Raw genomic sequence first — 142,874 nt, 5'->3', positions numbered from 1 at the left:
CATGGCTGGAAAGCTTATACGTGTCCTGTGTTTTGGTTATTAATGGACCTTCACTGCAGTTTGAGGGGAACAGGTGGACAGTTTGCACTAAGCTGGCTCTGATTAAATTAAAATGAGGGGTGACAATATTAAAACCAGAAAGTGTGAATCTAGTCAGAAGCATGAGTGGTAGGAAAAGAGAGGGGGGTTAATGCCTAGTCCTTTGTTTGCTGCATGTCAATCACCAACCTGTCAATCATGGCTATGTCTGTGCACGTTTTGACTGTTGATTGCAGTAGGACAGTGCAGTAGCTCTGCCTCACAGCTCCTTTTCACCAGCTCCACCAGAGCTTTATGTAATCGCCTTAGTTTTATAAAGCTGTCATGCTTTCCATGATCCTTCTAAAATAATTTTTCTGCTGATCTTCGACTGGTTGCTAGAACACTGTGGTTGCTTTTTGTGGGCTCGTCAAAAAGGCTCCGAGTTGCAAGGTACTTCTGGTCCCATCAGCCCTTCAAACTAACCAAAATTGGTTGGGAGAATCTTGGGTAAAATTTGCTTGGGACTGGGCAAGTGTGGTATGACTACCCTTAGACAGAACTGATTTAAGCACCTCTGAACCAGTATAGTCCTGAATACAGCATCCTACCCAGGATACGGAGGAGGAATGTATTGACTATGAGTTAAGAACCTAAAAATGTGCTATTGAATTCTCTACTGCGATTCAGTTACCATAAACAGTAATTAAAATAGTTATTGGGCTATCCACTGGCATGAGGAACATTACATACTGTTATGTTTTCCACAGGCAAAGAGTCAAGCTCAGGCCAGAGTCAGTCTTAAAGCTTTTTATTTCATGCAAAGGGAATTGCAAACATGAGACTTTCCTTCAAAGCCCTGCAATGAGCTTCCCCAAGGCATTCCTCACCCAAAACCGGGATCCCTCCTGCTCCCAGTGCGCTGCATCACGCAGTAGGACCTGCACGCTGCGGAGTGGGGGCAGAAAAGCGACAGCCCCTCCAGCCCTTGCAACACACGGTTGCAGCCCTGCCCATTCACAGCAAAGCAATGACTTCTGTTTGCTTAAACTCTTCTCCTCTGTGACTGGTGCAGGGCTCTTCCCCTGCGAATGTCCTGTCTGACCCAGCTCAGACGTGCTGAAGTGACCTCAGGTGCTTTGGGTTCAGAAAGAAGGAGGAAAAAGGCAGCCAAGCTTTGCAATACTGTTTTGGGAGAAAAGAGCTGAAGCCATTGATCCTCCTGCCTCTACTCTGAATTTTTTGAGCCTGTCGTTTCTACCTTTAAGTGTAACAAGAGCAGTACCAGCCCCCAAACGAAGAGTTTAAAAAGTAATGCATTTTTAAAATCTAATAAGTTTTATGTTCTTACTAGATACTGTCTTCTCCCTGGGCACCTCTTAGTTTCCCTTCTTTCGTGCTTTTCTTTTAAAGCCAAGTAAGATACTTCGCAAAGAAAAAAAACCCAAATCAAAACAGTAAGTGTCAACTAATTTGTTCCCAGGACCTGGGGCTACACTGACATGCCAGAGGTCCCAGAGTACCTGGAAAGGACATGAGAACTGATGACAGTGGAAGCCTCTTGCTCCCCTTTTTTCTCCAGTGGGTTTGCTCCCTTGTGTTCACTGCAGATGAAGCGCCCAGAGACAGTCCCTGTGCCTCAGCCACTGGGGCTTTATGACTGTGAAGGGTAAGGATGGGCTGGGCTGAAAAGGCTTTGTTCTCATTGGGGCACCTGAAAAGTATTTTGGATCTCGAGCCGTTTGAAAACCTGGATGTAAAGTGCTGAAGCACCTCACGCATTTTAGCTAGGTTTCCCCTACCTAGGATCCCCTGAGCAGATCAAATGCTTGTAGAAGTGGTAGAACCCGGCAAAATCCAGCCTAGAGCGCATTCAAGGACCTTACAGGGAAACTGAGGCACTGGGGGGATGTGGACAGTGGTGGCAGCAGAGCAGAGAGTTCAAGGCCAAACTCCTTACTCTAGCTGCTAACCTCTGCAGCTCCTCGTGCGGTATCTGTTGGTGAACGCATCTACAAGATTTACATGTAAGGGTGCTGCAGTGAGAAGGTTCATATAAATAGATTAGATAGAAAGGTTTGCTTAAAATCAACTGTCAGACTCTGAAGGTGAATATTTTCCATCCCAAACAACTGTCTGAGCATTCAGCTCCTATAAATCTCAGTTCCATGTCCAACGCTATTCCAGCTGACGCTACGGCAGAGTGGTTATCCATTTCAACAAATTTCTAGAGGAAAGCTTGATGAAAAAAAAGAAAGAAATAGGCAAAAGTACAAAAAGGAAAAGAAAAAAAAAAAGCAGATGTTGCAGCCAAGACATCAGTGAATCAGTGATAAAGTGGAGCAGGAGAGACAGCCGGAGCCTTGGACTGCAGCACAGGACATTGTGTGCTGGAATCAAGAGTCGCTCCAGAGAGATCAATATTTGTTGCCCTGCCGGTCCAAATGCCAAAACACTGTGTCACCAAGGGGGAGAAAATCCATTGTGTAAATCTGTGGAGAGCCAGAGATAGGGTGTGACGTGCGGATAGCAGCGAATAATATAATACGTCTGTAAAAGAAGAAATATAGACCATATACTTGGCTATATGGTAGCTGGGTTTTTTTCCCCTGACTCTGCCTTCTGTCTGTGCTCCTGTGCTTTTCTTCCATGTTTTACACTCATTTTATTCTAGTATTTCCTGGGCTTTTCAAGCAAATCTTTTTATTGCTCTGGGTGATCGTGCCAGCTTCTTGCTAGGGCCTGACTGAGGGTAACCTTTTTACCAAGGAAGGCATCACAGGGCTGTTTGTTTCTCCTCTGTCCAGGTTTTTCCACTGCTGTGGGAAGAAGGGTCCCTGGGAAACTGCTTTGGTTTCTCCCATGTGTAGCTGGAGGTGGATGAAGGTTGAGAAGTCCTTACCTCTGTATCCAGACTGAGAAGCCCATCAGCGCAGCTGAGCAAAGGATGAAGGTAGCATCTGGTCCTCTTCCCCTTGTCCAGGAGAGACCTTGGGCACCAGCCTGTGATTCTTGGGGTCACAGGGTTCCTGAGTCACCACAGCTACACACCCCCTCTTTACTCAGGGGTTGCAAAAGACTTACTACCCATCTATCAATTTCAAATTTCTGCTCTACTTATTGGATCTCTCATTAATCCTAAATGTCGTCTGGACTGGCAGTGGCGGCAGTGGCAGCGGTGTCCGGCTAAATCTGAGATACTCAGCAGAAGTTATTTCATACGTCACATGCTCATAACAGGTCAGGCTTTGGCAGCTTTTAGGGTGTCCAACTCAAATGGGTATTTATTTTCGGCCGCTGAATTAGCTTACTCACAGTTTTTATGCTCCTGTATTGCTCTTTGGCTTGCAAACCTGACTCTGGCATGATGACTAGATGACAGAAAGTGTTTCTGTTTGCTTGGAAGATACTACCATACGATGGTAATGGGGCCATAAGCTCTTTGCTAAGATAACATCAGGCTGCAAGCTACAAATCAGCTGTCAAAGTGAAAAAATAGAAACATAGAGTCATAGAGACATTTAAGTTTGAAAAGACCATTAAGATCACCAAATGCAACTGTTAACCTAGCACTGCCAAGTCCACCACTAAACCATGTCTGTAAGCACCACATCTACATGTCTTTTAAATATCTCCAGGGATGGTGACTCAACCACTTCCCTGGGCAGCCTGTTCCAATACTTGACAACGCTTTTGGTGAAGAAATTTTTCCCAATATCCAATCTAAACCTCCCCTGACGCAGCTTGAGGCCGTTTCCTCTCGTCCTGTCCCTGGTGACTTGGGAGCAGAGACCAGCCCCCCCCTCACCCCAGCCCCTCTCAGGCAGCTGCAGAGAGCGAGAAGGGCTCCCCTCAGCCCCCTCTTCTCCAGGCTAAACCCCCCCAGCTCCCCCAGCCGCCCCCCAGCACACTTGTGCTCCAGACCCTGCCCCAGCCCCGCTGCCCTTCTCTGGACACGCTCCAGCCCCTCAAGGCCCTTCTTGTCCCGAGGGGCCCAAACCTGAGCCCAGCACTTGAGGTGGGGCCTCCCCAGGGCCGAGCACAGGGGCCCCATCCCTGCCCGGCTCCTGCTGGCCACACCAGTGCTGACACAAATACTCATACTCAGCCAAAACCAGACTTCACTCATAGTCTTCTGGGGAGCGAAGGCAAACAGAGGGTAACCACTGCAAGGAAACACATGGTGAAACAGTCACAGGAAGAATGGATGAAGGTGTCAGGAGTCTGCTTTGGTGCACTGAAATCTAGGGCACATCAGCTTTTTCTAGCCTGAGCAAAACCCTGAAATTAATTTTTTAAGAGTGTGTTTGGAACTTTTCCTTGCTAAAACTTTTCCACTATAACTGGCAGAACTGTAACTGCGCATGAAAGATTGCGCAATGCTTTCTCCCAGAGTGCCAAACAACAGGGAAAGGCAAAGCGCATCCCAGACAGATTACAAATAGCATTTAGAAGAAAGTTTCATAACTGTACAGATCTACCTGCCACGAACCTCTCCATGCAGTGGGTGAAAGGGCTGTGCTTCTCTTCTTACTCATTCAAGGATTACTAGACAAATATCAAGAAGTCCAGCTACAAGAGATGTTGGCAGAAAAAGATGAGCCTTTGGTTTGTTTTAGAAATTGCTCTTATATTGTGTTTCTTCTATGGGTAGGAGAATCTTTCCTGCATTGCTTGCTGTGGCCTTTTCTTGACAAATTATTGCAGACCAAGAGCTCCTGTATGCTTGTGCTGGGCAATTGGTTGGCTGGTTTGTGGTGCAGAGAAATTTAAATGAGATAAAACTCTGGCCCCATGTAATTTGGAAGGATCAGGACTCCCACTCTCTTGGCACAATAGTAAAACTGAAAGAAAGATTTCTATTAGCTTTTAGAGAGTAATTTAACGATTTAATTTTGATAATGCTTACCCATACTCACCAGGCACAGCAAAATTCAGGTAGATAGCCCAAACCTCAGTATCTCCTCCCTGTCCTCCCCATCTGGTTTTCATCTGTTCACAGAAGTACAATAGTAGACTTTTGGGAGAGGAAGAGAGAGAAACTAATGCCAACAAGATAATTATAGTGGGGGTATGGAGGTCAGAAGAACATCTTAAAGTAATAAGAAAAATGGAGAAATGCATTAGTTGAGTCAACAAAATCGTTGTGGGAGAGAATGAATTCTCTTTTACGTTATTGAATGACTTTTTTCCCCAAAGTCTAAACCAGTGATGCTTTCTACTACAACTCACTTTCTGTGGCAGGTTTGGGTTGTCTTTCAGGTTACACTGCTGAGTTTATAGAAAGCAGTATGGCTTTTTTAATGCTTAGACTTGTTTCAAGTAAAGGGAAATACGAGAAAGTTTTATACAAAAGCTTGCAGAAATAAACAGCTGAAGAGCATTTGATTTAAAGTTCAGACATGTAATGATCTCCATAAGTTACCTACTATAAATTTTAAACAGAGCTTATAGTTTTGATTATATACTTTTTATGATGCATTTCATGCCTCATTTCCAGGCAGATTTATAGCCCTTACACAATGCTAGATGAGTGACCCCACATGCTTCATGTCAACAAGTTCTTTTTCTTTTTTTTTTTCCCCTGAAACTCCTGCTGGTTAAAATTAAGCCATGTTGCAGTCCAAGTGCATTTGCTCTTGTCATTTTTGAGCTGCTTTTGGTCAAATGGTGAAAATTGACAGGGGTGTTTTGACTCTACAGATAGGTGGTAATAAACAAGGGGTGGTATCCCTGGAAATTCCAAAACTAGAACTCGGTCTTTCTTTTATCTCTCTCTCTCTCTCTCTCTCTCTTTGTTGTGTTGGCCACCTGAATTTTTACATGATTAAAGGGCAAGATGAAGCCTGTTTAACCTACAAGGTGTCCCTTCCAAAACAATCTCACCTACAGAAACAGAGAGAGGAGAGAGAACAATGTTGCTCTTGACAGGCTAACAGATGTGAAAATATCTACAAATACAGGGTAGCCAACGATAACCTAGCACAAATTGTGGCCTGTTGGAAAGAAAAATACCTTTACACTGGGCTTTGAATAAATGCTGTGGCTTGGAGACAAGTACGGATTTTGCCCAAATGTTCTGGCTGAAGCTTTGCCTTTGACGGGTCCCATAGGATGGTCCCATCACCATCCTTGCACCACACTGTACCACCCACAAGTCTTACATGTGTCAAAGCCAGAAACAGTAAGCAAAACACCGTGTTTATTTGTATTTATTTCTGACTAAACACAAGTATATTTATATTCATTGCCAAAACCCTCAAGAGCTTACAAGGTCTGACTAAGGCTGCTAGGACAGGGTTACCCTTTGGCATATTATTAAACAAGGGACATGCAGAAGCAGGATGAATCTGCCCAGGATATCACATCACAGCTTGATGTAACCACAAGGCCACTGTACTTTTCAAATGCACTCTTGCACCTGACTCACGCAGGATGTGGCTTTTTTGCCAGCTTGCCCTCGAGTGTGGAAATTTAGGCTGTTAATCCCTCAAGGGAAATAAGCATCTCTTTGGGGTGTTGCAAGGGTGGCGGCTGTACCCACAGCACAAGGAAATGAGTGGCTGAACCAGAGGGAGGGAGGGATGATGCCCTGATCATCTGGGCAGGCCATCCAGTGGGAATGTGTTACAGCCTGGGAGCAGAATAATCCGCCTCCCATCCTTCATGCAAGGGGAGAGACAGGCATATTGCTGAGACCTGCTGGGATAATTAATCCCCCGACGGGTCCATCAGCCCTTCAGAAGATGGTGCTGGAGGGAGACTGCCTAGACTCCAGCAGAATTTTACCTGATGTTGTCAGTGAGGTGGAAAATGTTCCTGGCATGGGAAGGCACCTAGTTTATGCTGGGGGCTGTTCTTGTTTTCCAAGCCGGGAGCGTGCTGGGAGGTAGCAGAAATGAAGGGACGTTGCAAATGGGTTGGCAATCATATGCCCACTGCACCTGAAGCCAGCAGCCCTGGTCCGTGGTGGTGATGCTCCCTGCTCCCACAGAGCCGCCCTCCAGCCCATCTTGCTGCAGAGCCCGGCTGGCAGGGCTAGGAACAGCTGGTTTTCAGGGAGCTGTTTCAGGAGCAGAGATTTACACTGTGTTTGACAAGAAGAAAGTCCATTTGAGCAGCTCCCGTTTGCAGCTGGCATGCTGCAGGGAGGCGGCGGCTGTTTGTCTACTTGTTTTCCAGTCCCACATGCTTCAGTTTTGCTCTGGGTATCAGATGCCCAGGGACGCAGGGAATAGCCCTTGTTCAAAGACAGAACAGCTTGTTAAAATATTTCCTTTCTATAAAAACAACAGAGACTTCTTTAAAGCTGTTGCCTGCCCATTCTTGAAGCAGAGCTAAGAACAAATTCCTCATGTGCAGCATGTTTTTTTTTTATGAACTAAAAAGCAACACACAATGCAGCTTAAGGATTTTTCTTTAGGCAGCACTGATTTATCCCACACCCACGCTCCACCCCCAGAAACAGCCTATCTTCTGTTCTTTATTTCTTTAAACCTGGCCTTTCTGAAGGCCAGGACAGGCCAAAACGCTGCCTGTCCATCTGCTCACTACCTTGCATCAAACCCGTGAGACTCACTGCAGCTAGGAACAGGTAGTGTCCCCTGCAGTCCCCACGTTGCTTCGGTGATGGGGCTGTCAGCAGCAAAGAGAAACCTGCTTGGCTTCCCCCAAAGGTGGGTTTTAGACCTTAACATCTCCATGTCTCAAGGAAGCAAGCACTTAGCTATTCTTCTTCTGCTTTTCATTTTCCTGTGGCATGCTGCATTTTTGTGTGTGTGTGAGTTTGGGCTGTTGTATCAAAGGATTATTTGCTGCGTAGGCTGTTGGAGTGGCTGGGAGAGATGCTGTGGGGACCCTTCGGCCACTCACCTGTTAAAATGCAAAAAAAAAAAAGAGAGGATTTAAGATGATTTCCAAACTCCAAAGAGAAAAATAATCTTTGGAAAAACCAGGCTGTGGGTCACCCGTATCATTGACCTCATTGCTAACTCCTCCCGGTGCTGCCTCTCTGCAGTTCCTCGCTGTTGCCCCCCCATCAATGGCTTTGTTGTACCCTGGCCTCTCTGCTCTCCTTTGCTCTCTTGTCCCTCTTCGTTAGGCTGAGCATGGGATTTGTCAAAACCTTTCCCTCAAAAGGTTGTCAAAACCAGTGAAAGTGCTTTTGACATAGCTTGAAAACAAAAGGTTCTTTGTTTTCATTTCTGTGTTTTTCGATAAAGGTCCAACCTCTTCCACAGCGGGAAGAAAAGTTTTCAGTTCATTTCCCTAACAGCTGTAATACCTTGTATGTTCTCCTCGTCTTCAGATCTGCTGTTCATGCCATCTCTAGAAATCTTCTCATTTTCTCCGCAGGAAGTGGTGCATACCTGATCCGTCTTGTTAATTTTCTTGGAGGTTTTTTTTTGCCTAATATAGCTTAAGCTGTAAATTCTTCAGGGTGAAGAAGGGGGCTACATTTTGGCAGTCTTTGATATCATTGACTTAATCTGGATTAGATCACCAAGAATGAAAGCAGCGGGTGATACTTTCTGCTCAATGGACGAGCACATTTAGAGAAACCGTGACTTTTAACATTTTGCATTTTTAAAGAAGGGATGGCTTAAGGACAGAAGAATCTTGTGTTGCTCAGCCCTCTGTTATGCAGCTGCCCATCACCATCAGATGTTTTCTTGGCATTACTCCTTTGCAAAAAATAACGGTCAACTCCCCAACCAGCTAGAACCAACTATAAGCCCAAATGTATTGAGGCTCACCCAAGAAGTCTCTCCACAGCAAACGCGTGAGCTGAAAATGCAAATGCAGTCTTGAATCGGCAATGTCCTGCGCTGGACAAGGATGCGATATTCATGAGAGACCTGCCTTTTGTGCTACTGATTTTGCTGAGTCTGTCACACTTTGCTAGCCAAAAACAGAGGCTCTAGAATGGGAGCTGTTATGACTGCAGCTGCTGAGGCACGCAGAGGAACCAGTAAAATATGTCTGCAAAATGTATGCAAGTGGAAGCAAATAAAGGATTACAGAAAAAGGCAGGTATTTATAAAATGATGGCCTTTGCAGTGTCTACTTCCCTGCAGAGATGGTGTTCTGGTAATGCTTTTGTCATAGCAATAGTAACTCTGTGCATGTTTATCAAGGTCCAAGGGCTCATATGATCCACAACATTTAGAATTTGTGAAAATCTTTACATTTCTCATCTTTTCTGTTTCCTGTATTTATAGAAAAACTATTAGTCAAGTCCAGCAGTAATGGAAGCAAAGGTGGTGTTGAGGTCTAATCCAGCTAAGATAAATTTGAATTTGGTTTTTTCCATGGTGTTCCAGGAAAATTGGCAGAAATGACAGATGTAAAGATGATCTTGTCTATTACTAAGTGATGAAAGTCCTATTTCTTTCTTAATACGTCACTAATGTTTCAAGGCTGCTTTTCCACAGAGCGCTAGCAATATTTGATTATTTCCAACTGGAGGAATATATGAAATAACAAAAGGTTTTTACACTTGATAGTGCCTCATGGCTGGTGGTCTGGCAGCTGTTCAGATAATACATATGAACACTTAGAGGAAAGCATCTTGGAGAGTTTTAAAAGCCTTTCTTAGAAATGGATATATGTGTGGTTCAGCTCACTTCTTTTCCTCAGCCATGACAAATAAATGTTACCAGTGTCAGGAAGAATAGTCCCGGTGAAGGGCAATGGCAGCTTGTTCAAAGAGGGATTATGGCCGAAACCTGGAAGCAAACCACTGCCAGCCCTGCCCTTGGAAGAGGAGGAATGTCCTCAGAGAGAGGGATGTGACATAAAAAGAAAACCCAGAGTGTTTCCTGTCCTCATGCCAAGTATTTTTTTTCCTCTCATGGAGGCAGATTGACCCCTTTCCTTGGGGAGAGATGTGTGACCCCATAAAGAAGCCACAGACCCCCCTCAATCATATCAGACGAGATTCTGTAGCCTTTGCTTTGTATATGGGAGTTCTGTCCAGGATCAGGGTAATTAATGACCGATATAATTAATCTCATGTTTGAATTTTTCAAATAAGCCAATGAAGGCTGTAAGTAATGATGGCATGAGTAACTGCAGAAGGAAAGAGGTACATTGTGGTGTCTGCTGCAAGATCTATTTTTCTGGAAACAATGACTAACACAGCTTTTCCAGTGGAGGATTTGATGTACATCCAGGGTGTATGCATGAATCAGTGCTGAGAACCGACAAACTGCAACTATTTACTTTTTACTCCTAGAGCTCTCTGTTTTAGCTTCTGGACTAGAAGGACCCGATTTATTACCTTTTGTATCCTTTGCAGAACTGCAACTGCTGGGAAAGGACCAAGGGAGACGGCACCATAGGTCTGCTGCTGCCTGCACGGGGTCCTCCTTTCCGTGTCACCACCTGCAGAGGTGGCAGGTGTCGCCGCAAGTCAGTTTTCACGCAGCGCTTGCTCATCTGGCGTGGCTGGCCTGTGAAACGCCGTGAGCACCGGATCAAAAGCGAGCACTGCTGCTGTTACACATTGTACGCACTGACCTCCAGATGGTCTACCAGACCTAATACTAATCACACCCCGATACTTACTCTGCATACAGAAAGGACGCTGCAATTCAAGGAAATCACCCGTTATGCCTGTAATCCAAACAGTGGATTTAAAAGGGAGCGTAAGGCTGTAGCAACAAGGGCAAGATGTTACTAATGCAATAGCAATCCCACCATGTAAACAACTACAAGGGCAGCTGTATTTAATAGACCTAACCTTGCTTCAACAGCCTACCTAGCTGGAAGAATCTGAGTATTACTAGAAAGAGAAAAATGACAAGAGAAGAGTTAGGTCAGATCTAATATCTCTCCTTTCAGCACCAGATTCCCACAGGGGGCAAATGGAGGCGACCTGAGTGGTGGGCTGCAGGAGGGTGGACACAGTTACAAGGAGCTGCTTTTGAAAGGCACTTGCTAACAAAGCCAGAGGTTTTCACCGTTCCTGATGTCAATTCAAGCTTCTTCATGCTTTCCTAAGTTCTATTTTTCAGTGTGGTCCAAAAGTCTATCAAGGACTGTGCCTTGATTTTCCAGTGGTTTGTCAGTATAAAAAGATGCCATTTCCACAGAGCTTGTTGTTCCCTGTGTAAATATGTTTTTAGGCACAGAGAAATATAATCCTACAGATTTACAGAGAAGCTGCAAACCCTTCTGGCAGTGCCTAAGGCAACATAAATGCTCTGTTTCCATCGCTTCTATTTATGGAAAACCAAAGGCCATTTATCTCCTAGATTCCCAGGAGATTTTCTATAGCTTAGTCAAGAACCATGAATTACTGCTTGGCTGGAGTTATTTCAGGGAAACTGCAGAGGATGGGAAGAGGCTGCACCTCAGCAAACAGCCATTGTGTCTCTAGCCTGGCTTCCAAAAGGGATCATAGTGATGACCTGTCCTGTTCCCTAAGAAATTCTAATTTATCTAGCTGCAGAAGTGAGACTTTCATTTAAAACTCCTTGGATTAAAAGTGATCTTAGATTTTTGTATCCCTGACCTCTGGCTCCTGAAAGAATGGCATCCATACACTCCTAAACCTGCTGGCTCTGGAAAGCGATGGAGAGTTGCCATAGGTAATTCCAGCCCAGGGGGAAAGGGATTGCATGTGTCCCCACTGCAGCGGGAGGGGACGCAAATGGGGATGTACAGAGACAGAGGAGAGTGAGAAAATGCAGATACCCTCACAACCGTGGTAGCTGCTCGGTCCTGGCAGGGACAGGCACAACTTTATTTTCCCATAGACATTCTGTCATTGCAAAGATTTTATTGAGAAATTCCAGACAAAAAAAAAAAAAAAAAAAAAAAGGAACATTTGAGTTCTGCTGGCTGGACCGAGAGAAATTCCTGTAGTTTAAATGGTTAGACCTCAGCTATGTGCTGGCAGAAAGCCCAGTTTGAGCAGTGATGGGGGATGCATCGATCGCACTGACACCTTCCGGAGCCTCCTGTAAGGACCTGCCTGTGTGTCCCTCAAAACGCTCGTGCCCCAGCTCGAGGATACACCGTGCAACACCACGCTGGTCACGACTCCAGGCCCTCGCGTCACGCCACGCATGCCGTACTGAGTGCTAGGCATCAGCCAACGGAGGCTGCTGCTGGCCTCAGGCTCGCCCGTCACTAATGACACTTTAGCAACCACTGGATCGTTGTTTGATTTATGTTTACAGTGTAATAAACACACTTCTATTTATTTCTGCCATTAGCACTTCATCTCAGTTTGTAGGAAGCCTTGTGTTTCTGAAGTACTTTGGCAAAAGTAGAGGGCAAAGTGGAGTTATTTCTGTTTTTGTTTAAAGGAAACCCTGAAAGACAGATTGTTTATTTATTTTCTTGTCTTTCTAGAAGAAGATGCTAAAGAGGATGTAAACCACTCCACAATATCTTCCCAGGAAGACTAAAGGAACTAAAAAAGCTAGAAATCAGGTCTATCACTTTCTTCCCTTAATTTTTTTTTTTTAATAATTATTTGGAGAAAAATAAGTGCCTAGATAAAATACTCTAGCTTTTTATGAGAATATCATACTTTAAAAACTAAGAATAATAGGAAAATCCCTTCCTTGGAGATTTCTAAAAAGCAGGGAATTAGAAGAAGTTCCTGATCTATTTCTTATGGAAGATTTTCCCCTGCTCAGTATCTGAACAGATGTTTTAAATTACATGATATGACTTTGAAAGTCTGGTAATTTCTGCTGCGATTTTACTAGTTCCTAGGTTTTCTGTCAAGAAGAGCTGTCTCGTCTCCCTGGATTTCCTCTAACTGGGCTGTAAGTTTACAAGAAAGGTCTTTAGTCGCTCAAGTTTTTCCGCGCCATCAAATGATTTCACTTTATATCAGGACAACAGTGGCTGCACTGTGGAGCCCTTGTTTTTTTCCCATTGTTGCTGTGCAGGCTGGTCCCCACTGCAAGTTTAACTGGCATCTTGAATTACACTAACACACTCTTCTTCTTTTATCTGATCTTTTCTATATCAAGCAGTTCAGGGAACGGTTTCAGTTTTAGGAAATCTGAAGGTTTTATGACAATTTTTTTATTAAACACGGCCTCAGTTAAGAAAGAGTGAAATTATTTGGGCCAATTCATTCTTTCCGTAGCTCCACCAGGCTCATAAGGGAGAGTAAAGGTGTGCTGCTATCAGGCTAGCTGGTGTTTGGCTGGCCAGATACTGTGTAATTGCTTATGTAAGGGTATGGATGTGGATCATTCTCTAGGCACATAATATGTGTAAATAGGATACCTCTTGCATCCTTGAAGGTCTTGCCATTTTAGAGATGCTTGTATCTGAAAGCAGATAAATTTAAGCCTACCTTTTGCGTCTGTCATGACAAGAAGTAGAAAGCATCTCCCTAGTAAAATTACTGATGAAATGATAATAGCTACTAATGTCATTATGATGTCATCCTTGCTCAAGTTTTTTCACTGCATCGGGGCCTTTGTCTTCCAGCCCTCCTTTACATGGTATTTCTCAGATTCATTGAACCACTCCCATGTATTACAGGAGAACAACTTAGGTGCTGAGGTTTGAAATCTTATCACAGGCAGTTAGTTTCTGCACGGACCTTTTTTGGTGAATCTTGCTGTTGCTGTATGTCGTTGCTGGCCTCATGCCCTTGTGAAGTGAAGAGCGGTGAGCGCCAGGCTAATCAGCCCTTACTGTAATGAAAACCAAAGCCAGTTGGTTTTAAAAAAAGGAGTATAAGTTGCTGGTCTGGTAAGGAAAGTACTGGAAGCGAGTTGTTTGTGCCAATGTTGGCTCCAGAAAGATGAAGTAGACAGGAAGAGATGTGTGTTTGGGTTTGAATTCTCTGCACCAGGGCAGAAAACCAAGACTTGCATGCTGTGATAAAATCCCATGTAAATCATAAATGTGCACAAATCCATTTTAACATGAAACTCTGCCAGTTTTGGTCTAAATAGCTGTGAGGAGGTTTTTGCTGTTGCTCTGAGCAGTGGTAACAATCTGCTCTGGTGCCTCAACCCGAGACACGAGAAGTCCTGGCAATAAAAATGCTTCCTCCAATAACACCTTCAAGCCTGGCATTGCTTAATGGGCTGTGAGATCACATGAAAGCAGCTGCTGCTCACCATTACAGAGGATGCATTACTCCTCTTAGTCAGTTTTAGCACATGGAAACCACAAAATAAGAAAAAAGCAAATCAGGGCTAAAATATGACATTTCCACCTCCACATGCAGGAAACAATAACAGTTCAGTAGTGCTGGCATGAAAGGGACTGATCTCAGCTTTATCGTATTGGGAAAGTAATAAACACCCATAACAGAAGTGCTGTAGGTCACTTTCGGTCTTCCTGCACACCCACTGTGGTCCTCCTGTTCCTGTCTCCTGCCATCCCACGGAGGAGGTTAAATATCATGAAGGATGTACTGTGTTGCGTGCCTATAGTGGTTAGAAGATTGCTGAGACCTGGGCTCATTTTGGCCATAGTAAGAAGAGGCAGCCTGTGCTCCAAAAAGCTTCTTAACTCAAAGAAGCACCTCTACTACCTGGTTATTTGTGGTAGAGAAATGCCCAGGCTAGAAGATGTCCCCACGGGTAACTCTATCTCATGTCACGGGGTGGAGACCCGCCAGCCGGAGGACATGGACTAACCAAGGAGGGCACACCCCCTGTGCAGCATGCAAGCCACGAAACTGCAATGAGACCACGTCAGCTGGAGCAGAACAACCTTTGACAGGCCCTAGGACATGCTCAACAGCGGCATAGGACAAAATTCCAGAATAAGGGAAGGGAGGTAGTCTGCTAGATAATCTTTAAGCGCGGTTAGGACAATGGAACATTTTTTAGGGAGACTACTTTCTTTTTCCTACACCTGAAAGAGGAAAGGGTACCTACAGACCAAGGTCAGCATTTTGGTTGCAATTTCAAATGTTCATATTTCACATTCATATCTGAAAAAATAAAGAGCAGGCATAAAGCTGAGTTTTTATTCTGGCATTCAAGCTAGCACGGATGTAAGAGCTCAGATCTGAGCCTTCAATTTCATTGCTAAAAGGAAATATTCAATGCAAGATCTGCTACTAGGATAACACTGACATGTGTTATGCTGGACCTTGCAGAAGGGACCTCACCTATGGGGAATGCTCACTCCTTTCCAACTCTGCTTCTTTTTGGCATCCCTGGAAGAAACTCCTGAATAAATCTCGTTTCATGTTTTCATTCCTGGAAGGCAGAAGTCTTGGAGATGCATCCTCCTTTGCTCCTAAAAGGGCTGCGGTAGAGAACATGAATTATGGTGTCTCCCGTGGCTGGCAGGAGAAGGTTAGATGTAGGCACCTCTCTGGAGACAGAAATCACAGGTTTCCTGTGCTTCTTCCTTCTGCTGAAGCCAGAGATGCTATGTGTGATGTGATTGTGGTTTTGTTGTTCGACAGGGCCTGTTAACAGCGATTCAGATTTCAGGAAAGGCAAGGCAAGACATTCCTTCTCGTCATTGTTTGTTTTTCAGGATGGAAGTGAGCATCTGAGTGTCCTGCCTAACTTTATGGGTAACTTGTTTCCTAGAAGTGTTGAAATGGATGATCTGGAATAGGCAGAGCTTGGCTTTCGACTCCTGCAGATGGGAGGGACGGGAATTTTCCTCTTCCATTCATATTTGCTGGAATTCACATCCCTCTTCTGAATCAGTTCCTCCACAACAGCAGGTCCAGGTCCAGGTCATTTTACTGGTCATGGCTAAAGGAACAAAAAACCTTCGCAAATACAGAAATCTGACTTTGGAAGTGGAAGGTTTTGGAGACATTTAACCTGCCCTAATGATCTGACCTGCAACATATCATTGGATGAATATGTTCTTTTCATATTCTGCGCTTCAGCTGAAAAATAGGTTATTTGTAATTTATAGGTCTTTGTTAATATTGGGAAAGAATGAAAGGGATTAAAAAGACTCAGATCTTTTTAAAGTAGCCTTTCAGTATAACAGGTCAAGAAGCAGATGCATCAATTCCATCAACCATGTTCATTGTCCACAATATGTTTTAAAATCCAACAAGAAAAAAAAGAGACTCCGCAGTGTTTTATGGGTGGGTCATTTTTTTCTTGTTTCTAAACATAGTGTTCTGGAGCCTAACACTTCCAGCCAGTCTTTCTTGTTTATATAATTACAGTAAAAGTACGAACAGAAGACCACTGGTGCCTTTTTCATGGCGACCATGAAAGCTGATTTTTAACTTCACAAAATGTTAGTCATGACCTTCTACGCGCTTACAGTGTCTGTTGTTTTTTCATCATGAAATGAATAGAGGCTTGGTCTTGCAGTTAACAATGTTGTCTCTCCCTGTTGCTGCTCTGTCAAACCCTGGTTAGCTGAGTTTTGGATTGGCCGAAGACCTGATGTGACCTGTGGGAATACTCTTGTCTGATGATCCTTCAACAAGAGGAGCAATGGCAGTGTCAATCTCTGTTGGTTGCATCCAAGTGCAGTTTACTTCCCTGAGCTTCAGGTCTTATCTTCAGCACAGCAGGTCTCATCTGCAGCATCTTCCTGCCCAACACAGCCTCTGATCTTGCTGGAAAACCTGTTTGTTTCACAGCTTTTTGGTGGCAGGCTTTACAAGAGGATGCCTCTGTCAGGAGCAACCTTTTGGGGATGTTGCTTGAGGTATCCTGAAAAAGTATCACTGAGTGGCAAGGTGCAGGTGATAATAATGAACCGGATGAACTGGGAGTGGATTTTGCCTAGACGACTTATCCTCCTTTCCACCTTCCTCCATATCTGCCTCTCTCGGACCATACCTGAGAGCAGGCATGGCATAAATGGTTAAAACCAGCATGTCGCATGTCTTGATTATAGTTTGATGTGGGATTATTTTATCCATCTGAAAACCATTTCATTGAGACACCAAAAGTGTAACATTGTTTAACGTTTGTTGAATAATTTGCTCTTGGCTTCTTGCCCATAACGCAGCAAATAAAAATAAAAAAAAAAAAATAGACTTAGCTTGCACTTTCTCCTGGTGCTGACTCTCCCTTCTGTTTTATTTCAAGTTTGGGGGCTTTCTCCAGAAAGCAAGAATAAATTATACATTGAAAGCTTAGATGGTAGTCTAGCTTTTCAGGGTCCAACAATGCCGTAGTTTATTTAGTTGCCAAGTAGTTACCAGTTTGAAACAGCAGTTGCACTCCCAAGTTTTAGGGCAGTCAAACTAAACAGAAAAAAATCACCCCCTCAAGGGCAGACAGGTCTGTAGTTTTCTGAGACTTTAATGTTCTTGTTCATGATGTGGAGAGTGCACAGACTCAGTGAGGTCAATGGGGAGTTTGTCTTTCCTTGCACCAAAGCCTTCAGCCAAGTGTGGGAGATATGTTGAGCTCCCTGTTTTTCTGTCTGCTGCCCAGGGGCTGTCAGCCAAGTTCCTTTAGGCTGGGGCAGAAGACTTAGTCCTATCTTACCACTCCTGAAGTGGCTTAACTAAACTTCGCAGCTTCAAAACCCATGCTCAGATGCCAAAGAAGTCTATCTTTCCGCCAGTAAATGTTCTTAAACAGCTACATACCTGTGCCTGGGACCTTAAAATTGCTTAAAATATGGCAGTATTGAGGAGCTGGAAGATTTAAACTTAGTAATAGGATCATAAGAGAAGGCTGTCTTACCTGTAGAGATTACTTGGTAGACCACCTCAGAGCACCCCCAAAGGGTGAGCTAGAGGAGGTGGGAATGCAGAGGTAAAGGCACCCATTTGGAAGAAGATGCCATTTGAGCCTTTGCTCAAATGAGCACTCACATACTTTGTATGAAGCATTTATTAGCAGAGGGACAAAACCCACACCTCTGCCTTTCCTGTGGTGGGTGCTTTTATCATGACGCTGCAAAGCCTGGCTGGTGGGAAATGCCGGTTTCTTCAAGCAAAATGGCTTCAATTTCCTGATGTTATAGGAGAACATGCTGATTATTCAGATACTGGGAACATCTGAGATAAAGTCATAAAAGATGCCAAGGATCAGAGATGTAAGAGTGTCACAAATGTATCATGGCCACTAGGGTGATCAGGACTGAAAATAATGATTTACAGCAATTTTATGGCTGGCTGGTATCTTTCAGTGTTGCAGAGATACGCTTTTTAATCAGTGGATTTCCATCCACTTTTTCCGTGGTGATATGTCCAAAAAGGCCCAGGGTAAGTGATACTTTCTGAACCAGAACTGTTAAGGAGGCACCAACTCTTCACAGTAATCTGGATGTGCTCCATGTTTTAACCAATCCATCAAAACCATAAATCTGTTACCATGTAGATGTATGGTTTCGTTCTTCTGTTTTGTTCTCCCTGTTAGGAGCTTCATGCTGTGTGTTCACAGAGAAGGGCTTAGGAGCAGGGAACTGATATGGGGAGAGGACACTAATTGCCAGGCTAAAGTCCTCCCTGATCCAGGTCTGTTCCATCAGCACTGTATTTGATCAGATTAGTGCAGCAGGCAAAGTATAAGAAGTCACACCAAAAGGAAAACAGGTAAGACATCTCAATTGATTGCATGCCCAAATATTACAACTAAAAAAGGGTACGTCAGCCATGTGTTCCTTTTCAGAGAGGAGGAGGACTTCAGGAAGTCTCTTAATCCTTGCTGGGTTGCCAAATGACGGAAACTTGAAAGACTACCAGAGAGAACTGGGATCAAAAGCATTAGCATTCTGTCTTTGGGGGAATAAAACTACCTATCCTGTGAAAAAAAAAAAAGCCCTGCAGCTCAGTGATTTATCTATCTCTGAAAGATATTTGAGTTGCACTCTTAAAATACTCTGTCAGTTTATGATGATGGTTTCTGGGTTCGTTTCAAGTGGGGTTTTTTGAAGCTCCATTAGATAGTATGAGACAATTCACAATGGTCTTAGAAACCACCAAGGGTGCCCAGACTGCGAAGCAAGAGGGCATAACTCAGAAGGGGCCTTTCTAACCATTCTGCAGATTTTATTTAAAATAAAAATAAACACATTCTTAATCAATCTGGAAAAAGATACAAAAATATCACAGCAACATGTACTTACAAGAATGTCCTTCGAAGAACGCGTTGTACTTTCATGCCGAAGTATTTTACTTTCACTGCAAAATATTTTGAAATGGAGCTTTCCTGCAGGGTTTTGTATCCAGCCTGTGTGGTTTAGGAGCACTGCAGAGGGTTTCAGGTGTTGCCTCCCTGCCTCGCAGGGGTGTGGAATGTGAGCTAGATCTCATAAGCAGATGATTTAGGCACTGAGGGCTGAAGCAACAAAAGGAAACAGTTGCTTGATTGTGGCTTAGCTCAGCATGTCTCAGTCCAAAGTGTAGATCCTTCATCTCCCCCCTTTGGCTGCTGCCCGGTCAGAAAGTCCCTGAAAGTCCACTGGCATCTCCATTTCCACAATGAGGATCCTGAGCCATCAGGATGTCCCCTTCTGGGACCCTGCCCACTGGTGTCTCTGGGCAAACTGACTACTGCTGCCCTCAAGAGAGGTGGAAGCAGAAATAGAGATGTCCATCTCTCCTCATCCCCATCCTTGGACTGTGGGCACTCCTCCATGAAGCATTTGGGTCCTCCTCCATTTGGCCTCTCTTCTCCAGATGTATCTGGCTACAAGGAGAGGGTGTTCCCAAAGCTTTTGTAGTCACCAACTCAGTCGTGAAGACTTTGGTGTGTGCTGAGCCAGAAAATGACCGTCAGCATGACTGCACTGGCCGGCCAAAGCAGAGACAAGGGCCGTCACCCGGGATCCGGCACACAGCATCAGATATGGAAGTGATTCTTGGCCTAGGGAGGAGGGAGATGTCTCATGCCTCACAGGTGAGTCCTCTAACAACAGAGCTCAGTGAATGCTTAGGTGAGGACCGCGATTCGGCTGAATCGTCTGCCTCAGGGCACTTATCCAACCGTGGAGATTGTCACAGTGAGACTGGGAGCCAGCAACCGGAGCACCCAATTCCCCATGAGAGCTGTGGCCGATGGCATACTTCTGTCGGCATTTGCCCTTGGCCAGCAGCTCCCTGATTCCCATGCCAGCTATTTTGGAGCCTGGGCCAAGGTCCCTTGCTGTCTCCACAGACTGGAAAAGAAGCCTTGGCAGCAGTGGTCTGCTTTGCACCATAGGATGTCCCGTCTGCCTCGGCTTGTCAGGGGATTTAACCCCGCCTGATTTGCCTGAAGTTATGTGTGAGGCACCTCTGATCTTTAGCCTGGTTCTCAGCTGACCAGAGGAGCTCAGCTCACTATTAATTCATGAGAAAATTATTCTTGCCAACATTTTCATCGTCACAGAAATCCATAAAGAGAGGACCTGCTGTTTTTCTCCCCAATCCTTTATCCTATTAGTTTTTTAAGTGCAGTAAAAAGGGCTGCTGTAATTACCTTTCTCCTGCTGATGAACTGTGAAGGAATAAACTGTGTAAAGCACAGTAAGCTTAACAAGGAAAAATCTGCCCTGAGTCTAGGTAACAAGTTCATAGCATCTAAGAGAACAATAATAATCCCAAGCAACTATATGACTAATTTGCCTTGTATCATTAATTACATCTTATCTCGGCAGGGGGAATGGGATTCACATTACTCCAGTGTGTTTTCCTAATAGCTCACACTCATGAAAAAACGGTTCAGAGAAAAGAAAGCAAAGCAAAGCGCAAGGCCAGTAAGAGAGGAGTCACAAGATGTGCCTTGCAAACCAGATCACAGTCAAGGCAATAAATCACAGTGGGGTGTTCAAGGGGTGTTGAGGAACATGGCAATTCACTGGGGCTCTCCACACCTCATGGGGTCAGGGGCTGGGGTTATGTGTGCATGATAAGAAGAAAAAGCATGACCTAAGTATAAGAGGGCAGTCTTTACTGACAGGTAGGTGCCATTCCTCTGTAAGCTCCACTGGGCTGGATGCCCACGAGCTGACTTCTCGTGAACATCTGCGTTGATTTTCAAACTCTTATTAATCCATTTGGTATTGGTTGTGTTGAACAATTTGTCCCCATGGTGCCAAAGCAGGACAGGAGGAAAGAGGGTGGCATTTAACCTTCTCTCTCCCATTTTCTCACAGGGGAGAGAAGAAGGTCTGGAGGCCTCAATACAGAGGAGCCAGATCCTGTCCTCTGAGCCACGGGAAGGTGGTTGACACTGGTTGTCTTAGTATTGCTAAAAGGTCTAAAGTCTCTGGGGACCCCAATACCTTGAAAAGACTTATATCAAGGGAGCTGGAGACCAGACTGTGAGGTGTGTGTCTGCAGCCATGCTTGGAGAACTAACCTTCCACAGAGAAAAGAAAATGTGGATATTTCCTTTCCTTTTGTGAATTTTGACTAAGGAGCAATACGAAACAGAGTCGTGGGAGTGGTGCCTGACATGAGGACACCTATCTCCCCAGTGAGCACCCCAGTTGATACTCTGCAGCTGTGCTCTTGCTAATGCTCTTTTTCTGGCCTAGTGAAGCTTGTTTTCTTCTTACATGGTGTCACCCAGAAGAACCCAGAGCCCAGAAAATTATGTGATGCTCCAATGGGCAGAAACAGATGCTTGTCTCTTGGTTGTGGGGAGAGTTAAAAGAAGGTGCCCAGCTTCCTGAGTGAGTGAGGAAGGTTATCGTGTAGACCTTGCTGTTACCTCTGTTACGTGCACTTTGAAAGTGGGCTTAAGTCCTCTGCATCAGTGAAATGAGAGACTTGTATTACTATTTCTATTTCATTGGCTTCAGCTTTTCTCCCAAGGCTTCCCTGAGGGACATAATTCACTGCCGTGAAGTCCTCAGATGCTAGCAGAGTATGTGGCCTCAATGTTAGTGTGATTTATTGACTCCAGGGTTCATGGAAGAGCTGTGGGAAATCCCTAAACCACTGACCACTGGCCTCTGGGAGGGTGTATCAGGGAAAGACCTTGCACACCTACCCTTCCCGACCCCACCATTAGCTGGGTAGGAGCTTGGGCACCGAGCTGGGTGAACCTCTGCTCCAGTGCAGAAAGGCAGTGCCCATAAGCAGCAAACCAACATCTGTCAGACACTTGAACTGCAGCTCATAACACTTTAGTTTTCCCCTTTGTTGTCTGCCTTTTATCCTTTGATGACTTACCAGGCCACTCAAACCAGAGGAGGTCCCTGGGTCTTCAGAGCCGGCACTTATCAGCATCTTGTGCAGTAGGACATTATCAGAGGAAAGAAATGCTCCCTCAGCTTCTGGGGAAAAGAGCAGTAACAATTCTCAGAAGGTTTATTTAAACATGGCTGTTTATTTTTGCTGGAGATTGAGTTACCTTCCCTTATAGGAGTAATGTTTTTGGAATCCTCCTCGGTTCGCCTATAATAAATCACAGTTGTCCAAAGAAAAGGAGCGGGGCTCTTTGTCATTTTTTTCTTTGCTTTTCCTCCATCAGCAAGTGAAGGAAATGCCCCAAGAAGAATCATTTATAACAAACTCGCTTTGACGTTGTTGGCAAGTCCTTGGCATGTTGGCTAGATAAATTACTGCCCTATCTCTGGGCAGTCAAAGCACAAAGCCGCAGCTCTCTTGTTTCTAATTGTAGATTGGCAGGACCTCTACTATCAGGCAACAGAGAGAATAAAGAAAACAAGAAGAAAGGCTCACAGCTGGATCTCAGCAAGGGTGGCAGGGGCGGAGGGAGGGGACCCCAGGTCCTGTTATGACTTCAAGCCATATTTTGTCCCAGCAGTTGCCAACAACCACATGGACAAAATTTTCTTGCTGGTATTGTGGCTTCTTGCAAATCATGGGCTTCGTTTCTCAGTGTGGGCAAGCAACAATGCGAAGTTGCACCCAGGGCTCTTTAATTCTCTGCAAGGGGATGGCATTTGGGATGAAGCACAGCAGAGGGACCTCGGGGAAGAGCAGACCGATGGTGAACACTAAGACTTCAAAGAAGTTCTGAAATGGCTCTGACTCTTCTCACTCCCTTTTTTGAGCAGCTTTTCATTGAGATTTGCTGCTGTGGGCTACATTGCTTGGAAGTGTTTGGTTGATAGAACAGCTGGAACTGGTAATCCCCAGCATCTAACAGGCTCTGTTATGATGATTGGGTTTGGGTTTTTTTTGCAATCCCTCCTTTTTTTTTCACCACAAAGCTCTGAAAAGATTTTACAAAGGCTAACTATTTTTTGCATAATTGTGAATGTGTACAGCTAGATAAACTGATAGTATATAAATAGGCCAGGGTCAGATAATGCGTTGGCACATGGGCAAAAGGAGAGTGAAAAAATAAGGTGAAAACCTGGCTGCAAGAAAGTCCATGGAGCTTTCATCATAATAAGCCTAATTTCCTAGGAAAGTGTGTTTCACAGTACCCACCTCTCCAGCCCTGATCACTTCTTTAAGGATTGAGACAGAACAGTGCTGGGAAATGAGACATTGCTACAAATAAACATCCGCATGGAGGCAGAAGTGGAGGTGGTTTTTTAGGAAAAAATACACCTTCCCAGCACTGACCGTCATTAATGTGGTAGAAATACCTTTATTTGGGAACCTGGCAGGCCACTATGATTTCCTTGAGCTTAAAAATGGTGAGTGTTCAGTTCTTTCTGCTGGGTAGTTTTGCTTCACTGCCTCTTTTTGAGCCCTCAATATTATTACACTTTTCTGAGTATCTTGGTGTAAAGGTGTTGTGCTTTAAGTGATATTAATTCAGAGAGTAACATATATTATGGTTATTTTTTTCCTGTAGTATCCAGGTAAACTTTGAACGCAGTCATACTGCAGAGCTGGCCAAATACTCAATAAAATAAAAATGTATGGTTACTTTAGGCTTTGCAAGACAGGAAACAGGGAAGGTTTTCCTCATTTTCAGTCTCCATTTGTCCTTAGTGGTGTTTAAGATTTAGAAGAATTTGGAGGGTGTATGGCTCAGCAAAAGCGTTTCTCCAGATTAGATGATGCTCATTCTTTGGTGTCTTTTAAAAAATATTATAAGAAATTTCATTGGACCATGAAACTCAGAATGTCAAAGTAGACTCTTACACAAATAATCCAGGTTTTGGGGATCTTGTCATACTAAGTAGATTCTTTGGCATCGACTAGTTTTATTATGGATGGAGCCACAGCAGAACCACATTAGAAAAGGATATTATTACAACACTTTCAGCATTAACAATGCTACTTGGAAAGGAATAATATATTCCAGATGGTTATTAAGAATGTCTTCCTTTTTAGAAGGCATTTTTTTTGTTTGGTTGATTTATTCTGATAAAATTTGGGATAATTTAGACTTCTGTCAAATGGTCAGTAAGTATGAAGATAAGGTTATTCACAGAACAGGTAGCCTGAAAGGTTACTTTTATTTAATTCGATTAGGTAGGTTTTCATATCGGTTTTATTCCTTTTGCCTCAAGTCTTGTAGCTAATTTTTCCTCGTGAAAGAGAAGGTAGAGTGCAGTTACTGCAGACATCAAAACTGCTGGCTTATGTCCAGGGCTTTTCCACACCACTGGCAAGTAATGGGACTGCAGTTACCTGCATAAGTGGCTGTAATAACAGCTACTGATATAAAAGATGAGACTTTGAGGAGCTTGAATAAAAAAATCTCAATTTGTGATACATATCACAGCAACATTTCTCACCAGACCTGTAAGTCAAGCACCAAACTGGAGCTGAATTGCTTGAAATGAAATCAAAAAGATATTCTAAATTTGGTTTTGCTCTTCTGCTGACACGTTTGAGGGAAGTCTAGATACTGCTAGGTGAAGCTAAAGCTACTGTAAGCTTACAGGGGCTTGGTTTCTACGGGCTCTGAATCACCATGTCTCTGCATGCTCCTCCTTTGTCCTGGTCCTCTGATAACACGGATGGTCTGGATAACACTGATGAGGATACACTTAGTATCTCCTTTCCATCACTGATGTCCTTCTGTACCAAATTACCCTGCACGTGAGGAATAACAGCGGGCAACACAAGGCTGGTACCATCCCTGGATAGTGCCAATGAGCAAGAGTGCAGGTAAAAATATTACCTGAGCTGTTCTGCACGGGACATTTTTTAATCCCACTCTGGTTTTCTGGTTTGGCAGGGATTTCGACACGTGGTTTCATGCCTGTCCCCAGGCATGACAGTGTGAACGAACAAAGGCTGTCGTGATGTGCCTCGGCTTTTTATTGTTTGTTCTTCTTAAGACTTGCTGTATCTGGGCTCTCTCCCAGCTTCTCCTTAGGCCATTGCTTAGGACCTTTGAATCAGGTATTCACAGGCCCCCAGGGACGCTGGGGAACATGAGGCATGGGGACAGCAGTGGGTTTTGGGCCGGCTGAATCTGAATGTCGCTTCTGCTGAGCAAAGTCCATGGTGACCTCTGTTGATAGAGCTCAACACACGCCCCTGCTCTCTACAGCTCCCTCTCTGCCATTCCCAGCAGCATCCACCCTTCTCTCCAGCCACTGGATTTTCTCTCTGAAGACTTCGTTTTGCTTTTGTGTGTTTCTCCAGCAGGCTTTAGTTAAGCTGCTCACTGAAAGGCTTTTGAAGATATTCCCCAGAGCTGGGGGCTGCTGAACATCAAGCAATGGAAGAGCTTGAGGAGGTTTGTTAGTCCTGGATGACCAGATTCCTGTTTCGTATTTGAAATAGATCTGCAGCTGGTTGGTTAACAAAATATTATGCTCAGGATAACTACCTGAGACACCTCGCCAAGCTAAAGAGTCATTGTAGGATTCCAGAAAAGCCAATATTAAATCCAGAGACATCAACATTAGTGAAGTAGGACTAAATTATCTCCAGCTGGCTCTGGCTCTCGCCTGAGGCACAGAAATAAGTAGCTCCCTTGAAAAGAAGAAAAGATGAAGGCTGTGTTAGTGAGGGCCATAACAAAGCTTGTACCTCAGGTCACGTTCTTTTTCCAGTCCTATCAAGTCCAGTCAATGACAATTTCTCAGCTCCCGCCGCTCGCCTGCCAGCGACTCCACCAAACCCACATTTCCTTGGCAGTGAGTAGGACAGCTAGTGCCACCGTCGTGTCAGAGACAAGAGCTGCTTCTGCTCCCAGGAGTGGCTCAGTGTAGGTGACAGGCAGAGATCCCTTGAAGCTTGTGTGTTGTTCTTGATTCAGTTAGCTGGTTTTAACTGTCAATTACCTGTTAAGCACAATCAGAACTCCCTACCAAGTGCTTCTGTCCTCACTGACCAGCATCATTGAGTACAAGTGTTGAAGCGGATGGGGAAAATGATAGTCTGGCCGTTGCTCTGTGCTAAATGTGTTTTGGAATAGCAACATATGAACAAAATAAAAATCAGCCTTGGTATTCAGAAATCTTCACTGTCTCTTCCTGATCAGTTCTTATGATGAAAGTGTTAGAAGAAACAGCGATTTCAGACATGAACTGTGCCCTATTTACTGCTGTGACATGTAAGCTCTGCTCTCACACACGCTGTCATGACGCCGCTATTAAGTTCAATTAACATCTGTACATCCGCTGGAAAATCCTACTTGCCATATGAATCTATGTATATAAGTAACCACACTGAAAATGCCTGTATTTACTGCTACTTCACTTGTGATTAGGGACCCTTCCAGTTTTTTTGGAAGCTTTATGAACCAAAAGGTCCACCGGGTGCAATGCTTTAGGGGAGGAGATGCATGAGAGGCTTTACTTTTGAATGATGACATGAGAACTGGGAAAAGCTTCCTAACTCTACATAGGGGTGCAGAAAGATGTAGCTGTTTATAAAAGCTTTGCACTTGTGCAGCACTTTGGCGCGTATTGTTGGGCAAAGTGGAGATGGGTATAACGAGGCACGGAAAACATAAATGCAGTTGGCTGGGATCGAGGGGTGAGTATTATCCCTATAGGAATATAGCAGGTGGATTAGTTACTGGGCTGCATCTGCAATAAGCAATTAAAGGAAAACATCTGTTTCACATCATCCATTTCTTCTTTTCCAGGATACTCCTCCAGTTTGTCTCCCTGATATTGCAACCTGGAGACAAGTCATTTCTCTAATAGGCTGTGCAAACATCATGTGTTCCTCTGTGGAAAGAAGTGGAGATGGCCAGGAGCAACAGGGCACAGTAAGTAACATCCGGAAACATCTCCTGACTCTCTTGTTTTATTTTCTACTAGATTCTGCCTTGTTCCAATCCAAAATGAATCTGTTTCCAGTGACTCGAGCACAGCCCTATTAGAGGTGCAGAAAATAAATCCAGGAACCAGCTCTGCTAAGTGACTCATAATATCTCTGCTGCCATCTTGAGTAAGAGGCAAGTCTGAGCATCAGATCAACCTTTTCCTGTTTGATCAAGTTGCTTTAAGTGGATTCTGTTAAATTAGCCAGGTCAAACTGATATCTGGTGTGCAATGTGTTGTGAAGTCTCTGCGCCAGGAAAGGAGACGGTGATCAGCAGTGCTTCAGGGTGTCCGAGGCTGACGATGAGAGCCCTTTTGCTAGTGAAAACTGGTAGCAAATTACGTGTAAACGCTACGTGTTGCATGCTCTTTTGTGCCTGTGTCATGCATTACTACAAACATGATTTATTTATGCTCTGAATGGATTTAATTGTGTGGGATCTGTTCAAAACTATGGAAAATACAGAATAACCCTGCATTAGGTGAGCTGGTTTCAACAGAGCTGGTATAGATTTACATGCGTTTAGTAAAGAGAATGCTTTTCCCTCCAGTTTTAGTAGCTTCTCACCTGTGGAAGACTAGCCAGCAGCCTGACTCTCATTGTCTATAGATTATCGCGATGTATAGGGATCTGATTGCCAACAGAACACAGACATAAAAATTATTCCTGAAGGTGTGGATGTCATTATTTCATTTACCCAACTTGTGGTCTTGGCTGAGTAAGCATTGCTTTCTCTGAAAGCCCCTGACCGTTACTGCTCTTGTTTGGGGTTTGTTTTTCAAGCAGGGATTAGAGTAAATTTCTGTAAAAAGATTAAATGCATTTGAGCAGAAGTGTGTGGTTTAGCAACGCATATCAGGGTGTCATCTAGTGTGCATACAGCAAATGTTGGTTGGTTTCTTAATACTTTGAACTAAACTCGCCTATCGGATATGCCAGGATGCAACTGGAATAACTCAGTTCGGTGAAGAAATGTATCCAACCCCCTTTAGTATGACAAAAAATAATGACTCGCACTCTTTCTTTAATTTAAAGTAGAATTAAATTGTTGCTTGGCATGAAGTGCTTAAGCAATATTAGAAATCTTTTTGTCTAACTTTGTTTTACAGATTAAAATACAAATATTTCCAGTGCAATAAGAACTTATTAAAGCAGGCTATTGCCTAGGGAAATATGCTTTTTGGATGTGTTTCTGTCAACTCTCCTGGGGAAACAAACTGAATGTAATTAGTGAATGTAATTAGCATATTCTTCTGAGGAGAACAATGGGCAAAACAACTATGTGCATAAACAGACTATTGCAACCATGCAGTGTAAAATGCTTACTGCTGTCAGGCTGGTTATTCATGGGGGCCAGCGTAAGTTAGAAAGTCCTAGCTGGAAGCAAGCAGAGGTGCTGGAGATCTCCTGGAGAAGGATGAAATGACCTGTTTTATAAAATTGGGAAAACAGGGTCCTAGAGTGACAGTTATAGACTTTTATATGTACCTTCTATATACACCAATGAAGTTCTGGCCAAAGTGGGCTGATTTCAGTCCATGATGATAGTGTTTCACTCCATGTAAGTTCACGGACAGTGTCTTGGCTTGTAAGAGATTGCTAAATAATTTTCAGTAATTGCCATGGTTTCCCTTCTTTTGCATAAAGTAATCAGTGCTGTGATCAGCTCCTTGGTGCCTCCTTAAATGAGGATGGTTAGATGCATGGTTAAACTCTTTCCACCGCTGCCAGTTCCGAATTCAGGTGCATCTCACAATGCAGCGGCATGATGCGGTGGCAAAGATGTGCGTCTGGGACTGAGCAGGTCTGGCCTCTGTTTTCACTCTTCAGTTTTCCTTCCTACCTCTTGTCCACTTTGTTATCATCAGGGACTGTTTCTTACTGCCTTTCTGAACGGCACCTGGTGCAGAAGCATCCATCCCCTAAGAGCTGCTGTAATACAAATAAGAGCAATAAAGAGCCTTTTCCCTTTGCTAATACTTCATTGGTGTTTTTATGCAGGATTTTGGCCTGGAGCAAAGCATAATTGGCAGGCAGCTTTTAACTGGGGAGGCCACACTGACCTATTTCAGCAAGGGACCACAGAATAACAAACCCGTGTTATGCTCTAAACATAACAAATCAGAAATGAAGCTTGGGTTTGAGAGCTCCGCCAGGGTTTAAGGCTGGCTTCCCTCTTCCCCACTGGAATATCTGGGGACAAAAACCAAACAAACAGGAGGACAGAGATGAGGTTATTCCACATGGCAGTGGTAAAATAGTCATAGTACTGGGAGATTAAGTGTGTCATCTGGTACTGCACTGTAGCTGTGCCCCCCCAGCTCGTCTGTTAGCACAGATGCCGCCCCACCTTCTCCCTATGCATGGGTGCCTGAAAGTAATTATTATTAGAGCTGATAAAGACCTTTAATTTGTCTTTCATCACTTTTTCCTCTGTTAAATTTTTCCTTCACTCTTTCACAATTTTATGTAACCTTCAGAGGGAGGATCGATGCAGGGTAGATAGAAAATGTAATGATGGGTGTGCCAGCTTGTTGCTGAGTTTGGCGGCCAGGCAGTAGACCCAGGACAAGGCAAGAGGGGTCCTTCCCCGTCCCTTCTGCTCTGGGCCATCAGATGAGCTAGTAGGTAAAGCGAGGTTGGGAAAGATGACTTTTATATCCCATGTGTATATTCAGAGACATGTATAATATACACATTATATATATTATACACAATATCTATACATATTCTATATATTATATGCAATATATAAACACATAGTACACACACATATATGCAACCTAGTTGCTAATTCTCAAAACACTGCAAAATCCTAGTACTATAACGTGGTGTATATTCTCTCCCTCCTCTTTCAAAATATGTTGTAAATGCCACTGCCTTTTTTTTCCCTTTCGTTTTCTCCCCGTGATTTACAGCACGTAAAACAGTGACACTGCTTCTGCAAGACTGGTGGGCTTTTCCCCCCTGGGATGACTGTTGCACAAGCAGAAACACCAACAACTGAAGTGTCGCTGCCCTGACCAGCAAGGTAAGCAAGCACCGAGCTTTCTAGGAAATTTTCACTAAAATGAGTGAATGCACGACCAACGCTGGGGACTGGGGATAAGGGAAAGCAGAAAAATTGTGGGTTTCTTTCTGTTTCACTCTTTAGCAGCACGGACTGCAGCATTGACAGAGACATTTTCCAAAACATTGTTGGTGTTCAGAAATTGAAGTTTGTTGTGAGACTTAAGCTTTTGCCCCCCTGTTACTCTTGGGCGAAGGCAAATAATGATGCAGCGGTTCAGGCTGAGTATGCCTTTGGCATCTGGAAGCTTGCAAAAGATCGTTTTTGAGTCAGAGAACTGGCCGGAGAGTGCTGCGGGATCTTCCATATTTCATTCAGCCTAAACCGTTGTGGTCATATTCATTGAAATAATAATTTTAAAAATCCCTTTCCAAATAGGCCTGTGAAGAACAGAGATGAGCTTCCTCCTTTGTCGCACTCCTCTCAAACTGCCTCCCAAAGCTGTTGGACACATTAAGGTAAATACGTACCTCTGAACGGGCTCGAGTCCCCAGGTTAGGAAGGATCTTGCTTGTCAGAGGATTGGCATGGGGCTGATAAGTAGATGATGGAGAAACTTGGTTCAGATCCACAAGGTCATTTTGATAAAAATGAAGATTTTTGTGCAACTTGCCAGCCGGTGTGTGTCCCTTTGGATTGGATTTAGGCTAGATCCTAATACTTTTCAAAGCCATATAGTCTTACTGAAGTGGATCAGCTTATGACCTGCAAAACTCTCCCAATTTCAGTGCTGCTCCCTAATAAAAGGACTGGTTCAATTATACTGGTTATGTAAATTGATATATGGCATAACAATGCATATCAGATGTGTCCCTGAGACGGTGGCATTTACTACACATTTGGGTTCAGAAGATTTGCTAAAAAACTCCGCTTTGAGGGAATTTTGACACCGTGGCTACTCAAGAATGAAACAAAAGTAAAAGAGGACTGTGCTGGTTAACTCCAATTTCTAAATGATTCATTTGATGTCATGTACTCTTTAAGATATTAAATCGGTCTAATTAAAGGCAGATGTGAAAAATGCAGCCTATATGATGGATATAAGGAAAACATACTTTTGCATGTGAGTGGTAAAGCCCGCAGCCACAAATACCTCTCCAGTTTGGTGGCCTCAAAAATGCATCCACAAATATTATTCATCTCAGTGGTCTGCAAAGATTTATCAGGGATTATAGCTTCCTGAAAACATCTGTGAAAACAGGAGTTTTGTATATGTTTGTATTTGTCACTCAGTAAACAGTCACTTTCTTTTACTATACCCACTAGTCTAGGAGAGCAGCAATTATGAGTAAGGCAGTCCAGAAGAGACTGAAGTGTTCAAAAATGGATGTTATTTGGAAAATACAGCTTGATGTTTACAATAATTTCTCCAATTTAAAGTCATATAAAGCATCTTTCCAACACGTCAATACTTCTGCTTACCACTTTTTTGTGGGACTATCTTTTAGAAAGAAAAAAATCTGTCTGAATTTGCCCCAAATACTTTTAAAATAACGTCTCAGTTTGGATGAGGGACGCAGAACATACCCACCTATAGATGAATGCAGTCATCCTGAAACTCCAGGAGTTGAATAAGATGCATCTGGTATTCATTTATTTTGATGAACAACAGCTTCTTGCTTTACGGACATTGTTGCATCACTCTGTTATACCATATTTCTTCATGATTATTAAGGGATTTTTAAAAGATATGCCTACAAGAAATAAGAAAAAAGGGAAAGTCCCCATGGGATGTAGGACTGGTAGCTTGTTAGAGATGATAGATACCCTGGAGTATACGGTAAGCGTACAAATAGGCACCCCAACAAGTACCAGCACTTCGTTCCTGCGTTCACAGAGCCTGGAGTGCCACTGATGTTACTCAGAGCTTTGGTTCGTGAAGGAACCATAGGCTAAGCTACAGAATGACAGTGCTGGATTCAATATTTCCTGATGATACTCATTTTCTACCTTTCAATGTCTAGCTGAGATGGATGGTTTATAATGACTTCTTCTGGATGTGTAGCTGTGGAGCAGAGAGAGGCAGTGATTCCTAGGAACTACTGGGTTTTCTCACCTCCTGTTTTAAAAATGGATAAAATAGGGGCTGCTTCTGTGCTTCAGTTTTGTAGACGAAACTATTTTTTCCTATCGATTATCTCTTTTTTCTTTTTAGGTTATCCCTTTGATGTTATCCATTAAGACTTATAGATATAGTCCCCCAAACCTCATTAATTTCAATATGATAGCCATCTTAGATAATCCATCACTTAAAAAAAAATTTTAATATTTCTTTAGGTTTGTGCCTGTTTCGGCTTGCCAGTCCCTTGAGCAAATGGAACATTTTTCTCCAGAGCACTCCACACAAGTTGGTTGAAGGTCTTTCCTTCTTACCCTGGTGCCAAGCTCCAACAAGACCTTTGTGCACATGCAAAAGCTGCAAGATCAGATGTGCAAATGTATCATGGATTATTGCAGCTAAAGTGGACTTGGCCTGGTTTGTTGGTTTGTTTTGTTGTTTGTTTTTTTCTCAGTGCTGTGTCTTCTATCCTTTCTGAGCTTTTTATATTTGCACTTAGTTTTCTTAGAAGACAACACTGGAAGGAGTAGTTTGGAGGAACTCCACATTTGTCACAAACTATTAACTTCCCTGAAGAATGACAAAGCTAGAAAATCTAGGGGACAAGAACAGAAACCAAAACTACCCGACAAAATGCTGCATGATTTCCCTGGTAGGAAACTTGCTTTCAGCTCCTCTGTTTACTGCAACACATGATGATTCAGATAATCACAGCCAAAGGTCAACTCATTCTTGATGCTTCTCTGGAACTGAGCCAAAATCTGTTGATGTTTATCTCATGTGCTGAAAATATAATGTGAAGATATAGAGGGGAGTGAAATCAAAATCTTACAACCGGTAAAGGTGGATTTTGGTGCAATTTGAATCCTCATGGTGGTAAAGCTGGATCTAGATTCCACTACAGAAATCTTAAAATACGAAAGAAAATAAAGGAAAAAAGGTAAATGCTTTTACACCCACAACTAGGAACTTGTAAGATACAAGCCAAAATCTAAGTCCTGGGTTAATTTTTGGAAGTGTGAGAGATTATCTGTTAAGATACATGAGCATGACTTTTATAGAAGAATACCTTAAAAAGGGTGCTTTATATGATAGAAAAGAGCTTATAAAATAACAAGGGCATCCCCTAAAATAGAAAGAACAACAGCAACATTAAACACTCATCGTGCTTTCAGTACGAAGTGAGAATTTGCACTCCTAACCTCCCACATTAGATCTGGGTCTTGAATAGCGTTTCTGTTTTCTCTTCAGCTGAGCTAATGACAGATCTGAAGAAGTGTCAACACTGCAACCGAAAAAGCTCGAACGGGCAGGAATGTCGTTCGCAGGGGGGACGGGAGTCATAGCAAATACTCTTCTCAAGGTTGGTTACTCCTGACTAATGGCATGCCGTTTTCAGCAAGAAAAGCCAAAAAAGCTTGCCCACAGGCAGCAGAGTGCTCCAGATGAGTGCCATGCCCACTCCAAGCAGCAGCCGGTGAGGTAATGTTGCTCCCCTCTCCCTGGCTCCTCTCTTCTCTCCCGCTGCCAGCCCCTGTTCAAGCTGGGGTATTTGCCTTAGTCAGAGGTTGACGTCACCCACGGCCAAGGAATCCAGCCTAATTCTTGATGCTCTGTGTGTCATTTTTGCTGTTGGCAGGTGGAATTAATCTTATGTGACTTCACCCTCCAAAAAAAAATTGCAGGCTGAGTGTAAATCACCTATGCTCCCCATGCACTCTGTTTAGAGAGACTGGCATGGCTTTGCAATTCATCCCTGTCCCTTGGAGACCTGTCTTAGTCTGGGATGAATCACCCCCTGGACATAGGATGAGAGAAAACTGCTTCAAGTTGCACCAGGGGAGGTTTAGATTGGATATTAGGAAAAAATTTTTCACTGAAAGGGTTATCAAGCATTGGAACAGGCTGCCTAGGAAAGCGGTTGAGCCCTCCCTGGAGGTATTTGGAAGACACGTAGATGTGGTGCTTAGGGACGTGGTTTAGCAGTAGACTTGGCAGTGCTGGGTTTATGGTTGGACTCAATGATCTTAAAGGTGTTTCCCAACCTACATGGTGCATTTCTATGACATACCATTTCTTCTTTAGTGGCTGCAGAGGTACTGATGTTTCCATCCAGACATGAAGCCTTAGTGCACGGTGAAAATCAGGAGAACTGAGTTGCTCGGTGCGGTAGACAGTGACGTGGAGCAGGCAGTCTGCTGCAACCCGTATTTCTCTGACTGCTGTAAATCTGGACTAGAGTGGGGGGAACACTTCATCCCAGGGGCAATGATGACAGTGAATGAGGGAAGCACTGGAAGTTTGGGTACTTCTCCTTTTGGTTTCCTTCACACATTTTGGTTCTCCGGATAGCATGCTCCAATGGGTGTTTTCTGCTTGCTGTTCGGTGTTGAATATGTTGACAGTTTGGAGGAGTTTGGGTTAATTGCTCTAAGACAGAGCAGAGCTTGGCCCCAACCCTTGAGATTATTTGAGTCTGGATTTTCCCATGTAAGCCCAGCCTAGGAAAGACTCATGTGGACAGAAGTGGATGTCATCTTTGTAGGAAATGGGTGGAAATAGAGCATTTCTCTGCCAGAGAGTGAAACACTGAGAAAAGTCTCACCTGTGAGACACGAAAATAAGTTCACTGAAATAAGTTACATGTTAATTTTGCTGAGTGAGCTGGAGTTTCACAAACGTGTTAATGCTTCCATGAGTTGATGCTGTCAGATACAATCTATTCTGGAAGTCTTATCTTTTCAGGCACAATGTGTGGTTCCCTTAATTTGTCAGTTTTGCTGCATGCAACATAACATTCCTCTTAGTTATAGAAGGTAAAATAAAGCTGATTATGACTTTTGAAATCTCAGCCACATGAACTGATCAGAAAGCAAATTGCCAAGGTTCTAAAATTTAAGTCAGAAGCCGGTACCATGACTGATGCTTGCAAACAAAAATAAGAACCAAAATGTTTTATTTCTTCCCTTCTGGTACTTTTCGTTTTGTTCATTACTAAATATGTTAATTTCCCTTCCTCCTTCTGTGACTTTCAAAGTTCAATTGCAAACAAGAAATCATTTTGAAACCAACAAATATTCTTCTCCCCAAAAAGTATTTAGTGAAGTTTGTTCCCTGTTTTTCATAGTTATTTCAAGTGTTGATCGCTGATCCCTTTCAAGAAAGGAAAAGCAACAAGAAGTCCTCTGAAATATCCCCAAGGAATACCCAGTGATTGAGGTATTTGTTGATGTGAGGAAAAATGTGCTGCTACAAAAATATTGCAGGCATTTCCTCTTTCTGAAAACTTACTCCTGCTTATGGAAAACAAGAAAATAAATTCAAACCGGTGCTTGCAGGCATCAGGTGTTTGCTATGAGGCATTTGCCAGCAAGGGAGAGGTTTGCCAAGGGTATCAGACTCCAGGAGACCCCATGTAGACTGGGAAATGAGGTTTTGCTCAGGTGTCCAAAAAAGGGGATTTATTTCAAAAACAACCTGCGGATACATGAAGATATCTTTGCAAATCCAGTTGTTCTTCCCAGTGGGAGCTCCTGTTTCTCAAAAGATCTGAAATTCAGGCTGTTTCGTTTTTAGGAACCTAAATGAGCACTTAATTCTTCAGAAATCTGGGCCTTGGCAAAACATACTGTAGCCAAGAATGAAAGTTATATTAACTCAGAAAGAACAAGACATCAGGTCAACCTTTGGTCATCAGAAGAATGTAAAACATCTTAGATTTATTCCCCAAATGCAATTCAGGTTTCATCTGTGCTGAACAGTCAGTACGTCAGTAAAATAACCGGAAATTTAATTAATTAACCAACCTGAAGTCATTGCCGGCAATAGGGTCTTTGTGTGATTTGTGCTTGACAATTTGTAAAGGCCAGAATTTGCAATTCTGACCTGGTAGAAAAAGGTTTTTGGTGTTTTTTTTTTTAAATCATCCTAAAGGGATTTTTTCAGCATAGTGATTGGAGCTTTCTTACCTTTCTATTTTCCCCAAAGGGTTGTTATGGAAGATTGAATCTCATTGATATGAACACAAAATGAGTAAATGATAAATGAATGTGTTTGGCAGCAGTAAAGGAAAATACGTTTTATCTAGAGAAGGGAGGTAAAAGTCCTGATTTTTGCTTTTCTCCTCTCCATCCCCCTGTACGATGAGTGATGTCATCACATGTCCATCATGTCATTGTCCATCACAGGACTTGAAGAAGGCTGTATGGTTAATGCCATCCCTGCTGGAGATGCTGTCAAGTCATAGCAGAGAAAAGCCTATTCCCTTACTCAGATTTTGTTCAGCACCTCACGGTGTGACTCATGACTACTCCAGAAATTTGGTGTATCTCTAAACAACCCCAGATTTGGTGGGTTTGGACTCTAAAGGATCTCTGTCGTACCTGGAGGTCTTTGAGGCACAGCTACTGAAGGATGTGTTTCCAGCAGGGAATGAAACACAAAACTGCCACCAAGCCAAACCCAAGATGTGTTGAGGGTTTTGGCTAACTCTTTTTTTTGGGGTGACGGGTTGATTCTTTGCAGTTGACATTAGCTTTAATGGGAATGGTATTAGCTGGGGGTGGAGGTGCCTTTTGGAGATTGTCAAGAAGTGATCAGGGGTTAAGACTGGAGCCAGATCTCATTTCTCCTTCCTTGTTCACATACCTCTTTCACAGCACTCGAAGAAATGAATTGTTCAGCTTCGATTTCACTGATGGAGTAATTAGCTTGTGTTGGGTTTCCACCTGTTCAGAGAGTGCATGAGGCTGGACCTGATGGTCGCCCATATGGCTGTTGCCCGGCACCACAGGATGCTGAATGTCAGCCTTAAAGCTCGGCAGCCTCTTCCATGATCAGTCCTGTGACCTTCAGCTTAGGCTGCCATGACATTGACTCTCCTAGTAGGCACCTGCGTGACTGTCCTGCTCTTTAAACCTCCAGTGAGTTTAAAACACAGCAAATTAACTGGCCTGACATTTTTTTGAAAAACAGAAAGATGGCTACCCAAGAAAGTTCTTGACCTATTTTTATTTTATGAATACACAGACAGAATGCTTTCGGGAGATAACAGCTGGAAGAACAAGCAGCCCCTCACTGTACTGTGAAAGTCACAGCGCTGTGGAAACGCAGTGTTCATTTTAATAAGAAATACCTGAAAAAGAAAAGAGAGATTTTGCTGTGAACTGTACCACAAACATCATCCAGTGACATATACCATAAGAAACTGCACCCATGAAAGGAGGGAAATGATTTAACAGACATCTGGTCTACATAAATTTGTCACGTCTACCATTGTAATTATATGCTAATGATATGATTTCACACTGCTTATAATCTCAGGAGCATACTGTTTCTAATTATACGTTGCCCAGAAAAAAGGCCTCACTGGCTTCTGTCTTTCAATTATTGTTTTTATCTAGACAGTCTCCCCAGATAGGTAATTTTATGGCTACCGTTGCTTCTGGTACCTGAGAACCACCTGAACAGTGGTGGATTTATGCTCACTGATTATACTCTTTTCTGAGCTTGCGGGGATTATTGCTGCATTTCAGATGAAGAAAATCTTCAAAACAGTGGTAGGGCTTTTAAATGTGCTTCTAAGAATAAAAGAAGAAAAATTCTGTGCCAAAAATACAGTTAGTAGCTCAAGTCCGCCTCACCATTTTGCATAGCAACACGTCTTTTGTTAGGTTTTAGTGCCTCAGAAACCTCTCCCCATTTGCAGCACAGAGTTACTTTCCATCCAGAGATGGATGTGCAGCTGCCATAGCTTGCAAGCATCTTCTCCCACCACTTACCTAGACAAGGAAACGTTGCTTCTGATGGCGTGCTCGCGGTACTTTGTGTTCTCTCCTAATTAATCAGAGAGGTCTTATCTTTTCTGCACTTCATCTTGTCTAACAAGTATTCCCAAAGGCATGTGAATTTTATTTCTAGGAATAAGCATGTTGTCTTACTGGGACCATGTGTTCATCAGAGCCTGTTCTCTGTGCAGTACGTATGAGGACCATGTTGATTCCTTCCCAGAGCGCTATGTTTGAACATTCATACTATTTTTATTGAGCATAACTCTGGGTTTTTCCTCCCTTCTCCCTTTTGCCCTGCACCCACCAGCTATACCCAGCCTCACTGAGTCAAAAAAGGAATAAACGGAAAACATATTAAAAAGAAGCTTATAGACATACGGAGGAGGATTGATATCAGTTTGCAGCCTGGGAAGACTCTGTTATAGCGTCCAGCTTTGCCTTTGTTTACCCATACACCTAAGATGCCTGTGCAGGTGATTCAATGCCTGAGCACCTAAGGAAAGGACAGATGCCCCCAGTCCCATCCCCTTGCTTTGCAAAAAAAATGCAGTTATCTCTGCATGCAATGCACTGTGGTCAACTCACCTACGCAAGCATCAAATCTGCAGCCCAGAGTGAGTGCTCTTACACAGAAGCTCTTATGCGCTTGTAAGTCTGCTTGCTAAGACTGGTGTGCAGGACGTAGCAACCCCAGGGGGAAATATTTGCTGCTGTTGCCATAGGGTTTCTCCTGTGGCCCACAGCTGGGTGGCTGCTCCTGCCTCACAGCCCCAGCAGCAAGGGCATCTGTGCTGAGCACATGCTCCCCACACATCCTCCTCCTCCTCCTCTGGGTGAGAAAAGGGAGCAATATGGTACAGGCAAGTGGTTTTTTTTACTTTGCTGATCTGTTCTGGTGAAAGATCTTCAAACCCATAGATCTACTTACTGTGGTTAATGTTTCTGAATCATACTGGAGTTACCTTTACTAGTGGTCAGCACTTGGCTTATTCAAGGACCTGAGCAGCCCCGTCTTTTCTCTGTACTGAGCAAAGGTTAGAAATGAGCGGTGGAGAAAGATCAGAGCCTGGCTTGGGTCCCACCAGGTCTCCTCTCACCCTAGAAGCTAGGAGTCTCTCCCAGAGCATCATTCATTCAACGTAGGAGCCCTTGTTTGACCTGGTAGGCTCTCCTCAGCACTGGTACGTTGCAGGGAAGGACAGAGCCCCTGCACACAGCTCACAGACACACAAAGATGTAGCTGAAATATTTCCTCAAGAGCTGCCATGTCTGTGTCCCATGGGGAGCTCGAGTCCCAGGAAGAGTGTTTCAGAGGAGAGGTGTTGATCAACCCCACAATCCTCTACCTTCAAACCTTTCCTTACTGTTGCCCTGCTCTGTGAAGGAGTTGAGATTTCTCCTGTTCACAGCGTGCCTCTTGTGTGCTCATCACGTTTCTACCAGAGACCAACTGAGGATGATGCATGTCTTCTGGACACCCTGGGAGACGCTGGCGAGAAGAGCAAAGGTCTGCAGGCTTGCTATCCTTCAGGGTGATGCCAAAGAACTGAGAGCCAAACACCAGCCCTCTCCCACCTGCCTGTTTCCCCCATCAAGTGGGGTTCCAGGAGCAGGTTTGTATGTCTAACGTTTGCTTGAGGTCAACTAGAGAGACATCTCTCCCTAGCTCCCAACTGGTCCACTCTGTCAGGTTAAATCATTGTAAGGTAATGAAGAAACCAGCTAGAGGTTTTCTAGTTCTCAGCTGGGACAGGCGTCCACTTCATTGCGATAATGAACAGTGCTGAGCAGATGTGAGGGTACCTCAAAGTGAGCTACATTTCTCCAGACATTAATAAAACTCAGACCCAGCCTTGAATAGATCACAGCTGAATTGCAGCTGTGACTCAGAAAGTGATGTAAGAAAGCAGGAAAAGGAAAAAGAAAAAACAGTTCAGCCCTCAGCAAAGCGCTGGTACTCTTCAGGGATGCTTTTGTGCTGGAGTGGTTTGGAACAGGGTGCTGACATCTGTTTGAAATAGAAATGCCATGTAGTATCACTCCACCACCACCTTCCATAACAAGTCAGTCCTGATTATCGATATGGACAGGATGTTGAAATCTGGTCCTGAACTATGAAATTTACTCTATAACCTTTTCTCACTCCCAGGATGAAATAATGTCTAAGCACATCCTCACCGCCCAGATTTCTTTGGAAATAAGTCTTAACCTTCACTTTGGACTGAGAAATCGAGACCATTGAGGGATCTCTAAAGCCAATGCCTGTCAATATCAAGGCAGGTGCCCAAATGTCTTCTCACTGGGTCACAATTGCCCAAAAGCACGCACGGTGAATGCCAATATGACTATTTTAACAGTGAGAAACCCCTACAACTCCCCCCGGATTTGTAGAAAACTGAGAACTCTTAGCTGCGATAGTGGCAGAGGGCTGAGAATCAGGCAGGGTCGTGCCCATAGTTCAGTTCAAAAAAATGTGCCATATTAATAGGCATAATCAGGACTGACATTGAGTAAGAGGCAAGAACGACTAATCAGATGCTAACTTAGCTGATGCTGGCATTACTGAAAGCCTGGGGGCATAGTCCAAGGATAAAAACATAACGTCTTATCTAACCAAGGAGTCATTTGTGCACCACTAGTTACAACGTGTTCTTAAAAAAGGAAAGAAGGAAAAAAAATATCTATGGCACATGAAATTATTTTATGCCCCAGAAATGATAAGAAAATAAAGCTAGGTGTTCCTGCACCCAATCATTATAGGGGAAAAGCTTATCTGTAGTTAACCTATTGCAATGTCCACCGGAAGGCCCCAGGATATGGAAAAATACATTTAAAAAAAAAAAAAAAGTAAAATGGGGATAAAATCAAAATAAGTATATGTAAGATATTTCAAAACTCCATTTTGGCATATTTCTTGCTATTTGGAGTTCGGTAGGATACATGGGGCCGCCCTGCTCCTCGGTTCAGTGAGAGTTCAGGCAGTCTGGCAATCCTCTTCATTTGGCCAAGGCTCCTTTTCTGGCAACACATCTCCCTATTTCTCAAGACTCTTCTTTTCCTCCAGATTCAACAGGATGTTGAACTAGATCTCACAGAACAGCTCATGGAAAGGAAAGACCCTCTGACACAAAACAGCATCACTGGAGAGGGAACTGTAATATCAGGGAAGTCATCTGAAAGATGAAACCAGGAGTACACCTAACACTTCAAGCTATATTGCGTTGCACGGCTGTGTTTTATTTCCAGTCTTTTGCAGTACAGGTCATGAGTCTTAACAGGGGAAGAACTTCTGTGCAGAATTCAGTAAATTTAAAAAAAAAAAAGAACAAACCAAAAACCCAAAAAACCACAGTCCTGTGGGGAAAACTGGAATTGTACTTCCATAATACGGGCCTTTCCCAGAAAAGCGAGGTGTGGGTCAGCGTGAAATGCAACACCACACATCTGCAAGGGATTCTGCCCGGTTACTTCCAGCCTTTTCCATTTTCATCATTTGCCATTGCTTGAAACCTTCTGCCCTAACAACTCGCAACCACAGCCGAGCTCTTTCTCAGTGGGAGCTCTGGGAGACTGGGGCTGCCTGCAGTCAGGAGGGAGAAGATGCAGGTGGCGGTGGGTGGGAGAATTCACCCCCCTGCCTACGGGGCAGGGTGAAACCATGCGGTGGCTGTCACGAAGCCTCATTCTTCCCTTGCAGCAGTAACGCAAGGTGTGATCGCTGGGCAGCACTGTTGGTGCCTCATGGCAATGCCTCTGGTTCTCAAAGCTGACCAGTCTTGATGGTCTTGGTGACACTGGCTCATTGTCTTCACCAGCTTCGAGTGACATCATTTGGTCTTTTCCCCGGTGCTGGCAGCCGAGCAAGGTGACATCGGCACGGGCGCTACTTGACACGACCACTGCTTTGCCCTGGAAGGGCAGCTCGTGTGCGCAAATGCCTCCCCGCAGCCCTTTTCAAAATGTTTGCGCAGGAACGGCCATAAAACGGGCTGTATTGACCCAAAGATGCAATCCAAGTCGTTTGAGTCTAGGCCTTATCTACATCATATTATCAGGCCCAGATGCACCCTGGGAAGGGAGGGGACTGTGTGTGCAAGAGGGAATGGCTTCGCCCCTTCTCTCCTGGCACGGGGAGGGGACTGTGGCCAGAGCTGGGTAATGATTTGTCATCGGAAGGGCTGGGGTGTCTCTCTTTGCAGAGGAAGCCTTGGCCGTGATTGACAGCAGGGCTGTTTTTTGCCGCTTCCCTTGCTGTTGACAAGTAATAATGAAGCTTTGTCAGTCCATCATGGACATGGATATGCCAGATTATGTCGACTCCTTGGACTCCTCTTATACCATGCTGGAATTTGACAACCTTCGGGTGCTCCCCAATAACACTGGTGAGATTTCTGTTCGCTTCCTCTTGAATAACTTCCACTATCTTTGTTATGAAGCTGAGCACCTAGGAAAGGCAGGTAGGAGGTGTGGGGCAAAGGGTGGAAAGGGTATTTAAGCAGCTGACCTGTCAACTTCTGTTGCATCTGCAGTTACGTTTGGGCTGAAATGGGGCCCCCTCACTTGCGGGTCCTATTTTGAGTTATTCTTTTCCTTGGTGGCTGAGCATCATGTCCTGAAGAGCCCGCAAGGTACTGCAAATCTTGGCAGAGCTCTTCATGGCACGCCGTAGCTTTGTCCCCCTGTATGACTTATGAGAGGAGTTATTATCAGTATTTCTTCTTTAAAATGTTTGTTTCATTCCCATACGTGACTCAGGTTCATATTTAATCCTTGGAAAAAAAATGCCGCCTCAAATGGCATTGGTCTGTTACACAGAAAATACACCGTGTGTCCACCTTAACCTGTTCCTAGGACCTTAGATGGAGAAGCAATATCCAAATCATTACCTGCCTTATTTTTTTCTCTGGCTACCAAGATGGCTCAAAACCTTTTACAGCACACAAAGACCTTGGCTGCAAGATGTGTTTATATGCAGACTTCCGCTTTGTTCACAGAAATAAAGGGTCTTGTGTGATATTTAGGTTTTGAGTAGTCAAAAGTACTCTGACATGAAGCGAATGCTATTCTGTGGCATTAACTGTTCACTGTGTGAAAAATAAAGGCCATTTCAGTCATACAGCATGAAACCAGCCGCGTAACTGAATGAGATTCCACCATTAGCAATGTCTTTGGAGAGTTTCGGCAGCATTTCATTTAATTTGTTAAGATGCTTAGTGAAATTGAGATGGGATTTTCAGGATTTCACGTTTGCTCATTAGCTGTCTCATCAAAAGAAATCAGAGTTTCAGTAGGGCTATCGCCTACAATATAAACCGATTAGACTTATAACTGTGGGATATGGGGGAATGTCAGGAGACGAGTAGAGTTAAAATGCCCAAAGAAACTTGACTTTAAAGTTGACTTCAAGAAAAGCTCTGCCTGTCCCTAAATAAAAGATTTTCAATATTTTTTTTTTTTTGCCAGCTCCAGATACACAGGATCTTATTTCTTATTTTTGCAGAAAGGTTTCCATCTGACTTCCTACTCCAGAAATGTTATTTAACACAGATGTTTCTCTCTGTCACTTGCTGCTGAACAACAAGATACTTTTAAATTTTCAGAGCGGTACAAATTTCCTCAAAATTGAGGATAATTTTGCAAATCAACTACCAAAACCTGTTTGGGGCTCTCTGTCGTTTCATGCTGTGGAACTGACAGGTTGAGTTTTTTTCTGAAGTTTACCTAGATCGGTATTGCGTTATTTGTCTAGCCGTTAATGAGTAACCGGTTCTCTCAGGAACTAGCTGTTTTGAAATTAGCTTGTTTGTCTTGGGTAAGTGTCCTCTTCTACCGTTTGTAAAAATAACTTCAAAAAAGACCTGAAAAGTCCATGCATGGAAATATATTGCTCACCAGCTGAGTTCAGTTCCCACAGGTAACCCAAAATAACAGTTCACACAGATACTCTGTAGTTTCAGAAATATTTTCAAAGTTGTTAGAATCAAGGCATAATCTCATTTTAGGTATTTTTAAAAAATATACTGCATTGTTTTAAGCCATATCTTTCCCACTGTGCAAGACTATTCTGTATTATTTCCCCTACTAAATCTAATGGCAGTTTTGCCCTCTATATACACAAATGGGAAGGGGGACAATATTTATTTCAATGGACTCAGGACTTTTTCTTACATTCTGAACAATTTTTGAAGTGAAAATTATTTTCAAATAACGTCATGCTTCCTTAAAACCATTTCCTCCTTCAGAATATCCTTTCATCGACATTTTGGGTTGATTAACGATGTGAAGCACTTCTGGTGCTAAGCTTTTTGCTTCAAGAAGCTGCTGCTATAGTTTTGAAATTTGCCTAGATATATATTTTGAATTTTCCACCTTTAAGCAGCCCATAATTTGCCAAGTATTTTAAGACTAATTCAAAATAAATAATAAAATCCATTTTGGGAGGGGAGGAGGAGTGTAAAGAAGTTGCTTGTTTTAAATAGAAAGAACAGCAAAGGAAATGAACAAAAGTCAATGCGAATCCTGTCTTTCCCTTACATGCGTTGTAACGGCAGAAATTTTCCCATTCTGTGCAAACTTGGTTCCTTTACCTTGGCTGCCATTACAAGCCATATTCTCACTTGGGTTTTATGTGCTGTTAATACCCATTTCCTCATGCTCTTGTCAGAGTTGTCATTTCACTTAAAATATGAAGCATTATTGAAATATTGTAGTAATTCTTCAGCCGAGTGTCGGCGAACACTTCCTCCCACGGTGATGCTCCGTTTCCCATCTCAGCACTCAAACACCACGCGGGTGCTTGGGACTTTGGCACAATGCTGGAAAAACACCATTCCCAGCCCTGCTGCAGTCGGACCCAATTCAGGCCATGAAAAAGCCATCAAAGATATTTTCATGGTGCCCGATCATCCCTCAAACTGCACACGTGCTTGCAAGGAGCTCTGGCCTCTCTGGCTGGCCTCTTCATCGGTGTTACTGTAGGATTTGGGAACACTAGGTCAAAGCTATGCTTTATATCTCAAAAACTCTCCCTCTATTTGCTAAAAGCTGATGTAGAAAGCAGCTGACCTGCACATGGCCAGGGCTTCAGTGCCAGACCCCATCCAGACCTATGTATGTATGCACAGGTTTCGCAATGCTGGCTTTGGCCACCAAGTCTGACTGCGTGTGCATGCCCTAAACCCGCATTTATGCTCTCTTTACATTCAGCACACGTAACTTGGGGATTTTTTTAGCTGCAAATTATGTGCAAGCAAGACTGGCTTGGATTTCTGGGTAGGTAAAAGCAAAAACCATTCTGGAAAGCATTGCAAGGTAATTCTCTCATACTGTGCGCATCTAGGAAAGATGTAGCCAGTAACATAACTGAAAAGAAGAGCAGAAAAGAGGTCTGCAGTGGTCAGGTATTGTGCAGAGCTCTAGCTCTGAATGGAAGCCAGACGCCGTTCCCCAGCAGCGCCTTCACTGAGACCAGTCTCACTGTCATTTCTTACTACTGTAAAACTCGTCATCTTCATTTCAACCCTGGTTAGGTAATGACTTACATACAGAGGCAGTAGGTAACAAGAACTTGTATGCATTTCAGTTGTGAGCTTGGATGCCCCCAAAGCTGGTGAAGCCACTGGGATACTCTCATCGGCATTAGGGAGGCTGTAGTTCCTAATCTGCATGCTGCTTATGTGTAATTTAAGAAAGATGGTTGAAACTGCAGATTTTTCTGCCAGTAAATGTCCTCGACGGTCCTAGTGAGGAGTCTGGCCACAATCACAGGTCTTCACTTCAGCCTGGGACCCACACAAGGTTGAGATGAGTTATGGTCTCCTCTTGGAGACCGTCATCAGTTGCATCTCTCCGAGAAATTTCAGAGGCCCTGCAGCACGGCTTAGGAGCTCTCTGTTATACCTCAGTGATGAGCGTCTATAACCAATACACGTCTCTGAGCATCTCTCTCCAGGGTGGTGTGGATAGTTGTGAGCACGCTTCAGTTGTTGTCAGCCAGCTGGGCTCTGACCAGATCCATCCTAGCAGCCCTCGAGCCCATCTCAGTGCGGTGCTGAGCTCCAGTTAGCAACCCTTCTGGAGAGGCACAGCACGTTAAATGAAGCTCTGAGTAGGTTATCGCCTTGTGTCAGGCAGGGCTGAAGTAATCGGTCTACAGTTTTCAGCTGATTTCACAGGCAGGCGACTGTGCTGGCAGGGATCCTGGCTTTCCTCTGCCTTTCCTAGCAGCGATCAGCCCAGACATTCCCCAAATACTGGGTAGGTTTGAAAGCCGCATCAAAAGTCTTCTGATGCATGCAATATCAGTTGTGCCTTTGTTCTTCTCTGAGCTATTTCTCATTTGGCACTCATCATTAGCTGGTGACAGGATTTTGTAATTAAAACTTATCATCGTAATTAACATGTGCATACTGGCTTAGGGCTTTGGTTTTCCTTAGCTTTTTAAAATTTCTGTTCACGTTCAAACAAGCTGAAAAGGGCACGTGGCTACCTAACAGGGACTGAACTTTTAGCGATATATCTGCCCTAACAAAGAGCCACCCAACTCAGCTGTAGCCCATGGGCTTGTCTGTGTTCTCACGGGCACAAGTGAGGGCAAAATTTGGTTTGCTAGCTTCCATGGGCCCTCGCATGCCCAGTGCTGATGGTCCTTCCTCCAGTAATACTTGGTTTAAGGCCAGATTATTAATTTCTTCCTTATATCAGCAAGCAGCTCCTCACCATGTCCTACTCGCATGAGGGAAAAAGTCTTCTCTGGTAAGTAAATGCTTTCCAGAATCAGGAACATTTTGCAGTCCAGGCTCAGCTGAGATGAAGGTCTGTTGGAGACCCAAAGTGTAGGACCTCGGCTTAATTCCTCTGAAGTCAGTAGAGAAAGCATGAGCGGATCGAAGAGAAAATTGGCCTTCTTATCTTTATTTTTGTTGCGCAATTCTTTTTAAATGGAATCCAGCACACTCAGCGCATTTGTTTATGATCATATGTTCCTTTAAAAAAAATAGATGGAGCAACAGATGCACGAATGTTTATCAGTACAGTTACCCTTGAAGGAATATTCTATTCTCAGCTCATTTAACACTGAGTTATAAATCAAAATTAAACAAAGAATTAATGTAAAAAAATATAAAAATCAATGTAAATTACCATTAAGCACCACTGACACAGACGATGTTCCCAAAAGACCCAAGTGCAACTTACTGACAAATGTCGGAGCTGGGAGCATCTTACACGGATTTTGGGAACAGGTAAATCCCAATTCCTGTCATTGTGACCTAAGAATGATTTTTATGCTGTGTGTCTTCCTTGTCATGTGGCTCCCATCTTGCTACAGCCTACTTATTTATTCATCCATATGTTAGAAGGTAAAATATAGATCAAAAGGGGTTTTTTGCAGGGGTGAAAGGAAGCCTGACCTTTGCACTTGTGAAGTGTTAGCTAAAAATGTCTTAGTCTTAGCCTTAGCTAAAAAACTTTCCAGTTTTTTAAATACTAAATCTTTATTGGCTTGGGGGGGGGGGGGGGGGCTTTTGATTACAATTTTCATTGCATAGCAAATATTTTCACTATAAATTTCTTATGTGTAGTCACATACAAAAATAGCTCGCGCTCTCTCTCTTTATATATGCACGTTGTGTGTGGATTACCCAAAGCTATTTTTATGTATTATGCATTAGAAGGCTTTCTCTAGACTGTCCAGCTCGGATGCCAATTCCTCCCCTTTGAGTAATTTTCTCTAAGATTTGTCATAGCTCAATACAACAGCAGTGGAGCTTTCCCCATCACCGCCCGTCTCTTTGCGAGGCAGGATGCCTCTTGTCCCAGAGGCTTTGCCAAGGTCACTGTAGCAGGAGATCGGCTCCCCTGGTGCGAAGAACATGCTCCCAAAGGTGCGATAAATTCATAAAACCATCCTGCAGCGAGTGCCCAGGTCAGGACAGACTCCACAAACATTCCTCCTCCTGGCAAGATGTAAACACTGTCATCTGCATCTTCTCAAGTGTCTCTTTTTTCTTTTCTTTTTTTTTTTTTTCTTTTTTTTTTTTTTCTTTTTTTTTTTTTTCTTCCCCAAGCTGTGCCTCAAATTAGGAGGATTAAGAGGGCAGCGAGTCTGGTGGTTAAGGCCAAGGGAGAAGTTTAAAGGGGCGTTTTCAGCAGTGTATACACAGGCCAGGCAGGGGCAGAGCTATTCCTGCCCCAAATGAGTGGGTGCAGACAGAGGACATGACAGAGGGCATTCATATGACCTAATTTTAGGTCCCTAATTTAGAAGGTCGATCTTCCTGCACCCCTCTATTGCTTTCCAGTGGAATGAAATGAGCCTCTTCAGAGGGCAATTCAGAGCAGGAACCTGACTTAGAACTAAAGTGACCCCTGTGGGAGCTGCTGTCCCTGTCTTCCAGCTGCAGAGGAGCTCTCAAGAGCACCTTTTGTCTCCAGTAGCTCCATCATGTGCATGAAGTAGTCCATCCTTCCTGTCTCTGCTGTCTCCTCTCTGCTTTCTGCTTATTCAAGTTAATGATGGTCTTTCTACTGCCTTCTGCGGGCACCAGCCTTGAACCATGTTCTCCAGGTGTCTAACTGGGGAGGTGGCTCCCCATCCCTCAAAAGCTTATGTCTCACACCCATGTAAGGTTTCTCTGCATCTGTCAAGAAAAGTAGTGGTAATTGCTTCAGTGAACAGAGGGGTTTCAAGCTGCAGAACCCAACATGCTTGTGCGAACTTAACAAAGGAAAACACCAACACCAGAAGCAAAGCAACTGAGCTACTCTCAGCTGAGGTTGGGAAGAGCATGACCATCAACCTGGAGGCACATACTACGTGTGCACATGTGCGTGTGCGGCTGGGTCAGACTGTGCTTTGCTTAAAAAAAGCGACTTGCTGCAGCTGATTCTGGTTTCCATCACAGAGGGGTCTAATGGTCTCTGTTCTCTGCCCGCAGAGGCCATCGCAGCCGAATCAACAAACACCAACCTGCTCACCAACGGCATCAGCTCCCTCTGCTCCATCTGCGGGGACCGGGCAACTGGCAAGCACTATGGGGCGTCCAGCTGCGACGGCTGCAAAGGCTTCTTCAGGAGGAGCGTCCGCAAGAACCATGTCTATTCCTGCAGGTACTTGCCTCTTCTGCAACAGATACAATTTATTGACGCTATAAATAATCTAGGGTAGAGATCAGGTTGTACAAAGGGGCCCCTATCCCAAATGCTGAATTACCATGCCATGAATGCTAACAGCAATAATGCAGTTTATTTTCTGGCTGGAAGACAGGGAGCTAAGGAGTAAGCTAAGTCCTATCTCATCTTGGGCCCTGACACCTTTTGTGACACCGAGCATTCCATTTTGCGAGTTCACTGTCACTGCTTTCCCCACAGACAAACTTATAGACCTGAGGTTTGACTGGTGTGTATAGCATGTAGGTACAGCTTCTGGGTGTGGAGTGACACCGTGACCTCGTCACAGCCCAGCAAGGGAAAGCCAAGGTGGCAAAAGACCAAAGCTCCAGAGATTTCATCTCAAACACAGCCTTTCTGTATTTTCCCAGTAAGAAGCAACAAGCATCCAAGAACTTGTCACCTCCAAAGCCTCCACCTCCCCCACAGCTTCTCCATTTCTGTTTTCAAATACATTAAACTATGTACGCTGACATATCACTGATGATTTTATAATAATTCTGAGAACCTAGAGTGGACCAGCAGTGATTCATGTCCACTTTGGCTCACAGGTATACATTTGAGAGAATTTTTTTACCAGGAGGAGGCCATAAATTATATAGCAGCTATCTTGGTTAACCTTAGAAAAATGGTGTTTATTTTAGCACAGGAAGAAGGGGGAAAAACCCCCAAATACACTCAAGGCTTCATCTCTAATTAAAACCTGGAAGTCTCCTTTCTGTTCCAGAGCTTTTCCTCCTTTAAGGGCATTCCAAATTTTTGCAACGTGACTCACCCTGTTTGCTCAAAATGCTCCTGGGGACCTTATCACTCCAGGACACATCAGCCATGAAAGACACTCGGTGTGACAGCAGAGTCCACCCGCACAGTGCCCACCCCAGGAACCAAGGGATCCCTGCAGGAGGAGGCAACAGCTACTACTGATTTCTTTGAAATTCCAGCTATCAGTCTCCTGGGAGCAGAGCTGTTGCCCCTCCCCAGGAATCCATGAATCTCTGTGATATTTGGCAGCTCGGGGAAGATCCACAGCATCGAAGCCAAGTAAATGGCAAACGCTCGCTTGTCTGCAAATCCTTATTTGGTGAGCTGTGCTGTATTTAGCCCAACTTGGAGCTCTGTTGTTTATCGCAGCCGTGAATTCCTTGGAAACTCTTTGGGCCTTTGTACCTTTGGCTTTTTAGCAGTCTGGGAAAGTGCCTCAGCTTTTACAGCTTGATGATGGTCCCAGAGCAACCCACGCCAACTCCCCTCTGCGTGGCAGATTCCTCTTCCACCGCTTGACCCACCATGCCAAGAGCTGCCAAGTCTACGTGGGCCACCCCTTGAACAGCACACAGGTTCCTAAAACCCCCCTTGAAATGAATAGGAATTAGGAGACCACGTGCCTCAAAACTAGGCTGAAGACACAAAATTGCTTGTGGTCCGTAGTGTAATTATCCTACACAAAGCAGGACAGTGTTAACAGACGGGATCAAATGAGTCCCGACGCCGAACACCCAATAACTGTCTGAAAGTGGGAGAGGGAGTTCCTACGCTGCCAGGCACCGGCACAACTTGAGTCACAGTCACACTTTCACGGCCAAAACCATTGCAGTCCTCGCAGGGTGGGTGGTCTGAAGTTGCTGCGTTCCCAGCTGGCAGGGACGGCGGCGGGGAAGATGAGGAACTGGGCCAAGCCAACATTGATTCAATCCGTTTCTTGCAAACCTTTGGTCCTTCACTGAGTTCAGGCAATGCGTGGCTCAGCGAGGTCTGTATTTGGGGCTGCTCGAGGTGAGCTGGGTGCAGACGCCAGGCTTGTTGCTCCAGGTTTTATGTCCCATCTCCTCCCAGGTTCAGCCGACAGTGTGTGATAGACAAAGACAAGAGGAACCAGTGCAGGTACTGCAGGCTCAAGAAGTGCTTCAGAGCCGGCATGAAGAAAGAAGGTAGGTGCAAAGAGACATCTCAAAACTGCCTGCTGCTGGCTCTGGCCTTACTCCCACTGCAGAGCATGATGGAGAGCAGCAGCAGCCCTGGCCCAGGGAGATGATGCTCGTGTGTCACAGTGAGAGGTTTCTTGAATCTGAAAGCCCCATTTCCTACCTTATCAGATGGGAATTTCAATTAGAGTACTGTAACTGGGAGGCTGTTCTCTTTAGGATATTTTTATACTGGGAAAGAGGTGGGCTTCTTCAGGGTTAAATGAGCCTCTAATTTTTTCCCCAACAGAAATTCTATTGCTACGTACCTGTTAGTGTGACTCCTAATCCCAGCTGTGACGGTCTCAGTGAGGACCTGCTGTCTTTAGTCTCACAAAGACCAACAGACTACTGCAGAGTAGCACTTAGCAGTTGACTTGGCTGATGCTCATGTAGCTTGGTGCACCCCTCAGGGCAAAGTACAGCCTGAACACGATGCCTTATGGTGCGGGAGAGGCTCCTCTGTGGCACGGGGCACACAGGCAGTGCTCCCAGAGGCAGATGGCCTCTGTGCCCCCTGAGCTGGGATCTGAGTCAGAGTCAAACCCTTCGGTAGCCCTGCCCTCGTGGTGGGCATAGCACGACCATGGAGGCACAGTTAGCACCAGTACTGAAGGGCCAATCCAATATTGGCTGATGCCTTTTATTGCACTTCACATTGGCTGTATTAAGAGGGAAGCGGAGCACTGTAGAGCATTTGGGTACCAGTGACCATTGGGAAGTGCCCTTCCAATACACTGAAGGAAATACTAAGTGCTACAGCGCCTAATGGTAAGCAAGAGAAAACTGACTTCTGTTAACCTATGCCTTAACTCCTTACTGCCAGCTTCCCTGGGAAAGCTTGGGACCTACCATAGCGTTTCTGATCTCTGATCATTCGGTGTTTGCATAGTGCGAGAGCACGGATGATACTATTTTACTTACTCCAAGCTTTCTGGGCAGAGACCGTCTTTGTACGCTGAGTGCTTAGCAAAGTGGGGGCCCAGCCCACAGCAGATGGGTCATCGCCCTGATGCACGGGTAGCTGGGTGATGGCGTCAGCACTCATCACCTTTATTTGTGCTGTTTTCCAACCCACCGGCAGCTAAAGAGTGGGGGAGCTAGAAAGGAAACTGAAAATTTCTTTCCATACCACCGAGCTAAACGCCTCTTACCCAATGGGTGAAATCATGGTCCCACTGAAACCAAGGGGAAATTTGTCACTGATTTCTGGTAATTCATAAGATTTCACCGGTGATGAAAAAAATCTTTCCAACCTTCTGACCATATGTTTTCCTGGAGAACGAGGGTGTCTTGTAATTTGGTGTAGGTCATGGCTGTAGCAAAAATGCCTGCTGGTTTAATTTAGGAGAAATGGAGCAAATACAGCAGACAGGAAAAAAATAGCCTCAAAGTAATCAAGACCAAACTGAAGCATATATGGTCAGTTCTAGATGGGGATGGAGCCAATTGCCAATGCTGCAAGCTCCACAGCTTGGTAAGGCTGAAATCTGGTTATCAGCTCCATTCTTTGAGCCGAAGCATGATTTTTATTGGTTTTATGGTAAAAGTTGTAAAGACTTGGCTCATGCCTTCATTATTGATTGTGGCCCAATGGAAGATGACTCAGGTTCCACATAGTCACATTCTTTGAAACTTTTTTATGGGTGCAGAGTCAGGTTGTGTGCTCACAAACTGCTCATGTGCTCGGTAAGGGAGGTTTTTAAAGCACCTTGAGCAACTGCTGTGCAGAAAGTAGTTTAGCTGACCAGAGCTATATTCAAAGCATGTGTGCAGGACTGTGAAAGAAATTTTCTTGCACAATTGTGTGCACAAAAAGAACAGAGTTATTTGCTTTAGGGTGGTTCTAGATTAATATTAAACAGTATTGTGAAGCATTAGGGAAAAAGGGAACGTGTGTCCTGGGATAGAGCAGCGTGAGGGTGATATAAAGGTTGGCGCATAATTTTTCGGCGGCATGCGCTGATTCATGTTGGGAGGCCACAGCTGGGACATCCACACTCGAGGCGTCCTGTTGTCCCAGCACTGGCACGCAAGAGTTTGACACTCTCCCTCTCTGGCGCACCGCTTCTCAGCCAGCCCATACAACAGCAGTCAGACTTTCCAGGGTGTGGTAAGAGCGTTGTTTATTCACAGTAGAGGGGAAGAAGCTGGAAACAATCCTTTTCCCAGCCTGTCTGTGACGATACACCTGGGGTGGGGTTAGCAGGGTTGTGGCACCCTCCCGCAGTCCCCACTGCCAGCGCCCCACTGCCCCACTGCTCCATGGGTGCGTACACAATATCAGAAAACTTGCTGTTCCCCAGCAAAACTAACCGATAAACTGGAATTTTGCATCCAGGGGGATTTTTTTTTCCAATATTCCTGTGTTGTAAGATGTGACATGACACACTTGGATATTTCTTTCTCTCTTTTTCCCCTGTTGGAAACAACTCCAGCGCATAAGAGGTTGAGAGGCGCTGTATTATCTGGCCTGGTAGAAGGGAAATTTCTGCCTTAAAAAAAGCCACATGATGCAAATACCCGACCTTTAAACCGGCTGTCCGTTGGGGCAGCAGTGTAGGGGCAGGGCTGAGGGCCTCCGCACTGCTGGTCCCGGGAGCACGGTGCTATATATATATAACATGGGCTATAGGGTCACTATGGGCTTGGGGCAGCTGGGCAGAGGCTGTTGAGAAAATATCAGTAGGGTCTGTTAGATTGTCATGTTTGTACACTAGGAATGTGATCCTGCTTTCGGAAAGGGCCAGGATGGTCCCACACATGAGCCCAACATCTCCAGGCTTGAGCATTGAGATGGAATCCAGCGAGATTGAGATGGCGCCAGCGAGAGCAAGAAAGGGCCAAGACCTGAGCCTTGTGGAAAGTCCAGTCCCCAGATTTCCTAGAAATTAGCTCATTCAGAAACACTCCTATCCCAATTACATTTCTGGTATCAATAATTACAAGTAAAAAACCATTAACGTCAGGATGAGGGGAGAGGAAAAGGCTTGCTTGAATGCAACCCCCTTCTCGTCTCTCGAACTGCCACTATGATCAGGATATAAGATTTTTACCGGAGGTTCGTTCCTTTATCCTTGCTTTCCTGTTAAGGCTGGGACTGTACTGCAGGGTGGTCTGGGTGTTTCAGGGATTTTCTGCCCATTCTCCCTGATTTTCTCTACTTGCACAGGAGAAGGTTCAATTTCTATTGTTTTGCACGATGCTACCGGACAGGTTTTTGGTCACCACAGCATCAGCGAGTGAGGAGTGCACCAGATACTTAAACATCCAAAGAAAACAGCAAGATACTATTTTTAGTATCTCACTGAGATCATGTTTAACCTTGACTAAATTATCAGGGTGTGATTTTTCAAGTGAGCCAGGTCATCTACTCACATGGAGTTGAGCATCTGAAAACTTGGAAGCCTTTTGAAATGCCAGCACTGCACTGTCAGGGCTCAGTTTGCTGGTGAAAAAAAGAGGGGTTAATATTTAACCTCTCATCCCCTTTGAAGTAATTTATGAATGTACATGAACTCCTTTAGTTTTACGCAGAACTAAAAAGAATTATTGTATCACTTAGAGCCACAACACTGTGGGAAGATTTGAGGCTATTTTTTGTTTATTTTTGTTAAATTGGACAGGTTTATAGGACACGGTTTTTTACTGTTTCATAGGACCTCTATCTTGTTTCATACCTTCTGTTTGTACATCTCTTCTGCCAGCTTTTAGAAGGCTGAGACTGCAGCTTGTTGCAAGAATGGATGAACAAGTTGAAGGATCTTCCCCACTTTGTGATAGTCATAAATCAGGCCAGAAGCCCGTAAAATGAGTAAATGTGCAAGTACCATTGGGAATTATTTGCAAACAAAATATACCACACCTACAAAATCAGAGGTAGCTTGGGGAAGAAGAATTATTTGTACATATAAATTAATCAGACAGCAGAAGGGGTAAATCTGGAGACAGAAACACTGTGAGTGCTGGGGAACGCCGGCACTGTGGTGGGGCACTCGCACCTCCCTCCTCCTGCTCTCTCTTTATGGCATTTATTAATACATTTCCAACTTCATTAGTGTTAAACAGGGTTGTTTTTTAGTGGAATAATAATGGAAACGGTAACTGCCATGCAGGCAGGGCTTTAACCTCTGCAGTTACGATGGAAAGTTACTGGTGTGCTGCTCTCCCCGTCCAGTCAATGCCCATGCCCGTATGTATTGGACTCCCTGGAGGTTCCTCATCACAGGCTCTGTACCTATGTGGCAAGGCAGCAAGGACAAATTGTTTGGGAAACACGGGTTTGTTGCAATCCCACAAACACACCGCTGTTTGCTCAAGACCTGCCACGCGTGCTCTGCAGCCTGCCAGGCTGCCGGCATCCCTGGTGCGCTCATGGCAAAAGGGCCAGGCTTGCTCTGAATAACAAAACCCCTCCGACAGCTCCTCTATATCAGATGGAGAATATGTTTTCCATCCGCTTCCCGCACTCAGGACATGTCGTAGCTCTGGACAGTTCCCCAGAGGGAGAGACAGGCACCATCTCGCCCCTTTCCCTGGGGGAAATGGCGGTTTGGGGACACGCTGTCCCCGGCCGGCAGCGTCGGGGGGGCTCGCTCCCACGGACGTGCCTCGTGCGAGGCTGCGGCGGCCCTTCCCAGTGTTTATTGGCTTTGGGAACTGGAGCGCTGCGCAGAGGACAGGGCTAGAGAAAAAAAGAAATGGGTGAGCAAAGCTTTTGCCAGGCATATACTGGGAACAGTAGTCCCTGGGAGAGAGTGGGATCCAGCACCGGGATTTTAGTCCTTCCTACAAGTTTGTGAGTTTTATTGACTGCAAAGCCAAGATCACACCTGAGCCCGAGCACCCTCAGCGCCAGCACACCCCGATGCCTCACCACGACTGACCTATCCCTTCCCTTTTACAGGCACAATAAATATAGCAATATAATTACCACAGAGTAATTTTTGTGGCAGGTAAAACATTAACTCCCTTTTGTATCTAATTCCATCACATCTTGGGTACTTTCAGCGATAACACCCAAATCACCTTGAGAAAGTCGGTCTGTACCATCCACTTACACTTGGAAGACTGAGCTTATCAGAGTGTGAGCGAAGGACTGAAATATGTGCCATAAAAGGAGCTGGGAAGAAAACAGGCTGAGGGCTCTTAAAGGAGTCTGTCATCGGGGACTAGGGACTAGGGCCAGCTCTGCCTGGGTATTTCCGCAAAATAAGATGTGTAACTCAGCTGGAAAGGCAAAATTCGTACCTTTTCTTGCCAGTGGGCAACAAGAGCCCCAACACGCCCAGAGATCTCCGTGAGGGAACATCTGATAGGAAACCAGGCACAGCAGGTTGGGTGGGGACTTTCCAAGGACATCAGTGATGACATGAATTTATGCGGGCTTGTTTCTACTCGGTGCTGGATGCTGCTGCTTGTCTTTCTGGTGTACCAAAAAAAAGCCAGGAAGGGTTAATCTGTTGTGAAGATTAATCTTCACACCTTCACATCTTCCACCTTCAGACTGGTGGGGGACCCCGGCTGAACAGCCTTTTCCATCACCCCCCCCCATGGGTAGGGTGATGTATGCTGCTGTCTAGGGTAAGCCAGCTGTGCATCCCAGTACTTGTACTTGTTTGCTCTCTAAATTGATGTCCGATTGCTTCTACTTAGTACCCATAGCCTGAAAAGGCTTCAGGAATATGTAAGTGTGATGCATCTTTTACAAATCGCTGTACGCACCCAGCCCCTTGCAGGCATTCGGGAGAGGTTGCCTCCAAGGTGCAAATGGCTTTGGTGGCTGGACCCCAGCAGAGCCCCCCCAAGCACACCCAGCTCAGCAGCGAGCGGGTCCTGACTGACAGCAAGGCTGAGCCCCAAATCCTGGTAAATAAATACTACACTCCTGCCGATAACAGGAGATATTGATTTTTGTCACTGTTGCCCTTTCACTTTTTTGGCCCCTCATCAGAGGCTGGTTAGGAAAACAGGTCAGTGTTTGGAGTGGAGCTGACAAAAAAGCCCCCTCCTTCCCACCCTGTGCATGAAACGGTGCCCACATTCTTTGCCTGAATTCAGAGAAACGTGCCCCGTGCAAAGAATGACGCTTGCTCTAAAGCAGGGCCCAGCGGCGAGGCAAAGTCTCAGAAGAGTGACGGCAAAATGATTTTGCTGACTCTGCAAAAAATCGTTGCTGGAAAAATCTTCTCCAGCGGCCGCTTTTGAGACAAAACCGCACTGTGTCACATCCAAGGGGTTAAAGCACAGAGTGAAACAGTGCTTTGACAGCTACGTCTGAGTCATTTCCCTTAAATAAAAACTAAATAAAACCAAAAGGAGCCTGCAATTGCTGTGTGAAGGAGGAAGGATGTGCTGCATTATCACCACATGCTAAACCTTCCTGCTCCTTCTGCTTTAAGGACCTGCTAATTGCCTTCCCCGAGCTTTACATGGCCAAGACATATGACCTAGCAGGAAAACGCTGAGTCTGCATTCGGGCTCCTTCCTCCAGCCCCATGTGGGCTTGTTTACTGCCAGCGGGAGGCAATAAGGCTCAGGGGAGAAACTAATGCTGAAAACAAGGTTGCCTTAAGCCTAAATTCAGCTTTTTCCTCTGCTGCTGTTTTACTTGATGGCTGCAGTGGAGGTGAGTCGGTTCTTGGAGCCTGTGTTGCAAAAATAAAGCTACTGAAACGCAATAAATCCCTTATGTTCGACATGGAGGGTTGACAGAGCATGGGGCTACATGTGGCTTGTGTTTCTGGGGAAAGGATGGTTTAAAGAGTGGAATAGACCTCAATAAATGAGTATTTTTCTTTCTATCTCACCATGGCACGGCTGTACCTTTTAGTTTGCAAAAAGCCCAGGGCTGATCGTCACTCTGCGGCGGTCACTATAGCGTGTCCAAGGAGCACTGTATCACTGTTATTAACAGCTCGGGACACTCTGAGCTGATCTGCGGCAGTGATTTGCACAGGGTGCCAGCAGAGCTGGAGGCAAACCCCAGCTTGGTGTGCTCCCAAAGCTGCGTGCAGGCATTGCCATCCGGGTTACGGGCTCATTGAGATCAGCACTGTGAAGGGCAAGGCCGAGGGAATGGTTTTAAGGTGGGATCAGTGAATTTCAGCTTGCTTTCTTTGGAGCTTCCGAAACGAGGTGACCCTTCCTGCTCCCCGTAAGTGGTGGAGATGTCCCCTGGGGACCGCCACCTGCGATGCCTCAGGGGCAGGGGACACTTCAAGGCAGCCTTGAGGTGGAATTAGAGGATATGATGGCAAAAAGGGTATCGGAGGCCAGGACTCCAGCAGTGTGGGTGCATTGCCAAGTGAAAAGGTTCGACATCAAATCCCCAAGCTCCCCCTGAGCTGCATCAAACCCAGTGGGACCAGCTAAAGTCCCGCAGGGGTTGCTCTGGCTGCCAAATGGCCTTATCTACCTCCCTCTGTTGCTCCTGTGCTTCTCCCTCACTGGTGGTCTTTCCCTCTCCCCGGTGCCTGTTTAATCCTACTCCATCATCCAGCAAGGTCAGAGGGTCTTGCAGGCACTAAAGCTCCATCCACGCCCGTTTGGGGACCACAGGTAACAGCAGCCGTCGGCTGCGTGGGAAGTTTCTTGCTAACACGACCACTGCTCACTCTCGTTTCAGCCGTGCAGAACGAGCGCGACAGGATCAGCATTCGCAGGAGCAGCTACGAGGACAACGGCTCTCTCTCCATCAGCGTGCTCACTCAGGCGGAGGCCATGGCGCAGCAGGTACGACATGCGGTGACAGCCCTCCGCATGAGTATGTGGCCTTCAGCTATCCTATATTGGGTTATGAGCTCGCTAAACCAACCAGGGCTGCATCTTTTTCTGCCCTTGGATGGCTCTTGCACAAAGCCACAGGGAAGAAAACGCATTAGAGAGATCCAAAAGCAGGCAGAAAAAATCCTCGGTGCATTACCAAGACTACCTGCTCAGAAAGGAGCAGACGAAGCCTTTGGTGTGTGAGACTCAAAGCTGAAATTCCAAGGGCTGAGATATGTTGCAGACTCCAGGTTCCCTCTGCCTCCAGCCTAAATTGTTGCTGCACCCCTAAAAACTTACTGAATTTCACGCAGAAGTTTCTCTCTCCTTGCTGCACGCTCTGTCCTGCGTGGAACGTAATGTTCCCGTCATGGTCGATTATATCTTTTCTTGTAACTTTACCAGGGAAACAATTTTAGGGGAGAAAAATAAGGCTAATAAAATCACTGGGCTTCAACTAACGCTGATTGCTTTCTTATTTCACGTACCACAATGAATTTCACCCTGCCCATCCTTTAAATTCTTATGCAAATATCCTTTCTCCACTGAAACATACTGTCCAGATGTTGCATATTACATGCAGCGATGCACCCACTTCCTTTTCAAAAATTCCCTCTCTCCACCAGATTTTTAGAGACTGAAAGGGGTGGTTTTTTGTCCCAGACAGCTCCCTGGGGGAGGAGGGCTGGATGCATTTCATGCATTTGGTTGGTTAGGTGATTGGTGGGAAGCTGGGACCCGGTGCTGCTGGCTACTGCTAGGAACAGGAACATTAATCAGATTTTGTCCTGAGCCAGCCTGGAGAGTGGGAAAGGAGGCAGAGGAGGGAGGGGTGTCTGTTGGGACTGAGCACCACCTCGTGGAGGCTGCACATTGGGCAGTACACACCGCTGAGCAGATACATGAGCAACAACAGCAAAGGTCTTGTCGACGACTCGATGAGGTCAACGTCTGTGAAGGGTCCCCATGTTATCAGTGAATCGCTGCTGTCGAGGATGACAAAACAGCACGGATCTATCCCAGTGCAACCAGGCTGTTTCTCTTTCAGTATTCGTCGCTGAGTCCCGTGCACAACATGGACATTGCTATGAAGAAGGTTGCAACCATCAACGACGTGTGCGAATCCATGAAACAGCAGCTTCTGGTGCTGGTTGAATGGGCAAAATACATCCCAGCATTTTGTGAGCTTCCGCTTGACGACCAGGTAAAATGCAACTGCCTCTTCCCTGCAAACCCCCTGCCTTCGACAGGAATTCCCAACCATACCTTTCAACAGGAAAATGACATTAACGTATAGATCACCCTATGCAGAGCAGCAAACTAGCAGGAGAGAAAGAATAAAGGACAACGGATCAATAAGTCGAGTAGCCAAAGTCCCCCAAAATATAATAGAGTCGGTCACTCCAGTCTGCACAAGGACCCAGTCAAAATAGACTGTTTTCCCTTTATTGATACCTGATAGTTGAATATAAAAGCCATTTACTTCCTAAGAACTCAAATTACTCAAGGCCCTCTTTGCTCTTACAGCTGAAAACAACTGTTTATTTAGCTTGCCATGGATGTAGCACTGCTGAAAAGTGAAGATATACTAATAATTTCTAGCTCTTAATAGCACTTTATCTGTAGATCTGCGCTATCTAAACAAACACCAAATTTGGCTTAATCTAAACAGCAACAGCTCACCGTTCTGGTCGCTGCATTTCAAATGTAATATTATTTCTCATCTGTGCCATCTCCAGGTTGCCTTGCTCAGAGCCCACGCGGGGGAACACCTGCTCCTCGGGGTAGCCAAGCGATCCATACCATACACCGATTTTCTGCTATTAGGTAAAGTAGTGAAATACACTCCTGCTTTTATAATTTGCACACCCGACTCATTGCCAAGTCCCCTGCCTGCCTGAAATCCTCTCTGCGCTCCCGGGCACGGTCTGCTCACCTGGCTTGAGACTAAGTGCTTGAGGAGGTCTCTGGAGAAGCATAAAAAGGAGCAAGCAAATTCAGTGGGACTTTTACAACAGTTTCCTTTGAAAGTGTGCATGAGAAAACCCCCAATACGTACGTGGCATCTCAAACTGCTTCGCCTTGTTTTTGTAACTGGAATTGCCAGGACACGGGCAATGATGTATTTGGGTACCGGTGCTTAAAGGTCCATTAAAAATTATAGTGCAAATGGGTATTTCCTTTTTATGTAGCTCTCTGCCACCAAAAACACAGGTGGGATTATTCGTGGAAAAAATGAAAATCCTGACCTTGAAAGCCACAAGTTAAAGAAAAAAGGGAGGGAGAACTTTGTTTAAAAAAATAACACACCGAAAATAAAGACGCGACGCCACTTGCAAACAGATGCTAGGTATAACGGGGGTAAACCAGAGCAGAACACGGAGCAGGCTTTGTGTAGAGTGTGGGTGTACCGACATGTGCAGACGAGATAATTAAGGACCAAAGAACGAGATCCATGGCTTGCTTCTTAATCGCAAATCGAAGTATGAAGCTGCACGCTGGAAATCTACCGCACGTGGGCACGGGGACCATCTGGCAACATGCCTTGGGGAAACTTCTGGGTGAGACGGTGTCCTCAGAGCTAGAACAAAAATCTGACAGCGAATTTCTCTGTCAGGGAATGACTTCATCATCCCAATGCACTGCCCAGAACTGGAAATCGCTCGCGTGGCCACCAGAATCTTGGACGAGTTGGTGAAGCCCTTGCGGGACATCCAGATTGATGACAATGAGTATGCTTGCCTTAAAGCCATCATCTTCTTTGATCCAGGTAAGCTTCCTTTCCTGATTGCCAAGCATGGGGCTTGAAAAGGAGTTGAGGGCTCTCCAATAACCAGAAACCCCCCCTGGAAGCAGCTCTACATTTCCCCCTGCCTCTGCTGTAATGAGCCACACTTAGCAGTGCTGTAAGGACATGTCAGAAGCGGCCTATTCCTGAACACTTAAGTATTTAGCAAGAAATTACTCCAGTCAGACCGACGTGCAAGACTCTGCAGACCCTAGGGGAGTTTTGCTGCTTCTGTAGCTTGGCTTCAGGAAAGCCCATCAGTCTGAAACGAAGATGATGACTATTAAGGACATATAAGCCGTTAGTGAATTATGCATAAGCGAAGTGAGTCAACTGAGCAGCAGTGTAGAGCATCCATCAGCGTTCAGAAAGCAGCATTAAAAACCACAGAGAGCTGGGCTGTTCAGAGTACCCAGAAATATCAAAGGTGTCTGCTAATGGATCTCGCTGGCCGTCGGTACCACCCAAGGGCAGGGCCCAACCATACAGGATGGAGAACAGGGAAACACACAGGGGCAAACAAAAGCTTGTTTTGACCATTTGCTGTATTCTCCTTCCACAAACATGGGGGTTTCTGTCTCAGCCCAGGTTCCCCCCAAACACTCCCGTTTCCCCCTGCCTACAGCTCACGCACAAACCCCCTCGGTACAACGCTCGGGTCCCTGCAGCGTGTATTGCCTTGTAGCTTGGAGGAGAGCTGGGGGAACGATCCCAAGTCCACAACAATGTCCTTTTGTCTTTGTCATCTATTAGCATGGAGAAATTAGAGCATCTTACGTTTTTGCTGTGTTCACTGACCTGAAATCAAGATACAGGAGTTTTAAATACATCATGAACTCTGGCTCGCCAAAGAGCCTGCTGCAGATCTCAGTAAGGCTCACGTTATTAAATTCAGTCTGACAAATTACCTTCTCGGCTGATCAGTATCTCAGCGAAACTTCAGATCATCGTGACAGTGAGGCACTGCAATTGCATCTAAAATGAAAAAGTGTGAAGCTCTGCAGAAGTGAAATTCATTCATGCTAACAAGCAGGCGTGTCTATGGAGTTACACACTGACATACAACAACTTGTTAACCACTTTGTCTGATCTCTTGGCATGCCCATCTTTAAAACGTGGTGCTTGTGGATTCTTTGCAGATGGTGAAGATAACAGCCCAATGAGCCAGAAACCTCAGTTTTAGGTAGCAGGAGAGGCTGGAGCGGAAAGCTGTAAATCCCGGCACTTCAGCCTACCCAGAACGCACATTTAATTGATGATTAAGCAAAACTGGACCAGTGGGCCATGAAAAATGGACTGACCACAGGTCAAAGACAGCAAATCAAGCCAAGAATCTGATGCTGCAGTGGCGTATTTGCAACAGACAGGCACTAAACCTGTGTGCATTTAGTGGCAGTAGTTGGGACTCAAAGTTCTTAGAATCACAGAATGCCCTGAGCTGGGAGGGACCCGCAAGGCTCACTGAGCCCAGCCCCCGTCCCTGCACAGGACACCCCAAATTCACACCGTGTCTCTGAGGGCCTTGTCCAAGTGCTTCTGGAACATCGCCAGGCTGGTGCCGTGATGCCTCCCTGGGCAGCCTGTGCCAGGGCTCCACCACCCTCCGGGGGAAGGACCTTCCCCTAATGCCCAGCCTCACCCTCCCCTGGCACATCTCCCTGCTGTTCCCTTGGGTCCTAAAAGTTTTCAGGGGAAATTCCAGACCAGTTCCTTGGAAGGACAAGTATGGTTCAACTTCTAAATGCTTCCTCTTCACTAATGGCAGTAGCCAGACATATCCATCTGAAGCGAGCTCTTATTTTGTTAGTTTCCCATCAAATTCCACTTACTGATTTCCTATTCCATATAAGATATGAAATAGTGGCAGCCCAATGCTGTGCAATGTCAGATAAGCTTGGAGACTCTGAGAGGTGACTGTTGGAGGATCACCAGCATCTCATCTTTTTCCCTCTACAGAGCCCAACTGCCAGGGCAATGCTTTCTCGTTACAGAAGCCAGCAATTAACCTCATTTTTTTCCCCTCCCAGACTGCAAAGGCCTGAGCGAGCCCGGGAAGGTGAAGAACATGCGCTTCCAGGTCCAAGTCAACCTGGAGGACTACATCAATGATCGCCAGTACGACTCCCGAGGCCGGTTCAGCGACATCCTCCTCCTGCTGCCCCCGCTGCAGAGCATCACCTGGCAGATGATAGAGCAAGTCCAGTTCGTGAAGCTCTTTGGCGTGGCCAGGATCGACAGCTTGCTGCAGGAGATGCTGCTGGGAGGTACGAACCCTGCTAAGAACGGACAGCAAAGTTGTTTTATTTCAAAAGCATTACAGGGAAGACGTGTGGTAGAGAGAACTTCTCTGGAGGAGGTGCGGTAGAGAGAACTTGGTCTTGGGAGGAGAGAGGTGAAGGCTCAGGTTGAATTGCGGCTTGAACATGGATGCTTCTCACTCCAGTTCAATCCCCAAGGCATTTCTTTCCAGCCCATCGCTGAAAATCTGACCCAGGGACAATTTGTGGTGCTTCACAACAGCCGGGAGCTCAAGTTTTAGGCAATCTACCAAACTGAAGCAATTTTGGTTTTTTTTGTTAGCAATATGGAAAAGTTATAACTCTGTGGGAAACCCTGATAAGAGCAGTAACTGGGACACACAGAGAGACAGATGAACCATGCAGTCAGTTATTAGCTGAAACCTCAGCCGTCCCAGGAGGTTGCCCTAGACAGTGAGAAGGCTGAGAGCAAAGAGGACAGCGGGGCAGGCAGGAAGCAAAGACGAGCCAGGACATTAAACCCCACCCACAGAGGTCCCCCATGTTCTCTGAAAAAAAAAAAAAAAAAAGACTCAGCCCAGAGCATCTGGCTTCTCAGTAACTATGCAAAGAATGATGTCTTCTCCCACTTCCACTGCAGGAACCACCATTGACCTCCAGTACCAGTCAGGACCTCCCAACCTCAACCTGGAACCACTGCCAGGACACGTCCTCCCAAGCAACATGAGCTCGGTGATTCACACCGCTCCAAACCGTACGTGTCCATTTCTACACTCTCTGTGTCAGCATAACAAAGGGGACTGGATAAAAGAAGCAGTTAAGAAAAAAGACCTTTAGGTTTATTTATGTTATTAAGCTCTACACTTGAATCAGATCTCACAGGCCCCATTGCTGAATTCTTAACTCTGAAGTCTGGAAATGTGCTTCCAAAAGAAAAGCTTAGACTTCCATGTAATAGCATGATCCAGAGGGATTTTGAGACGCTACTTAACATCACAAGATTAAAAAAAGTAAATCAAGATTGGTGGCAGCGTGTTTCTACGAACGTAGGCAGCGCTGGGGAATCCCACAAAGCAGCACACACAGTTATTAGTGGTGAGAGCCTCCCCGAGTAAAGCATCTTGGTTGCCATCAACCAGAACACAGTATGACCTGAATACAAGACTGTCTTCAACCACTCTGGGCACTGCTGCCAGGCAGTGGCTATTTGTTAAGGCATTTATCCACTGTAGTAGCAAACAGACCATGCTATTAAAAAAAAAAAATAATAATAGAACACGAGTTGCAGTTTAACCACCACTGCCATATAATCACAATGTCTTGCACGCAGTCTCCTGCCAGTTAGGATCATCTACCTCTTCAATCATATTTCACTATTTCTCGGCCATAAATGTTGGCATCACGTATTTTAGCTTTCTTTTTCTTTTTAAGCCACCTTGCAGTAAGGAAGATAAGAGAGATGAAGTGTAGCGGCCAGCAGGTTGAGCTCTCCTCCGACGAGGAGAGGAAGGATTAAAAAGCAGCTGGGGGTATTTCCCAAGCGCAAAACACTGAGAAGAGCTGGTCCGTGCCTCTCAGTCGACCCTGTGCCTCATCACAATCCAGGAAGGAAGAATACGCCTGAACATGCCTGAATTTGGGATAGATCCCCCTGCCCCATCCCCCAAGCTCCTGCTCCTTGGTTCATAGGACCGTTTGCTGGTTTTATTTGGACACTGCTCTACTGAACAGCATCCAGGTCCATGTTAATTCTGTTTCTTTTCTCTCCTACAGCATCTCCTGAAACATCCCTTCCATCTCCTTCTACAAGCACAGGCAGTGAAGACTATAAACTAGGCTCTAGCACAGGACCCAATGCTGTACCGCAGCTCTTACCTCAGGCAGTGATACCCAAGCAGGAGATTTTATAGGGAGAGGTGGAAGGAGAAGCTGGGAGCAATGTGGAAACCATGCTGAAAGTGAAACGGACCCTTTCTCTTTGCAGAGGCAAAGCACAGCAGCGCCCTGCCTGTAGCCGGATCTGGCGGTCCTGCTCTTTCCCATCCGTGAGTCAAGCACCAGGTACCAGACCGCAGCAGGAGCCTCACCACGGGTCTTCCCACCACTTATTTCACAAGTGACTGGGGTTAATGCTCTTCTCAGCAGGACCAGGACTGTAAGCTCTTTGGAGCAAAGCTTCTGACTGCGTTCGTTATCACCGAGCTCCGTGTGATCACGACCCTTTTAAAGCCTTCGGCCGCTATCTTCATAAAACCAAATGCCTTACACAGCTCCTGGTAATCGATGAGTACGGCGTGTCAGTACGGAAAGGTCTATCCCCATTCACAATCTAATTACACTCCCACTTCTCCTGCCGCATGTTAAGCTTTAGGAAGAACATCTTCATAACCCTTAGTAGCCCCAACGCTTTCTTATTCCACACAGATGTTTCTTGTGCCACACAGACCACAGCCAACATTTGATGCTGGTCGGTTATTGTGATCAGGAATGCCAACATTTCGTTATTTTCCGTAATTTTTAGTATATCTAGAGTCCAGCTGTGAGTTGTTTGATACATGCCCTACTTTGTGTGCACACCTAATGCAGCTCCACGATGGCGGCAAGGACCTCTGCCTCAGGCCGAGGCTGCTGGCTCAGGTAACACCCACGACTGGCAGGAAGCTCAAGCAGCTGCTGACTTACCAAATCACTGCTTTGTATCTTCCGCAAACGTATTGGGAAGAAGCAACAGCCTTAAAAATGCCAAAACCCCCTTTTTCCCAGTACACAGGTATGATTTTGCTGTAGTTTCATGTATCCTTGTGATGCCTGCAACCTGAACTTCAAAGCTCTAAATCAGCAAAAAAAGGGAGAGGCAGGTCTCCTGTTGCTGCTGCACTTGATGTAAAACTTAATCAGCACTAAGTGACCGACCACTAACCACGTGACAAGTATTTTAAATGACCCCAGTAGACGACTACACAACCTCAAACTTCTCCTGAAGCGCCGTCCCTGTGGTACGGCGTTTATTCTGCATAAATCGAACCTCATTAGAAAGCAGGCTGCTGGGCTGCTACAAAACTTACGCTCCTCTGCGTAAAAGCCCAACGACCGCCCTCGGGCAGCCCCTGGGGGGTTATGGGCGGCTGGACTGAAGGGCATGATGGACAAGTCTCAGGCCTGACACATCGCACAGATCTCCCAGCCCAGGTGCATCCCTCTTCCCGGCAAAAACGAGATGACGGCTTTGTGAGGCTTATTTCACGAACGCTCATGAAGCACTTTGAGATCCCCGGGCAGAGACCACCACGGAAATACCACCTTACTGACCGACAGAGGAGCTGGCGAGAGCACCCGAACCTTCATCAACAGGGGAGCACTTTGTCTCCCGGCTACCTTTCTTTTGCTAGGGAGATATCTTAGAGTTGCCATTCTACAGCACAAGAGATGTGAAAACCATCGAAGGCTGGGTTGAATTTCACCTAGGATCACAATGTTTTATTTTTCTACCGTCTGTGATGAATTTGATCTGACATTATATGCTGATAACTTTGATTTCAAGCAGCTATTTCTGGAAACCAGGTTCCACCGCAAGCATTCCTGCCGCGAGACAGATGCAACTGCACTTACCCAACATTGCTTCCAGTTCCTCCCTCATGTAGATTACAATACTTTTCCAGAAATTAAATGTACATTTATACTCATTAATGGTAAGAAAATAAATCTATGAGGGAAATAAATTCCATATTCTCATATTTCATATGGATAGTTCACCTTTTTCTTTAATTCAAAACCAAGTTCTCCAGTTTCTCTATTGATTTCTCCTACACAAACACCTGAGGGATTTAAACTGTAGGGATTTATTTTTCATAAAAAAGAATCCTCTATGGCTGCAAAGGCCAGCTTTCACTGGAGACTGATGTAATCAACAAGCTAAAGTGTAACCTGACAGCATAAAACTGTCCAGGAACAAGCAGCTATCAGACTCGCCCCCCAGTGTTCAGCTAGTGGGGTGAAGGTTTATAGCAAGATCAATTCACTGCCTTACAAGGGGCCTGGATTAAGGGCCAGAATAGACTCAGAGCAAAAATCCCTTTCCGGCTTCCCTGTGTCAAACCTCAGTCTAAATTAAGCCAATGTTCTTCTGTGAACATACCGCGGAAGTGACTATTTTATCGGAATCATGATTTTGTTAGCGAAAGAGGTTCCAAGCCATCATTCAGAAGTATTTCTGTTGTCTGCTAAGATGCCGCCTGCTCTGTCAGGACAACGTGAATCGTGCATCTCAGGTAATGGAGACTTACCTCTTTCTCTAAGTTCTCCATCTCCTTGCTAATTATAATATTTGGCTTTATCAACATTTAATCCAGGCCTTATTTTAAATTTATCCCGCACTACAGCATGAAGAGAAACTGCAGAGAGATTTCAGAAGTGCAAAGTTACACTTACGTTATTTAGAAACTAAGGCCGGGACTGCTGGGATGCACGCTGGCTGTTTTCCAGAGCTCTACTTCGTACGTGCGAGTTCGTACACGCCACTGCAATACGGTCAGGAAATACTGCAGGAACTGAACGATAGTATTTCTCCATGAAGAAATTCAGAACACAAAAAAAGTGACACAAGCAAAAAAAATGTAACTGTCTTATCAATTAAGAAGCACCAATCCCTGTTCAACCATGAAATATACGGCGCGAATTGAACTGTTACTCTGTTCGGAGGAATCGTTATTCCTCTTCAATATACAGAACTCTTAAATATACAGAACTCTGTATATGCTGGTGCATTTCATTTTAGTGTTATTAACAGGTTCAGGATCATTTTACAGCCCAATTTCTGTATTTCACCACCTCTTTTGCCACCTTCTTTCTCCAACAGCATTGAATACATTCACGTATCAACACAGTGCCAATAGGAAGAAGCGAGAGTAATCATGGAAACACAACACTTTTGCACAGGGTAGGCATAAGGCAGTCCATAAACGAACTCTCGCTTCTCACTGCTGCCGTCTAAGACTTCAGAAAGGGTTCGTGAAACCTGACATTACCACTAGGAATTAAGACAATAAAAAGGAGATAAATTAGCAGGATCCATCTGCAGAGACGGCTGTTCCATGTCGAGAATAAACAAGCTCTTCCCTAAAATATATGTAAACACAGCGCAGCCTGACTGCGGTGGCGTACAAATACAATCAAATCATTAACCCGCTCTGAAGTACAAGAAGCAGCGGCACAAAATTTATATGAATGTACTTGGAGCTATTTTCTCCACCGAAAGGGCAGCGTACAAAAGCGTGATATTATACCCAGGGAAGGCACCAAAGCATTTTTTAGAATTGCTGCGAGTGGGAAATAAACGGCTTCCCGTCTCTCCACCCTCTACTGCCTTTGCAAACCTTGATCCTCCTCACCCTTGTCGAGTCGGTCGTTCTGCTGACAGCTCCGAACTGCCGCTTTCCAGGCTGCGTAATTGGCTGTCTTTGTATCCGAAGCTACTGAACTAGCGGGAAAAGTCAACGTCTGTCAGAGAAACCAGGGGGCCCACGCCTGTATTAGACACAGGTGCAGAGCCCCAGGTGCCCCGTGCCCCATGAGTTTTCAAATAGGAAGCATTCACCCCATGTTTTCCCACTTGCCTTAGACAAACTGGTACCGACGAGAGAGGCAGTTACACAGAGGATGCACACAAGGAAATGCCGAGGGACAGCTAAGCAGTTAGCAAAGCTTAAAACCCTAAGCAGAACAGCGTCTTTAATTTGGAGCAGCATCATCTGTTACCTGACGTACCTGTACATATAAATTACAAGCCAAAGGATGGGAGACCATTACCCTGAGTGGTCGTAATCTAAATATATGCAAATATGCACATATACGTGCAAAGAAAAGCAACACATAGAGCAGAAGTTAATCAACTAAGACTTCATTACTTTATTTTTTTTAACATTAAAAAAATTACAACGTAACAAGGGTTTGAAAAGCCAAGTAAACCTGATTTCACACACGCACACACTTGCTAAGTCACAGGGTTCAACCGCTTGAAGTGATATTTTCTGATTTTCACCAGGAGATTTTTATTAAACAATATACACATTAAGAGCCTCATGACAAAGCCAGACACGTTTTCTTCCCCCTCCCACCAGTTCTTTACGATGTGCAACTGAATATGCAGCAAGGATCTTGTGGAACTTCCAACTTTCCCCTCAGTTACACGAGACGTAGTTTTGTTCATCTGACCGCAATTTCATCGGATGCGTCCACCCCAAAATTGCCCGGCGTCACACACCACCTCCCCCAAGCAAAGGGAACGTATTACCTAGTATTGCACAGTTTTGTTCGCAGGGCCATAAGTAATAAATGGATCCCTTAGTAATTTCACCCACCCAATGGTATCAAACCTGATGAAGCTGGAATCGAGATGCCACAAACAGTTACAAAGAAATGGAGAAGCAGGTCGCTGAGGAAAAGAAAGTATAGCTTCTGTAGCACGTAAACTTTATAACGCAAGATTCTTCAGCGCATTGAACTGCTTGAGGTGGGACAGATTCATCAGTGCTACTGGCAAAGCAAAAGCAAGAACAGGACAATTTTAAGGCAAGTCCCAGAACAGGGAGCTATTTACTTTCTAGGCACGATTTCAAGCTATGCATCAAGGCTCCTGCTTTATCCTTTATATCGTCAGTAATTTATAGAACAGATTAACAATACAAAAAATAGTCTAAATATAATTTTTAAAGAATCCACTTTTAGCTGAATTTCATTACTTGCAGATTTCTAAACATTTCTTAGCACTACTGCTGTTTGTCAGGCCCACATAAAGCAGTTCTAGATCTATATTGCTCTCATTTCTTGAATGTAATTTTGGTTGGAAAATGGCTAAATTCAAAATAATTCCTTCTATTGCAGATCCTTCTACATTTAAGACCTGTTGTACTTGAGAAGAAGGTAGCCTCCCTCATTTCTCTGTCTTTGCTCAAGGGATCGTTAACAGCTTTCCTTCTATGAAAAGTCAGTACAATCAAAAAACGGGGCAGAGCAAGACCTTACAAAGACAACTGGTTTCAGTCAATTAACCCCAATCTGCAGTACATTCATTTTAATCTCACGCAGGAGGATACAGTCACTGGTCCCACTTACCCCTGCACGGAGGACTAGATACGCTCCTCAAACACCTAACACTTACGTTCCCCTAGAAGCAATGTGTTACGAACCGGAGACGCATATCTGAGGGCAGACACTGGCCCGCAGCCGTCAGTTGCAAGAGTTGTTTACTGAAGATTTAGAACTTACCTAAATGCCATATGAGATTAATACTGCCAAAACACAAGACATGCTTTTGTGAGCCTGGGAAGACATTTGGCAGGGGTGTAACAGTGCCTCTGACGGGTTGCGCTGGTGCGCGCACCAGTCCTTTGAATCACTTGCATATGAGGAATGTGTGCCTGAAGTGGGACACAAGAGTACAGCTCTGTTTGTTAGGACAAGCTGAAATATAAAGTAAAACTGAACGAACCACTATTCCCTGAAAACTGGATTTAGAAGGCCAGGTCTCATTTGAGATCAACTTTCACTATAATGCTCCTCCCTTATGATTGACAACTGCACCTAAGTATATACTTTTTATAAAAACACACAGGTAATTCCCCAAACATTTATCAAATAAAAAGGGTTTAACAAAAATGGATAATTAATCTCAAAATAAATTACAGTAGCATGACATTTGGCTTCTTTAGTGTGACCACGTGCTTTTCCTTTGTTATCTTGCTGTGAAGACCGTAATAGATTCAGTTCACGTCTCTGAAAGTTAATGAGATGTCTGTGACGATAAACGTATAAAACTCTGCTTGCTACAAGCAAATGTCTGATATCAGTTTCACCTGGTCACAGATTATATGTAGACAGCCTTCTCTGGCCCCAAATAAATATTATATAGTATTCTCGCAAGTTCCAGCATAATTAGACTCAAACAGAAAACTCAGGTCCTCCTTTCTTTGCTCTCAGTAGAAGTCGCCTGATTCGAAAGCCTGCAAAAGGATTGATCCACAGGAGTGACGGCTGACCCCCAAAAACAGATTTCATTCCTTCCCAACGCAGTCTTCGCTCCCACGTCGGCTTTTCACTCTTCAGTCTCTCAATCTCCTGTACACACAGACAGACATGCAGTGCTGCGCCGTTAAGTCCGAAGTTTAGTGAAGTCTAATAGCAATTATCAAACCTGATGACTATTTCGCATTCTTTTAATTTATAGCTAGTGAGCTGGTTAGTTTCTTACTGTTATTTATTTAGTAAGGGAGAAATACGAATGGCTGATTTAGCCCTGTGGGTACTGGGCACAAGGCCTGGAACATAAAACATATACAGGAAAGTTGGTCTGCCTCTACCTCTTCCCCCCTCAAACTAAGGGACAAAATGACCAGAAAAGCTGATGTGACAGCAGAAGATCTGCAAGCAATATGCACGGGAAGTTGTTCACTCAGTTAATGAATCCAGACAGTAGGGCTTCCAAGAAGCAATTACTGAAGCTAGGCTTACTCTCCCAAATGCATTATTCTGATGATTGTTTTTTGTACTTTCCACTGAAGGCGGCTGGACATACACCACTTCTTTTTCACGGTAATGTTTCAGTACAGAAGTATACTTTTAAACGGCCTCACATGAGAAAACTCTGAACAGCCCCAGGATTCAAACTCCTTATGCTTCCCGTCAATTATCCGTCACAAAACATCCTCTCAAGGCTTAACACTGCAGATCTAAGGGCAAGGGAGCCAGAAGCCCGAACTATGGTTATACTCTAAATAAGGCGTATCAAAGTAGAGGGGAGTATAATGCGTTGATAAAAGATAGTTTAAGTGTAAACCTGAGAAAAGCAGACATTTCTCAGGACGTATATCATGAGTTTGCAATATCTGAGAAGTGCAAGTCCAAACTGAAATCAGAAGCTGTGCCATCTTTGTAACTGAAAAACCTTATTCTACAATTTATGTCAGAAAAAGCAAATAATGCGAGAACTTCTGTTCAAAGCAAACCCATGGAAGCACCTCGGTCCTTCCAACCGTAGGAAATAAAAATGATGAGCTGTTTCAGATTCGGGGTTTTCTTCAAAGTAAGAGCCTCCCCTCATGCAAATAAAACAATATCTAATCACATCTTCCTCAAGTAATTGTTACAGCACACACAAGTAGAAGTCTTTACCGTTTCGTCATTGCATATTGAGTGGATTTGGGTGCCAAACATGACTGCAGTGAAAGTGAGAAACAGAAAACCCTCAAGGCACAAGAAGATCATCAGGATCACAGTTACAGGTGGGGAAAAGTCACTGCATTCTGTGAAAACGACATAGGTAGTTATAAAACAATTTTTTAAAAAAAAAAATCTATAGACCATGTTCATACTGAGACAACAGCTCTCCAACAAACAGCAATAAAAGCTGAATATCTGACACTTGAAACAACATTTCACAATTATAACAAACTTCTAATTTCTAGCACTGCAGCAGCTTCATTTGCTGCCCAAGGAAATGAAGAATTTTAAGGAAGTAACACTTTTGGCTTCCTATAAATGGTAGCGCATTACTGCCATCCTGCCTCAATATTTCAAGGGTATCAAATAAACGTTTGCCCACGAGACGATTTAAGTACTCATAACTGCACATATATAAAGATGAGACCAGCTTGAAGTTTCACGCATGACAAACACTATAAAAACCGCGACCACTGTCAGCTCTGGCTTGCTAATTAATTCAGATGTTCCATTTTGCTGCGATTGCTTTATTTTTATTTTTTTTTTAATTCACCACACAAAGCATTCAGGTTCTGACTGACACTTAGAGTCACATCTCTGGAGATCCTCTGATCAACCGACTAACTCCATTATAGTTAAACAAAGAAGAAATGGAATAGTGTACAGGAAGCAGAACGTTTCAAGTAAAAAAAGGACTAAGATTCCATCCATTTAATGGAATATTCAGCAAAACACAGTCATGTTTGCTTCAGGAACCAGGAAAAGCACACGATCAGAACAAGCTCTGGCACACTGGAACATTAAGAAATGCAAGTCAGAGCCTTAAACAAACAACTAGGACAGTTTAGGAAATTTATTTTCTACAGCAGCCCCAGAGCTGGGTTCAGTAACAGAATGAGGGAGAAATTTGTTTAAGTTTCAGCTGATGTTCACAGAACTGTGGTGTGGCATGCAAAGCCCAGCTGGCAGCCTCAGGTAATATAGTGCTGAGGTGGTCTGAGGACCAGCTATCGTTTCCTTCCTGTTAGAGGTGGTGATTTTTTCATTTTTTACTATGCAGAAAGGGAGTGAGAATGCCCTTGACAGCCACAGCTCTTACAGTGAATGACTAAGGGGGTGGGGGTAGGAAAGACACATAGAAATGGGCAAACAGGTATGAAACATTTCCAGGACCTCACTTCAAAAAGATCAAACTCCTGTAATATTTCACACATGGCACTGAAATAGCTGGAACGCTACGACCTCCCCTTAATACCTGCTAGATCATGAGAGTGAAAGTTAATGTTTGCTTACCAGTCCACTGCCCTCGGACACAGGAGAAAAACTGAAACCCACACAGTATGAGCGCATGAGCTGAAATTAGGGCTATATACATCTGGAAATAAGAGAGAGTGCTTACTTTTGACTGCTGCCAGGTAGTAAACCAGACATTCCTCTCAGCCAGCCTTCACCACTGCACAGCGAACAGACTTCCTTATTTCAATTTTTAATTCAATACAGTGATGTAAAAACAAATTCTAATTAAGCTTGAATCTAAAAACGTGGGCAACAATGAAAGTTTAAGGATTAGCTCCCTAAATCACAGCACCATTTCACTAATTGTTACTATAAAAAACACAGCAAAATTAAGATAGTTTAAAATAACAGCACTTTACAAAATAGATTAAAATGAGTATAAGTAGAAATATCTTCCTGCTTGGAGAGTATCTTGCATAGAAGGGAAAAAAAACAAACACCAAAAAACAAGGGCACAAATATTTTGTGTTAAGACATCAGTCACTAATAAGCACAACACAAATTGTTATAATCAAGGTAGGTTCATACTGAGATCAAGCTGCTGCTGATTTTCACTTACCGTAAACAGAACAAAAAATCTCTGATTTTTCTCCCCCACACAATTATTCACCCACGGGCAGTGGTGATCCATCTTTCGAATACATCGTTTGCAAATACTAAAGGAAAGGAAAAGAGACATCTGTTGACAAAAAATACTTCATATTTTAATGTAGAAACAAGGGTATCCAGTGGTCCTAAGATGATGTGCTGAAATCCTTTTTGACAAACTACAAACAGTGATTTTATCTGCATTTCTTTAAAGAAACTGTTTGCTCACTTATAACTCAGCTTTTGGTTGCTACAAAACTGACTGTGTAGATAAGATCTTCCTCATGTAAGAAAAAAAGTATTAATATGAGAATTACTGCGTGGCCAAACACACATCAGGCGAATACAGTAACTTGTTTTAGACACCTGTGGCACTGAATGAGCAACGCTTCAGTTCTTTCTAGATTCAGTATTAAAAAAGCCCTTCCCTCCTGGAGAAGCTTTTTTAGACACAGTAATTATTTCAAGTTTACAGACTTTCAAGTTGTCAATTGAGTTTGTAAATCCAGGATGGTGGGGGGGAAGAAATTCACATCTTCAAGTTTTCAACTGGCCATACAATTCTAAACACAAGCAATCAAAACCTCAGCTAAAGAACAAGTTACAAAGTCACACCTCACTTCCTCAACATAAACCAAAAATACTGAAACCATAAACAGCACGCATTCTTTGTGTATTTTGTTGATGAGTATTTAAACACTACTGTTCTTTGCTAGTATTGCAATTAATTGCTTCGTTTCTGCCCAGTTTTGAGTCAAGGTTTTTTCCAGAAAGAAAAGTCAAATATTTCAGTAAGTCCATTTTACATCTGTGAAGCCATACAGCACCAGAGGGCTCATTTCTCTTAAATTCCGGTCCATCTGCAGCCAAACATGAACAGTTATACAAGAGAAACACAACAGTTGCAACATATGTTGAACTACTTCTGTAAATCAATAGCTTAAATAATGCTGATATTTCATTTCCCTAGCTTTGTGCTTAAGATGCCCACACATTCAAAACGTTCCACATCTGCCTGCAGAACATCCAAAATATTAAGCATTTTCATTTCAGCGGTTACAAAGCCAAATAAGCCTAAAAAATGCAGGCACTGTTATTCAAAATCCTTTCGTTTTAATGCATGCCTATTTATGTATGGTATCTGTGAGTGCTGCAGTGACAAGGCACGAAGTAAAGCCAGACAATTGTCACTAGAGTGAAGAAAGGGGTGGGGAGTGAGGGCGGGGAAGAATCAATGCTCCAAGGCATAAAATAATTTTTAAGTCATCTCATACGCATGATTACAAGGTAATTCAGCCAGAGGCAGAACACCCTCCTGTGCAGGTTATATGAGAGAACCCCAAATCTCTCACGGCTCCTCTGAAGCTCCCTTTGCCCTGAGCTATCATACCCAAACCCCTAGACTCCCACTGCCTCTTGTTTAATGGACATTCATCCAGAAAGGAGATTCATCTTCTGATGCAAATTACTTTTCAACTACTGGCAGTTACACATAAAAATCCCAATCCCATCACTAAACACCGCAACCATTCTCTGGTGCAGAAGAAGGAGGTACCATTCAAGAGAAGGCATTCAGAAGGCTCTCCAAAAGGTTTTCATTTCACAGCCTGCTGCCTGTAAGTTCAGCCTCTCATTAATTTCCCGAGCTCTGGGGAAGGTGACCTAACGCCAATCTCCACAACCATGCAAGCCTCCTAACGTAACACAGAATATATAGTGTCACTCTAAAAAGAGTATTAATGTGAAGTACTGAGTAAAATCATATCCAGACTCAATCAATCTAAACACTGGAAGATGTGAGGTGGGCAGGACATACTTTTGCTCATTCAGTACTTCTCACAAGCCCACGCAGAGCTCTCCAAGACATCAGATGTCTGGAACCCTGCCTTCGTTTCTAATCGCACACCACGAGTCAACCAACACTTCCAGCCAACAAACCTGCAGCAGTGCTGAAACCAGCGGTCCTGCCTTCCTCCTACCCCCGTCACTTGTATCCTATTCCCTCTCTCGTCCAAGCACAGATGTTCCCGCAGCAAGAGTTTGGGAAAGTCACTCCATTAGCTGCAACCTGGGTCATTTCACTGTGCGGGAACACTCACGCCTACGCGAGAGGAAGGAGCAATATGGTAGCGAGAACAAGGAGCTGTGGACAAAGGAAGGTCTGATCCAGCTTGGCACTGCTGCTGAATGCACTCAGGCAACTGCAGGTGCAGTTACAGTTTTGAATGCCAAAGATAACATTCAGACACAGCTAATGGCTTAAGAGAAATTGGTCTGGATAACAGACATTCACGGCAAGACTGATGCAAACGTCTCAGTGACTTGATTTTGAGTAACAGCTCCCCACACACAAACGCAGGCACTCAGAATAGGCTAGAAACAATGACAGCTGTGCTCCTTCAGTGAAAATGAAACAGAATTTGCTCAGGATAAGCCTCTTCCGTATGCTGAAAATGTTAACTGCTTAGTAAAATCTCCGTTTAATGTATTTCACTGAGGCTAGATATTTAGCTGCAAATAAAGGTTTCTTGTTCTTTCCCACCACTAATGAGTATTATGAAATATTTTTCTTCCTCAAAAGAACTTCTGCTGCAGTGTTGCACAACAATTTTCATAACTACATCATAAGAGCCTCTTCTGTTAATAATTTACTACTCATAACATGCACTGTGGCTTTGAGCGTAACTATTTCCCAACAGGAACCAACTTCAATTTCCATTTTCACGTCTCTTCTATCAGCAAATTGCCACTTTGACTGCTTGGGACTAGACCATCCTTTTAATGTCCTTGGAAGAGGTTTGTAAGCCAAAAAAATGTTGGCAGCATAATCAAACCTTTTTTCTATTTGGTACACTTCTGCAGTGCTAAACCTATGGCAAAGAATCAGATTCTGGTAGCTGGTCTATGCAGTATGTATTCAACAGTCCAAAAATTACAGAAAAATCCTTTGTTTTACTTAAGAATTTAAGAGCAGCTGCCAGTAGAATGTATTGTACTAGTAACAGAAACAAAGGCAATTAAAGCAGATACCCAACTGCAGAGAAAAACATGACAGCAGGCTTACAAAAGGGTAGCAGATACAGTTCCAAGGCTCCAGCTTTCTCTTTCAGATGCCCTGTGAAGCCAGTTATGTACCGTGCAAGCATTAAAACGCATCCTTTGCCCTTATGTGGAACATCCCACAGCGTATTTTACCAAGACGTAGAAAAGCAAAACAATTCACGAGATGTGCAAAGGTAGGTCCCTGAACCAGTGGTTAGTTAAAACAAACCCTCTGAAAGTATTACAGATTTCCTTCGCTGTGGACAATACCCATTCTTGTCCTGCCTTAACAATAAATGCCACTCAAAATTCGTACTATAAACAATGGATTCCAAGTCTCTACCTAGCTTATTTTTATTATTCTTCTACAAAGAAACAATTTTTCCAATCAATAACACCTTATCTTGGACCACATGCTACTGGACCGCCCAAGATAATACAGTGCTTGCTGAGGATGATGGCCCAGATGTACCCAGGAGACTCCACAGGGCACAGAGCTGCAGCTCTAGGCTCTCCCAATACTCCAGCTTCTTTACTTGTATGTAGAGTTCAACATAAGATGCCTTCATCTGGGGCTACTTCCAAATCAGTAAATCCTACCGGGACCAAAGATGTTGGAAACACTTTACAAAGATACCTGCAAAGTCTCTGTAGGAGCCAGCCTAAATCTGAGATGAGAAAATTAGCAAGATCCAACCTACGCTCACTCAGCAGAGGCTCTCCGGTGTCCATTTAGCACATCCCATGAACACGATGCCAGGATATCTGAACCGACTGCCCAAAGCTGTTTTGGATCCCCAGAGATTAACATCTTATATTCTGCCACAGGAAAGCAGCTGCACTGCTTCCACTCCCAGGCCCACTGAGCAATCGGTACAGCTGTGTTCATTTAACACTCTAGTAGAGCTAATAAAGCAGCCAGAACCAAACTCATTGCACATGAAGGCAGCCCTGGTACCTGCATCCCTGCTGAAGACAACCTACACCACAGATAAACTAACTGAAGATAATTCTATACTTGACTATTTATACACGAAACTTTCCCCTTCACACTCCAGATACCAAAACCCACTCACATCTGAGAGAAGAACAAGATCTCAGTGCCAAGGCAGAGTATTTATAATGGAAATAGCTTCTCAGCCGTAACTTTCACACAGATAAGTGACATACATGGAGACATTTAATTTAGAAACCACAAATTTACGGAGTAATTTGAGAGTCCTGACAAGACTTCACTCTGTTCTTTTGACGGGCACTAACTCGGAGACTTAAATCTAATACGCCACACAATTCAACACACACCACTCCTCGCACCTAGCGAGCGCCACCAGGATCATTTACATATTTATGTAAGTCTTAATTACGCAGGCGTATCTGCTTTCAGCTCTCACACAATAAACATCACAAACGCATATCCACCGTGCCTGAAAACTCAAAAGATTGAGAAATAATAATGGATACTTTTACTATCTCTTCCATAGCATGTTAAGTTCAAATTATAACCACTCCTGTACTTATTAAAACAAATCTTCAAGAAGCAGAAGTGCGTTTAACCAATTACACGTACAACTTTGGGAAAATAATCTGCCAATTCACATATAGCTTCAAATGATGCACTACGAAGAGACGAATACACAAATTAAAGCGATAGTTTTAAATTAATCTGTATTTTCTTCATTTAAGATTGCAGGAGTCATTTCTTAAATCAGCTTCTATCAGAAATTTCCTGGAGGTTCTTCCCTTTGCCCTGCATTATCAACAGTATGGCACAAGAATTAGAATGATGCACAGGAAAAAACATCCACAGATCAAGAAGTATTTAAGACACCAGAGTATGAATATTTTTAAAACCTCGAGTTTTTTGCTTCTTTCCCCTCATCCACATTCATTTTTGGCCACAGTATATTATATTTATAAAATACTCTGCAATGTATGAATTTGAAAGTTTACTGGATACCAAAAGAAATTTGTGGGGGAAAAAAATCAACGCATAAATACCAGGAACATTATTCCAAGACTCAATATGCATAACCGCTTTAAAGAAAACTATGGCATACCTGCAGTGGTGTGCACGTTCAGGTTTGATACTACAGCACTTCGGACATTTGTAGATCACTTCTCCTGGTTTCAGTTGCAAATTATCCATGTATTCTTTAGTGGCATTTCCTTTGGGTACAGCCCCCTGAAATCATTTCAATTAAAGGAGAGAAAGCTTCTTAGATGGTATGAGAGTGTTTAAAAATACATTTGCTAGACTTCATACCAGTAATCTCAGGATAATTGCTGAAATAAGTTCATTTACTCAAACCTAGTCTGCCATAAACCAGAATCATTTCCAAATGCATAAATTACCTCTGTTTGACCACAAATTCAGCTTCATTTCAGCAAGACCCATCTATGGCCAAGTATTAGCATAATTTTGATACAATCTGCTGTCACCAGCATACATAACATGAAGGGGAAGACACATCTTTACGTGCAGATACAAGCACTACAGGTCAATATCTGCCGAGAAGTTACTCTGAACGAGCACCACTACTCAGACAGACGTGCTTTCTTAGAGCAGCATATGTTAATTGTTGTGATGTTTGATTATTAGGCCAAGCCATCCACAAAAGCTAAATCAGCAACAACTACTTGAAAGATGTTATTTTGATGCTCTGAATCCACGCTTTAGCCACCTGCCCCATGTACACTAGTTCTTGAGAACAATCATTCTTTTTTCCTTTACACTTAAGCTTTTAGCTTCGACACTGTCACCATCAAACACTACTGGCTTCTTTATTCTACATCTCATATCCTCTGCTGCCTTCTGCTACTGTGAAAGTTTGTGTAGCTACATGGTGAGCAGCTGAAGGAACTGATCCAGAAGAAAAATAAGCCATCAGGAAAAGAAATTATTTTTTAGTGATTAGTCCTCTGAGCTGTTCACCACAGAGCTGCGTTAGCAGCTGTTTCAACACAGTAAGGAAGATGATGAACGGACAGAAATAGTAGGCAGGATCACGTCTTCCAGTAACAATATTAATCTAAAGCCTCACGAGATCGGAATCTAACTTTGGATTAGGGAGAAGAAAATAACAGAAAGTACCACTGTCACCTTGCTTATTTAGAGAGGTAAAGGCTTATCTGTGGCAGGAAGCGATCGTGAAATAAACCGTGATGCGAAATGAAAGCACAACGGCCTTTCCGTACCGCCTCCTCCAGGCCAACACTTCCTTCACACAGGGATAACCTTCTTCAGGTTGGCTGGGATTATCTGCAACACTCTATTTCTCATTCAAAAAACAACAACAAAAAAGCCCACTGGCAACATCATCACTTTACACAGACATGAGAAGGCAGTTTTTGGGACAGAATTCACAAACCAGCAGTCACTTCAGATTGAATTGCAAAACATCCCTCTACTTGGGCAGAAAGTTTTTGTTGCCTATTGCCTGGAATGACAATCTTGTGTTTGCACTGCCCGAGACACAGGCCAGGTTCTGCCCCAGCTGAAATCTCTGGCTAAGTGGTGCTTCAAGCTTGAGCCAGCTGGCCTTTGCTGGCATATGAACTGAGAGAGTTTCTTGAACGCTCATGCTGTATTGCCGAAGTGTTCTTTGCAATATGAATGTTCTCAGTGAAGTTAATACTTTGGTGTAAAAATGGTGAATTATCTCAGAGGGAACTCCTGAAGCACAAATTTATCTTATAAGCATAAATTTACCTGGAACAAAACACATCTCACGTTCACCTGTACACGGAGGACGATAACTTCAGGCTACTCTTTCAGCATGTTGCTGATAAAAATATGCTCTATCTCAAAAACATCTTTCACAGTCTCAGATGGTCACCAATTTCTTCCAATGAAAAAAATCTATTTTTATAGTTATAACAGTAAATTTAATTCACATATGATTTGAGGCAGTTTATTGCTTTTTTCCTTCAATCTCAGTTTCTATCACACAGTCGTATCCTCCATTCTGGGAGTCAGCAGGAAAGGAGTGGAGAGAAAAAGGTAGGAATTTCATCTCAATTTCTATCATGTTTTATCCATGAAGAACAACACAGGTCTAGAAAGACACACAGTTTTACCAGGACATAATTTTAAGCAATCTATCCTTAAACCATTAACTTTCTTAGCTGTCGCAGTCTGTAGAAGTTGTAACAGTTCATCACTGGGTGTGGGCTCAGAAGTAAATCAAAGATGTAGAAAACCATGAACTACAACGCCCTACTGTTTTTTCTGAACACTCCCATAACCTCTACATACACTGTTACTGTCTCAAAAAGTTGCAGAAAGCAGATGGTTTTCCCCTCAACCCTCTCTCCCCAGATTTATTCCCTAAACAGAATAATAGATTTTACTACAAAAGAAACAATTTCATCTCTGACTCTTGAATTGCAGAGTGAAAGTCCTAAGAAATTAGTACTTTCAAGACCTCTTATACCTACGCTCTAACGTGCGTTGAGCTTAAATCTCCGTTCCCACTGACCCTGAACCCCTAAACGCAGTAATGCGTGAGTTAGGTAGGACAGTAGTTCTTACTTTATGTCAATACGTGACTGAGGTTTTTCAGCATGTCTACCTCTAAAAGTTCTCTCATGTGCCCTGTCAAATGATACAACAGGATGAAGCTGCAACATCTTATGAAGTTTTGGAAATATATCTGGCAAAAAAAAAGTAAGACAAATTAGGACAGAGGTGACTAAAGCTTTATTAGCTTCTTCAGAAACTGGGTTAATATTTAAGGAATAAACTGTGTATCTCATAAGCCTACCTCTCCCTTATAAATTAATTTTATACTGCCAGCTCCTGAGGTCAAAAATTATTTATGGATTAATTAACAGAACAACAGGAAAAGTACAGATACCATCCCTTCAGCTTGAGGGTTCTGCATCTAACACTACTTTTCCTTGCAGGAGGAGACTGAGGCCACTTCTCCAAATTTCTCTGCAGACGACGAGCTACAGGAGAGAACAACTCAATGTCAAGGAGCGATCGCATACTTACTGGATCAGTTAGCATAGTTCTCAGATGCGATGACAAAGCTAGTACTGCCAAGCAGTTAAAGAGAACACCGTTGATCACAGAGTACCAAAAGTCTTTGGAAGGCAGCAACATGACAAAAGTCACTACGAAGTCTGCATAGACAACCAGAAGCCACGTCATTATAGCACAGACCATACCACAGCCATCTCGGATGAACCAAACCCTCTCTGCCATGTCGGCCTCTGAGGAAGAGGAATCGTAGCTGTCATTTTCAGCAAGAAGCGGGTGGTGCTCAACATCACGGAATCTGTGCCCTGATGACTGCATGATTTTCTGGCCTTGCCCTGCAGGAAGCAGACACCATTATTATGTGTGAGGAAACGGGAATACAGGTGGCACTCGCTTTTTATTTCGGTAAGATAAAACATATCCAAGTTCAAAATAGGTTACTGAGGTTTTTTTATCAAAACCTGAACAAATCTATGACAACATAAGTGTGAAATATTTCTGTAATCAAAAGATACTAATTTACAAAGTTTCATCAACAACTTTGTAAGCTATTTACTGACTTTTATAATCCCATAATTTTTTTTTTTTAAATCATGCAACTTCAATGCTTGACAAAGGGATCTTAGAATGGTTTCATTTCCATCTTGCTGTGCCCATAAACCATTCTTCCCCTTTTGCTATAAAAATGCAACCTTTTTTATCTCAAACTAGAATGGAAAAGTCTTCATTACATTATAGCTCATGTGTCTCAGAAAACAGCAAATTATGGCACCAGACTGTTGACTTTTCATACTGCTCCAGCAACCCAGGGAAGAGCAGAAAGAAAAAACAGAATGGAAATAAAGCTGTTCTAGTACATCGTTCACAACAAAACACAGAGCAAGTTAGAAAGCAGCTAAATTTGTGGACAAAAGTGCTATTGTGTTGAAATAAACCCAAACCTGTTACACAGATATATCAGATAACTTACAAAGCGGTCTCAGATCAGACCAAACTTAAGGGAAACAAACGGTGGTGGTTAAATTAGCATGGCAATGGATTACATGAACCAGATTTTCAAAGAACGCATAAATTTATTTGATTTAATGAAAACTCTTTTAGTGCTTTGTTGCTGTTCCAATGTGGAACAAAAAAACAAGACTTGAAACCTTAATAGTTTTCATGAAACCAGAATTATTTCCAGACTTCTCTAACAAGCGAAGACACAGAATGGCAGAACTGAAGCACCATCAACAAACAGGAGACAAATTAAAGCTTAAACATTATGCATCAAGAATAGTCTGCTACTTTAAAAGCATACTCTGTTCTAAAATTCGTATTGATTCATGCTATTAAAAGCCATGTCTGAGAAACCTGAAAGCATTATATTGACTGATGATAGTCACACAGAAGTCTGTTTTTCTCCCTTATTAATGGTAGCCTATATATGACTGGTAGGAATTACGGCGCATCCGTTTACATCTTGAGACCCTGAACACAGGATCACTTTGTTAGTTTAAAATGGTCAAAGTGACCATTACCAGGTAAGAGACTCACAACTGAGGTCGTTTGCAGATAAAGCTATGTATTTCTGAACCCTTTAATAAAACCTCTCAGTCCTATCTACTAGGAATCAGATAAACATATTCTGCCCAGTAACTCTTTCTGATTCTTAAGCCTTAATGCTAGAACTAGGCAGGAATAATCCAAGAGACTAGAAATGAAAACAAGTACATGCAGACTGCAGTGTAGAAATCCCAGAGCAACAGTTAAAATAGCTAGCTGAGATACTTATAGGACACAGTTAAGTGTGGGCTACATTCTCTGGTTGTGAAACAAACTGAAATACAGCTCTGGTGCTTGGATTTAGTCGCTAACAATGTAAAATTACAATTTCTAGTAATTACACGGTGTTTTCTAATCACCCGTTAAAGTTTTTTAGTTTGGTTTTTTTTACACTGAAGTCTCCCCTCTTACCAGAATGCAACTACTAAGCCATGGATGAAGGTAGTCACATACTAGGAAAATATCATAGACAAGAATAATTGTCACCTCCCTTAAAAGCAAATCAAGTTTAACTTAGCCTAGATAAGGCTCTCTTTTCAGCCACTTTAAGTTATTCTAATCTTTCTAAATGTTTACAGTTAAAACTACAATCCAAGCCAATTCATTTCAACAGCACTTTGGGACATCAACCACACCTTGTGGACAAGACTTCTAAAAGAAACGTCAAGTTTCACAAAGCCTACATAATTCGCAGCTAGAACATGAAGATAACTAAGCAAACCAGCTATTATTTAATCAAAAATGAGCATATAAAACTTTTACGAAATGTTATTGTCTAACTTTTTCTCTCTCAAAAAAAAAAACAACCAGCCCACAAAGAAGTATGTACAATAAACTTTCAACTAAGCCTTGAAGCGTATGAAGAGTTGAGAGCCAAGCAAAGTTATCACGCGCACAAAATAACCAACAAATGCTCCAAAGAGCCAAACTTCTTCCAAAGAGATAAGTGACTGTACGTCAGGAGCAGTCAAATACAGTGCATTCACATGTCAGTATTCTGTCAAAATATTTTTTCACTGGCAAATTCTGGTTTTGTTAACTCAAATTTAGGATAAGTTCAACCGAATTCACAATGGCAAAAGTACTACTTTTTCCCTTCCCCACCCGATTTTTCCTTCTTGTTTAAAAAAGTCAATACATAAGTAATTTGGAACATCTTTTCAAACATCTCCCCCCTCTGCCCACCCAGGCCTGTTTAGAAACCCCGCTCCTTCAAGACCTCCTGCTGCATAGATGTTTTGAAGTGTTTGAGAGGAATCAATGAACCAAAACCAACCTCCCAATCCTGAAACTTCCTATAGAACACAAATTTGAAATTCCTTCCAGCTCAGGTGCAATACCTCAGAAGAAGAAATAAACAGTTCTGCAAGCAACTCCTTTAGCATACAAATGAAATGGCATAAAATTACTGTATTCATTTTTTTACCTATATTAAAGATGACCAAGAAGTTTTTTAGCACAATAGGAAAAACCCCACATACCTCGCAAATGTTTTGCGTTATTCTAACATCATGTCCTTCCTTTGGGCTATCCTAGGCTATTCACATAGTCATATGTGATGTAATCTGAAAAGACATCATCAACAAACCGGTTAGTAAAGCACCCTTGCTTCATCAGGAAAATAGTGTTAAGCACAAAAAATACACATAGACAGTTGTACTTTGAAATACGCCGCATGTACTTACAGGAAACAAGCTTCTGATCGAGAGGAAAAAACTTTTAGATTAAGCTGTCAAATAACAAACTAAAGAACTCTAAGCAGTGTTTCAAGTAACATTATCTGTCTCGTTCTTTGTTTTTTAAGAGTGTTGGATATCCAGATTTTAGCATTACAAACTAATGTATCCAAAGACCTACTACTTCTTCCTGTTTGCCACTCCTATATGAGTAAGAGAGAGAGTATGCAAAAAATAATAAATCTTACTTGATCTTCTTCAGAGCTTACAGCAAGGTTTTTGGAGCAGGTTATTAATAACAAGCATGCATGTCTACCACTATTTTTATAATTGTAAGGTAAGACAAAAAAAAAATTGCTTTAACTCTAATTATTAGACCAAGCCATGGCCAATTTAAAATAAAGAAGCTACTCATTCCTGAATCTGTATATAAAAGAAAATGGCCTACAACTATCCAAAGGGAATATGCACTTAGAAAGTTCTCCTTGCTAGAATTCCACCACAGAGGCAAACAATTACCGTGCAACTTCTGATATACAAATCACTAAGGACTGAAATGCCAGCGTAAGCCGTTCTAACCATGTTTAATTTTGCAGTACAAACATTCCATGATCTTGAATCACATTCCTTCCTTTTCACAAGGACATAATACCCAAATCCAACGCAGACTGTGCAAAGTGAGAGAGCATCTGTAGCTTTAAAAGCGTAGATTTCCTTTTTCGTAAGGAAAGAGGAGGGGGAGAAACTTATTTTATTTAGAAAATCAGGTACTTCAAAGCTTGAAAATTTTAGCAGTGAGCTTTTGGAAATCACCACACGGCACTTGGAGCAGGACTGCAGCACAAATCCTTGAGTTAGATTTCTATGTGAGGAAGAGAACCAAAGACGTGTGGGCCTGGATTTCTGTCTGGAAAAGTTAGCGACCAATGCACGCTACACAGAAAGCCCTGCTGCCCTGGTTTCTGGCAAATTGAGTTGGGACCCCTGTTCTACACAACATTGGCTGGCACTGCTGTCCTCTCACCCAGTCCTACTGCTGCAAACACTAACGTCTGCCCGGCAACTAAACCCCCAGTATGTGATCAAGGAAGATTTTCTTGCTTTGTTTTATACAGTACAGAATAAAATGACTAGCTTGGAGTAGGATTTTCAAATTAATGTCTGATTAAAGTTGGCTAAAGAAGTACCTAGGTTTATTTCTTCAGTTGTTTGATTTTCTAGTATTTAAAATAAGCTTTGTGACATGGAAGCTTCCCTTTTATTTGGAAGGTTAATTTAAATTCATATATTTTGAGAATAATGTCAGGATTCTGATATTTAACAGCTATAGAAAAATATGAAGCCACTTACTTCTAAAGGAAAGCTTCTGAAACTGGCTTGTTACCAGAAAATACTCCAAATACAACATTACTGATGGAATTCTTAATCTGCAAATTTTCCCAGCTCTAGGGGAATTACACCAATGCAGACTTCCCCTGAAAATGAGAAGCCTGTTGTCTTATTCAAATCACCTCATATATTCTATTGCAAGCCTAAAAGGTAATGCAAATGCTTATTACGCACATGTAACTGCATGAAGCTACTGATTGCCTTCTGTTTTTCTTTATAAATATGCTTTTATACTTTTGTTAAACAAGTTTTCACAATATTGTGAAATCCACAATCATTAAGTTGTCATTGACATGGCATTTTGTGGAAGCTACATAGAAACACCCAAGAAGACAGACTGAGTGTATCACATTCATTTGCAATGTCACCCACCCATTCTCTGAGTTGCAGATGTCAAGCAATAGAAGACGACACACTAAACCTCTGCAGGTAAAATATTAAAGTCAGAGTAATCATTTGAAATTGTTAAAAGAGAATTCATTCACAAGACAGGGACTTGATTTGTTCAGTCAGTTCCCTAATCCTAAATGCAATTTCGTGCAAGATTTCAGTGTTTATTGTAGCCTCATCAGTTACTGGTGTACGTGGAAGTGCCACCATAGTTCAGCTCTTGCAAAAGTAATAGATTTAGTCATTCTCATGTGATCTCTCCCACCCTTTCCATCTCCCCTGCTCCTGTATGTTGTTCTCCTCGCCAGCTGCCTACACCATTATCCCCCACCTTGGTCCCCTTCAAAGGGAAGGGGATCAATGTTTGAAAAGCACTTAGACTTTATGAAGAGCACCCCCACCGAGATGCTCAATGCCTGTCCTAACTAAATTTACATTGAGTCTTTGATGCATGCCTAAAGCACGAGCCTCCAGGACAAAGCATGCACTTTAATCTCTAATATGCCCAGCAATGGTTTTTAATTTGACTGTTTAAAAATCTTTAGCATTAGAAGGTAAAACTAAATTATTCTCTGTTTCATGTAAAATGGCATCTGTTTGCACAGTTGATGATATTAAACCTAATCCAATGCAGTTCTACTCTTAGGCGTTATTTGAAATTCGCAGCTTGAGAATGTCTCATCTGACCGTCACCTCGTTGTTAATGAAATGTAGGCCGAAAATGCTGATATATTATCAGAATAAAAAAAATACTTTTGAAGAAGTTACATTACAAACTCATCATCACTGGAAAGATGGTCTTGTAAAATGACTGTGCCTAAGATGTTTTCAGTTTTCTGCTGGGGCTAAAGAAGATCCACTGCATCAGCAAATCTCCCTTCTCGAAGTTTACTGGAAGAAGGTTACCAAGGACATCGGGAGATGAATGATACAATACAACCATTGTATCATGAGGCCCCTGTGCTGTCAATTAAATAATAACAAAGGGCACTTCAGGGTTAAGCATAGTTCCTTTCCCTGCTTTTTTTTTTTTTTTGAAACAAAAAACATTGTTGTAGGAAAAAACAGAATTTAAAAAAATATTTTTAAAATATTTTTATATTTTTATATATATATTTATATATATTTTATATATATCTGTATACAGGTATACAGATAAGAGTTTATGTACAGTCTAAAAATCCATCAGCTGTCAAAGCCTATGTATTTTTTGGTCCCTTTTTCATTCAAGCTGTACAATGGACAGTTCCTAAGATTCCGTATATTTCAGTTACAGTAAAGAGAATGCTTTTATTTCAAAATCTCTGACGGCGTACTGATAAGTCAATAGTTATAGGGACACTAACAGGTATTGCACCCTAGAATAACAATCCTGCAGCACTTACATAAAATGGATTTAATCCCTACCTAGAAAACACAGCATCAATGGCAAATCAAAATGACCGGACTGTAGTCTCATTAAAAGGTTACAGTGTAAACATTAACTTCAGTAACTGCAAAAATTTTAAGAAAACCAAGTGGGCAAACCTGCTACTGCATCCCATTCCATGGGCAATTTGGACCGTTCACTGCTGACAGATAAATATCCACCAGATAATGTCTAGACATATTCACGCCTAATTTACATGAATAACCTGCTTTGTATCACAGATACAGGCAATCCAAATGGCAAAGCGATTTAATAAGTAAACTGTGGCTCATTTTAACTTCTTCTCAGTGACTGGTCTAGCAAACAACCTCACAGCAAATTAAGCTAGTCCAATAACTGCATCAACCGGTAATTGTGCTGAAAACCCTTCAGCTCAGCCCCAGCAGCAGCCTAGCTCTGTACAAGGAAACTCTGCTAGGTACTAAGGCTTAAAGGCTGAACTTTCTTAGCAACCAGAACACGTGTAAGAACTGCTAGAGTAGCAGGTACTCAGAAGAACCAGTCCCTCACCTACAGTCCCAATTAAGCCCTGACAGACTCAGCTTTTGCTATCTGTTGAAACTGAGCACATCTCTTTGTAATCACAGTCTGGGGCGTATGTAACGCAGTGCACGCAGCTCTGGAAAACAGCAGCTGAAACAGCTTCTGATGGCAACCCACGATATAACCCCACAGCGTTATTATTAACTTATCCCCAAATCTACCCCATACCCTTAGTGACATAGCCCATCGTCTCTCTAAATCCTTGTTGCATCTGCTCTAACAATATATTTTGTACCACATTTATCTCAAATTTCCTGTTTATGCCTTGTAGCCCTTCTTTTTACTGACCCATGTCTGCTCTACCGCAGGCACACAGTGACGCTTTACATTGGAAACACGTAACTCATTTGATGCTTTTTACATACAGACACTAGGTAACAAATTCAAGAGACGATCTTCAGTAAGTACGTATGTAACACAGTCAAGTTTTAAGCTACTGTAATGATTCTCCCTATGCCAGCCTCTTACTAAACAGCAAGTGCCAGGCCATTGGAAGACACTGGAATTGTTTCTTTTCAGCTCTGAAAAGAAGATATGTTTCTTCTATATATCCTTCTTCTGAGAGTATTTAGAAGTAGTACTTAAGCATTAAGTATGGATATCTTACTGGGAAGCTGGACAAAATTACTTATGTCTTTATGCTGGTATCATCTTTATAAACACCCTCAAAACCAAGCAATGAGAATTCAGGGTAAAAGAATTTATGCAAAATGAAAGGAAAAAACCCAATGCTTGCCTTCAGAACACTTGTTTATAAAAAGTATGACAGAACTTTGCTATCAGCAATAAACCCAACAGATTTGTGATAGCAAATCACTTTTCCGTAAGCACAAAAACAACATCCAAGATGTTCAGCCAGGTATCTTTTCAATAACAGATTTTTCTCCCCCACAGATGTGGAAGTCAAAGAAAATACATTTCACAAGACTTTGGTGCCCAGCAAAGATACACACTATCCGCTACATGAAACGTTTGCTGAGCTACAAGAGCAAGGACAGAACACTCCTGGATTAAAGAACAACCTTTACTTTGGAAAAGGACACGAACACAGCCTATGGCTGGGCTTTGCACCTTACCTCTTTTGGAACAGGGCCACAAACTCAAATTCAGATTAGACTCCAGAGAGCTAGATGCTTAAACCAATATCCGTATTGTTAGGTGGAAATGGAAAGTTTTACACACTTGCCAACAGCAATTGGATGAATCACGTTCTACTTTAAAGTATAAGTTTCTAATTCTAAATTTTAAATTCATTGATATAGGCTATATCCTCACAGTCAGTTAAAGATAGCTTGGATATCACATTTACTGATTGCACTGTGATATCAGGCTGGCAGGAACATTTTTCTGTCAGTTATTATAGCCGTATCCACATGGGATTCTTTCTTCCAGGTTCCAAAAAGTAATGTCATAGATCAAAGCTGAGCTATTTTCACCAGCAATTTTCAATATCGATTAAAGGAGTGTTAAAGCCTTTGTTTCAATGGTTCCTCACATCAGACACATGTAAAGCTTCACATTTCCTCTACAGTCTTCATCTTCAGCCTTTCAACTGCTACAGAATTCTACCAATTTACTTCCCTTAAAAGTTATGTCTTCACAAAAGGCATAAAAAAAGAAACCCATCAGATATATACAATACAAAATATACTGCTTTAGAACAAAACCAAGGACATTTTAGAGCTGAAAAGTATTAACAATTTCCTTCAGCCACAAAGAGCTTTCAGCTACTTAAATCCAATCTAAAACCGCTAAAATTTTACATCAGTTTCATCTACTAATGAATCAGTACAGCTCTATTTTATCTGTAAATTTTCAAAGTCTGAGAGTATCCACTTCAAAAGATCTAATTTAAGTCTGTTAATGCGAACAGCCACAGTGACTTCAACCTAATTATGTCTTCAGCAAAGCGAACAGTTACATCACTGTAAATCAGCATCCCGATACCATTCTACATCTGTATATGTAGTATAGAAAACGACCAACGATTTCCCAATCCTTTTTTGACGGCACCGGTCGCATACGTGCCATGCTGTACGAACCCGTCCTCTTATTTTTCAGAGCGTGAACTATTTGCATCTCCACCTCCTGCGAGTGCTGTTCTTCCCCCCTGGAAATACAGAAAACTAGCACCACGTAAACCAGCAAAGCTCCCCAGAGTGAGTGCTAGGACATTACTGAAAGGCGTTGTGTGTCAAATGGTTGCTGCTCCCTCCCATTTCTGCTTCCCAGGCTCTGCAGCACAACCGTGCCGGCGCACAGGGATGCTTCCGTGCACTTGTTTCCATGGCTGCTGACAGATGATTTCTAGTTTGTTGGGTTTTTTTTAAATAACCTGAAAAGAGGCAAGAGCACAGCCAAGACCTAGAACAGCCCCACTAAGAGCAGACACCGAAGAGCGGCAGGGACGGAGACCGACGGGGCACCCAGCCCTCAGCCCCACCTGCCCCCGGAGAGGAGCCTGGTCCCCGCTCGTCCTTCGCCGGGGCTTCACTGGGCCTCCTGCCAGGGCCAGGGCGAGCGCAAGGAAGGCCCGCGGCGGCCGGGCCAGGGGAAAGCGGCGTCAGGCTCCCTGAGGAGAACCGGCTCCGTGAGGGGAAGGTGGCCCGGGGAGGGACTGGGGGTGGACTTACCTCAGCAGCGGCAGCCCCGCTGCCCTCAGAGCTGCGACTGGCGCCGTGCCGGCGGCGCGGTGGGGCGAGCCGGGGCCAAGCCCTAGCCCCCGCCGCTGGACCGCCGCCGCCGCCGCCGCCGCCGTGCCCGCGGCCGGGCGCTCCGCCGAGCCGAGCACTCCCGGAAGCGGGAAGGGCAAGGCGGAAGACGGGCGCCTCGCACCGCGCAGGCGCCGCGCCGGACGGGGCTGGACCCCGCGCGAGCTGCGCAGGCGCACACGAAGGGGCGGGCACACGCTGCCGGCTGTGCGCATGCGCGGCCTGGGCGGGACGCCCTTGGCGGCGGCCGCCCGGCTGGGGGACGGACCGGCACTGCGCATGCGTGGGGCCGTGTGCCGCGCGGAGCACCGGCGCGCTCGAGGGCCCGGGGCGGGAGCGCGCATCGTCCCGTAACCGCTCCCCCACCCCAGTCTCTCCAGCTGGGCGTTTCCCCCCTCAGATTTTTAAAGAATCACGATTTGAGGCTAAATTTGGATTTTTAAGCTTCTGAGGTGATAGAGATGCAGTGGGGTTTACTTCAGTTCTTCCAGGAAGGGGTTTTGCTGTATGTCTACCCACGTTTTTGTGGTGATACTTCATTACAGTCCCTTGTTACTTCAGGGACTCTCAGGAGGGGGTTTGGCACCTATATTGGATATTAGGAAAAATGTCTTTACTGCAAGAGTGGTCGGGCACTGGCACAGGCTGCCCAGAGAGGTGGGGGAGTCACCATCCCTGGGGGTGTTCAAAACCATGTAGATGTGATGCCTCAGGGCATGGTTTAGGAGACCTGGGGGTGTTGGGTTAGGGGCTGCGCTTGATGATCCTACAGGTCTTTTCCAGCCTTAATAATTCTATGATTCTAATTCAAGAGCCTGTTCTGTGGCTGTTTCCTAAATTTGGTGAACCCAGGCTTTTACATTGGTAGTTACATCGGACAAATTGTTTTATATGGAAATATCATGACAATCCTTCAGAATTTCCCACTGCCTGTTAAGAAATATATATACCCAGTAGCTTTAAAAATGACATGCAAAATAGCCAACCATGCAGTGTGAGAGCTGTTGATACATTTAAAACACACAAAAAAGCTGAAGGGTGACAAACCAATTCTGACAGCTCCGGCACGCTTCTGCATCCTGTTTTTTCTTGTAGCATGAACACCATCTAGTGGGACACGGGCAGCAAGCGCATGAGGGGTTGTATCTGCCGATAAGTGCAATAAAACGCAGCTGCCCAGTGTTTGTGTGTGTTTCTGCTTTACTTTTTGTGTTTCCCTTTGCTTCTGTGCTGAAATATTAGGGACTTCAGAACAGCTTGCTTTTGTCCGTAGTATTCTATTTCCTGGCAGCTGGGTTTCACACGCTACAAGAAAAGAAGAAATATGCTGGTCTCATGCCAAGCTCTCTGCTATTCAAATGAAAGTATGTAAACATCCGTAGACACAAAGTCATAGAGGCTGATCTTTTTCCAAAACTTCCTTCTCCCTCCATGTTTTCCCTTAACCATAGAATCACAGAATGGTTTGGGTTGGAAAGGACATTTAAAGGACATCCAGTCTGACCCCCTGCAGTGAGCAGGGACATCTTCAACCAGACCAGGTTGCTCAGAGCCTGACCCTGGATGTTTCCAGGGATGGGACATCTCCCACCTCTCTGGGCAACCTGGGACAGGGTCTCACCACCCTCATTGTAAACGATTTTTTTCCTAATATCCAGTCTAAATCTACCCTCCTTTAGTTTAAAACCATCACCCCTTGTCCAGTCACACAGGCCTTGCTCAAGTGGTTGCCCCCATCCTTCCTATAGACCCCTTTAAGCACTGAAAGGCTGCAATAAGGTCTCCCCGCAGCCTTCTCTTCCCCAGGCTGAACAACCCCATCCAGGAATAAAAATGAAATGAAGAAAAGCTTTTTTTCTTGGGTACATGCTTATGTGGGGCGCAGTGCTGATTATGGCGAGCTTAACCCTTGAGAAAACTGAAACACCCTGCCTGCCTTGCGCTTTTATCGCAGGATCGCCAATACCTCACGCTTACCCCGAAGTACAAAAAGCTTAGGTACTGTGTTTTTTGTTTTGGTTTTTTTTAACAGTATTACCTAGGCAGGACTCTGCATGTTGTCACGCCCAGAAGGCTGTATACTTCAGCAGTTCCCATGCACGCTTTATCAGAAAGAGCTTCTAATTCAGTGGAAGTTTTGCAATCGATTTTGGGAGAACTGATGTTTAATGACTTGTCACCACAGCGTAACTAGTGCGTTTGCCCAGTGGATGGTGCATCACTTATTTCTGCAGCCCCGGGGGCAGCCTAAAATAGCGTTAGTCATACTGGCCACGTGACATGGGCGAACGGCGTTCCTCCAGGTGCAAATGCAGGGAGAAAAGGTGCATAGACAAGGCAGTTATTGGACAATTTTTTAAAGAAACATCACACATAATGAAATGTAACAAGTATAGGCTGAAACCAGGAACTTCTCGCCTGGATCTGAATGTTCTTGAAGTTCAGGCATGTCTGGGTCTCACACTACCAGTGTGAGCCTAGCCATTATTTCTGGGTGTTGTTCTGAAAATCCATTTGCATTTGCAGCTCTCTGAGGAGGAGAGGCCGTGATGCATTTTTGGTTTTGTTCTCTTGCCTTTGATTTCTGCTCAGACGCTGCTAGAGAGACCAGAGAGCTTTGTACAGCAAATACAGTCCGCACTCAAAGATCTTGAGAACCAGTTTGGACCGCAGAGCTACACTTAATTTTGCAGGCCCTTGATTTCTGAGGGTGTCAGAGTATATTTTCTAATGGAATATAGTCCTAACATACCAACTTCCTTTGCCAGGCAGCTGGATTTAAAAGAGGCAGTGCTGTTTAAAGTGTTCACTACGCAATGAGAAGCTCGATGGTCAACATTGCAGATGCTTAAGAGCAAGTTAGCAAATTTATGCTAACCAGAGATATTGAAATTCGGCTTTTGTTCTCCGTACGTTCAGCGCCATGCATCAGTCACAGGTTCCTCATTTCCTCCTGAACTTCAAAACAAACAAATCAGTTTAATATTTTCTTCCCCATGTTTTTGCTAAGCGCGTGGAGCACATCCTAGACTTGTTTTAATATGCCTCGCGTTGGTTTTGCCGTGCTGAAAACATTACCAGGCATGTCAGGACTTTGGTTCTTCTGCAAGTCCTGCAGGTTTGGAACCCATTTCCACAGAAAACAATATTGCCAAGGTAAATTGTTTGCCAGAGATAACTGCAAGTCCTCAAACAAATTACCTAAGAAATGTTGAAACATAATGGTGCACGAAGCAAATTGTTTCCATGCTTCCTGTCCTCGTAGGAAGGAACGGAGCTTATCTCTGTTACAGATTCCATGGGGACAGCCACAATGCCTTAACCGATGCGCTGTTTTGACTATGGGAGTTTTAAAATATTTCACATATCAGGGGAACGTATGAAATATTCATGCCCCGTTTATCGTCCCCTCAGAAATGCAAACACTGAAGTTCAAATGGTTGGTGTAAGGACTCTAACCCTTTGGCAAAGTGCAGTAAAGCCGCTCATGGGCTGCATTAGGAAAAAAGGAAGAGTTTACAAGAACACGTCGTTTGCCACAGGGCCGCACGACTCAAGCTGACTGGTGCTGCCGAGGGTTCAATTCTGCGCATGTTCGTAAAGTTCCCAAGGTTTGTCGTTTGGGTAGATTTTTCCCCATTGAATATTGCTTTGTGTCAATACTGTGTTTAAATTTTAACTAAAAATAAAAGCTGCTCTTCATAATCCATTCCCTTTGCAGCCTTCCTCTGTACTGGACCGTATCTCCCGTGCTGCAGGGGCAGGGTGATAACTTCGTGGCACACCTCCTGTGCTTAGACTGTTTTCAGTCCCTCCACAACACGATCTGAAGCAAGAAAATAACCTTACTATTTCTCTGGCTCTCTGCCTACTCTGTGTGGTTAACTTTAAGACATACCCCTTGAATATTAACTGAAGCAATGGCGATGTACAGAAATAAAGCCCTGCACCTCATTGTCTTCATCTCTGGTGCCTTCTGCTTTTCAGTTCCTGCCCCTCTACTTTTGTGGTCCATCGCAATAAGGCAATACAGAACAGTTGCGCCCGTTCTCAGAACAGGGGAACTGTGTAAAAATAAGGAAGCTTTTGAAGAAGAAGGTAACAGGAACATCTAAGACACTAAAGGCTTTTGAAGGGTAGATAGAAACGTGATCATAGCGGCAGAGTAAGTGCACATCAGTGTCAGAAAAGACTAGATAAAGGGCAAAAAGAAGCAGCAGAGCCAAGGAGGTTATTAAAACCAAGTTGTGTTCGGAGAAGAAAATCGAAAGAACCGTAAGCACTGATGTGTTAAGCACAAACCACAGCAGAGGTGGCATTATAACCGAATTGAGGGACAATTGAGATGAGGCATAAAAATGTACAATAAATGCTTTTTCAAGGATCAGGAAGTCCACTGAGAAGTCTGTAGAGCTAACAGGGTGTCAAAACACTCAGAAAATAATAGAAAGCATGGGTTCCAAGAGCCCCGTCTTTCTCCAAAGTGAGATCAGCTGCACTTTAACCACTCCTGAGCGGCTGGGTTTATTCTAGCATAGGGAAAAGAGGCCGAATGCTTGCTAATTGCAAAAGAAAGAGAAGATGTATTGTGCAGCTGGCCAAAAGCCTTCAAAAATACGGCTTCTAGAAACGGTACCTCCAAGAGACGCAGAAGGGATGCCCGCTGGGATTTTCTGGTGCCTTGCATGAAGCGGGCTGCAAAGCCTTTTCCCTGCCTCTTGGCTGGAGCTGGCAGCGGGAACCCACTTACGCTGAGACCCTCATAAAACAGAAATCCAGAGTAGGAACTGCGGTCTGAATCAAAGAGCTGGGAACATCCCCAACCTTCATCCCCGGGGCAGAGCGGCTGGTGTTGCCCTCATACCCCTCGCTAGCCCCGGTGGGGGGAGGGAGACCACAAAACCCACCTCTCCCGCACCACAACACTTAACCCGCAGGATTTCCTAGAGATTTGGCTGTGCCTCTTCAGGGGAAGCGCTCGAACTTCCCTTTGAGCGCTTCCATGCAGCTGGGCAAAACGCGCGCTGAGATCCCGTTTCTAGGGAGAAAAAATAAATAAATAAAATTAAATTTAAAAAAAAAAGGTGCAAATGCAACTTCCCAGAGTGACCTCAGCGCGTCGACAGCTGGGACAAGCCCCTCACGGAAATGACCACCGCCGGGACACCGGGTTGAGCGGCCCCGAGGCGGGGTCTGGCAGCGGCCGGAGCCAGCGCCGCGCCCCGCGCCCCTCTCCGCGCCCATTGCTCCGCCCCGCACCGCCCCGCGCCCCGCTCCGCGCCCATTGCTCCGCGCCCATTGCTCCGCCCCGCACCGCCCCGCGCCCCGCTCCGCGCCCATTGCTCCGCGCCCATTGCTCCGCTCCGCACCCCCCGCGCCCCGCTCCGCGCCCATTGCTCCGCGCCGCCCCGCCCCGCGCCCCGCTCCGCGCCCATTGCTCCGCCCCGCACTCCGCTCCGCGCCCATTGCTCCGCTCCGCACCCCCCGCGCCCCGCCCCGCGCCCATTGCTCCGCTCCGCCCCGCGCCCCGCTCCGCGCCCATTGCTCCGCTCCGCTCCGCCCCGCGCCCCGCTCCGCGCCCATTGCTCCGCTCCGCACCCCCCGCGCCCTGCCCCGCGCCCATTGCTCCGCTCCGCTCCGCTCCGCCCCGCTCCGCGCCCATTGCTCCGCTCCGCACCCCCCGCGCCCTGCCCCGCGCCCATTGCTCCGCTCCGCCCCGCGCCCATTGCTCCGCTCCGCCCCGCGCCCCGCTCCGCGCCCATTGCTCCGCTCCGCACCGCCCCGCCGCGATGCTGGGGCTGCTGGCGCTGCTGGGGGCGGCGGCGCTGCTGGCGCTGCTCGGGGGGCGGCGGGCGGCCCCCCCCGGCGCCTGGGCGCCGCTGAAGCGCTGGGCCCTGGGCTGCCTCCTGCTCTTCCTCGGCGCCTGGAGGCAGCGGGCGGCCGGCGGAGCTCCCGCCGAGCCACGGCGGCCGCGCCCGCTCCGCCCCGACCCCCACGTGAGTGTCCCGCCGCCGCCCCGGCACCGCCAAATCCTGGGACCCCCTTCCGTGACACCCCCTTCCCTGGCACCCCTGCCTCCCCCATCCTTGGCACCCCCATCTCCCTGCCCCCCAGGCACCCTTGGGACCGCATTCTCCCCACCCCCCAATCCCTGGAACCCCCATCCCCTGGGCCCCACAACACCCATTCCCCTTGGCCCCCCGTGGACCCCCACCACCTCCAGGGATCTGCACCTCTCCCAGCAAGGCAGCACCTTGCATCCCCCTGGGACCCGCATCCCTCAGGAACCCCCATCCCCCATCCCCTGCATGCTGGTGCGTGGCACCCCCCCACCGCCTGACCCCTCGGGGCCCCCATCCTTCCCCCCCAAACACATCCCAGGGAAGGCAGGGTGGGGATGTCGCTTTGGCTGCCCCTTGCAGGGAGAAGGTTTGTCCCAAACAGACCAGCTGATATCGGTGGGAAAAAGCAGATGCACTATGGGACACAGAAGCCGTTTATTTTCGCATACTTGGTGAACTGAGTCTAGTTTTCCAGGTGTACTTGTCTGCTTAAGAAATTATAAACCCTCTATCTACAACCTGTGTTCACGTACCAAAATACTGTGCCTGACGGGGAGATTTGGGTGGGGTTTGCTGTATTTTGTGGTGAGAGGGGGAGGTAGAAAGGCTGATGAGACAGGATTTCCCTCTGTTTTATCTTGTATAATCAAGATTTGGCTGAGATTTTGGATCCTAAGTAATTTCTGTGAAAAATCAACTTCTTGCTAACGTTTCCTGGAGCCTTCTGGGAATCCTGAAGTCACGTTATTTAACAAATGCATTGAGGATTCTGCTTAGCCTTAAAAAAAAAAAAAAAAAAAAAAAAGCAGCTGTTTTCTCTAGCTTTTACTTTCTGCTAATTAAGCTGCTCTTGGAGCATTTTAAAGCGTTTTGCCAATCTCGACCAAATCTGATAGGGCAAAAGTGACACCATCTTCCAAATCAAACTGACGTCCAGGGTGGTCTGTGATTTCCTCTCGGCTCCCTCAGGCAGCAGCACTGAAACAACACTTACAAGGGAGGTCTAAAAACAGATCTGGAAAATACTTCCAGAAATCACGTCTCTGAATTTTTGCGTCGGCATCCAATAGGCTCGCTCTGTGTGTATTTCCAGACTCCCCCTTTATCCGTGTGCACAAGGACAACAATAATCTGATTTTAGGGGTTTTTTTTTGCATTTTACGATGAATAGTTTTTCAGAAGCAGAACTTTGTCCGTGCCAAAAAAAAAAAAAATGCACACGTAAACTTAATTTCCATGCTCCAGCTTTTAAAGCTTCACTTTGAGCGAGTTCTGCATAAATACGTGAAAAGATAGGCCTGAATCTGAAGTTGTGGACTTCGGTGCCTAACAGGTTTTGAGATTTGAGACGTTAACTGGCCCTATACCGGCCCAGCTGCTGACCATGTTAGTAAAGTGCTGGGTTTCCTATGACTTTCTTTCTTTCTCTTTGTTTTTCCTTTTTAATTCTATGTTTCCCCTAAGTATAAGTTGTTCTACATGTAATTTGGAGGTAGGTGGGGAAACAGCATGTCTGTGGCTCAAATTTCTTCTTGCAGACACTCTTTTTGAGGACACATTTCATAAGGATTTTGCTCAAGGGGGCTTCTCGTTGCAAAATAATCATCTTAATTCAGGAAAATAGTTTACCTTGTCTGTGGCTATCGTGCAATAATTACGCCCCCTCTCTAAAACTGCCTCTCATCTGCCTCGTCGCTGCTTTCTGTGTCTGCCCTGACAAGGAAATGGGCAAACAAGAAAGGGAAAACTCTTTTGTGGCAGTGAATGATGTGAGCGTTGTATGCCAGGTTAACTAAATGTTCTCCGAGCACGTGGACCGTCCTCTCTTGTGAATGAGGCTTCGCTGCCGCTAGCAAAACTCTGGCTGTTTGCTGGGGTGCCTGCTGTTAAAGATTAAAAGTGAAACTAAAATTTGTTTCCTGAGAAGAAACCTATGGAAAACAAAGAATTACTCACCTTCTCCTCCTTTCCTGCCTCCAGCTGGAGCTGAAACCCATTTCCCTTTCCCTAGGCGCTTGATTCCGTTTACTTCACCGGCTTTGCGGAGACCACCAAGACCTTTGTCATCACTCGTCTTGCCAAACGTCCTAATGGGGTCTGTGAGATGTGGCTCTTCCTGAGGGTGGATGGAATAGGAGAGTTTGAAGTAAGTGGTGGAGGTGGGATGACGTTCAAGAGCAGTGCTTAACTCCTACCTTGAACCTGTGTTAGCATCCCAAGCCAAAATGAATGTTCTCTGCACCTTCCCTACTTGAATTTCCTAACAGGAAGACTGCTGTGGCTGAAGACAGTGGTAGAACTGGTAGGCCGGATCACTGGTTATGTCTAATTTTTTCAGTAGGTGTCTGACACTCATTCCTTTTTTCTCATAATGTGCACAAAACATTTTTTTTCTGAAAAATGTCTCAGTCAGTCTCGCAGGAAGGATTTGAGCATTCAGTCTTTCTGATCGTGTGAGCCTGTGGTTAATAAGTTATGCCATATGGTTATTCTTGATTTTTTTCCCCTTCTTTTAATAAGTGAATGCTATAAAAAACATTGTGGAATTGCCTCTTTGCAAAGACAAAGGAAAACTTTTCGATAGTTATATGTACATCTGCTTCATTCTTGCTGAAGGGAAGATGATATTAACCATATATTTTGCCTGTGGATTTTCTTTTTTCTTAAGAGCTGACTAGGTAGGAAAGGAGGAGAGAGCTGACATAAATCCCCTTGCACTCAACTGTCTTTATGTTCACAAAGTTGTTTTGCTAAGCAGTCACGACCAGCAAAAGCAGGGGATGTCCTATTTGCAGAAAACCAGAACAGAGAAGATTGATGTGCATTATTTGGTTTTCTAGTAATATTTAGTATAATGGTGCTACTTTGCGTGTAGCCAAGTTCAGGAGCTTCTCAGATCCTTCCCCACAGCAACAGGAATAAGCTCTGTGTTAGAAAGCTGGCAGCTGTAGGCAATAAGACATATTTTATAAAGAGTTTGCATGCACTAGTGTCATGGTTTCAGGTGGGATAGAGTTAATTTTCTTCACTCTAGCTGGTATAGTGCTGTGCTTTGAAATTAGCAGGGAAAAAAAAATCCTGTTGAGATAACAGACAGATGTTTAGGCTGTTGCTGGGTAGCGCTTATACTAGTCAAGGACATGTCCAGCCTCCCATGCTCTGCTGGGTGCACAAGAAGCTGGGAGGGGAGGGGGCACAGCTAAGAGAGCGATTCAAACTGACCAAAGGGATATTCCATATCATGTAACGTCATGCCCAGTATGCTACCTGGGAGGGGCTGGCCGGGGGAGGGAGGGGGCAATCGCGGCTCGGGGACGGGCAGCGTCGGTCGGAGGGTGGTGAGCGGCTGTATCGTTCGTGTTTCTGCGTTTTTTTTCCCGTTTTCCCTTTCCTTCCTTTTCCCTTTTATTATATTAGCATTATTGTCATTATTATCATAATCATTTATCATCATCATTTTATTGTAATCATTAAACTGTGCTTATCTCAACCCACAAGTTCTTTTGCTCGTCCAATTCTCTTCCCCATCCCACGGGGGTGGGGGGGGGATGTGAGCGAGCGGCTGCGTGGTGTTCTGTTGCCAGCTGAGGCTGAACCACGACAGTCTATTTTTGGCGCCCAACGTGGGGCTCGAACCCACGACCCTGAGATTAAGAGTCTCATGCTCTTTTTCAGTTGGAGTATAGCGGGCTTCAGACCCTCTGTATCCCCGACTCCAAAACCCTAGGGGTCGACCTCGGGTCTCCCCATGCGCTTTCTGCCAGAGGCTCCAGGTAGGGCCATTCTTTTTCTGGGTCACTTGATAGAGAGGGCTCACGATCAGACTGTAGTGTGGAATATCCATTCTCCAAAAACCCACAACGCCCAAGAAATTTAAATAATTTCAGAGGTTCATCAAATTCAGCCTAAAAATAAATTTACCCCCAAAGCCCTGCATGAGCTTGGCTGTAAACTTGACAGTCACCGGCGTAAGGAGCTGAGCTCTTGCAGTGACCTCCGTTCCCACAAGTAACTCAGTTGTATTATCTGAAGCAATGATGTATTATCTTAAAACTCAGGTGCTTTAGATGCAATTTTCGTTCTCCAATAATCCGATTAACAGAAGCAGGTAGAACTGAAAAGTCAGTTCAACCAAATGTTCCTCCTGCAGAGGGACCACCAGAGCAGGAATTCACCCACGTTACATCCCCAAAATGAAATTTAAAAGATGTTTTCCTTAAACACCTTTTTAGCACCCACAACATCCAAACATGATGGTGAGTGATGAATCAGAAGAGATTTGGAGTGGAGGAGGGCTCACTGTTGAGTACGTAGAGCCCCAAGCACGCTGGAGAATAAGCTTCGACGGACTACTCAGGTATTGCAGCACTCTCTAGTTTCATTTGTCTACGCTTAAGAACAAGGCTTTTTGAACACAGTCTGGAAATATATTTAACCGACTTGAACCAAAAGCTATTTGGTAGCAATAGCACGTGTTGATTTTTATGGAATGAAAATACAGCTAGTAATATCTGCATCCAGTGTAGGGTTGTAATGTAGCGTTACTATTCTACCTTAACACACAATAGTGTCATTCTGCAGTGTCTCCTATTGCATCCACTTCCAAACACGTTTCTTTAGGAGTGATACAAAATTGTAGTGCTTTGCCTTACAGGAAAGGACCCTACCGACAGCAGTGGAGTGAGGAGGAAGGCGAACTTGTACCCGTTAAATTCTCTATCCAGTAAGAGCATTTCGGTTTTGCTTTGGGCTGTACAGTGAGTTCATGGTTAGAGATGTGGTTACTGTTTTCAAAGGGTCATTTGCACGAAGTAACACAAGAAGCCCCTGCCTCTGCTTTCGCTTTCCGTTTATGGACTTTGTCTGATAAAAAGATCACTTGCTGTTAAAATAGCAGAGTGTTTCTGGAGTAATGCTGCATTTGTACCTCTGAATAGGCTGCACGAGAGACAGCAGCTTGCTTTCTCTTGCGGCTCTGCCCTGCCAGCTTCCCTTCCTAGGTAATCCGTTGACTCTCGCAGGCTATTGTTGCTCTTCCCAGTTTCCTTTTCTTTGCTTCCTTGAAAAGTAGTAACGTACTGAAAGTTACAAAAATCAGAATTATCCAGTAATGGTAAAATACAAAGACTGCCAGAGTAGCAGGAGCACAACTTGGCCGGGTATCACCCAGAAGCTAATAATGTCTTTTATGTTTCCCCCTCTTTTCCTAGTTGGGAGAACTTCACAGAAGTCTTTAACTTTAGTGTCGACAGTCACCCCAGCACATTTGCACGCGCTTTTGCCCAGGAACCTTGGACCATCGAGTTCTTCCAGAGGGTCAAAAAGTGAGATTAATTTCTTCGGGGGTTAACAGTAATTTTTCTACAGATCTCTTCAGGGTCTGTCATGTGTTGTTTTAGGTGATTTTAGAAGGTGGTATTAATTTGAAGTGAGCTAATACAGGACATGGCTCCTCTCAGGTGTCTCCTGGTTTCACTACCACACCAGACCTGGCAACCTCTAAGGAGGATCCTGCACATAGACGGGGTCTTCCTGATACGTGGGTGGAGGGATGTGCCCACAGTTTTGGTCTGTAAAACCTTGAGCATTAGGAATATTTCTTTTTCATTGCTAACAAACTGATTTAGGCCTCTTCCAAAACCAATGGTGCAGGTATATCTAAGCAAAGGTAGGATATAATCGTGTGAAAGGAGGGCTAAAGTGGGTCTCTTAATTACTATACAAGCTTTAGAGAGCTGAAACTACAGGAACAAAATATGAGCATCAATAGCGTATTGTTTAATACAGGCAGAAAACATGTATATCAATAGTGATACCTGCTGACTTCTAAGCAGCATCTGTTTGCTCGTACAGCTTTTTTTTCAAACAAAGGGCATTTCTATAGTCTGTCAGGGTGGGAATTTGCTGCTGTTTCATTCTCAGGTGTCTCGTAGACATTATGTAGCAATAACTGGGAAATGTATAGGTGTTTGCTAATGTGTAAAATCCAGCGTAGCCATGATCCAGATGCTCTGAAAGCTGTTCATTTCAGGACGTAAGTCTGTCAGGTTGGCATTGGGGACGCCTTGATTTTGCCTTGTTGACTTTGTTTGTGCTGATTCACTCTTTTCTTTCTCCCAGGCAAAGGGAACAACATTTCCGACATGAGCAGTGGGGCCAGTCTGTTGGAGAAATTGAAATAGAAAATCATGAGAAAACTGAACTTTCCCTCAAAGGCGTTCGGAGCCACTCTTACGGTAACAGCACCAGAAACAACCCACATGCTTGGCTGCCTTCACTAGAGATGGTACTGGGAGGGCAGTGGGACTAAAGATTCTTTAAAAATAACTAATTCCATGACTGGGAATGAAGTTAAGGCATTTCAGAGGAAATACCTTTCTTATGGCTAAGCTTCACATGTCATAATGTCCTGAATTGAGGCCTTGCAGTTACAGTTTCTAAATGAAGAAGAAACGTGACAGCTTGTTCCTAAGACACTCCCAGTCCTGGGATCACTCCCTCTTGCTCTTACAGCCCCTAAAGCTGAGGGTCCCTGGCAGAGGGGCTGAGGACCAAAGAGTTTGCCTTTCACAGAATCGCAGAATCACAGAATCACAGAATGGCAGGGGTGGGAAGGGCCCTCTGGAGCTCATCCCGTCCCACCCCCTGCCTGAGCAGGCACCCCCAGAGCAGGGGCACAGGGCCGCGTCCAGGCGGGGGGTGAATGTCTCCAGGGAAGGGACCCCACAGCCTCTCTGGGCAGCCTGTGCCCCTGCTCTGGCACCCGCACAGGGAAGGGGTTTGTCCTCATGTTCAGGTGGAACTTCCCGTGTTCCAGCTTGTGCCCGTGGCCCCTCGGCCTGGCGTTGGGCACCACTGAAAAGAGCCCGGCCCCATCCTCCTGACACCCGCCCTTCAGGTATTTATAAGCATCGATGAGATCCCCCTCAGCCTTCTGCTCTCCAGGCAGAACAAGCCCAGGTCTCAGCCTTTCCTCCCAAGGGAGATGCTCCAGCCCCTGATCCCCTTGGCAGCTCTGCGCTGGCCTTGCTCCAGCAGTTCCCTGCCCTTCTTGCACTGGGGGGCCCAGACCTGGCCACAGCCCTGCAGGTGTGGCCTCACTGGGGCAGAGCAGAGGGGGAGGAGAACCTCCCTCGCCCTGCTGGCCACGCTCCTTTCCATGCACCCCAGGACACCGCTGGCCCCCTTGGCCCCAAGGGCCCGGTGCTGGCTCAGGGTCACCTCGCTGCCCCCCAGCACCCCCAGGGCCTTCTCAGCAGAGCCGCTCTCCAGCAGGTCCCGCCTAGCCTGTACTGGTGCCTGGGGTTGTCCCTCCCCAGGGGCAGGGCCTTGCACTCGCTCCTGTTGGATTCCCTGAGGTTCCCCTGGGCCCAGCTCTCCAGCCTGGCCAGGTCTCGCTGGATGGCAGCACAGCCTTCTGGTGTATCAGCCGCTCCTCCCAGCTTGGGATCATCAGCAAACTTGCTGAGGTTACGCTCTGTCCCATCATCCAGGTCATTGATATTAAACAGGACTGGACCCAGCACAGACCCCTGGGGAATGCCACTAGTTACAGGCCTCCAAACAGAGACTGCCCTGTTGATCACGACCCTCTGAGCTCTGTTGTTCAGCCACTTCTCTGTCCACCTCACTGTCCACTCATCCAACCCACACTTCCTTAGCTACCCAAGTGCTGGGAGCCTGTCTGAGCAAAGAGCTCCTTTTATCCTTGTTATCCATCAAAGGTACCAGAGTAGACCTGAGTTTTGACTCATATTTCGTTCCTGTGTTTTCAGCTCTCTTCTCCTGAGTCACTAGTGATAGAATGAGAGGAAACTGCTTCAAGCTGCCTCAGGGGAGGTTTAGATTGGCTATTAGGGAAAATCTATTCACTACAAGAGTGGTCAGGCCCTGGCACAGGCTGCCCAGAGAGGTGGGGGAGTCACCATCCCTGGGGGTGTTCAAAAAAGATATAGATGTGACACTTCAGGGCATGGTTTAGGAGGCCTGGGGGTGTTGGGTTGGGGGTTGGACTTGATGATTCTAGAGGTCTTTTCCAACGTAAATGATTCTAAGTAGGCATGAAGCCTCCCTGAACCACAAATCCCATCTTCCTCTCTCCACCTCATTAAAGGCTGATGCTCCTCAAGGCAGCAATATTCCTATTTAAGGGAGAGATGGGATATAAGCTCACAGCTGGGCCAGATGAGTGCAGAGGTTCGTGATGGGGAGAATTTGGTCCATTCGTGTCTCGTAAGCTGCTGCAAAGGCATTGACACATTTGGAGCTGTTAAAATGTTTTGTGACGTTTTCCTGGATTTGGCCAGTATGTAGACCCGGTGTCAGCGTGACATGACATTTTACTCTGCTTCCCTTTCCATTAGGCCTTGAACTAGTGGAAAAAGAGGAACAATTCCATTATTGTTTTGGGGGCATGTTTAGCCTGTTATCAATTACTGGAGAATTTCTTTACTCAATGTCAAGTCAGGTACCATTATTTCATCTTTTCCCGCAATGGTTAACTTTATTTGGGTGATTTTGTTCTTTTTTGCAGGTATCAGGAACTGGTCTGAGATTTACCGGTATGTCATGATTTTGGCACGCTTTGAGGTAGGTATTAACATGCCAATATGCTACTTAACCATGAAAACGGAGGTGTTCCAAACACCTCATATTTAAATATCCAGAAATAAGGCATGGGGAGCATCCACAGGGTGCAATTGGAAGTGCTAACTGTTGCCATCATTAGCACATATCAATGTTGGAAGCAGCTCTCAAAAGCAGAGCCATGTGTGTAAAAACTGAGATTTTGCTACACTAGTTGAACCAAAAATTGTTTTGGTAACTTGAAACTGTTTGTTTTGGCTTTTTTTAGGAAATAAAATAGATAGGCTGCTTTACAGGACAAATTCTCAGCTGCCGCAGATACCCAGTGCTCTGAGGAGCTGATGCAGTGCTCATTCACACTAATTGAGAGGCCGAGGTGTTTGAAGGCATCCTAAGCCCTCATGACAGCAGTCAGCAAATATTTCTGCCAGGGCTCAGCTCTAATCTCTGCTTTGCCCTTGTGGCTGCGCCAAAGGAGTGTCTGCGCTGTGGCTGCTGGGAGCGCACAGCCTGGGGAAGTGCTGAATGCTGGCATTGCAAGCTGGCGTGCAACCCGAACAGATGCTCCTGAAAACGCGTTTCCTTTGCCAACACAGGTGTAAAGAAATCTAAATTCTGTTATAGGCAGCATTGCAGGAGTTAAGACTGAATGCAGAATAAAAATTCTTTCCCAGGTAAAGCTGGGCAGCACAAAAACACACCTTGGAAAATCCTGCATACGTGCAGATCCAGTAGCTGCCGAGATTTAACATATGCCTGTGTTCCTTTTCATAAGACTCTGCTTTTGCACTGTGATATGTATAGTCCGGTAGTAACCTCTCCCTTTTCTTCATAGTTATTCAGGATTCAAAATAGCTGTGGCTTTTCCTCCCCTAATTAAAAGCCAACTGACTGTTAAGAAGGAATTCAAGTTTATCACTGATTGAAGTTTGGAGTCCTCATACCCTGAGTTGTCTGTACATATGTAACATCACAGTGTAGGCTTATATTTGCCTCAGAGCAGCCCAAGTGGAGCATGAAGGGATTCAGACTCAAGGATGGAAGAGAAATGAATAAAAGCATGAGATTCCAGTTCCTTCCTATTTAACATTTTCCCCATATGCTGCTCTTAGGCATAGAATAATATAGGTTAGAAGAGGTGTCTGGTCACAGCAGGGCCAACCTTCATAGGTGGCCCATCAGTTTTGAACATGCCTAGCTGACATCTCTGCATGTATTCTTTCCCTCCTCCTCTTATGTCCACTTGCTCTGGACTTTCTGTTGTCCTTAATGTCCTTAATTTGTCCTCCATGTGTCTGGTTTATATTTTTGGACTCTTATTTGCAGCCAGATTTTCATGGAAGATGTGTTGAGAAGATTAAAAAGTATAAAGTCATCGCACACTGCATAACCTGAGTTATAGCCAGTGGTTTCTTGGTCAAGTCAGCGTATGATCCGCACAAACAGGTCCACACAAATTAGACTGCTTTTTCTTTATTGCACTCTTACAGGATGGGACTGCAGCACATTTAACAGTTATTAATATGCCAGCCACCACAACTAAGTAAGTAACCAAGGGAATTTACGCTGCTAAAATATACGTCTTAAAGGTGGCAGAAGTTGCTCTGCAGGATGCCTTTATGCACATTCTTGCTTTGAACTTGCGTAGCCCAATTTCCATCCACACCCTCTTGCTCTCCACTCCCTCCACCCAATTTTCCATTTGCAGTTAGTCACAAGGTCAGCTTTTACCTTCAATTGCTTCCTTCCCATTCAATTACTGCTTGGCTGAGGCAGCTGCCTGTCTTGCCGCCTAGATGATTTAAGGTACAAATTGAGGACTTCCAGCTATTTAAGAAGGTGTGTCTGCCTGCGGCGGGGCATTACGCAGGGAGCCCTGCTTTGCTGACTGGCACTCTGTGCCTGTGACCTCCCTGTCCCACGTGCCCACCACAGTCCATCCTGCCAGCCTCGTCGCCTTCCCTGGATGCACGGCTTCCCCCGCAGAGCGTTTGCAATATTCCACAATAGAACCTTTACTTTTTGATTGCTGCTGCTCTCCGGGGATGAAAGCCATGCTCAGCGCTGAGCTCCCCTGCAAGGCCAATGTGCTGGTCCATTTGAGCTTTGGTTGGACTTTAATTCTGCTCCATTCCTTTCCCCTTCAGCCTCACTGTAGGTTATGTCTTTTTCCCCGATGGGAGGAAGGCTGGCATTGAGTGGTCCAACGCCTCGCTGGCTGAGATGGCTGATGACGGTGTTATCAAGGATGAATATGGAGTCAGTTTTACTGCCGGTAAGCTAAATGTCGCCCGCCTATATCTGCCTTCAGCGTTTTGGCATGCAGTTCATTTAGCGGAGGAAAGACTATTCAGTGAAATTCCATGTGATCCTTGGAGAAAACCTGAAAGCGAAAGGCATCATCTTACACCCTGAGAAATTTACTTCCGCGCGTAAGTCATGCGTGTAGCGCGTCGTCGGTGTAACGGTGTGTGCCCGCTGCAGGGCCAGGGCCACGGGCAGCTCTGTCGGAGGGAGAGTTACAGTTTCTATTTGTGGTGGGTGTTGCTTATTTTAATCCAGATAAGTTATGTGATTTTTCACTTCTGGGGTGTCAAAACATATGTTTTAGGTGGATTCGGCCGCTCTTGAAATACGGCTTGATCAAAACTTAATGCACAAAGCAGACAGGAAAACTATTGCCCTTTAGAAAAGTGTAAGAAGAAACCATATGCAAAAATAATAGATTTTGGGATTTTTTGAGATAAATTACTACTGAAGGTGGGAGACATTCTTCTCGGTTTACTCTTATCAAAGGTGGCAAGTACTTTGATGTTTCTGCATCGCTGGATAAGCAGGCCTGCCCCATGGTGTATAACGGCCTGACTGGAAGAGGCGTTTTCCACGAGTGCATTGCAGGTTTCCGACTGAACGCGTTAACACAAGGCTGGGGCTTGGTTGAATTTTATTACAGGTAAAACAATGACAGGCAAAAAGAGGTAAAGAATTTCCATCCTCCTATATTGGCCTGTGTGGCTAGGGCTCCATAGATATTTGAAGTATAAATCTACAGATTTTTTAATCTGATGTAAAGAAATGTTGTTCATTTAATGCTTAATGTGTTTATTAAATTGACAAACATGATGTATATTATTTGAAAAACAATGATTGTGCAAGCACTTCGTACCTGCAGACAAACCACAGGCACTTGTTCAGTTGTTTGTTACATAGGTTTATGCAGGATTTTTATACAGATGTCCATATAGGTTTATGAGTTGGTGGATGGTCCATTCTGGAAACTGTGCCAGGGGAGGGTTAGGCTGGGTATTAGGAAAAGGTTCCTCCCCCAGAGGGTGGTGGAGCCCTGGAACAGGCTCCCCAGGGAGGCATCACGGCACCAAGGCTGGCGATATTCCAGAAGCACTTGGACAAGGCCCTCAGAGACACGGTGTGAATTTGGGGTTGTCCCGTGCAGGGACGGGAGCTGGGCTCGATGGTCCTCGTGGGTCCCTTCCAGCTCAGGGCATTCTATGAGTCTATGATTTAGGCAGTCTGTCGCATTATAAAAACAATGAGACCTCTACCCCAAACAGCAGGCAACTGTTTACAGAGCGAAATCTGCTCGCCCGAGTATTTGTCAGACTAGAGCACAGGAGAGACAAATGTTCAGAAACTCAGTACAGGAACGCCGCTTCTCGGGGAAAGGATTAGATCAACAAAATACGGGCTTCCCAGTGAAGTGCTGTTTCTCCCACAACATGATCGTGACAGACTTTTACTGGAGCCTTTTCCCTTTCCTCTCATGAAAAAAAGGCAAGTTTGGTTGTTTACATTTAGTTTGCTTTTAAAAATAAGCACTAATTCTTGGCTGTCAGAAGAAATGCCATAGATGACTTTCAGAAGACTGAGAGCGCAGGTTCTTCTGAAAACCAGACACATTTAAAGCACATAAAATAGGCCACTAAATCCCCAAACGCCCGCTGGTTGAACTTGAAAGCCTTGGCCTGTAGCTGCTGCCAGGTACCTGCTCCCCTCCCGTCACTGGCCGTCAAAACCTGCATGGTGGAGGAAATGACCCAGCACAGAAAGTCTCCACCAAAGACTTTCCTGCCAAACAAGGCACCCTCTGCAAGTCCGGACAGTCCTGGACGTTTCTAGATCCACCCAGGAAGGATTAATGTGGCAATGCTAAGAAAATCCCCGTAGGCTCCCATCTCGTACCTGCTTCCAAATCAAAACCACGTTAGAAACTGAAGGGTGGGTGTCTGGTTGTTCCCCCTCGCCGCACAGCGCCAACTCCGCATCGCTACTCTTCTTGCAGGGACGAAGCCTCCCAGCTGGTTCCGAATTTGCAGCTTGGTTCAAAAGCCGAAGGGACCGACCTTTCCTCCTGGCACCCTGCGACTGACGGCTCTCCCCCGTGAGCATCTGCAGGCTTGTCCCAGCGACGTTAGCAAGCAGCAGCTTTCAAAAAAACCCCATTATTCCCCACAAAATGCAGAGTTTTGAGTGTGGAACTCGTCACAGGATGCTGCAGAGGTCGAGGGTATAAAAGGATTTGGAGGGAACTGAGGTATATTTTAGTTGTGCAGCTCTTAGTGGTCACTAATCGTGGTGGTCTGGAGGCAATTTAAAGGAGACCTCTGGACAGCTGGTTGCAGGAGGAGTGCACTAGGAGGGGTCGCTCTATGCTGTCGTTCGGTATTTTTCCTAAACTGCCAGCCGCTCTCCACCGTGAAGACCAGGACGCTGGGCTATGTGGATCCCTGACCCAATTTAGCAGTTCCTCTGTTCTTTCGGATTTGTTTTTGAAATAAAAGCTCTCTTTCTGAACCATCTGGTTGTTATAGTCATTAAAACATGGGAAAAAGCTATTACAGGAAACTATATTGATTTGGTAGTCTTGCCTATAACTGTATGAGAGCTCAACTGGAGGAAGTAGGGGAGAGCACGTGTCCTCTAGGTGTCCTCTAGGAATAGCATTAATGGCCAATGAAATAAGTGATACAAACATATTTTTCCCTTGTCTGAAGGAAGGCCAGGGTCTGGTAGTCCGATTTAGAAGACGTTCTGAATTTCTCATCATTCACTTGAATTTAGATGCCATATTAATCACAACATCCATATTAGTCACCGATAGCTGCTGGCCCAAGGTAACCTACAGTGTATTCCCTACCTAGACACATCTTGCCATTAAACACTGAAAATTAAACACACTTGTGCTGTGTCGAGAAAAAATCATTACGAGGAGGATCTGGACAGAAGAAGTTAAGGAAAGATGCCTCATTCTTTGTACCAGGCAGCAATGCTGTGCAGTTGCTGGGAGCATCGTAAGGATATAATATTACCTCCACCCCATTTATGAAAGTAGTGAAATCTGGGTGCATATATATGTTTATAATCTCTGCCTGGGTTGGCACTGGAGGAGATTTTAATAGACTTTAAAGACTTTCTCCTTTCTGAGATAGTCCTTACACCTATTACTATAACAGCATCATGTGCAGAATGGGTGTATGAATGTAAGAATATCCAGCCTACATATCTTATGGCAACGACTGCGTGTTCAAATCTGGGATGCGTTACTGAACAAGCCTGGGATGATGTAAGCAACAGGCTGATACAATGCAACAGGCTGATTTTATCAGCCGTCTCTTCTGCAGCTGTGTAGTAGGGTAGAGAGAGTCACACTCCCCAGTTTATAACATTGTCCCCGATCTGCGTTTGTGCCCGTGAGCTGTACCCCACCGAACGCACAGGTTGGTGGTGCAAGGGCCGTGCCCCTCCTTGCACCCCGAACCATCAGCCGTACGTGCGAAGCAGGCTTAGAATTGCATTGCTTTTGGGCTAGTCGTTGATTCAGAGCTCTGGGTTTTAGCCGGGCTTCTCCTATAAATACTTCTTTAGTTACAGTGGCGTTAAGAAACGCATTCTTGTGAGTCTTGCACAAATTTAAGGATGCCTTAAATCTGTCTGTGCGCTGGAAGTCTCAATGCACTGAAACAGGGAGCTTCTAAATTACTCGAGACAATGGTACTTTGACAGAAGGGAAGGCCTTATGCCTCGTTTTACACATAAGAAATCAGTCAAATAGGTAATTTTAGAAAGGTCAGAAAAACAGCTATGTTCTACATCACACTTTGTTCCTACTAAGAATGTGGCTTGTTTTGCTGTGTTCTCAGCAACTTCTGTTCCTTTTTTCTGTGGATTTTTTGTCATCTCCATTTTGTTTTTTTCTTTTTTTCCCTGAAGACTAAAACATTAACATTTAGAAGAAGGGATACAGGCACATAATCAGGCAAAATCTTTGGAGGTGTCAGAGAATGCAAATAATGAGAAAAATTGTTAATAATTACTCTGGAATGATAGAGAAATTGCTGTAAACAATTCCCTGTCCAGGTCAAAAATTAAAAATCCATCCCATCAAGGAAGGAGTCGGTCTGGCTGTTTCTTACTCGAAGAAGCTGGGCTACAACTAGGGGTGCTGCGGGGCAAATGGCAGGTACCTCCCCCGACTCACAGTCTCTGCGGATCACGTTCCTGCAGTGGCGGAGGCAGAGGAGGATGACGTAGCCTTCATCGCTCTCCTTTTGTGCTCTTTCCTTGTTTCTTTTGGTACCAGTGGATGGAGAATTAGAGCACTCCAGAGTTCAGTATGGAAAAGTTCAAGCAGGGTACAGAAAATGATTAATAAAGTTTTGAGATGGCAGGTTTATTTGCCAGGTGATGAACTACCGGTACGGTATTTCAGCTTGAAGGACTGAAAAACTGACTGTCAGGGGTTTTCTCCCTGGATTTCAAATTAGTTTATAGTGAGCTTGTGTCCAGGACACATGGAATAACTTATTTAATTTAAAATAAATCTACCAAGCCCCATGCTTTGACCATATGAAGTGGTCTTTCTCTTGTGGCCCCTTTCTCCGTGGAAAAATCCATCCTGGGAAACACTTCTGCAGCCCCAAAGCATTAATTTTGAGCAAAAAAGCAGTACATGGAGGTAAGTCTTGGCCAGAAGTGAAATGTAGCATATGATCTTCTCTCGTCCGGCATGAAGGGAGGCAGCTGGAGCCTTGTCGAGATGAGCTGCTTTCCAGCATCTGCGTTTTGCACGTCTGGGAGGAACTGAACACCTGTAATTCCTGCTGCTGTCAATGGGCCAGCGCCTGACACGGCAAAATATTTGCACAAAATACTTGCACGTCCCACTGGAGCTGACATGCATGTTGAATTTCAAGATTCAGGCACTTGTAAAGAGGTCATTTAAAGGCTGTCAGCCCCAAACTAAGCATTTCCCATCAATCTGGCCTTGGCTCCTGGTGTCTAGAATGGTAAATATTTTACTAGGCTTATTTATTCTCTTTCCTTTTCTCAAACTTTCATGTATTCATAGTATAGATACAAAGGCCATTTTCAGTGACATTGTATTTCACTGGCAGAAAGAAAGGGAGAAAAAACCTCTTTTTTCTGTTTCGATTTATGTCCCAGCTTTACAGTTGGTGAAGCAAAGTGTAGCCCAGGGAGTTCTGTAATTTATCAAAAAAAAAAAAAAAAGAAAAAAAGCACTATATGGCTGAATTATCTCTGCAAAGCAACCAATTATTTCAAAAGTAGACTTTTCCCTCCGTAAGAACAAGCTCAGCAGCCAAATGACTCAAAGACATTCCAGACAAAATGACTGATAACCACCCACTCCCTTCTCCCATTTACTGGAACCCTGGCTGCCTCCCGTCCCCCTGTGTTTACCATAAAAAGCCACATCAGTCTTTCTCCATCCAAATTCTCTCTTCCCTAAACTGTGGCTTTTTTGTTGTTGCTGCTCTCCTAACGGACTCAGAACTCAGGTGTCTGAAGCAGGGCCTCCAAAAGTACCTGTTTGGGGGGTCGTTTTGGGTCCTCCCCCCCCCCCCCCCCATTTTGAGGTATTTTCCTTTCCTGGTTGAGGCTGTAATTAGTTACAGCGTTGATTCTTGCTTTTATTCAGCACAAAAGGAAAAAAAAACTTACTAAAAACACAGTGCAAGTGAAGTTCATTCTAATCTGGCCATAAAATTTTACGAGGGATGTAAATCAAAGGGAGGAGTGGTTGCTAATGCTTTGGAACAGTTGAGCCCTGTTCAAGCTTTCTCAGTAGAGTTAAATCCCTCCAGGAGCAATTAGCCTAACAAGCTGTTTGGTCCACTTATAAATAACGTCACCGATGGAGACGTCTGGAGGTGTCTGCTCTGTGCACAAGAGGCTTTCCAAATATGCTGAGTGTTGAATGACATTTTTGCTTCATCCACAGCAGGGGGGTGGAGATGCACATCTGACATGTCCCAGCAGCTTCGCTCCCATATTTATCACGTTTTTCCAGGAAAGATATAGAGGGGAAAGTAGGAGTGCCATGCTTTTCTGGCGTGCCCTCCTACACGGCTGGGTAGGTGCGCATGGACAGCATGTCTTAAGTGCTGACCCCAAATGCTTTGGTCAAAGTAACTTAGAAATGGCCCTGTGCACAATAAACCTGGGAATGGTTCATGGCTGAAGTCCCTGTCACATCCCCTGCAACACCTGAGACTGGTGACAGGCTTCTGTTTGCTGTAGGTGTTAGAAATGTGGTTTGCAGAATCATGGAATCATTAAGGTTGGAAAAGACCTCTGGGATCATCAAGTCCAAGCCCCAACCCAACACCCCCAGGCCTCCTAAACTGTGCCCTGAAGTGCCACATCTACACATCTTTTAAAACCCCCCAGGGACGGTGACTCCCCCACCTCTCTGTGCAGCCCGTGCCAGTGCCTGAACACTCTTGCAGTGAGGAAATTTTCCCTAATCTCCAACCTAAACCTCCTCTGACGCAGCTTGAGGCCGTTTCCACTTCAGATGCCATTTGAGCAAGAAGGCATAGACAGGAGTGAGGGTCTGTGCAGCCTATGGCTGTGCCAGCCCTGGGGGGCTGGGCCATGTTGGGGAGAAGTTTTACCTCTAGAAGATGTCTTTTCTGCTATTTTTTGTCTGGAGGGACACAACAAGGTGGATATTTCTTTTGCATGTGACCAAGTGACTTTGGTTTCTGCATTCAGAGCCATCTCTGGGACATCTGGGCCCAAATTACCTCCATGGGTGCATTTTCCCCTCTGCTTAAGAGGTGACCTTAGTTTTACCACTCAACCCATTGTCTTGAAGCACCTTCTTGGTTTTCTGTTTTGTTTTGGGGTTTGGTTTTTTGTTTGTTTTTAAATTATCACCTGTTTGTCTTTTCTTTTTCTGAAATACATTGTGAATTTCTAGCCTTTTTGGCCTTATGATTATGGAGAAACCTTCTGCAGCACGTAGAGAGCTCACCCCATGAAACTGGCATCATAAAATGTGAATTAGATGTTTTCAATTGCAAGGATAAATAACTGCCAGTATCCCTTTAAAGTCTGACTTTTCAAAATAGGGCTGAAAAGGGCTCTTAGCCAAGCTCTGCCAAAGCATGAACTCCACCATTGGTGAAAAAAACACCCACACAAGGAGAAAACAGCACTGAATAATTACAGTAGCCTTAAGGTGGTGCCTTTAACCATAAAAAGTGGAGACTCTCATAAGCCAATAAACCTCAGCCCAGAAGCTGCCCTGGTTTCAACCTTCATACGACTGTCGTTTGAGTTTGTTTACCGAACCCAGCAAATTGCCATATCTGACATGAATGGTCTCGGATGAGAGGATGAAAAAGATTGAAAAGGGTGAAAGGCCTTTCCTCTGTCCTATTTGCACCTTGAAGGGACAGACCTGCGTTGTGCACATTACATCCAGTGCAGAAAAAGTGCTGTTGTGGGCAACTAAATGTGCTGATATCTGGGTGCGAGTGAAAATGGTGATTATCTCTTTCAGCAGGAGTTCCACCACAAAATCTAAGTTAATTGAGGCCAGGTTTGGTCAGGTCCAGTGGCTAGGGGGATAGGTTACAACACATCCAGGCAGGGCTACACAGCTCAACACCAGTAGGATAAAAATTGGCCTGCTCAGAAAGCCCAGTGAGCCGAGGTGCCAGGGCAGGGCCAAGAGCAACGGCATGGTTGAAGGCATGGTGCCAAGCACACATCTCTGGTGACCTTGGCCAACATTGTGTATGTATCTATAAACAGAAGAAGCACCATGGGGACATCTGGGAGCTGACTTACACCCTCGTGCAGGTCAAAAATGCGATTCAGATTTCTTCTCTACTCTTAAGGGCAGGAAAGTAGTAACTATTCAGGCACGGAGACAATGATGGTTTTTACTTCCATCACCCCCTTTCCTTGGAAACTGCAATTTTTTCCTTTTGCAAAATGTCCCAAATTATGCACACTGGATACATTTTGATTAACTTTTTAAACCTTCCTTTTGGATGAAGGATGGGAAATTCCACTGTTCGTTATTTTTGTTATCAATCCTAAATGTCCTTTGAGTAAGGGCTGGCCAATCGCTCGATAAGGGATTAAAAAAATTAATTACAGGCCCCCAACGTTTAAGAATATTTAATAGTCTTTTGCAGAGGTGAGGAGTGGGAAAAACTCTGAGGTTACACAATGTGCTGTGCTGTTGGTTGTCTTTACTAAAGCATCCAGATCTCAATGTTTCATTTCCCAGTCTTGTTTCTGCTGTTATTCTAAGGCACGTAGGCTTCTACCACATGTTTATAAGCTGATAAAACCGTAATGCCAGGAATGTTTTCCTTCCCCTATTAGATTAACAAAATAAGTGACTTTTCAGATACAGTCCTGTTTACCATACTCTGCACACCAGAACAATAGTTGCGAATAAATGTCGTAACTCACGGAGAGGTGAGAAAATAAGAGTCGCTTGGCGTAAATGCCGATGTAAGATGTAGCTGTGCATCTCAGCGCTGATGAGAAATGTTCTGCTGTCCGGACGTGCTTGCCTCACGGGAGCCACGGTATCGCACCACTGCTTTGCTGGGCTGGCAACCCTCAGCTGTGACAGGAGGGATGACGTCATGTTTAGTCCAGATATCTGAGAATAAGTCCCATCAGACATCACTGGGTTCTTCTGCAGCCACTGTTGAGCAATTCAACATGTCAGGCAGCTTTCGGATGATGTGGGGTTTGAATCCCATTACAAAACACTTTTCATAATGAATGAGTATTTTAAATGATCTGTAATGAGCTTTTCCCAAAGCCATAAATAGGCTCCTCCTGATCTGCGGTGCACTTAGTGCAGCCATGTGCTGTGTGGGGCTTTCAGGCCAAGCACCAACACAGAGAAGTTTTGGGGATGGGGAACAGCCTTGAGGCATCAGAGCCAATTACACTGAACTCCCAAAATATAGAAAGCATTTCATCAAGGGAGATCAAAGTGCCTTTCATGGGAAGGAAGAGCTATGGTCTGTCTTTTACCCATGGGAAAACTCTGGGGCAGAAATTGTCTGACCAATACCATAGCAGCATTCTTTAAACATTAACCCCAGAGTTTACCTTACATTCGCCGCAGCTTCCCGTACGCTCCCGCAGCCTCGTCTGAGCTCTGCCCAGACCTACAGCAACCTTTACGCATTTTGGGGTGGGACATGGAGCAGGCAAGATGAAGAAGGGGGGAAAGTCTGCAGAAGAAACAAAATGCAGCCAAACCCATGAACGAAACAAGGAAGCACCCACTGCAGATACCCGATGCATGTTGCATCATGTAAATGCTGTACAGTCACCCCCAGTAGAATCATAGAATCATAGAATCTCTAAAAAGTAAAAGAGTTAAAACTGTGACTGCAAAGAATGACAAATTATTTTCGCAGAAGTTGTGTTCTTGTTATTGGTTGGGAATTGTTGCTTTGGACTGTGAAGAGCCCATTGCCTGTGAAGAATCCTCAGTTTTAATATACGTCATGAATATACCATGATGATAATACCAAGGTTTTTCCTTCAGATCACTGCTAGTCTTTAGGTTTCATAGTGACGACTGGATTTTTAGTGGAGCACCTTGTTCCTGGATAATTTGGTATTCAGGAAATGATGGAAAGGCACTGAAATGAGTGATGATTAGCTTAGTTATCCCTCACCTTAATAAACTGTGGTTAAAATGTTCCTTAAACATTATTTCCATGCTTTTACGTTTGTCTTGGAGAGAAAAGGACATAGTGGCAAAGCATGCAAACGAAGTCCGTCTCTATGCGCAAACGAACGGGCATGGAGTGATGCTCACAAGAAGACTTGGGATCTGCATTCACACTTATGATCTCCAAAACACGGGTAGCTTCCCGCAGACAAGCCAGTCCTGATATAACCAGAATACTGAATGTTTCTGCTGTGGTTCTGGAGTTTGGTTTCAGCTCTTGGATCCTGACCTTGGCCATTCAAAGGCTCATGTAACGTTTGGGAAGTGCTGGAGCACAGAGGAGCTCTGCTGATGTTCGAGGCCCTTCTGTAACTGCTATAAGCTGGATGATGAAGACCCATTTCTAACCATCTCTTTCTCCCTCGGGCTTTCTCAGCTTCATTGATGAGCTGTGATTCTGCACCTTCTTTTACATGGATTTGACTGAGTCTGCCTCAAGGAAAAAGAATATCAAATCATTACATGGAGATTATTTTCTGCATTTATTTTATTTAAATCCTTCCTCACTCACAGCAGACATCTGATTTAAATGCTATTTGTGAGCATTATTTATCATTATTTCATAGAAAATTATATAGTTTATGGCACTTTATTAGTTCATGCTGACTGAGGAGCAAGGACCACGGGCAATTTTGTGCAAGTACATGGAAGAACTTGTGCTGGGAGCAGAAAAGCGCCCAGATGTGTCCGTTGCCTTCCACGTTAGCTGGAGCTGTGTTGACACAGCACAGTCACTCCCAGTGGGAAGCTCCTCTGCATCTATCAGTGATGCAGTCCCACAGAGAAGCATCGCCCCGGCCGCCTCCGCTCGCTTCATGGTGCTGCTTTCTCCTTTCATGCATTCGGGATGGCTTTGCTGTCTCTCACCCTTGAGTCTGCTGGGACCGGCACTTCCAATTTGTCTTCTCGAATGACTCTGGAGGGTTTTTCCGGGAGGACCTTGTCTCTTGAATTTGTTTCCCCCGTCTGATTCACAGGGCCTGAGCTTGTTTGATCTCCCAGGGCCGGCGTTTCCAGCAGCTCTCTGGGGCTCCATGAAAGGGGAGTAAAGAAGAAGAGTTCACATATGCTATGCAGAAATCTCCATATTTTAAAGGGTATCCTGTATCCCCGCTGGAACATTTTTAATGGTCCACAAATCAGGAAAAAAAAAAAAGTCTGAAAGCCACAGTTAAGGCATTCATTGTTCAAAGCCCAGATCTTCTGGGGGCTGCCGTCTTCGTGAAGGCTCCACAGGGCCATGATCTGAGGAAGTCTGTGCTGAGATCCGACCCCGAGACCCCGCTCGCCCAGGGCTGGGTGGGGGTGCCGAGAGTACGCTCTCAGGCACACAGTGTTTATCTTTCAGGGAAATGTTTCCATTTTTGGTGAAGGAAGCAAGCAAAAAGATTTCCAAGGAAGAATAGGCAAAGGTATTAGCTATGGAGATTTATGCTCGCCTTATGACAGCCAACAGGGATTTGGTGAAATGTGTGTTAGAAGAGGTAAAGACTTATTTTATTCCTCTTTAAAGCTCCTAGAGCAGGATTCTGCTCTCCTCGTGACATCCTCTGGTGAGACTTAACAGCTACCAAGGCTGGCCAAGCCAAAAATAGTTGCTGGGGTTTTCAAAAGTGCTTGGTAAAACCAGTGTTAATTCAGCTTCTGTCTTCCCTCGTGTTCTCTGTTCGTACCCTCTGCAAATCCCAGCCATTGTGACTAACACAGAAAAAGGAAGAGCCCCAAAAATGAAGTCTGCTGTCTTTAAGGGAGTTGTTTAATATGTGTCTTCTGCTTTAGTCTGTGGTCACAGGGTGGTAAGAGAACTCACCAGGTGCTGACAATGCTCCAGCTCTTCAGCAAGAAGATATATTTTGTGGGAATGATACATATAGACTGGGCTTTGTTCTGACCTGTGCTCAGAAGGGCAGTTATAGACTGAAGAAACAATATCCCGCAGGAAGTAGATGATGGGACTGGCCAACAATTGGCAACTTATTGTTTAGACCAACAGAAAGAAACAATATTTTCTTGTGAAATCATGAGAATAGATTCTTCAAATGTGTCCACTATCATCTAGAAATACTTTCAGAATATGTTTGTTCTACAGAGTCTTCTTGGAATGGGATTTACATATAAAAGTGCTTGTGCTGTAAACGTTTGGTAATTCTTCTGCTTCCTAGTCCGTAACTGACTAAAGAAATAGTTGGTAATCATACACCCAAAATGTAATTTCGTTTAATTTCTGAATATTCCAAATAAAAATGTACTTCCTATAACTGTTCTGCAAGAACAGGGCAAGTATTTGTAAGGAGGACAAAAATCAATATTAATGTTTCAATAGTAAAGTGGTGCAAACACTTAAGAATGTTGGAAATCTAAAAACGTCAACAGCTTGTAGGGAATTCCCATTATTCCAGCAGAGAAATTGCTAAAGTAGCTGCTCATTTGCTAAGATAGCATCTTTTGCAAATATCCTCCAGCATATTAGAGGTCTTCAGTTAAAGTTATTAGGCAGGACTGGGCACTCTTCCCATACTCCCCCCAGCTTGCAGTGCTGGCACTGCCACCGTTGACTGACCGCTTGTTTGGTACTAGATAAGGTGTTTTCACAAGGAATAATACCTTTTCCCCTGTTTATCTATGGGATAAGCAAGCGAGACCCGCTCTTTTCCTTAGCTGCTCTCATAAGCCGCAGGCTAATGCACGTTTTTTTTCTGCCCAGGGAAAGCATGGATGCAACCCCTTCCTGCCACAAATTATTTCTTTCTCTCCTTTGGGGACATTTGCCCGCTCCTCCTGCAGATGCCCCGTCCATCCTCCTCCTCCTGCTGGCTGAGGAAGGCCAAAACGTGGCAGATCCAGAGGGGCACATGTGGGGGTCCCCATGAGCTGGTGAGGGGACATGAGCACCCAACCATCCGTCTCATTTCAAAGCAGAAGAGGAATACACGGAAATATCCTGTGATTATACAGGGCTCTAGAGACCTCTCGTGGACAAACACATTTGTTTCCTTCATGTTACGTGTTTGCGTTAGAGATAGGCTGCGTTTATTTCCCCAGCCTTAACCCAGTTTGGTATTTTTAGCAGACCGTGGTGATGCAAAGGCTGATCCCAGCCCTATGGGGATGGTCAAGCAGACAATATTCTGAATATTTTTGATCGACTTTCTCACTTTGCCTTGCTCTGTGATTTATTTTTATCTTATGATCTTTGTATTCTGAGGCGGTAGGCGGCGGTGAAAATCGTTCAAATTCACATACCTGCCTTATTGCTCTTGACCAAAATGGGTTTATTTTTTTCTTAATATTTTTACTTGTTAGACAATATAGATGCTACAAGAGGAAGAATTAAAACAGCGACACTAAATTTTATTCCTACCTACTTATTGTTGACCAGAAATTACCTGAAACATGCTATTTTTTCTCATCCTAAAAACCTGTCAAGATTCATCGATTTTGTTGACTTTTTTCTCCTCTTTTTTAATTGACAATTTTTTCCTCGGTCACGAAGTAGAAAATTTCCATCGATCAGAGAGAAACCTGGGATTACTGAGCATTTCTCAGGCTGGGAAGAGGTGTTCAATGTTTGAAACCCACCACTCTTAAAGAAGAAATAAATCAGTGGTTGAATTTTTATTTACTGATGAAAAAAATTCAAAGTTTTTCCCTGAGAAATATGTTGACCTGGTTGGGTCCAGGCCCTGGGAGGTGCCTCCTGTGACATGAGTTTTATACCAGAATCCACATGACTCTGCCCATCTGCCAGTGCAGGGATAAATTGCTTTTTCTCCAGAGGTTATTTGTTTTTTTCCATGATCCGCCTCATTTTCCAGTTTCATCCTTTCCTCGCTTAGGTGAATTATTGGTGACCCTTGATGTTTTCACTTAACGAAAAGCAGAAGGAGAAATGGCTCTTTTCTTCACTGCCCTGGCTTTGCATGAAAGTGCTGTAAAATTAAAGGCAGACAAAAAGGTTTTTGTTAAGGAGATATAATTAAAGAGTGCACTCAGCTCTCAGTGCTTATCTCCAGCCTCTGTGAGCAGCCCCCTGTGTGGAAGTCAAAGGCAAGGTAATTTTTCTTTTTAATATTGCAATAACTCTAAGCTATGCTAAGAGAAGATCTCCTGACAATTTTGGACAGAACACTACATTTCAAAAAGAAATTAAAATCTTGGCAGGAAGCTCCTGATTTTGCAGGAGAAATTTCAAGGTATTCAAGAGCTGAAGTCCAAACTAGCGGGACATATTCCAGCTGAACACGCTTTGATTTTTGCCAGGGGAAAAACACAGATCGGGCGCTTCCTTTTTAATTATTTTCTGCCATTTTTCCGCAGGGGGAAAGGACCCGGCAATATTTTTTCATTGTCCTTCGTGGCTTTGGTTGTAGGTGCAAAGCTTGAGTGGGGGAATTGGGAAGAAGAGGATAAAGCTGTTGAGGTTCAGAGCAAGCTCTCGTTTTCCCAAACTGTGCTAGGAATGCTGTATATACTGTGCTTTAAGCAGATTTTAAGTGATTTTTAAGTGGATTTTAGAGGAAATCTCTCTCTTCAGCGGGTTGCTCTACTCAGCTCCTACACCTGTGTAAATTTAACACCACATTTTCATTTATTCTTGTCCATGAGTTGACTGTAAACCAGCACGTTCTCATAATAAAATTCTGGGTATTTTTCAGACATCAGGGAAAGACTGGAACAGTATGGTAGTGGGGTTTTTAAAAATTTTTTTCCTGTTTTTTTCTCCCTTTTATTGCGGTCCTGGATATCAACTGTATCCAGGCCAAACATGGATCTGGAATCCCAAGTTCTTGCCCCATTTCCCCCTCTATCTTTGCCTAAAGCTTTCTCATTTCAGCTTGACAAACCACCAAGAAGTTTGAGTCTGGATATTATTTTTTGTGGTACATCTTATCGGCCAATTAGTGTTTTAATTTAAATGTACAAGTGCCTATCTCTCCGTTCACAGTTATTCTGCCTGATATGAAACAATTGTTTGGTTACAGACTTCATGAATCAATGTTATCACGACTCGCGAAGTATCTTATTTGCTTTGTGATATGAATGTTTAACGTATTTTTAAATTCTATTTTCTTGGTTTTTACTTTTATGTGCCATGAAAACCAGAGTGATCTCAGCAGGCTATTTTCCTGTTGTTAAGCCCTGAACCCTAATCTGAAGGAAACAAACCCAGCTCCTCTTATTTTCAAACAGATAAGATTTGCGAGGTTATTAATCACAGGTTCAAATGGCTACACTGGGAATTGAAAATGATATACAGTTTTATATAAAACTTGTCAACATTTATTACAGAGACGGACCATCCGTCCAGTGGGAGCCTTAGAAAGTCATTATGTGTCTGGTGTATGATAAAGAGCGATTTAACTGCATAAACAGCCATGACATCATGCTGAACCTACATGTTCTTTCATCTGCCCCTAAATGATACCGTTTCTTTTTGGCCATTGCCCTGAGCTTTGATTTTGGATGGGGGAGTTCTTTCTTCTCCCGTGTATCATCTAATCTATTCATCCTTTTTTCTTTTGCTGTTTAAATGGAGCAAATAGCCATTGTTGGTTTTCTTTTTCTCAAAGATCTGAAAAACTTTCTGGCTGGACTCAGAGGATTAGCTCCTGGGCAGGTATAAATCAACATTATCCCACAGAAGTTGGCTTCCGTCAGACAAAGGTTTAGCTGGTGGTGTTTAATCTTGGTGAATTTGTACGCTGGAAAACATGAAATTATATCCTCCCACACACAAACAGAACCTGGCAGGTGCTGAACACATTGAAAGAAGGTAATTTTCATATCGCTTTATTTCCTTTCTCAGCACCGCTCCTCAGACATTAAACCTATTTCATGGGTGACTGAGACGTTAGGGCTACCCAACCCACTGGCTGTACCGACAATTAATGACACAGATAACTTTAAAAGGAGATTAATTTCTTTTTGCCATAGCTGCTTTAAGCATTATGAGTGTTGAACAGTCTTTAGCTGGAAGGGCTTTCAGCATGATGTGTAACATCACCATTACTATGACAAAGTAGGTTAAAGCCCTCATAAATATCCCATCAAAATCTTCCAGTGACCATTTGGTGCTGAAATAAACTGCTAACATTGCTTGCAAAGGATGGTGTGTATGCAAATATACATATATATAGAAAGCTGCAGAGATGCTTTGGAGAAGCTTGTGACAGGAAGGGTCACCTTGCACGGATGCCATGGTGCAATCACAGCCGCCACAGGCCGCCCCAGACCCCGTCCCCCGTCCTCCACCCCCCTTAACGCTGAGGACTGTGCTGGAATAGCTGGTGATAAGATCACAGTATGCAATAAACCTCCCAAGTCCCTTCCAGGGGATAAAAGATGGGAAGCAAAGTGTTTCAAGTGCAGCCAGATTGCTGTCCTAGGCTGGGGAGAAAAAAGAGAAAGCAATGAAACTGGAATTTGGAAAAGTGGTCTCTGAACCATCTAAAATTGTGTCTGGCATTGAGAAATTAAGTGGTGTGGAGGCTAATAAACACAGCTTTTTGCAGCTGGTGCTGCTGCAGGCTTGAACTGGCATCCCCGGGGCTGTGGCTGCTGAAGGGCAGAGATGTGTCAGGAGAGAAGTGGAGAAACCGAGATAAGAATCTCGCCGAATGACAAAGATTTCTCCTGTTCCTTTCTGTTTCCTCACTCCAAGAGGACAAAGTGCAGGAAGACTGCTAGAGAACTGATGGATTTTCCTTCACACGTACAAAAAGGTTGTTGTTAGAGCAGAGGGGAAGAGCAATGTGTCTTACAACAAAGGTGCTAGGGTGATTTTTGCAAATTCACAAAGGAAAAGAATAAAAGATTTTTTTTTAATCCCCTATTTAAAAAAATAGTCTCCTCTGACCACCAGCCATTCCTTCCTTATGCATAGGCTTATTAAACGCTGTTCAAATTGCTGCTTGGAGCTCCTGTACTCCACTCCCACCCCTAGCAGGGCTTGAGACACTTCTAAGCAGAAACTCCTTCAGAAATCATCCTTTATCATCCTTCATCATCCTTCAGAGCAAAGGATAGCCTCAATTTTCCATTATTTCTGGAGAAAACAAAGGGTTTTCTGTTGCCCTCTGAACCTGATGAGCACACCTGCTCCAACGGCAGAATGCTCTTATAAGCTTGGCTATAATGTGGCAGAAAAATGTGCCCAGTCTTTAAAAATCTCAAAACATCAATAAAAACAATGCAAGGAGGAGAAAGCTGATCTTGTCGGAAATGTGATTTCCACAGGGCATTTCTCTGTCTTCCAGGAGATGGAGCCTCAAGTCGTCTGGGATCAGTCACAGAAGAAGTCCTCGGGGTGTGACCACGGTGTAGTTAGCCGTAACCACATCAGCTTTGAACTGGACACTAGCTAAACTCCAAAATATATACCCCACATCTCAGAGGAGTTTTGAAGCCTGCCCTGAGCTTCACATTGCCACAGCTAAGTATAGCTGAGCTCCAGGTGAGAAACACTAGTGCAAAACACTGACAGCAGAGCAGCTCTTCCCTGCAGCCGGGGTATTCAGTGTAGATAATCCTCCCGGCAGCCATCAACTGAGTTTTTGCTGTTACCACTGTGGTTAAAGTATTATGCTTGCTATTATTTGGAAGAAGGCATTTTCATGAGCTGGCTGCTCATGAAGTCCCTGGTGCTCAGAAGTAGCTGAGGTGGCTGCATCTGAGGATAGCATTTTTTGGGAATAGGACTGATTTGCATGAGTAAAGCACCTACAAGTGGGTTTTATCACAGTCCACGTGCTGCGTTTAAAGGGAAAAGCGTGCGTGTGGGAAGAGCTATTTTGTTAAGGCTTTCTGTTACCGTTTTAGTCTTACTGTAGGTATCTTCTGATGAAATGTGCATATATTTTTGAATGTCAAGATTTCTGTAATGCAAAAGACAACTTGATTATTGGTTAAAGCTGATGCTGTAAAATGCTCTGGTCTTCGGTAGAAAAAGTTTCACTGTTTATGCAATCCTAAATTCTTCCTTTTAAAATTAAATTTACAACCTCCTGAAATGACTTGCACAGACCTCCCAGGCTTTGATTTCTCACTGAGTTTTTGAAATGCATATTAACCCCAAGACTGGTAACAGACTGAAATAATTACACTCAGTGGTAGGTGTTAATGCCTTTGACATTGCCTGCCAGTTGTCTTCATGCTTGTGAGAAATTTATATACCAACTGCCCAGCATTTTACTGCCAAACTGTACTCCTTCCGTTCCTCTTAGGGGTTACCCTCCATGCATGAATCATCTTGTTCATTTATCACAGCAATTATTAAAGTCAGATTTATTTTGAAGAAGAAAACAAGGTGTGGGCTACAAATTGCTCAAACTGCGGTGAGGCTTTCAGAGAAGGTTGCTGTACAGCACCGGGCACCCTGTGCGGGCGCGGCATTGCCTCGTGCATTTGCTGTGCATTGATTGCAAGATGGAGGAAAAGCTGGTGAAGACAGCTTGGGTGTGCTGTAACTTCAGCTAAAGTGCTGAAAAGCAGCTTCCAGATCTGCTGACACATGAATTTGGGAGGACATCTGACAACAGCAGCTTGGTAAACCTCCACTTCTCAATCTTAGTCTTGGCTAGGGAAGATGGTGAGGTTAGTTTTCCAGTCACCTAGGTTAAACATTGGCTTTCCCACTGCAAAACTGTAATGGAGATGAGAAAATTCAGTGTTTCTGTGGAGAAAACTCAGCTATGGTGGCACTCGGTCCGTCTCGCGGATGGAGCTCACAGTCAGCGCACCTGGAGCCTCACCTCTCCTTGCCTGGCCTTATGAAATCCATTTTTTCTCTCCACAAACCCTACCTCCTCCACCTCCATTTCAGACTGCACAGCGTGATAATGCATATGTTATGCCAGTGTTTAAAAACAAAACAGACCAAGAGAAGTCTCAAGTCCCTGTGCCAATACACGATGGTCTAGAGGTGTCTCTGCCTTGTGGGATCCTCTGCCCCAAACGCCCACAGTAAGAACTGGGGGATGTGCAGCTGAAGACAACTCAGAAATAGGCTTTTGCCCGCTTTTCAAATGCTGGAGCCTAAACCTCCCTCTTGGAGATCTTCTGTGGCCTTTGGAGAGGGGATGGGGAAGGTCAGCCTGGAGGGAGGCAGGAGGGGGACAGGTAACAGGATTGAAACCTTCACCCCAACCAGGCTGTGCACTTATGGGTGGTGCTGACTTCCTCTCCTCTCAGCTCACTGCCAGGTCTGGGGTATCTTTGTAATGATGGAACGATGAGGATGTACTTGCTAAAGGTGCAGGTCATGCCCATTATCTATGCTTTATTGGGTTTTAATGCAGCCTTTAATTAGGAGGTGGATCCAAGGTGCCACTCCTGCGTGTCCTCCACCCGCTGCTCCCAGGGATGCCCCGTGGCAGGGTGTGACATCGACCAGAGCACCTCCCAGGCACAGACACTGCTGCGGTTTTACAGCAGGGTGGGACCACACATCCTCTCTGATGTCTAGGAGCACTGAGCCAAAAAGTCATGACACGAAGCTGTTGGATTTCACCGCCCTTTTGTTTCCTGGCACTCGAGTGTGTGCACCGTGGTGCAGGAGCATGTTTAAGTGCACACATCAAGTGGTTTAATTCACTTCTTGGTGCTCTCACAGTGGCTTTGCTTCCAAAAGGCAAATACCCAACTGCACTGGAGTAATTTCCAGTTTGATCATCTACATAAATGACTTTAAAGGGAAGGTTGTTCACTCAGGTAACTGACCTTCAACACAGATGAGTCACCTCACTTGGAAAAGTCAGAGCTTGATGAGGTTTTGCATTGCATCCTGATTCCAGAAGAGCTGAAAAAGCTGCTTTTTAGTCCATGAAAACCATGAGTCCATGAGGTGTGGCAGCATCTGCCATCCTGTGTGCCAGAGTTGCAGCGTGCAGCATGAGGCACTAATATCTCTGCAGGAAACACTGATTTGTGCGGGGCAGATTGGATCTGGGCTTTATTTTTCCAGGTGGCTGTGGAAGAGGCTGGTTCTGTACGTCGTGGTGATGAATGCAGCAATTTCCTATCAGGTTCTGACTTGTTAAACTCTTCTGGGTGATGCTGAGGAGACCAGGAGAGGAATTAAACACCTAAACAATTATAATTATCTGCAGCCAACACACTGGTCTGTCGATATCGATGCTCAAAGCAAAGGTGTTGAGTGAGAACTGACAAGTAGCAAAAAAAAGGGCACGGGGAAGGAGGAGCAACGCGTCCACACTTTCTGTACTTATCAGAAGGGATCTGTTGGGCGTATGAGAGTGTCCCGTAAAGCAGCACCTGCAGCCCAGGTTCATTGCTCTGGCGCGTTTGAGGACGTGCTCCCCAGGGGCCTGCCTGGCCTCAGGACGGCTGTGCGCAGCATACACAAACCACCTGCAGGGCTGGAAAACAAATACAGCACGACGGAGCGTTGGTCACCTTCTACAAGTGTTTCACCAACTGCCTTATGCCTTGGTGACACCTTGTTCTGACCATTAACTTAAAGAAACCTGATCCCTCGTGAACACCTCAAAGGGCATGTCCTGCTCTCCTGGGGTGCACTGGTTCTCTTTTTATCCTTTATAGGGGCTTTTCTACTCACCCCAGGATTTAGTTATTCCAGTGTCTACTGTTCATGTACCATACGTAACCCAGAGAATCTTTTCGTACAGTTATTTCCAGAACTTCAGATTCATTTTGAAGTCCAAAACATTTGACAAGTGTTTCATAGCTCTTGCTTTAAAAATTAAATTTTAAATTTTAAATTTTAAAGGGAAGATTGGTGGAAAGCTGTTTTCCTCTTGGCCCAGGGAACTTTGAAGAGTTCTGCTAAAACAGTAGAGTACTTTAATAATGTTTTCAGCTACACTCCATCAAACAGTGAGGCGAAACAGGGAAATGGCCAGACCTTTGAACTATTTTTGTGGCTCCTCATCACTCACTTCTGTGCAGAACTCTCTCATAACAACGATCCCGAATAGAAAGGCAGGAGACATACTTAATACATGAGCAGTGTTTCCTGCCAGACCTCAGCTGATCTCAAAGAAGCTGTAAATGATCCTACATCTAGGCAGAACCATGGGTTGCACCTCAGTCATTTTATTTTCATTAATACCTTAGTTGGGTGTAAACACGGAGGAGGTCCTTTGGCTTAGAGCTCTGTGGAGGATGCGATACAGATGAAACCTCCCTATGGGTTGAAAAGGACCTTGTGAACCAAAAGCTGTGGGTTTTACGTTAAAAAAATGAGAACTATCCTCGGACTCATTTATCTCCCCCTGCAGTGAAAGTGCCACAGGGATTTGGTTCCTTTGAAGTCTGAGTTAAGAGACGAGTGGGGAGGTCACTATCTGGGGGAAGGCATTGCTCCGAAGAGCGGTCTCTCCTAGGTTAAGAACAAAATAGCAATGGGTGAGCTGCTAAGAAGCAGCTCCTTTTGGACGTGGGGCCCACAGGGTGGTCACGCAGAGCTGAGAGGTCTTCAGGCCTCCCACCCGTTGTGCAGGAAGCTCATGTAGAGAACCATGGGGTCCCAGTGTCCACCGTCCACCTCCCCAGCCAACTTAGCACCAAGCCTTCCTGGACAAAGGAGACCCAAAATACTAGCCAGCCTTTAGCTGAGTTTGAGCCCTCACCCTGAGGATGGGAGATGCGAGGCTTTTGGGCACGTGGGGGCTGGAGGGTGGCCGCAGCCACGCTGATCGCAGACCGAGCTGTGCTCACCCAGCCTGGGCTGTGCCTGGGTGTTTCGGGTCCGGTTGTTGGCCAGGGGTGGGTGACTACATCCCTCTGTTTAATACGAGATAATCAGCTCTTGTGGGAACGCAGGCTAGCAGGGCTGAGCCGAGAGCAGCAGTCGGCACTGCTGTGGCATATTTCCTCTTGCAGATTAAAAGCCCTTTCTATAACCTCAGCAACACCCGCTGCCAAAAGCATTGTTTTACAGAGTGCTGTAGATGCTGCCCATTAAACAGCAATTAGTCTGTGCTGGATGCATAGCCCGCTCTCTCTCCCAGATGGCTAGTTATTAAGATATTTATGGTTAATATGAATTTCCCCTGCCATAAATCACTGGCCTTTATACCTGCAGGGAAGTCACAGCAATCAGCGACCCCGCTCAGTCGGCCCGGCCAGCGAGCGCTGTCTTGTAAAATAAAGATTGTAACAACTTATCGTCATCGTAAAAACAACAGGAGAGGGAAAAAATCCCAGTGCTGGTATCTGATAACGTCCTGTAATCAAGCACTAGCATATCCTCTTCGAGGAGGCTGGTAAATGGAAAGTTACACAGATTCATTTGTCACTCGGGGACTTCTGGACAAGGAGCCAAAGCCTGTTGCAATTAGGTGGGTGGGAGGGTGAAGGAGCAGTGACGGGGCCGCCGTGCAGGGGGGCCACGTGCCGGCAGGCGCGGGGTGCGCCTCACCCAGCACGGGGCCGTGCGGGGAACGTCGGATTTAAGGAACTCTGTTGGGAACTGGGACACCACCCTCTGGGAGATGCTACTCTAGGTGTGGCAAGCTGAAGCTATTCCCAAATCAAGGTTGTCCTGAGGGGTGGACACGTTTTCTATGCAGTTCATATGCTTTGAAAACCTGGGTTGTAGGTATATCTCAGAATAAACCCTCCTCAGCAGTATTAGGTGTGCACGTGGCGCACTGTTTTTCTCTCATGGTTGGTATTTGGGCGTAGAGCGGTTATGAGCAACGTGAAAGTATGCAGACCATTTCTACCTTTGGGGCTGATCTCATTTGTACGCCGCGACTTTGGTGTTATCAGAAACTAATGTTCATATCAGCACCGATCAGTTCTAACCACCGATCTCCGAACCAGGGAAATCACGCTCCCTTTCCTCTTTTTTTTTAACCTATCTGGGAAACGTTAACTCTGTGAAGTCACTTTCTCTAAAGTGCGTTAATTGACAGCGGGTGGCAGGGGATGACACGGGCTCCTGCGCAGGTGTGCAGCTCCCAAGCAGGCTTTTCCCCCCACCCCCCATTTAAGACACCGATGGCCCCGCTCATGTTACTGCCGCAAGACACATCACTTTGTCTCTGGTCCTTCCTTTCAGGTGTTTCCCCTCGTCTTAAATAACATGACAAGGGATTTCACGTGCACTTCGCACAACAGCATGCCTTTTCCATGGGAGCTTTTGAGCATTGCTGAAGGCAACTTGCCTTCCCCATTACACCTTCCTGCGCTTCACAGAGGACCTGCACAATATCTTTGCCTTATTATCAGCGTCCCTGGACTGACATCGGCGGGTTCAATCCCTTGCAAAAGCCCTGCTAGCACTAGTGTATTTTCTTCCAGTATCAGTTTATGGCTGCTTTAGTACCATCTGAGAGGCGTGCCCCAGTTAGAGAGTTGATACAATGATGAAGGGATAGAAAAATCAGCTTTCAAGGCCTTGTGCTGAGTACACAGGAGTTGTTTCAACCATCTGGGGAGAGTATTAAAATGCAGTGTCAGTAGATGGCACTATTTTATACTTTATGAGGACATAGTACAGGTAGGGAGGGAGCGTTTAAGCTCAGGAGATGTTGTAAACACAGATTTCCTCTTACTCACTCAGTGCAAAAATGCTCCACAAAGATCAGTGCAGAAGAGGTGAGGGGTTTGCTCTGCGTGATTTCCTCTCTTCCCTTTGCTTGTACAAAGGTTTTTGCAAAGGTTAAGGTTTAAGGACAATCTCTGTCAGTTAGGGTTCTTGGGATTATAAGCTCCCGCTGCCACGTGAAGGCAGAGATGTGTTTGTGTGCTTATTAAACACCTCTAGCTAAATAAGCTGGGAACATATTCGGATCACTGCAAACCACTGCGGATGGTCTGATTTGTTCCCAGAAACTTACTAAAACTGGGCTAAAAGGGTTGACGTTTTTATCCCTCTGAGGCCCACGGTGGCTTATGGAGTGATAGAAAACAGCTTTTTTTCAGTTGGGCCGGACTGAAAGGTCTTACTAATGTAAAATGGCTCTGGGTGTTTTATAATTGGCATAAATTATTCCATGATTAATATTGTGCTGTAACCTCACTCGGGCAAACTGGAGGAGGGAGGAAAGATGCAAACTGGGGTGAAATGTGACTTTTCTGGTATCCATTGTAAAGCAGCGATACTAGCAGTCTCTCTCCCCAGCCTAATTCTTTCACTCGCTGCCATAATGCTGGAATAATCCTGGAAAAATCCACCGGGTGACTCCGGCTGGAGGCTGGGGCACAGGAGCAGAGCTTGGCCACTGTCTGTCTGTCTGTCCGCAGGAGCCGCTGCCACCGCGGTGGTGCTGGATGCAGCCAAGCGATGCCACGGCTGCGCGGCCAAAGCCACCCGAGGGACCGACCCTGCTGTTTGTTGCCGTTTCTTCGGAGTCAGCCAGGGTTTATTTTGGAGGCTTTAAAGGTCAGAGAGTTCAAAGTTCAAAAATGCTCATCAGAGTTAACATATATTTTGCCTTTAAGTTAAAGAACAAAAAAAAAAGGAATCTGTCCTTCACTGCTAAATCCCTTATATTAGGAATTCCTGTCATCTTCTGACAGTGACATTTTTATTCGCTTCAGTAATTGATTTTTTTCCTTTCCCCAGAGCCTCCCTTGTTTTGATTCTTGCCATTTATTACTTTCCTTTTTACTCGGCATCTCAGAGAGCTGTCGCCATTCCACTAGTGTGCTAATCCATCCCTTCGCACGTATGTTGTCTCTTTTGCTGTACTGAAAACAAATAAAAGACATGCCTGGAGAGCAGTGAAACCTCCTGGTCTTTGCTAACGCTGATCAGCGGAGAGACTAAACTGTGCCCGTTTACACCCAAGTCATTTCCCCCTCTCTGCCCTCCCGCCTGGTCCCTTTCCGTTGCTGATGCAATGCTAGATTTGTAAAAAATCCTGACTACTATACTGTTTTTATCTTGAGGAACATCTAAATCACTTAGAAGTCTGTTGGCTGAACTCAATAAATAAATAGCAGAAAGCTCACTAGTAGCAGTGAGTTATGGCTTTTCTGTCACTGCTACGCGGGGTTGTATGCAGCAGCTGCACTACCAGCAACCCCACCATTAGCATATGCTGCTTTTAATCCAGTTCAGAAGAATTAAAGCAGTGTTCCCCGGACTGGGGAGCGTGGCGTTCTATAAACTACCGGGATTAAGCTCTGCCCAGGCGGCATCTTGCTGCCGGTAACTAGTCACAAGGGTTTGCCCACGGTCCCCTCTTGCAGCGTGCAGAGATGCTCAGACCTAATCACACGTGCAGCCCCGCTTTGATCCGATGGAGAAAATCATCTGTTATCGTGAATATCTTCAAGGAGCTGGCAAAGGCCAGACCGAACCAGGGGGTAAGCAATGCCCTCCCCTGCCCGGGAAGTAAGCCCAGCTTCACGAGAAAAGTGGAGTCATGCCTGGTGCTCTCAATTTCTTCCCATGCCCCTGTACGTGTGTGTGTATAGTCATGTAGATGAAAATGTCGGTACAGATGTCATTAAGTCTGTAGCATAAAGTGAGCACAACATATATTTATTCCCGCTATGACGGTACACACAGTTAGATTGTATAAAAATAGGTATGATCTCTATCCTAGCACACCCACTGCATATATTAACTGTATTAAATCTTTGCAATTCACTCTGTACAAGTCTATATACGACAGAGATCTAGTGTAATGTATGTTTGCATTATATATTGTATCAAAAGTACACACATCTGTGATTTAAGGAAAGAAATAACTCATTATTCACTTGTCTGCTCTGTACTATTTGGTTATAAACCAAATAGGTTTTAGTTATCTACGTTTTGAATATGTTTTCTGTGTCACTAAGCAGTAATGGCTTGGGTTTTTTTTAAATATTCTGAATTCTTGCCATGCAAAATGTGTACTAAGATATGAAACACTCTTTTTTTTTTTTTTTTTATCCAGGATAGCAGCATGACTCGATCCTGTTCTCAGCTTTTGACAAAGCCTACAGTTTTAGGTTCATTTGCAGGGTTTTTTTATTACAACCTCACAGAAGTATTTACAATATTTCATCATATTTTAAACTAAAAGCGCTGAGAGAAAATGCTTTAAATAAAAATGCCTATAATTTTCCGGTTCCCCTGTCACTGTCTGAAAACCTTATCGGAGTTCCTCATTACTTTAATGGTATAGGATTAAGGGTAATGAAGAAACATTTAGGGCTCTGCAAATCACTTTGATTTCATTGTATAATGTAACAGCACTTCTCTTTGATTTACTGCGGAGTTGTTTGAAATAGCCTATGGTATTTATCAGTCTTGGAGGAAACTCTGTTTCCTTGAAAAATTAACTACTCAGAAGTTGCATAACTCTTGTCCTTTATTCTTTTTTTCCCGAGCATTTGTGGACGAGAAATAACAAACTCCTACCTTGATGTTTAGTGGAGTAGAGGTGAGTATTTTTACTGCAAATTTTCTTGCAAACATTTTGACTGTCTAGGCGTTTTTCCCCTTTTTGTAGGTCAAAGTAAAGGTCAATGGTCATTATTAGATTGGGCTTACTTCTATATTTTTTGTAATCTTCATTTGCTCATTTTGATTCTCATTTTTCATTTGGTTTTCAGTTCAGATCTGTTTTCCTCATTGCCCGCATGGATTTCTCAGTTTCCTCACTGAGGGGGTTGTTTCTCAAGTTAAAAAAAAAAATGTTTTGAAATAAAACACTCACATTCAAACAGAACAATAACATTTCTGACTGTTACAATGCTGGTAAAATAAAATAAAAATTCCAAAGAAATCCAAAATCACCCATACAAAAACCTTTTAAAAATGTCGCAATTTTCATGGCAATTAATTCTGATCTTTTAGTTTTTCCTATTCATTAGCTACTGAAGAAACAGTCCTTTCTCCATTGAATTTACCAACTTCTGCAGGAATATGCCCTGCCTCGGGGTGAGTATGGTGGCGTAAAACCAAAAAGAGGTGGCTTCTTGGCTTGTACTTCTGTCAGCTCAGCCCCTGGCACACGGTTTCAGAGCTGTGCCTGCTCCTGCACTCTCTGCAAAGTGATTTCTTCCGCTTAGGATTCAGACTCCTCTGTGGTCTGAACTGATGCCGCTGCATGACCTGGATATCAGGAACGCTGAAGCCACCCCGGGTTCATGGGTAGTTCAGCGCATGCGGCGGCATGCAGGGCTTCAAACAAATTGCTGGCATCGTGTCTAAAATGTTTCAGAGTTCCCCCATGCAGTAAACTCCTTTAAGCAATTTAATAATTGAGGATTAAAATAATGTATCTGTGGTTTTGCTTTTGCGAGGATGAGATGACTGCGTAGCTGGACCAGCTCTTTAATTCCCTTTGATGAATTTTTCCCATGGTATGCACTAGCCAGGTAAAAGTCGTTGTCAGATTTTTAAAACTTTTATGTAAGTCGGACTCACTTGAGGTTCAGCTCCTCCCAGCAGGATGATCAGGAATCAGCCCTGACATAACAGTGATTTCAGAAAATGAACACTATGGGCTATCCCCACCCTTAAAGTGTTGACCAACGCAACATCTCTGGAGCTGGAGGTAACCAAGCGGAGCAGGTCTTTTCCAACCTTAATGATTCTATGATTCTATGAAGGAGTACCAAGAGGTCTAGGAATGCTTCTGAAGCTTGGAGAGTGGTGGATATTGTTAATAAGGCAGGCATGTCCTAACAAGCACAAGAAATCTGGTATGGAGGAGGGGGTGCTGGACAGGACTCTCTTCCTTGTCCTTGAGCTCGTGTTGTGATTCCTCCACTCCCAAATTGTGTGGGGAAGGCATCCATCATGAGGTTGTGCTTTGAGTCCTGTAAACTACCAGGTAGATATACACCGTGAAACAACTCGAAATGCCAGTGTGAGTAAAACACAACTGATAATACTGATTTGAGTGTCTGTCACCTGGCAAAGACACTGCAAGAAACAGCCATCCAAAGCTTTTGAAGCAGCCATCTACAAAAGGCACCACAGGCATCTCGTGATTTATTTTCCCCCTTGAAAAGTAAGAAATATAGAACGTAATCTTAAATCCAGAAAGACCACTGTCAAAAACATATAAAAAATGTAAGAGCTTACAACCTACACCAAGCCCAGCTTTGTAAGACTTGGAAAAGTTTAATCCCATGTCTGTTGTTTGGAAGTCCCTTCACTGAATTCACTGAGCTCGGATTAGTGTCTGTTAGTTTCTAGCTACTTGCTTTACAAATTTTCAATGGTTTCTTTTTAATATCCCTGGTCTTGTAAGCAGAGAAGTAGCATAGGAACCATAATATATCATGTGCTATATTATACCAGCAGCATGATCCTATATTGCTATTGGGAGATAACGATATACTTAAGGAATCACAGAACAATTTTGCAGTGTAATCAGTGCTACCAAAACCCCTCTCCCAACATTTTGGGGGGGTGGGGGGCGGAGGGGCAGGAGGAGGGAGAGATTTCAGGCTAATTCTTTCCATCTGGGCTTCATTTATGGATCATGTGGGAAAAGGCGAGATTAATACATCGGAGGAATGAGCACGCATTAATTTGCCATCTGTGGAAGTAAACAGGAAGCCCAACGCGTTGTGCCTTAATGCGTGCTTATTGGTTTAGTGAGGAAAGATGAGTTGACGCCATGGGTCTTATGCTGAAAATACTTTAGTAAATTCTAATAAGATATTATAAACAAATTTCAGTCCAAAGCTTTCCTGAAAAGGGAGAAAGAACATTGGCCTTGGATACAAGATCAGCTGATAGGAAGGGAAAAAATCCTTTGAATGAATTTGGCAAGAAAATCTCACTTGTTTGAGATTATTTTTCTTGAAGTTTGATTTTTTTTTAAATTTTCTTTGAATTGAGCATGTAAATGAACCCCCATGTTCAACTTTTTATCTTCTCCTGCTCCTTTTAAAATTTAATAATTAGCCTCAAGGACTGACAATGCCTTTAAAGGATAAGTTTAAGAATAATCCTTTTGTACCGTGATGGCTGAGTGAAAGAGGGTTGATTTTCTCCCCTAGCCTTTTCTTTCCATTTCCTGTGTATTCATGAAGACTGGCCCAGACCAGCGACGTGAGGTGTAACCTGGAGGTCTCCCTGCTTTGCTCCCAGCTGACGGGATCCCATCTCTTTCCACAGTTTCACTCCCTGGAATACATATTCCTATCTTTCCTGAGCACGTTTCTCTGGAGAGGTGGAAGCTGAGTAGTTAAACAGAGATGACACCGATTCTTCTTTCCCAAGACCCGTAGCTTAACTCCCACCTTCCTCTCCCACAGCAGGGGGCGGCCGCTCCAGCCCTGCTGCCCCGTAACCGCAACCGAAATGCCACGATGAGGTTTCCCATCATCTGCACATGCAGGATGGCAGAAACACCCCGTGGCAGGGCAGGAGTGGAGGCTCCGTAAGATCCCCATGCAGGATCACATCCTTGCAAAAATGTGGAGGGGTCCCATGAGGTCGGCAACATTTCATTTCCCTTAGGCTAAAAAAGCAGCAGGCTGTGTTTGCTCCCAGATTATCCAAAGGATGATTTTTGTCTGTCCGGGAAGCGGCTGTCACACTGGGTTTCATAAATACTCCCAGCGAGAAATACTCAGGTCTCTGCAGACAACTGATTCTTTCAAGCCAGGAGTGTTTATTTGCTGTCCCTGATTAGAGACAGTGAGCAGGGCTGCGGACAATAAATATCAAGACTTGGCATTCATAGCTTTACACAGCTCTTTTGAGAAATTAGGACAGGCTGCTGCTATGTCTGGCTACAGAAATGGCACCATCCCGCCTCGCTTTAACCCGTCTCTCCCGTTCTTGGGATCCACTGTGGACGTGGGCATTCCCATCCCACAGGCTTTGCAAGGTCGGATGCTCCTCGCACTTGAACAGGATGCCCTTCTTTCATCTCCTTGTACCCCACATCGCTCCTTGCCCAGGAATCTGCTGCAGGGATGTGCTTGGTGGTGGCACAGTGTGAATTTCATTTTTAGGGAATGTGTGAGGCTCCTCAAAACTGCTAGAATCCCAGAATCCCACAGACCTGGAAGATAACTCATCTAAATCTCAGAGCAGTCGCCTTTCCTGTCCATACCCCATAATTATCCTCTATACGAATGTTTTGTCAAGTACATATGTGTGTGTGTGTGTGCACGCGCTCATCTACAATTGATTGTGGGGTTATATAAATTTTCATTCCCATCTAATGACTTTTTACAGGCAGTGTAATTACCAGTTCTTTTTATTGCTATTATAATGATTCAAACATACACAAAAAAAACCTGAAGTCCAGCTAAAGAAATGGCCGCTGTAAAAATCTATATATATTTTCTCCGCATAGCTTTAAATTAATCCATTTTTATTAGGGTGCTTGGCAAAAAAATTAATCGGAAACTGAGTCCAGACAGATTAGGATTTATTGCAGCGCTGTAACTCTGAAGAGTGACTTGATGGATTTAAACCATTTTTACAATAAAAAAAAGAAAATAAAGCAAACAAATTATCCTGGCTTAAAAGCTGGAAAACCATTCTCCCTTCTTGTGCTCTGCAATTTGAAACAGCTGAGATGATAAACTCCAACTTTGAGCCTTTCAGCGAGGAAGACGGATGAACTCAGACCGAACGGCATTTGGGAAGCCGGCTCTCAGTGCGCGCTCGCTGCGGGGACTCCCCATTTCACCCCAGGTGCTGCTCGGTGGCACAGCGCGGCTCCCTCCGGACCTGTGGTGGAGCCGGGGGGCAGAGCGGGAGGCTCTGTGGGCAGCCCCCGGATCCAGGAGGAGATTCATTGTTTTCAACGTTGGAGGGCGGTTGTTAAGTATGCAGCAGGGTATCGCGGTTTATCAATGAGCACTCTAAGCCTCAAGGATGCTAAACCATTCCTTCTCATCTCTCTAGATATGACATAATTTGTGCCCCGTTATTTTCTTTTGAGTTCTTTGTGCAGAAAAGCAAACGCAGTTAAAGCGAGGAGATGCCATTATGGCTGTGACACCCTGTAAGGTCCAGTGCCTGTCTGCACCCCGTCTTGATGAAAGCTGATCCTGGTGGCAAGTCAGTGAGTGCTGAGGGCTCCTAGCACTGCCTGCGGTCGCAATGGGCTGGGCAAGCGTTAATTAATCCTCCGCTCCTTTGTAGGAATGTTTTCCAAGACTCATTTTACATGCTTTAAATCAAAGCACAGAGAGTTTCCTTTGTATGCTTTGATAAACGCTTTCTTATTATTTATATTACCGCGGTGTCCAGAGGCCTTAGAAGAGATCGGGGTCCTGTTGCAATAGGTGCTGTACAAAACCTCTCTGAAGAGCTGACAGTTTAACCAGCTAAGGCGAAAATCAGAGCTATGGAAACACAGGGAACTGATTTCCCAAAAATATAAGGAGGCTGGGAGCAGCTCTCCTTCCCCATTGCTTTGGTGACCCAATGGTCCAGCTCAAGACAAGACCCAGCTGCCACAGGTGTAGGTGTGGCCAAAATCATTCCTCTTTCTTAGCTGTTGACTTTAATACTGCCATGGGATCCCCTTGGGAGAAAACAATGTCTTGCCATGTTGTTCAGCATGAATTGAAATTCAGGGGCTGCAGGGACAGAGCGTATTGGCATATAGCAGGGGAAATGATTGACAGCAAACTGGGAGCCACCCTGCTCATCACATTCCTCTGAATACCTCATTTTGGCAAACGAACTTCCAGACTGCAATACTTTTCAAACAGTTTATGGATTTTTCAACCTTTGGAGAACGGGGAAGCATTTTCTATGCACCCTGCACAGTCCTTCACCCAACAAACGGTCACTAAACCTATTCCTGCCCAAAGGCAGCTCCCTGTCCCTTGTCCGTAGCAGCGTGTCTCAGACCACCACACGCCGTAGTTGCTCTCTCTCACGCAAATGAGCAAATCAAGTCACTCAGCCCTCACTGGGGACTTGGTCTTAATAAAGGAGCACGAGGTCATTTATAATAACTAGCAGGGGCTGACCCATATGCAATATGTGAAATCCCAGTGCAAATGTACATCTGGCCATCCTGGTTTTCAAATGATGTATTTTCTTCCTTCCCCCCCCAACGTTGTCCATTATCCTGACCAGTGTGGACAAGACAAATAGCACCACACACCAATGTGTCTCTGTCAGAGGACGGAAGCAGTAATGAAGGCTGCAAATGCCTTCTCAGAAGTCACTGTTGACCTTACTACTAACACAGACGTTTCTGATTCAAGAGGCAACTCCCCCTGTGCTCCTATGCGTTCCCAATTCCTGTATTTGCTTGGTTGTTTTTCTTATCTCCCTGCTTTTTTCTGTTAACTTCTTCCACCGGCAATGGCCATCACTCACTGGGTCACCCCAAGTCGTCCTGAACTGGAGCATTGGCAGCACTTCACTTATTAGTCAGCCAACTCATGGGATCCTGGCAACCTTTTTCACTCTATAAGGATAGGGTCCAAGCTGCTCTTTGATGTTGTCAAACCATGACTTCCACTGGTCTCCCTGCTGATTTCTTTGCTCTTTCTCCCTGGGAGTAGAAAGCCACAGGGAAGCATTTAGTGTTGTATCAGGCACCACGCCAATATGGTTTCAGTCTTTGTTACTGTGTGGAGCAGACAGCCTGTCCGGTCCTGGATCTATATGAGGGATGCTTTCATCTTATAAGAATGCTGTGCGCTTCTGTTGTCCAGGTTGTTCCACCTATAGAGCCCATCCAGGCAACCTCTGTAATAGTCAGCCTTCCTGAAATCCAAAGGAATAACAAAAATCTAAGTCAAACACAGAGATCAAAGTTTGCCCAGAATTTATGTTTTGTGGATTCAGAAACATAGAGGACAAGGTGAAATCTGCATTTCTGATGAGATATTGATTTATTTCTGTTCCGTTTGCCTCCTGAGGCTTGAAATATGTGGACAAAAAGGAGTCATTCACCATATCTGAGGCAACACGGGTGAAATTCTGGCCCCCGTTAAAGCCAATGGCAAAACTCCCATTGACTATGGTGGGGCCAGCATTTCACCCCATGATTTCTCATCTTGCTTTATTTTATTGACCTTTCTCTTGAATACTAGCGAAATGCAAATATTTTTTTCCAGCACAAGTCTTTGTACTCTATGAACTCTGCTGGATCCAAAGTACTTCATATGTATATAAGAAAAACAGTTAAAAATGAAAAAGAGAGCAGTTAACTGTACAAATAATGATCTCCACAATCTATAAAAAATGGCCATGTTCAAAAAGAGATAGTGGTTTCAATGGTCAGAATAAATAAAACAGGCTTAAGGCTAACTTTTGCACCACAAAGAGCATTCTTAAGCCTGCATGGTACAGACCACACATCTTGGGAATGAGATGGCCTCCGAGGCCACCTCAGCATGGCTCCGTGGCAGCAGTGAAATCACAGACACTTTAACATCATTTTAACATCATGCTAATGTACAAAGCCTAAGGGATCCTGCAGTTCTGATGTGAGAGGTTGGGGGATTCTTCCATTCTTCTGGCATTATGCTGGCCTGTTCACAGTGGAAAAAATGGATGTTTCTTTCTGTGTGGGTTCAA

The 142,874-nt window shown here is 44.5% G+C and overlaps 3 protein-coding genes and 2 long non-coding RNA genes across 13 annotated transcripts; 2 read left to right on the top strand and 3 right to left on the bottom strand.

Moving 5' to 3' along the window:
• Positions 1-42,143: 42,143 nt before the first annotated feature.
• On the top strand, positions 42,144-71,591 carry LOC142060898 (hepatocyte nuclear factor 4-beta-like). Of its 2 annotated transcripts, none has more exons than XM_075101242.1 (10): positions 42,144-42,358; positions 48,914-49,085; positions 50,979-51,073; positions 58,734-58,840; positions 59,922-60,077; positions 60,613-60,700; positions 61,491-61,643; positions 63,689-63,925; positions 64,560-64,673; positions 65,904-71,591. In XM_075101242.1, the coding sequence occupies exons 1-10, from the start codon at positions 42,244-42,246 to the stop codon at positions 65,966-65,968; spliced, it is 1,302 nt and encodes a 433-aa protein (XP_074957343.1). In that variant the 5' UTR covers positions 42,144-42,243; the 3' UTR covers positions 65,969-71,591. The 2 variants fall into 2 exon arrangements, with proteins under 2 accessions (XP_074957343.1, XP_074957341.1); XM_075101240.1 differs by having other exon boundaries at positions 65,693-71,591.
• On the bottom strand, positions 53,280-56,952 carry LOC142060901 (uncharacterized). Of its 2 annotated transcripts, none has more exons than XR_012661978.1 (3): positions 56,831-56,952; positions 56,357-56,531; positions 53,280-55,343 (listed from the first exon to the last, which is right to left on the bottom strand). It is a non-coding gene; the product is annotated as an uncharacterized LOC142060901 (long non-coding RNA). The 2 variants fall into 2 exon arrangements; XR_012661979.1 differs by lacking the exon at positions 53,280-55,343 and adding an exon at positions 55,455-55,790.
• ZDHHC7 (zDHHC palmitoyltransferase 7) lies at positions 69,800-92,844 on the bottom strand. Of its 2 annotated transcripts, none has more exons than XM_075101243.1 (8): positions 92,648-92,844; positions 86,069-86,152; positions 83,055-83,377; positions 80,116-80,240; positions 74,988-75,084; positions 74,426-74,507; positions 73,085-73,215; positions 69,800-72,031 (listed from the first exon to the last, which is right to left on the bottom strand). In XM_075101243.1, the coding sequence occupies exons 3-8, from the start codon at positions 83,358-83,360 to the stop codon at positions 71,855-71,857; spliced, it is 918 nt and encodes a 305-aa protein (XP_074957344.1). In that variant the 5' UTR covers positions 83,361-83,377; positions 86,069-86,152; positions 92,648-92,844; the 3' UTR covers positions 69,800-71,854. The 2 variants fall into 2 exon arrangements, with proteins under 2 accessions (XP_074957344.1, XP_074957345.1); XM_075101244.1 differs by lacking the exon at positions 92,648-92,844 and adding an exon at positions 92,057-92,106.
• Positions 92,845-93,715: 871 nt separating this feature from the next.
• On the bottom strand, positions 93,716-98,331 carry LOC142060897 (uncharacterized). 5 transcript variants are annotated; one of them, XR_012661975.1, is made up of 3 exons: positions 96,676-98,331; positions 94,764-96,551; positions 93,716-94,030 (listed from the first exon to the last, which is right to left on the bottom strand). It is a non-coding gene; the product is annotated as an uncharacterized LOC142060897 (long non-coding RNA). The 5 variants fall into 5 exon arrangements; XR_012661976.1 differs by having other exon boundaries at positions 94,764-97,519; positions 97,633-98,331; XR_012661974.1 differs by having other exon boundaries at positions 94,764-96,789; positions 97,633-98,331.
• Positions 98,332-98,414: 83 nt separating this feature from the next.
• Positions 98,415-112,188, top strand: LOC142060896 (uncharacterized). 2 transcript variants are annotated; one of them, XR_012661972.1, is made up of 11 exons: positions 98,415-98,721; positions 100,799-100,933; positions 103,020-103,144; positions 103,442-103,510; positions 103,998-104,111; positions 104,908-105,023; positions 107,321-107,376; positions 108,864-108,916; positions 109,521-109,805; positions 110,170-110,326; positions 111,674-112,188. XR_012661972.1 is itself a non-coding variant. In XM_075101239.1 (11 exons), the coding sequence occupies exons 1-11, from the start codon at positions 98,515-98,517 to the stop codon at positions 111,774-111,776; spliced, it is 1,263 nt and encodes a 420-aa protein (XP_074957340.1). In that variant the 5' UTR covers positions 98,509-98,514; the 3' UTR covers positions 111,777-112,188. The 2 variants fall into 2 exon arrangements, 1 of the variants encoding a protein (XP_074957340.1); XM_075101239.1 differs by having other exon boundaries at positions 98,509-98,721; positions 109,521-109,648.
• The last annotated feature ends 30,686 nt before the right edge of the window (positions 112,189-142,874 follow it).

This window comes from Phalacrocorax aristotelis, chromosome 8 (genome assembly GCF_949628215.1).
Source record: "Phalacrocorax aristotelis chromosome 8, bGulAri2.1, whole genome shotgun sequence".
Taxonomy (NCBI): Eukaryota; Metazoa; Chordata; class Aves; order Suliformes; family Phalacrocoracidae; genus Phalacrocorax; species Phalacrocorax aristotelis.
Note: the sequence above shows the minus strand (reverse complement) of the source record. Positions and strands in the feature narration are given on the sequence as shown.

Excerpts from the sequence above, each read along its gene's own strand:
- LOC142060898 (XM_075101240.1), top strand. The coding sequence starts at position 42,244 with ATGAAGCTTTGTCAGTCCATCATGGACATGGATATGCCAGATTATGTC. Across the intron at positions 49,086-50,978 it reads AACCATGTCTATTCCTGCAG|GTTCAGCCGACAGTGTGTGA; the intron begins GTACTTGCCTCT and ends ATCTCCTCCCAG. Across the intron at positions 64,674-65,692 it reads GATTCACACCGCTCCAAACC|CATCTCCTGAAACATCCCTT; the intron begins GTACGTGTCCAT and ends TCTCTCCTACAG.
- LOC142060896 (XM_075101239.1), top strand. The coding sequence starts at position 98,515 with ATGCTGGGGCTGCTGGCGCTGCTGGGGGCGGCGGCGCTGCTGGCGCTG. Across the intron at positions 98,722-100,798 it reads CGCTCCGCCCCGACCCCCAC|GCGCTTGATTCCGTTTACTT; the intron begins GTGAGTGTCCCG and ends CCCTTTCCCTAG. Across the intron at positions 104,112-104,907 it reads TTCTTCCAGAGGGTCAAAAA|GCAAAGGGAACAACATTTCC; the intron begins GTGAGATTAATT and ends TCTTTCTCCCAG.
- ZDHHC7 (XM_075101243.1), bottom strand. The coding sequence starts at position 83,360 with ATGCAGTCATCAGGGCACAGATTCCGTGATGTTGAGCACCACCCGCTT. Across the intron at positions 80,241-83,054 it reads GAACTATGCTAACTGATCCA|GGGGCTGTACCCAAAGGAAA; the intron begins GTAAGTATGCGA and ends AAATGATTTCAG. Across the intron at positions 75,085-80,115 it reads GAACGTGCACACCACTGCAG|TATTTGCAAACGATGTATTC; the intron begins GTATGCCATAGT and ends CCTTTCCTTTAG.